Source organism: Stenella coeruleoalba, assembly GCF_951394435.1.
Source record: "Stenella coeruleoalba genome assembly, chromosome: 12".
Taxonomy (NCBI): domain Eukaryota; kingdom Metazoa; phylum Chordata; class Mammalia; order Artiodactyla; family Delphinidae; genus Stenella; species Stenella coeruleoalba.
The window spans coordinates 21,649,987-21,794,165 of NC_137158.1; the positions used below are offsets into that span (position 1 = coordinate 21,649,987).

Sequence of the window (144,179 nt, forward strand, 5' to 3'; positions counted from 1 at the left end):
AAAGTTTACCTTGTGCACTTGATTATAAGCCCCACAGAGTCTGTATCTGTCTTTTCACTATTGTATCTCCAGCACCTAGTACGCTATCATGTTGTATCGTTAAATATCTATTTACTAAATGAAGGAATAACATTGAATGGTGATTGTGGAAATGGAGGGGTATGCGGGACATATAGAGGGTGGCTCAAATAAAACTGCTAAACACAAATCAGCAAAATTTTCCAGTCCATTACAGCACATATAAACTACTTAAATGAAATACTGTATGTAAATAAACTGAAAATAATAGAGCACTATTTTATTTACATGCCTCTTAATGTTGAAATTAACTCCTCAGGGTCCTTCTGTTCAACCTCTTGCTTTTTGTTGTAAGCGGTCCCCTGAGTTGGAGAGAGCTGAGCTGGATGATGATGGGAGAGCCCATGGAAAGGAAGACACGCACAGACACTCATCCTGTTTATAGAGCTGCAAAATGTCCTCAAATTCCAGCAGCATTAAGAGTTGCTGCAGCCAATATTAAGCTATGCAAGATGCACATTTCTTAAGGAAATTGAATTTTCAGAGAAGAATGGGATCAGCTTTCGAAAAATTGTCTAATATTTCAAATGAAATATTTACTTTTATCCATTCAATTTTTTAGAAACTAGAGTTAAAGATTGTGCATAATTACTCTCATGGGAAAAAAATACCAACCCACAACAGAAATGAAGTTTGTAGACTCAGAAATGGAAAAATACTGAGACATCGATACTTCAGGAGCTGACTGTCTAGGTATGTCGAGCCACATAACAGAACGATCCTTCTGTAGGTCACATTGGCACCTAAACTCAAGTTTAGAAGGGCAGTATTTAATACTACAAGAGATAGTGGACTTCAAATCCTTATTTATTTATTTAGTGAGTTGTCAGGCTTCTTAGAAAAATAAAGATTACTGGGATCATTAGAATTAGGAAATGCTAATATATAATAATGTTCTTCCGCAAGGGGCAGCCTGGGGATCCTCCACCTATACTCATTTTTCCAGATCTTTCCTGAGCTGAACAGGAAAGATAGGAGACTGGCCAGAAGCACGCAGGCACTCCAGTCTCCCACTGCTCCAGGAGTCTGCTCACCCACATCTTTTCCTACACACACTGCTAAGCTTCACTTGCTCCTATTAGTCCCACAAATCTCCAGCCATTTTCCAGGAAACCCACACCATTCGTTTCACATCCACTGTCACCTGTGTTTGCTCAAACCAGACTCCCATTCTACCTAGTCCAGGTAGGATTCTCAGACACCCTCAATCCACACACCATCTCTATGGGGCTTCAGTGAATGTGGCTGCTCACAGAATTATGGTCCCACATGATGGAGATGCAAGAAATCTATTAGACCTGGCTCAAGTCTCCTGGTTTACGGATAGGAAAGATAGACCCACAGGACTTGCTTTTCCCTCAGAGTTGCAGAGCGGTAGGCAAAAACTGTTAGTTCTCTAGCTTCTCAGCAAGTCACTGAGTTTCCAAGCAGCCCACCCAATCACTGAGCTTGCAAGCAGTTCAGTGTATAGTTCTACAACTGGTAACCTCCAATGTGGAAAGAGTCTATGACTTTGTTGCATTTTCAACATAATTCATAAAATCATTTCCTTGATCCAAAAGGTGAGGTTTACTTTCTGCATTTTCTTCTCAATCTCCCTCTCCCTCTCTCTTTCTCTCTCCACCACACCTTTCCTCCTCCTCTCCCTTTCTCCTCTTACTTTATCTAGTTTTCTTCTTTAAAAACACAACAGGTTTATTGAAAATAATTAGGAAAATACAAAAAACGTACAAAAAAATCCATCCATAATCTCATGACATGGAGGAAACAGTATATTTTCATCTCATTTTTCTGTGTGCATCTGGATTTGTATGTGTATAATCCCAGCCTGAATCTAAGCTGAGTACCCTGAACTCTATAGCTGCTCAATACCAACAAAGCAACCTAAAGTAAACAAAACTGATAGAACTCTTTGTAAGTTCACAGGAGACAGCTTCAGGAACTCCTAGGCACAGCCAGTGAGGCTGAATTATACAAATTGAGGCAATGGACAGCAAAATTTGTGACACAGGCATTCATGAGACTTCATTTGCACACATAGGCTAGACTAATGAAACCTAGAAAAACTCAGCCCACAAACATATTACAAAACAGATATCATATACTACATACAGTTTTGTATCCTGCACTTTTAATGTTTAATAAGTGGTATTTCACATCATCAAAGTACTTTAAAAAGATACAGTGGCTATTCACCTACGCCATTTGATATGAGCAATGACACAACGATTACAATGACCATGGAACAGGGTTCCTGATGTGGACACTCTCATTTGTGCCTCCAAGTGAGGGCTGCAAAGTGACAAGCAGATTCCTTCTCCTCCGAAATGAAACTGGGCTAGAAATACTGGAGAGTGTGTTTCTATTTATCAGCAAAGACTGATTTCTAAATGAGCTTAGGAGGATCACACAACTACTACTCTATTGTTCAATGCTTTCATGGGGCTTCCATCAATGTTCCCTGACAGTCTTGTATGATGCATTTTAGTATTTGCAACGTTTGTCTAAATTCCTCTGCCCTGTATCCCTACAGAATGTGCTGGTCTTGCTAAATAAATGTTACCTTAGCATTTGAAAAAAATAAAATATCTGGTCTTAAAAATGTTTATCTAAATTATTCTCATTGTTGCCTCACTGAAGTGTTTTATCCCCAACTGTATTTGTATGGTGTGGAGATAAATTGTTCCTATTTTAAACCCTATTCAGGAGAATGTGGAAGGAAGAGCCAACTGAAAAATAGAAAACAAAAATAGGCAAGTGTGAATGCTAGAGTCACATTTGTGCATTTACCTGCTGCTCTGTGACCATGCCACTGCCGAGCTCACAAATCACAGCCATGTTGCATTGCAACTGGCTCTCGGCGCTTTGACTTCCCCGGAACTTCTCCTAGTTTTTTTGTTTTGTTTTATGTTCTTTTAATAGACTTTCTTTGTTAGAACAGTTTTAGGTTCACAGCAAAAGTGAGCAGAAGGTACAGAGATTTCCCATATACCTTCTGCCCCCGTTGATCAACATCCTCCACCAGAGTGGTACATTTGCTACAACTGATGAACCTACGTTGACTTATAATCATTCAAAGTCCATAGTTTACTTTAGGTTTCACTCTTGGTATTGTACGTTCTGTGGGTTTGGACAAATGTATAATGACATGGATCCACCATTACAGTATCATACAGTATAGTTGTTTTTTTTTTTTTTTACATCTTTATTGGAGTGCAATTGCTTTACAATGTTGTATTAATACAGTATAGTTTTAATGCCCTAAAAAATCCTCTGTGCTCTGCCTATTCATCCTCCCTCCCCACTAACCCCTGTCAACCACTGACTTAACCATCACATTTACCAACCACAAACAGCCAACCACAGATCAAAGAATCTCTTCTAAATACTTTCAATACTGAAAAATCCAATTTTATTTCATATCTGCACACAAAATTTTTCAGAGCATTTCATCTAAGATGTCAGTGTATTTGGCCATTTACTTAGAACTGAGGGACTAAATAAAATAACTTTTCAGTGATTTTGCCTATGTCTGATATTAACAGGCTGAAAACTCATCCTAGCAACTGATTTTGCCTTCATGTCACTTGGATGGTTCTATTAAAAAATATTCCTTTTCCTGCTCATGTGTCAAAGTCCAGCTCAGCTATTACCTTGTACGAAGAGTTTTCCTGGCTATTCCCAGCTGCAATTATTCTCCTTGTTTCATATGCCAACCTCTATCATTTGACTTGTCGAGGCTTAGCTGATTTTAGGTCATTGGATATGTGTCTCATCTTCCACTGGATTATAAGATAACGCATATGGTGAAGGCTAGCATGGGTTGAGCAGAGCGTCTGGCTCATGTTAAGCAAGTACTTAATGAATGTGTACTGTTTCCTTACACCCAGAGGGAGGCAGTGTCTAATTTATCTTTGTAGACTTCCATGACCCCATCAGTGTCATGCATATGTTCAGGAAGCACTTGTTAAAGTGGCTTGTGTTTAACTCCACATCATCAAATTCTCTAAATGTACTAAAAGTCAGAACATAATGACTTAGGTTTATGAACACGGGCTTGACTTTTTGATAAGTTATTTTTTTAATGGGACCTAAAAATGTTATGTGTAATTGAGTACCTGACCCACTGTAGTAATGGCCATCACACTGACAATGGTGATAGCAGTATCACGTCTGTCTTATCTGATTCACAGAGGCATCTCCTATCTGTTTATCATACTCCTTTCACCCTCCCAAAACATGATTACTTGAGTCATAAAAATTATCGCCATTTTTGTGCTCATTCGCAGATACAAATCAGCATACATAATTTCCTCTAAATGTCGCATATATCAGAGTCCAGATTGCCTTTATTTGCTTTAAAGTGGGGAGATATATATATATATACTTTTACTTACATACTCAGATGGACGAAAAAGGAAAATTCCAGCTGCTAATAACTAAAGTGTTATTTGTTTCTATTTTCAAATTTTACTTTTTCTAGCCTGTTTCTGTTAAATTCCGTGTTTTGCTTTCTTCTTCTATAAAGATGACCCTTCACTGTGTCCTTCTAGCCTTAGCTGCTCTCCTGCCTCTCAAACCTACATCTTCAACTACCCACAGCATACTCCCTCTTGAACTTCCAGCCAGCCCCATCTAGGAAGCTCTTCATCCTCTCAGAGAGAAATAGTGTTCTCTCCTTACTCCCCAAGTCACTAATGTCATCACTCATCACTAATCACTAATGTCATCACTCTCCTCCAGGTCCCCAGGCTTAACACCCCAGGCATCACCTTCTGTTCTTTCCTCTCCCTCACATCATCGCAGTGTTCACCAAGCTCATCCCAGTCTTTATTTTTGGTTTCTCTCCATTTTACCCTCCTTTTTCTATACCACCTTGCATATTTCAGATTCTTAGTCACTCCACACATAAGCGTGATATAACAGTGTCTGAACTATTCCTAAAACGGCAATCTCATCACCTTGTGTTATTGTTCCAAAACTTCAGTGACTTTTCCATGCCAGGATAAAATCTCATGTAGCCCAATGTATGTACTTCTACTTCAGTTCTACTAGAACTTGGCATAAGGCTCAATTTTTTTCCTAATAATCGCCTTCAAAATCTATTCTTTTTTCTTCCAGACATTTCTTTTTTTCCTTTCAGCTCGAATTTCTTCTCCCTCCTTAAGCCTTCTTTTACCCACACGGCTGGAAAGGACCTCTTCTTCCACAAAATTTCTTTGCTTTAGTGTTTATTCCACTCATTCAGCAATAATTATTTATTATCTTATCTGCTATGGTTCAGGCTGTTACTGTATTTAAATTTCCTCATATGCATCTTGTTTCTCCAACTGGAATGTAAATACTGAATCTGAGGAATAATAGGGAACCAGAGACTTAAATTTCCCTGTATCCTTTACATTCTCAGCATGGTATTTGGCACATATACATAGACACTAAATAAACAATTATTGGTTCAATTTTTTATTACCCTTTTTATTGCTATTAAACATGCTGGTTTCAGGATCTAAAATATCCTCAGTGTTTGGCGGGGTTTGAATACAAAAGTAATCCAGGAGAAAACAAGAAACTAATCCATTTTCCCTCTTATACACTGTCTGCTGTTTTCAGCCAAAGCATCTTGCTCATACTGTGATAGCAGACCCAGACATTGCCTCACAGTTCCTCATTAGCCATTCCCAAAAAGCACAGCATGCTGACGCAGTCCTATTCATCAGAGGTATTTCCTGGAGAAGAAAAAGTCTCCATCGTTGACGTACCTCTGTCTTTTATTCTGAGACATACGGAATGTTGGCCTTTGCACTTTTGCAGGGATTTACCATAATAGATGAGGCCCAAGTCAATGATGGTATTAATGTCATAAACCGGATGAGATGCTCACGAAGCAGAAAGCAATGACTAAAACCATCCCCTTGCTCATTACAGCCCCTTTTGAAAAATTTACAATAACAATTAACCATTTGTGTTTCCTTCCTCTAGGTGATGAGAATGGTATGGACCTTAGCTCTGCTAATCACCTCCGGCTAATGTTCTCATTAGTCTCCCAGGGTTATCATATACTCTGTCAGTGTGGCAAAAGCAGTAGGAAGGGAACGTTCACAAAATCTGAGTTGGAAAGGCTATCTAGGTTTGAGTTGTTTTTGTTATGGGCTGAACCATATCACTCCAGAATTCATAGGTTGAAGTTGTAAACCTCAGTATCTCTGAATGTGACTGTATTTAGAGATAAAAATGTGGTCATTAGGATGGGCCCTAATCCAATATAACTGATGTCTTCATAAGAAGAAGAGATTAGGACACAGACACGCAGAGTGAGAAGACTAACCTGGAGACACAGGAAGATGGCCATCTACAAACCAAGGAGGGAGGTCTCAGAAGAATCCCACGCTACTGATACTTTGTCCTCAGACTTCCAGCCTCCAGAACTATGAGACAAAACATTTCTGGTGTTGAGGCCACTATGAGTGGGTCTATTTGTCTAGGGGTAAAACTTGTAATTAATAAAGCTGTTAAAGTGGCTGGGGGAGGGGGAAGTGGGGAGTTCCTAATCAACGGGCACAAAGGTTCAGTTAAGAGGATGAATGAATAGTCTCTAGAGACCTGCTGTACAGCATTGTACCTACGGTCGACAATAATGTATTGTACACGTAGAATTTTATTAAGAGGGTAGATCTCATGCTGAGTACTCTTACCACAGTAAATAAAATTTTTAAAATAATATATCTGTTAAAAACATAATTCTTTGTCTTTGAGGAAATTCTTAAACTTTGTTCCCTGAGATCTTAAATTGCAAAGATACCAGCTGTTATATTAGGCAATTTCCCAAATTATCCAAACTTCCCCAATCTCTTCCAGTGTCATCTCTAATAGGTAGCAAATTTACCACACCACACTCAGATGTGCAAAGAAAATGTAACTTCTTTTTCCGTATACAACAGTATTAATCTTTGTATACGTGTCTACGCACAGGATAATATAAAGAAATATTAATTTAAACTCTATTCAGTGTAATAATTTAAACAGTTCCTTTAGCTAAATGCTTTCTCACTTGAAATAATATAGTTAATCTCTCAGATTCTCCTCCCTTCCCCGGCTCCACAAAAGTGGAGGGTGGGTGAAAGAAAAATATCAGGAAATACAACGTTAGAGGGGCCAGTTGAGGAAGGGGTCTATACGCCATCCTAAGAAACTTGGGCATTGTTCTATGGGCAACAGGGATTCATTTGAGAAGTTTTAGGCAGGAGGTTAGTTGATGAGTTTGGGGTAGGCACTGCTAGTTAGCCAATGCATCTATTCCCCTCTTTTCTCCTTGCCCACCTCCCATGGTGGAGGTTGGGGGAATAAAATGAAACATTTATTGCTAACCCACGTTATAGCTAAGAGGGCTACAGGACCCAGTTCTAACCCATGAACTGTGAGAGTAAACCCATCAGGGACATTCTGTGAAAATTTTGTCTTCCTAGAAAAGAAGAATAGACGTTCACAAGGCTTTGAAACATAAAGGCTGTGAAGTAAGACCTACTGCATAGAGTTGTAGCTACCATCTTGCAATCGTGAGGCATCAAGCGTGAGGACAAAAACCCAACAGTGAATAACAGCAAAGCAGAAGTTAAAAAAACAGGGTCCTTGATGCTATCATGGAACCACTCAGTCAGCTGTGAACTGGTACCTCGAGACAAACCCTCAGGTTGCAGAAAACTTACGTTGTATTATTTAAATCACCACTACTTGTGTTTTCTCTTATTTGCAGCTGAGCAAAGCATTCACAATTGGTACAGTGGGACACAGAGCACCCTGACCTGAGTGAGGATTTGAAACGCAGCAAAACTAAACTCAAAAGAGACCATTTAGGAAGTTATTCTAATAATACAAGCAAAAGATGAGAATGGGGCCTGAAAAGAGAGGGCAGGCACATAGATATTCAGGAAGTAAAATTTCTTTAACTTCACTATAGTTAGGAGCGTAGGACAGGCGATTTAGGTCTTGGCTTATGTGGCTGGGCCACAGGATACAGAAGTGGCAGATCGACTGTGAAGACGAATGTTGCTTGAGAAGCATCCAATCCGAGGTACCTCATCATGTGGAAATATCCAGTGGACAGACGAACTTGTAAGTAAAAACATTTCTATCTAGTGATGTAGGTTTGGGATTCACTAAGGTCACAGCTAAGACCACTAGAGTGGGAGAGATCACCCAGAGAGTGTGCAAAACTGGAGGGGCCAAGAATAAAACCCTAGGGAACACCAGGATTGAAGAAGGGCAGAGGGGAAGAAGGAGCAAAAGCAAAGTCTGAGTAGAAGCACCGGGTCTAAGCTGCTAGAATGTCTGAATCCTGGCTGAGCCTTAGCTGTCTGTGTAAAATTATCAAAAGATAAAACTACCAGAGAAAATCTGACACAAAAATCAAAGCTGAATGTATTGCTTTCTTGAGGAAAGGAGAGCTATTCTGGTCAAGCTCGGTCATATTCAGGAAAGCAAACTGCTAATCTTATATAGATTTTTGTGAGGATGAGTTTGTTTGGGTTTGAGTTGGTCACGGAGGTAAGAGTGAGTTGACTTCTCAGCCTTTGAAGAGTGTTTCCTGGAACCAGTCCACTTCCCACTGTCTGACTCTCTAAATGTCAGTCTGTCCCTGACTGGTTGGCTTTCAAAGGCATATTCAATGAACTGAGTTGTCACTGACCTATCAGAGATGTTTAAAACCAGTTCTGGGGTTTGCTTGCTAACATAGTCATAGAACTGTCACTGATTAATTTAAAAGTTTAAAACCTTTTCTGTTGGTTATGGCCATGGCTATAGAAGGATCAGACTTTTCCTAGGTGAGGGGGACTTTTTTATTCTCAGAGTGAAATGCTACGAAGATCAAGTAAGATAGGGACTGACGTATATTCATCAGTTTTAGCAATTTAACCTCAGGAGCCTTTCAATGGGGTCGATGAGGGATTAAAATACTACAATTCTGCACTAACCTAGTCATGCTTACAATTTTCTCCCAGCTCAGGAAGTCAAAAGGAAAAAGCAGGATCAAGGAAAATATACAGGACAGTGGTAAAGTAAAACTAGCATTTATTGAGGGCTTGCCATAAACTAGAAGTCGTGCTAGGTGCTTGACATACATACGTTAGTTCATTTAATTCTCACAGCTATGCCTTAAGGCAGCTGTTAGGAGCAGTAGTAGTACTCCCATTTTACAGAAGATAAAACTGTGGCTCAGGATATTAAATAACATTTCCAAGGTCATACGGCCAGTGATTGTCAGGGAAATAGCTGGAGACAAGGCTTATGCAAACTCGAAGTCTACATGCATGTCTTTGTACCACATTGCTGCTAAAGAGATGAAGTGAGCTATGAGAAGCAGCTGTTCCATCTCTTCCCATGATCCCCTTCTCCTCTTAAATTATTCCCCCAACCACCTGCAAGGCAGTGACCAGGAAAGTAGACGCAACTAGAGAGCCTAAGAGTGCAGACCCTAAGAAATAAAGTCATGGCATTGCTCACACATAAAGAGCAGATATTTCTGTTCACTCATCAGAAATGTTTTAAATATTCATTTTCTCTCAGTGTTTCATGTAGGTGGCCATTAAAACCATGCAGCCCTTGGCCAAGTATCAAGCAAGTTGTTTCCTTGACTGACAGCTACTCATGCGTTCAGCCTTACAATTACAAAATGATACCTTCTATAAGAGAAATCTATAGCTCATAAGACAATGTTAACAATCTTGAGATTGAAATGAGTCACTCAGTAAATGAAATGTATATTGGTAATTTGGTAACCATTTATTATTATTATTTATACTTCTTAATCCATCCTGGGATGGTAGAGTGTTGTTTCTGTGTGATTATTCATTACAAACACAGCTGAATTAAAAAAGAAATTTTTTTTTTAAACACAGATGAATCAGAGAAATACAACATATAACATTCTGGAGATCCCAGAACCTTCAGTCTTTGGGAACATTTGGGTTGATACTGCCCTTAAAAGGACTGACATACCAGCTCTAAAAACAAGTTATTTTAGACTACTGTGCAGCATGACCAGTCACCGAAGAAAAACACCATAGGCTGAGCTGGCTCTCCCCCTGAAGCACCCCCTGAAGCTGGCTCTCCCCCTGAAGCACCCCCTGAAGCTGGCTCTCCCCCTGAAGCACCCCCTGAAGCTGGCTCTCCCCCTGAAGCACCCCCATGGGGATTTCTCATAGTCCCTCAGGAAGTATCTCCACTGATATTTCACTTATTGAGCCATTTACCACCTGATTGTGTCTTGGGGTCATGGTAAGGCATTCAGCTACATCCTGGAACAGTCTGTCTTCTCACCAATAATGACAGCTTCAAATACAAAAGACAACTTAAATTTTATAACAGCATGTGGGAAATGCTTCTTTTGTGCTCCTTATCATGAAGTTCTGCTATCCGCAAGATGGCGCAGAATACACAAGCTGTTTTGCTCTACAAAGACATTTGCTGTAACGAATTTCGATCATCATGGCATTTCACATTGATGATGTATTTATAGCATGTTAGAAAGAGACTGGAGGAAACCCAAATATGAACATCTGTAACGAATTCAATAGGACTTATTCACTGAAATGTTCCATCTTCATAATGAAAAACCACCACTCAATCCCACCAAGTTGTTTATAAATTAGCTGAGAATTTTCCCACTTAAATTAATACCGTCATCTTTCAATGAATGTCCTATGGGGATATAATCCTTCTATGGTTCAGTATAGCTCCTATCAGACATCCTAAAATGATTAATTCTACCAAAGAGTATGGAGAATAATTTTTTTTAATCTTTAAAAGCAAATCCCTGCATTAAAATCCACCGTACATCTCTGCAAGGAGAACAAACAGCTTGCTCTCAATCTAGAAAATAACCAAAGAAAAAGATCTTCTGCCATTGAGCTAGACAGCCTGACACTGGGCTGTTGGTGGCAGACGGGTCTACAGTATTCATGCAACAGAATGATGGTCACTCTGGGACAGCTGAGGGAAGGTTCTCAAACACCATCATCAAGGAGGAGACATACAGTGGGACGGGAGTGTCAGCACTCCTTAACCCAGAGAGGCTTTGCAGGGAAAATGATTCCTAAAATCTGATGGGTACAAGTGAGGTTAATTCTTGATTAGCAGGGCCAATCCCAAAATGGAATAGAGCTTTCTTTCCCTCTTGATGTGGTTCTAAATGAATTCCAGCAGGAGACATGAAAGATCATGCCAAGGCAGGGCATTATCCATATGACCTGGTCCCAAAGGTTCATCGTGTTCCCCTTCATGGAACCCAAACTTTCACCAAAGCTTTCTGCTTGTCTGAGTGAAGAAGGCAACAGATCCAAAACTCTTTGCCTCTTATTTGTCCCTCTACCAATGAAAGCAAATGGAGTGTCTGAGAACCACAACTGCTTGAAGATAATCCCAGCAGCTACAACGTAGGCTATCCATATGATATGTTCCCTGGGTTGCCTTTTTTAGAAATCAGAACCCGGGAGAGAAAAGAAGTCACCATTTAGCACATCACAGAGGCACTGAAAGGAAAAACCATATAGTCGGTTTTGGGCGACAATTGAATGCAGACTCAGGATGAAGACTCCATTTGAAGATCTTAAAAGTTCAGCTGGGGAAGCAATTTCCCCTGGAAGCTTTTTTTTTTTTTTTCCCCAAAAATTATATCTAACAAATGCAGTCATGCAAACAGACAAGTGAGAAAAAAAAAAAAAAGAAAAAATTGATGAGCTCCACAAAAGATAAATAGAGTTAGAAGTCCACGGAGCCAGAAGCTAAGAAGCCAAACAAAACTCTTTTGCTGATTTTGGTTTTAAGCCCTATATCTGTGACCCATGTAACATTTTAAGAGCTGAATAACTTAAAATGCACTGTTACCTCATTCAGAATAAAGCCGTGCTGGTCATATTCTTTTGTTCTTATTTCTCTATTCTCTAGAAAAACGTATCTTTCCATATTTGTCTTTAAGAGGATGCTATACATACATGGAAGATGAATAGATGTACTTCAAATCTGTGCCAAGACTGAGACAAAAAAGGAAATTTGGGTTCTGTTATATTCATATCACCCACTCATTTGCTACGTTCCTTAAATTGACGTAAAATGGAATCACTTAATGCATATTTGAAAATTGTTCTCAGATTCCCCATGAAACCAATATCAGCATACAAAGAATGACCATGAATTAACAGCTGATAAACTGCACAAGGGAGGTCCCCCCACTGCCGCTTCTTTAGTGTCAAACACAACAGTCCCTTTGCCTGTCATTAACCCCCAGGAATGGTTCACAGTCTTCTTTTATTTCTGCTTTAGCTAAACATTTATCTGTTCCTTAGACATCCCTGATGAACTTCAGAGTAATCCTGCATTGTTTCTGCATGCATTTGCCGTGTATTCAAAATTCACTTAGCGTGTACCATGAAAAGTTAATTAGCCTCCTTTTTCTCAGTGCTGTATTATTTTTCATAACTACAGATAATGACATTTCTAGCAGCCTTTAAGCTAGGAATTGGTTTTTTTTGTTTGCATATATAAAGAAAGCAATTTAAGGCTTCCCTGGTGGCGCAGTGGTTGAGAGTCCGCCTGCCGATGCAGGGGACACACGGGTTCGTATCCCGGTCCGGGAAGATCCCACATGCCGCGGAGCGGCTGGGCCCGTGAGCCATGGCTGCTGAGCCTGCGCTCCGGAGCCTGTGCTCCACAACGGGAGAGGCCACAACAGTGAGAGGCCCGCGTACCGCAAAAAAAAAAAAAAGAAAGAAAGCAATTTGTTTGGAGGGAAAGTTTTATTATACAATATAAACAATATACTATGGTTTCTTTTTGTTTTCCCTATCTATTTTAAACCTTAGAAAATATTAGATTCAGCTTTCCTTTAGCAGTTAGTCTTTGCTGACTCTGATATGAAGTGATCATAGGTACCAGAATTTCAAAAATGTTTACAATTTCCTCCTAGTCCCAATAACTCAAAGCTATAATTTCTTCCAGGAATTCTTTAAAGCTTCTCCATTACTAAAGCACAGAGGAGTGGATTATGGGTAGGGATGAGCCCTGCACCACCCTCCACGCTCCTGCCGGTCCTCACCAAGCTCTCAACTTTCTGACACCCTGCTGGAAGGCCCCAGCTGACATCACTACCCTACCTTCATCCTATTCCAGACTCAGGCTCTCCCTTCTTTTCTGCTCCAGTTCTTTTCTCCTCTTTTAAACCCTCTCCTTCCCCTTCCTTTTGGCTCCCTTGAAGTGTATGCTCCGTATTACTCAGTTGGTGCTGAGGCCCACCACAGACTTGTGATGTGGATGGGAAAATGGCTCTGAGCAAAGCCGGGATTTGCTTAGATATTGCTGGAACTCTGGATTTTGCTTAGACTTCTCTTACCACGCAACATAATTAGCCAGTATTTTGTTGAAATTCAAAAATGTTGTCTGCCTTAAGTAAGTATAAAATATCCTGAGTGACTACGAATGTAAATGGCATAATCAGAGTAAGCAACTCACATCTTCCATTAATGTAACCATTAATGACAAAACATAGACTTCCAACCATGGACTTGCAACACAGGGAACTGTGTGTCTGTAAATAACAGCTTTAGAGTCTTTTCTTTAAAATAAGAACTTGTCTTACTGAAATTAAAGTGTTCTGTTTTTACTAAATTTGAAAGTCTCCATTAGCTGAAAGAGCCAATCACTGGAGTTCATCTTAGTCCTGGTGTTTTAGCAATGAGTTCTTGATGGCCTTGTCTGACTCTGCATGGTGGTGCTAGTCATCACGTAAAACTGAGGAAGTGAACATTTCACCCTATTCATAACTAGAAGGTCATGATTTTTTATACCTTCTTCAATGCATTATATATGAAACCCAGATTTATAAAAATATATCCTTATAGGAACAAAACTTTTAGACTATATCTATCTGTAGTATTGCAAAGTGTCCCAGACACATGAGGTGCTCTGGCCACACCACTGCCTAAAGTGTCCAAAGAAGATGGTCCATGGTGATCATTGGGTTATTTACCGTTTACTAGTAAGTCTTGGTTCACTCATCCATTTCTTTTTGCATATTCCAGGGTTGTTGTCAACCTGCCTTTACTGTCATTTTGACTATGTTCACAGAGGTTGGTAACAGGTTCTCATTGGGGTGGAATTCTGTAAATGTGGATGGAAGTGTTGCCAGGCAGAGACATGACCATTGACTTTGGCAACATGGAAATAATTTGTGACTTTGACAAGAGTAGTTGTAATGGAGTAAAGAGGGGAACAGAAACTCAATTATGTAGATAAAGGAAAAGATAGGAAATGGAAATAGCAAATATTGACTATGAGAAATTATGCTGTGAATGAGGAGCAAAAAGATGAGACCATAGTTGGAATGGATATAGGGGAGAATTTTTTAAAGATGAGATATCCTGGAGTATATTTGTATCTTTTATACAAATATTTACTTATCATTTTTCATATGAAAAAGAAAGAAGAGGAGAAGAGGAGGAGAAAGATCCAAAAAAAGGGGCCAATTTCCCTTAAATGTGAATTCAAGTCTCTGCCTCTATAGAAACTGGGGAAAAAAAAAAACCACTTTAGAAACTCTTAAATATTAAGCTGTTTCCACTTCCATCAAAACAAAATAAAATAAATATTTGTAGTCTAATCTCAGCAAGTGGAACCCCCCCCCCCGCAACTTACACTGACAAACTGATCTCCCTCACTTAAAATCTTATTCTCAGATTTAAAACTAGTCATTCATGAGGCACTAATTCAAAAATAGCATTAATTCCTACACTTCTAGGTCCTCAAATAATTATATAGGACTAATAAAAGCCCCTAACAAAATCTGAATTTAATAAGGGGAATAAAACTGAGACACAAAAAATTAAATGCTAATAGAGACAAGAATACAAGGGATGTCACAAGATGGTTTTGAGAAACTGGTGCAAAAGCATTTGGAGGGGGATCGCTCTGTTTGCCAAAAAGTCAGAAAAGCCTTCTTAGAGGTGGCAGTGGGATTTGATCTGCATATTGAGGGAGGGTAGAATTTGACCAAGTGGAAAGAATTTAAAGACAGCATATTGGGTAAAGAAACTAACTAGAACTAGCACATTACAAGGAGATAGATGTACAATACACCATGTTGGGGAATGAAAAGTAAGCCAACAAGGTAGAAAAGATTTTTACTTGTTCTGAGTGTTTAAATTTGACACAAATTACTTGTTCTGAGTGTTTAAATTTGACACAAATTTAATACATTTGAAGGGTGCATCACTAAATAGTTTATTTTTGTTTTCTTAGGAAGTTGTCTAACTGACTGCCTAAGCTTCAGTTTCCCCTTGAGATGGCTCCTACAGTTTGTGGCTTCATATTTTTTGATTATTAATAATTTGAAAAATATTTCATCTGTTTCATACCTCACTATCAGTAAAGTAACACAAACTTACTGAGAATGCTATCAAACTTCCATTAACGTTTTTATTGTTGGCATTAGTGGTGTTAGTGTTCTGTGTGTGTATGTGCATGTATTCTTCATATATAACACAAACAGATGGAAAGATATAGCATGTTCATGGATTGCAAGAATTAATATTGTTAAGATGACCATACCACCCAAGGCAATACACAGAGTAAATGTAATCCCTATTAAAATACCAATGGCATTTTTCACAGAACTAGAACAAATAACTCTAAAATTTGTATGGAAACACAAAAGACTCTGAATGGCTAAAAGAGTCTTGAGAAAGAAGAAGAGCTGAGGAATCATACTCCCTGACTTCAGACTATACTACAAAGCTACAATAATCAAAATAGTATGGTACTGGCACACAACAGACACATAGATCAATGGAACAGAATAGAGAGCCCAGAAAGGAAGCCACACTTATATAGGCAGTTAATCTACAACAAAGAGGGCAAGAATATACAATGGGAAAAAGACAGCCTCTTCATAAATGGTGTTGGGAAAACTGGACAGCTACATGCAAAAGAATCAAACTGGACTACTCTCTCACACCTTGAAAAAAAAGAAACTCAAAATGGATTAAAGATTTAACTGTAAGACCTGGAACCATAAAACTTCTCAAAGAAAATGTAAGCAGTAAGGTCTTTGACATCAGGCTTAGTAATATATTTTTTGCTCTATCTCCTCAGATAAGGGAAAGGAAAGCAAAAGTAAGCAAATGGGACTATATCAAACTAAAAAACTTTGACAGGGAAGAAAACTACCAACAAAATGGAAAGGGCACCTAGCGAATGGAAGAAGATATTTGCAAACAATATGTATGATAAGGGACTAATATCCAAAATACACAAAGAACTCACACACTCAACATCAAAAAACCTGATTAAAAATTGGCAGAGGACCTAAACAGACATTTTTCCAAAGAAGACATACAAATAGCCAACAGGCACAGGAAAAGATGTTCGACATCACTAAGCATTAGGGAAATGTAAATCAAAATCACAATGAACTATCATCTCACACCTGTCAGAATGGCTATTATCAAAAAGACAACAAATAAGTGTTGTCGAAGATGTGGAGAAAAGGGAACTCTTGCGCCCTGTTGGTGGGAATGTAAATTGGTGCATCCACTATTGACAACAGTACGGAGATTTCCCCCAAATTAAAAATAGACCACTATATGATCCAGCAATTCCATTTCTGGCTATTTATCCAAAGAAAATGAAAACATTAACTAGAAAAGTATATGCCCTCCTATGTTCATAGCAACTTTATTCACAATAGCAAAGATACAGAAGCAACCCAAGTGCCCATCAATAGATGAATGGAAAAAATAAAGAAGATATGATATACACATACACAAAATGGAATATATTATTACTCAACCATAAAAAAGAATGAAATCTTGCCATTTGGAATGACATGGATGGATATAGAAAGTATATCCCTAAGTGAAATAAGCCAGACAAGAGAAAAACAAATACCATACGATTTTCACTCATATATGGAAGAATCTAAAAAACAAAGCAAAGGACATAACAAAACAGAAACAGAGTTATAGATGTAGAGAACAAACAGGTGGTTGCCTGAGGAGAAGGGGTGGGGGAAGGGAAGAAATAGGTGAGGGATTTAAAAAAATTAAGTTCTAATACTTGGAAGATTCTCTCATATACTTGCTTTTGATTCTATACATTTTGAACCTTATTTCTCTTCTACTCTCAACATACATCCAGAGCTGGGCACTATAGGACATCATGATACAACCTCTAGCCCTGCTGCCCCTTTGTAATTCACTACAAAAAGCAGGGGGCATATTCCTGGAAGCTGTTTCTACCCCAAGACAATAACTAACCTAGAGTCAGACATGACTGCAAGCCACGTAAAAACATCCCACTAACACCAAAGTAAATCAAATTCCCCTTAGCTAGATCCCAAAATGCCTACAGCCACTCTAATACCACTCACTATGAGAGGAAGTGTGACAGGGGTAAGTATATGTGGAAGGAGGTAACAGTGTTAACTAATTAAGGTTAAAATGACAACTATTGCAAATTTTACAAAATCACGTGACCATGTGAACACACACTAAGACCACCTCTGTGCCTTAAAGGGGGGCCTGCAAGGAAGGGGCCCTAAAGCTTAAGCCTAGTTCGTTTTATATTAAATCCATCTCTGAGTATCTGCATTTAAGTAGTAAAATGGGGAAACAATTTTAAAAGTTGTGTGGCCTCTAGCTTTCTTTATTCAACAATCAAAGAGTGATTTCATTTGTTCACTGTAGTACCTGACATTTAAAGAATACATATTACTAGAACACATGGTCCTTGACAAGGTGGTCAATACATATACACATGTGAAGCAGCTAGAGAGTAATTCCTGATGAATGACTGCTTACTGGTCATACTGAGACCTAGTAGTGATAAAAGGGTTGGGTGTCCTAAAGTTAGCTGGTAATCATGAGATGATGGTATTGGTCAGGAGATACAATTCGAGCCTATCCTAAAACATAAATGCCATCAACCACAGTGGGGCTGGGTCTGAGGACAGAGCTCTGTCTTAGATACCAGCATCTGCAGCCCTGGAAGAAGAAGGGGGTGGGTAATCTATCAAGCATGTCCAAATGCATTAAAAATATCACCCATTGTATTCCAGGAGTTACTGTACCCAACTCCTTTTCAGAAGGACAATGTCTCCATTTAATAGTAGTCTGCTGACTGGGCAGCAGAGATTTGCAGTCAACATTCATTTCCATTATATAAGCTTTTAGTGTAATAAATTCCTTTGTATTGACATAAGAAAAGCAATGCTTGCTTGCGTGGACTGTAGACCAGACTACGGAAAAAGCCCCATTATGTTGAATTGGATATTATAATGGTATTTGATAAGTTGGTGATTCTAACTGTAGGGCTCATCACACTTGGAAACTAGCACTTTTTCATAACTTTTTTTATCCTTCCACTTCAGAACATTTTCATCCTTTTCATCACTTGGCTGATGTCAAGCAGATTGTCAAAATTATTGTTTACAATACTCATATCCTCAGAGCAGTCTATAGATTTTTTCCTAAGAGGATTTTGAAATAATACCAGTGCAGAGAGTTAAACTTGAACAACCATCTCCCAAACTTCTGATAATCAAGTTCTAATTTGATCTTCATTTCATTCCCTACATACAGTCCTCTGTGACTTATTTAAAGAATGTAATAAAAGAAACATAAGGGAATAATGTGAAAGGATTCATGTTTACCATTAGAATATTTATCCTTGAAAACAGCAGATTATCATCATCTTGGCTATATAATCATATCTTGACAAATGTTTGTTGCCTGTGACAAGGACCAATATAGTTTATAGAATCCACTCCTTTTTTTTTCTTTACTTAGCATTACAAAACTAAAGCGAAAGTAAATTTAAAGTAATCCTAAAAAGCTAAAAATATATTTTAATGTTAGAACTGCTTGAGATTCATTAAATGATGTTAAAAGAAAAGCATGCTAGAGAAGAAAATTTTAAAAAAAGAAAAAAAAACACTCTTTGGTTAAATGGGTACAAAAGCCAACTATTTACATGTTAATTACCTTTCAGGAAGAACTACTGAATTTGTGTGATAGAAGTACTGTCATTAAATGTCTGGTTTGCTCAAATATTGGAGGGATGCAAAAAATAAGAGCTCTTTAATTGACGGGTAAATTGGACCAGCAAGACATTTATGTTCATTTGCATTTAACTAAAGTAGGTTAATCATAGAAGATGGTCAACTTCAGAAAATTTCCGAAATGTTTCATGTTTTCTTTTTTTTAAGAGCTAATATTTACTTAGTCTGAAACAAATGTAATGCAACTCCTGCAGACTATAACTTGGGGCCTAGTTTGTTTTTCTTTTTCTTGTTTTACTTATACCATGCAGTTTACTTTCCACGAAACACACAGAGAAGTCTGCAGGAGAGGAGATTTTTAGAATACCTCCCTACCATGTACCTGATAACCATATAATCCCAGTCAAAACTTCTAAGTAGGCTGTACTTAGGGTCCACATATAATTTGCCATTCAAATGAGCATAGTTTTGAAATTACAAGGGAGTACTATTGTTAATAACTAGATCAGAGAAACAGGTAACTGAGATCAGCAGTATCTAATGGTATAGATCTAACACAACCTCCCAGCTGAAACTCCTTGATTTGAAAGTTGCTCCACCCTCACTATGTTCTACGCCTCTCCTGAAGAGCAGGTCTAAAAGCTTTGGCCTTGCCCTTTGGCCCCAGCTGGCTGAACACTCACGCTGGAGGAAACCAATCGATCCAATCAAACAGCCTAGATTGAGCCAATCAGACTTCCCCCTTCCTAAATTTGAATAGAGACCACCAGAGAACGATGTACACTGAATAGGAAAGTTATGTGTTGATTCATGCTGGATCTGCACCACATACCAGCCGAACTTACAACAGAGCAACAGAACAGGAAGAAGTCAGGCTGGAGAGGAAAATCAAAAATAAGAGAGAAAGAGAGATGAGGCATCATGAGCGCTCAAGAAACCTAACTTTGCAATTCAAACCTCGATATGGCTCAGTTGAACTTAAAATGTATTCCTCAATTACAAAACTAAATATATTCTTACCATATGATCCAGAAATTGTGCCTTGGTATTTTTCCAAATGAACTGAGAACTTTTCCACACAGTAACCTGCACACGATGTTTATAGCATTTTTATTCATAGCTGCCAAAACTTGGAAGAAACCAAGGTGTCCTTCAGCAGGTGAATGGATAAATAAACTGTGGTTCATCCAGACAGTGGAATATTATGGGGTTAAAAAGAAATGAGCTATCAAGCCATGAAAAGACATAGAGGAAACAAATGCATATTACTGGGTGAAAGAAGCCAATCTGAAAAGGCTACATACTATATGATTCCAACTGTATGACCTTCTGGAAAAGGCAAAATTATGGACACAGTAAAAGAATCAGTGGTTGCCAGTGTCAGGAGAAGGAAAGGATGAATACGCAGAGCACAGGGGATTTTTAGGGCAGTGAAACTACTCTGTATGATGCTATAATGGTGAACTCAGGTGACTATGTATTTGTCCAACCTCACAGAATGTACAACACCAAGAGTGAACCTAATGTAAACTATGGACCTTGGGTGATTATGATGAGTCAATGTAGGTTTATTGATTATAAAAAATGTACCACTCTGGTGAGAGATATCAATAGCGGGGCAAGTTGTGCATGGGTGGGGGCAGGGTGTATAGAACTCTCTGTACTTTCCACTCCATTTTGCTGTGAACCTAAAACTTCACTAAAAAGTAAAGTTTACAAATTTAGAAAAGAAAAAGAGAAATATGGAAAAAGGTCTAGAATTTACATGTTTCTACTAAAAGGGATTATCTCTAAATGGTGGAATTATGAATGCCTTAATTTCTTTCCTCTTTTTATTTGACAGTATTCCCTCAAATTTAAGGGGTTTTTTTGTTTTTTGGTTTTTTTTGCGGTACGCGGGCCTCTCACTGCTGCGGCCTCTCCCGTTGCAGAGAATAGGCTCCGGACACACAGGCCCAGTGGCCATGGCTCACAGGCCCGGCTGCTCCGCGGCATGCGGGATCTTCCCGGACTGGGGCATGAACCCGTGTCCCCTGCATCGGCAGGCGGACTCTCAACCACTGTGCCACCAGGGAAGCCCAGGTTTATTTTTTATGTGCTATTTTTGTTTGCTTCTCAAATATTGTGAGGTTTTGTCTTTAATGAATCCTCCAAATAACTTCTATTTATACTGACTATCTTGATTTGGGTTTACTTTATGTCCCAACATCGTTTCTGATTGGAACGTAGGTAAAGAACGATGATGCTTTATCTTCTTCCTTCAATCAAAGCCAGTCTCATTCATATTGAGGAATAAATGACTCAGATGGACTCTGTATGTATTTACACCTTATTAAAGGAAAAATCCTTAAAATAAAGAAATCGTAATGTTTCCACATAGAGTAATTTTTTTTCTTTTTTTTTAATTGAGGTAAAATACTAGTAAATGAGAGAAATAAGTTAAATATTTTGAAAATGAATTTCAGGCCATTGTTGGACAAAATACTCAGTTGCATTTTTGAGATCAAGATGAGAAATACTGGATGATAATATAATTAGCTGGCTCAAATAGAAGACTATTTAGTGATTAAAAGCATGAACTCAGTCTCCGACTGTCTGGGTTATAATCTTAGCTCCATAGCTCAGGTGACCCTGAGAAGTTACTTTGTTTCTAAGCTTTGGGGTTTTTTCCAATGATAAGAATGAAATAATATTGTCATACAATCTTTACAGCGTTGCTGTATTATATTAAATAATGTACGCAATGCAATTATTGAAGTACCTTGCACTTGATAAGCAATTAATCATCATTAGTGTAAATTAATGGATTAACGTCAAACTGCTAAAAAGACACAAGAGTTTTGTCCCAGAACTATGTTCTTTTCTATGACTTTCTATCATTTTTCCAGTGAATGAATAAAGATGGCATGATAATGGTTGCTTAATTTCTTTTGAACACAATTTAGAATGTACTTAATTCAATGGCTGGCTGAATAAATATTCAAAGTTTTTTCAAAATACTTAAATGATATCTAGAAGCAAAGGAAAAAATTTAAATAAAGATAATTGTAAAATCCTAAACTTTTGTTCAGAAAAATATCAAGACACAAGTCCAGGCTAGAAGAAAATTTCCTTAATTCAAATGAAAATTAGGGGTTTTAGCTACTCATGCACCACAGTGCAAGACTAGTCACTCTTAACTTTGTTAAGTTTTAACGATCAGAAAACCATTAAATATGAGATCGAAGAGGCTGGCCAGATTGATGAGGTAATCTGACACAGATATTTTTTATTCTAAAAATGTTTGAAGAAATAGAAGGTATTTTGACTTCAAAAAGGAAAATACTTGTGAAGATACACAGGAACTCAATCCATCATTACGAAATATTTTAAAGCAACAGGATGTTGATGTCTTCTCTGTTAATTCAGAAGGTAAAAGTAGAGCCAGTGTGTGAAATTCAAAGAAAGCGGGTATCATATCAATGTAAGTTTCAATGTAAGTAGAGGAATTAGTATTGCCTGCCTGTAGGTCGGTCTGGGTGTGTAAGTGGTGAACCAGCTCAGAGATGAGCTGTTCTTTGCAGAATAGGGGGCTTTGTAGGAAAGAATCCTGACCTGAGGTAGAAATTTAGACAAGATGAGAGAGACATAGCTGCCCTTAGGCTTCTAGGACTCTAGGGTTCTAAGATTCATTTATTTGTTAACTTTACTGAACTTGCCTGTTAAGAATGGTTTTTCGAATGTATGATACTAAAAAAAAATATTTTAAGAGAAAAAGACAACTTAAAATTAGCTGAAATTTCAGAAAGGCATTTTAAAAATTAGTACAGATATATCTACCATTTTCACCTATACAAAAAGAACAGAAAAACCTATCATTATGGGTTTAAAAAATGGTATTAAACTAGTGCTTTTAACATTCAAGGCCCTTTACAGTGTTAGTCAAATAGAAGAGAGATCTCTTCAGTAGTGGTTTGACTACATTAGCGAGTATAATTCTATATGCCCAGGCTTATCCATCTAAAATGGACACATTTACTGCCAGCCTTCCTTTGAGGAACGGAACATTTTGTTTATACCTTTTTCACAGCGTGTCCCCATTTGTTTATTATTTCATTTCACAAACTTCTCAGTCTCTTCTCCAACATCACCACAATATCACCGGAAGCTCTAAGTCTTTCTCATACTCATACCTCAAACATTGTAGTTCAAGTCAACTCTTTTTCAAGGCTTGGGGGACTCTGCATAACTTGGCTCCTGAACGCCTCTCCCCCCACCAGTCACACACCTCTCCCCCCACCATTCCCATACCTCCCTCACTGCCACTCACACGGCTTCTCTTCTTGTTCCCATGCTAGCTCCATCCTGTGGGTGCCACTGCCAATGTCTGGACCCCTCTTCGCTGGACAACTTCTTCTCATTATTTAGTTCCCAGCTTCAAAGTCACCTTGGAGTAGCCTCTCCTAAAAGAAGCATCGAAATCTAGTCTCACCTCTACCACTGACTTGTTACTTTCTTAGTCCCTTGTTTGTTTGTTCCCATTATAAATCTTATCCCAATTGGTAGGTCTTTTACCTATTAGTTTGCATGTGTTTTATCTACCCTCCCTACTGCAATCTAAGCTCTAAATGGAAAAGAATCTTGCCTCTCTTGCTTATTTACCATTATACTCTTTCACTAAGACAGTGTCTGGCACATGGTCTAAGAACTCAATAATTATTAGCTTGATAGTTGCAAGAAATATCCAGTTAAGTACTACAGATACCAATCCAACACATTTCCACTGGCTCATCCAGGGCCCTACCTCTCAACCAGATTATTGTAATTTCCTCCTAATTTCCCTATTCCATCTATCCTTTCCTCTGCCATCAGTCCATTCTCCACACTACAGCCAGGGAAATTCTGAAAATGCAAATTGGATAATTTGTGCCTTCTGTTTAATATTCTTTAAGGGGCTCCCATTTGCTAATAGGACACTAATACTAATACTACTCATAACAGAAAACATTTACCAAACCCATTACTATGTGCCGTGAACTTGTACTAATTCATTTAACCCTAATGAAAATCTTTTGAGATATTAGTCCCATTTTATAAATGAAAGCTTAAGACCATAACATGGCTCACAAACACCTCCATGATCTAGCCCACACCTATATCTCCCACCTCATTTTCTACAAGTCTCCAACTCATATTTGGCATGCAAAAAATCCAGATGCTTTAAGCAGAAGCACAATAGGAATGGACTTTATCTTACTTTTCAAATCCTTCCCCTCTCCCCCCACCAGTCACACACCTCTCCTTCACCTTCAAAAGCCGCTACACCTGCTTGTGCCTTTCCCCTGCCTTACTATGTTGCCCCACGATCCTCCCTGTGTCGATCTAAATGCTGTCCATCCTTTGGAATCCTGCCGCAATCAAACCTCTGTAAGCGTGTCCCACATCACCCTCATCCAAAGCCTTCCACTAAACACCTATTAATCTCATTGTTAGTAGCTATTTCATAAATGCACAGTCTCTTACTAGTTATTTGTCTGGTTCCTTGAATTACCTACCATTTCATATGCAGAGATTCATTTTTCAGCAATAATATAAGTGCCTCAAGAGCAGGGATCTCCCTCCTTCTCTTGCATATCCCTTAGCGCACTATCTTGTAGGTAAGTCTTATAGGTGTCTAATTGACATACCTACAAGATATTGTTTGATTTGTCAACTGGTCTTCTTCCCATTTCGTGTGATCTTTGTCAAGAGAGAATCAGGAAATATCTGGCAATGACTTCCCAAATATTTAACTGTCCAACATGAATCATGGTATTTCTATCTCATACGTAAAAGACCGAGTATTCTACTGATTACAGAGTACAGCTGAGAAAACCTTTTGAGCATTTTTTTGCTTGGAATTATTTTCATACAGGTCCTGTCATCAGGGAAGGTAGAAAAACACTCAGCACAGCCCCCCAAAGCTGTGTTTTCCTCATGTCTGACACATCATCACACACACATCGACTATGCCTCTGATAGCATAGCTTTGCAGAACCTGTTTCTATGGTCATTTTAAGCTTATATAACACCAGCTCCTCATCGTCTTCATGAACATTGCTTAAGTTTGTGAAAATTACATACACTTCATCTTCAAAATGATTCAATTCATTGTGTAGACATTAAGGCAATAACAATGAAATAAAACTATATAACAATATGAAAATACTTTACAACATTAAGAGAAGGAAGGAGAGCAAATCTGGATTTGTGCTGAGATTATAACTATGGACCATCTGAGAAGGTGCACTTGGTAGCCTTCCCACCAGCCATCATTTTCCCAACAAGACCATGATGCTGTGCAGACGTCTACCTTCCCCACAACACCATGTGTTCAGGGAAGTCTGGGTCCAGGCTATTCCCAGCCCAGGGGATGGGTCACAGTTAGGTGAAGCCAGAGTTTCTCAGCCCAGGGAACCTTGTGAAGTACCAATGCCTAGGTCCCTCCCTTCCTTCCTCCCCTTTTGATACCCCCCTCCCTCCAATTCCAACAGTTCTGGGTAGAGCTCTGGCATCTGGTGTCTTTAAAGTTCCACAGGTGATTCCAGTGCACAGCTAGGATTTAAAATTTCTGGTCTGAGCCATTGTTTCTCAAAGCTGAGTGAGCCAAGAATCACCAGGAGTGTTTTGTAAACCATAGGGTGCTGGGCCCCACTCCCAAATTTTTGATTTAGGAAGCCTGAGAATTTCATTCCTAATGAGCTCCCAGATGATCCTCATGAAGCCAGTCTGGAACCTCACTTTGAGAACTCTTAGCATTGTGGAAACTTGTTTTGTAATTCTGCTACCAGCCTGCAGATGGCACCAATACACAGAAGAGGGTGGAGCAAAGGGCTTCTCAGAGGAGGGCACAGGTAACCTGAAGCGACCCGTGCAGTCTGCCCTACCCAGGCACTTATTATGGGAGTTAAATAAATCTCCTTATTTTTAAGTCTTTAGCGATAAGCCGTTGGTTGTTTGCTGCTGAAAACATTCTACCTGATGCCTTTCTAAAATAAAAACAGCTGTGTTTCAAATAGTAAAAATGTAACAATTCTTTCCCAATATGCTTTTTTTTTTTTTTTTTTTTTTGGCGGTATGCGGGCCTTTCACTGTTGTGGCCTCTCCCGTTGCGGAGCACAGGCTCCCGACGCGCAGGCTCAGCGGCCATGGCTCACAGGCACAGCCGCTCCGCGGCATGTGGGATCTTCCCGGACCGCGGCACGAACCCGTGTCCCCTGCATCGGCAGGCGGACTCTCAACCACTGCGCCACCAGGGAAGCCCTGAATTATTTTTTATGGTTGAGTTGACTTTCTTCCAACACCAACTTCAAAAAATGTCAAGGCTAAAATTATTGTAGTCAGGCTCCAAGGACTAGAACTATTTTGCTTGTATCAACAATTTTTCACTGTGTTTCAGAGAAGCAAAACTACTATCCTGTGCATGTGAATTACCTCTTCTATTAGGAAATGGGATCCTCATTAGGATCGCTAAATCTGAAAAGAGAATGTCAGTCCTACTTTCCAGCTCACCTGAAGATTTTTATGTTTCTAAGAATCTAAGGAATAAGATTCTGAATATGAACTGTCTGCACTCCAGGAACTTATAAAGTAACCATAAATCATGCCCACTGCCTCCCAGTGAGCATCCGTTGAGAGAGGCACTATTTAAGAATTCCCTAAACTTTGCATAAGCAGCATATAAATTGTAAACTTCAATTTGTCCTGAATCGAGTTGAAACTCTGAGGGTTTCAGACAATTGACCACATTGTCTGGTCCCTGTAGAACTGCTCTGACTGAATGGACTGTGCTTCATAACCATGTCAGCTGTGTCCATTGTGGGATGATGCCAAGAGGAAAAAATCCCAGAATATTTGCTGTTGTCTTACCAAGAGGACATGACTGATGATGCGGTTCATTAAATTTCACAGAATGATCTTTACAAAAACACGGAAAGTATCCACACAGGAATAAACATCAAGAATAGTCATCCAGGGCTTCCCTGGTGGCACAGTGGTTAAGAATCCTCCTGCCAGGGCTTCCCTGGTGGCGCAGTGGTTGAGAGTCCGCCTGCCGAGGCAGGGGACACGGGTTCGTGTCCCGGTCCGGGAGGATCCCACATGCCACAGAGCGGCTGGGCCCGTGAGCCGTGACCGCTGAGCCTGCGCGTCTGGAGCCTGTATTCCGCAATGGGAGAGGTCACAACAGTGAGAGGCCCGCGTACTGCCAAAAAAAAAAAAAAAAAAAAAAAAAAGAATCCTCCTGCCAGTGCAGGGGACATGGGTTTGAGCCCTGGTCCAGGAAGATCCCACATGCGGCAGAGCAGCTAAGCCCATGCACCACAACTACTGAGCTTGCACTCTAGAGCCCGTGAGCCACAACTACTGAGCCCATGAGCCACAACTACTGAGCCCGTGTGCCACAACTACTGAAGCCTGCATGCCTAGAGCCAGTGCTCTGCAACAAGAGAAGCCACTGCAATGAGAAGCCCGCGCACTGAAACGAAGAGTAACCCCTACTCACTGCAACTAGAGAAAGCCCGTGCACAGCAACGGAGACCCAACAAAGCCAAAAATAAGTTTAAAAAATAAATAAATAAATTTATTTTTAAAAAACAATAATTTTAAACTTAAAAAAAAATAAATTATAAAAAAGAATAGTCATCCATCTTTTGAACAAGTTTTTACTACATGCACAAAAATATTATGTATTTTTATGTTTCTCTGTCTGCACTGGCTGCTAGAAAACTCAAAGGCAAATCTGTGGCCCAAGTGTAGTCAGTGTGGCAGGCCTCAGCATGCATTTTGTGTGCTAACCTCATCCCTGGTTTCATCTTATTTTTCCAATCCTATTCCTTTTTTTCTTAGTCAAATTTCTTCTCCTCTTTTTGTCTTTTGTTTCTTTTTTCCATATCTGTAAATTGTTGCTTAACCCTTTAGAATAAAAGACAGTGCAAAAGTGCTAACACCCAAGGCTTCAGAGTACTCAGAGAGCTTGTCCATGAGAAATCCACATGCCTGTAAACACACACAAAAACCATCCTTATTGTGAAGACAGAAAGGTGGACCACTGACCCACCCAATCTTATTCACTTAGTTCCCAGGCAAAGGCACACGTATATGCTCCAGCACAAAATTCAAGACAGACATTATGTCATGAATGTAGGTTATCAGACTAAGCCAAGGGACAGAGCAGGATCTGAAGATCAGGGCGCTCCACAGACAAAGGACTCGGGGCAGCTAGTCAGACAGAGGGATTTATAGCTCAGGCAAAAGAGGAAATTTTGACAAGAATGCTAGGCACCTGTGTGAGAATCAAGCAGTGAGCCTAGGATTTTCCCCAGTCAACGGTTCACGGTTTATATTAATTGCAAAAATCAGTCCCCAAAGGTGGAGGTAAGAGTAATTCCCTAAATAGAATAAAGGCAAAAGGCTGGAAAGAAAGATAGCAATAAAATCCTGTGAATAGACCACCAAGAAGAATAAAAGCAAGATGCTTTAACAAGCATACATTTAAAGCAACTGGAGGTTTTTGCTGTCAGAGGATATTTATATCAAATTCTTATATTTCCTCAGACGTTTTCCCTTGTATTTTTGTGTCAATAAACGTAACTGGTTATGTAGAGTCAGAGCCTCTTCTTCCCTGGAGAAATACTAAAAAGTCGTAATTGCCAAGTGTTGTTTTGACATTCTTCCTGCAGATCATCCCATCTGTTCCATGTCATCCTACTCCCAAGAAGCACCAGGGGCTGAGAGTTGGGAGTGACCAACTGACCAAGAGGTGGGCAGAGGTCTGCACCTGCAACCTGGAGGCTGTATTTAAAATTCCATCCTTTGATGAGAGTCAGGAGAATTGGTGTTTCTTTTTTTTTCTTTTTTTTAACTTTTTTATTTTATATTGGAGTATAATTGATTAACAATGTTGTGATAGTTTCAGGTGTACAGCAAAGTGATTCAGTTATACATGTACATATATCCATTCTTTTTCAAATTCTTTTCCCATTTAGATTGTTACATAATATTGAGCAGAGCTCCCTGTGCTATACAGCAGGTCCTTGTTGGTTATCCATTTTATTTATTTATTTAAAATCATTCATTCATTCTTTCTTTCTTTCTTTGGCTGCACCGGGTCTTAGTTGCGGCATGCGGGATCTAGTTCCCTCACCAGGGATCAAACCCGGGCCCCCTGCATTGGGAGCACGGAATCTTAATCACTGGACCACCAGGGAAGTCCCTGGTTAACCATTTTAAATACAGCAGTGTGTACATCTCAATCCCAAACTCCCTAACTATCCCTTCCCACCCGGTAACCCTAAATTCGTTCCCTAAGTCTAAGTCTGTTTCTGTTTTGTAAATAAGTTCATTTGTATCATTTCCTTTTAGAGTCCACATATGAGCAATATCATATAATATCCGTCTTTCTCTGTCTGACTTACTTCACTCAGTATGACAATCTCTAGGTCCACCCATGTTGCTGCACATGGCATTATTTCATTCTTTTTAATGGCTTAGTAATAGAATTGGGGTTTCTGAGAGTGATAATCCCACCCCTACAGGTTCTGGACAAAATGAGAAATAAACAGAGGGTCAAACGGGCATCAAAATGTCATATTTTGTTGGTAATACTATATTGAAGAGCATGGCTTTGACTTGCAGCCTGAATCAGACCTCCCTGTTTACCCTCACAATGAATCTCATCACTCTAAGGCTGACCCCCGAGAAGGGGCAGCCCTCCCTCCATGGGGGCAGAGCCTGGGTCTGGTTCCCCTCGAAGAGCAGGGAGTGAAACCAAACAGGACCCTGTGGGGCCTTCCCGGAACAGAAACACCGCCCCTACTGTGTTCCCCACCTCTTGCTTGAAGAAAAGCTTTAGCCAAAATAATACTGTAATAGTTTAGCCATAAAACAAAGTCAAGGACCTTTAGTACCTCCTCCGTAATATACAGATATTATCTATTTATATATAGATAATATCTTGAGCCGTATCCTTGAGTTGTTTGGCAGATAATAAAACCCCCACCAGGTGGAAGAAGTTCACTGCTGACCACCAGCAGGTAAACCTCAGACCGGTTGGAACCAGAAGGTTGATGATGTTGACTCCTGAAGTACCCCAGGTTACCCCCCCACCAACCAATCAGAAGAATGTCCACAAGCTGATCAGACACCCCACAACTCTCTCCCTCACCTTGCCTTTCTTTAAAACTTTTAATATTTTTTTATTAAAGTATAGTTGATTTACAGTGTTGTGGCAATCTCTGCTACATGGGAAAGTGACTCAGTTATACACATATAGACATTCTTTTTTTATATTCTTTTCCATTATGGTTTATCACAGGATATTGAATATAGTTCCCTGTGCTCTACAGTAGGACCTTGTTGTTTATCCATTCTAAATGTAATAATTTGCCTCTACCGACCCCAAACTCCCTCACCTTGCCTATAAAACCATTCCCCAAAAGCCATCAGGGAGTTTGGTCTTTTGTGGATGAGCTGCCCATTCTCCTTGCTTAGCCCCACTTTGGGTGCCTCTTCATAAATGCCGTACTTTCCTTCATCACAGCTTGGTGTCAGTGGACTGGCTTTGCTGTGCATTGGGGAAGCAGACCCAAGTTTGGTTCGGTAACAGGATCGAGTCTCTCCCTCAGAAAGGTGTGGCTGAAGGGGACATAAGAGGGGACAGAAGCTACTCCCCAATATTTCCTACAGGGTGTAAGTTCCTGATTTATGGGTCAAGAGGAGCACAGGCAAAGGGAGAAACTGGTCCCTCCCTTACATTTTCTAACCATTTGCTCTCAAGCCATCTGACTCACCAGCTCAGCTGTGGTTGCCAGGGGTGAGGTGGACCCCTAGCAGGAGAAGAGCAGGTTATCAGGGCAGCCCTGCCTCCACCTCCATGTGGCTGCTCCCCGCGACTATCGCTCCTTTGTTTATTCTTCTTGGAATGATGATGACACTTCCAATTTCTGTCCTCAGAGAGCTCTAAAATGGGTTGGAACTTTTAAATTAACTCCATGACCATGTTTTTACCTGAAGCTAAAAATTTACCCCCCATTCTATTTCTCATCATAAATTATACCCTGCCATGCTGCCCAAATAGCACAACGGAGGTTTTAATAAACCTAAATGACAAGAAAAATCAACAGTATAAAATATGCCTCACATTGGAACACTACAAACCTTTCCATGAGCAAATTTCTAGATGAAAATTAAAGTCCAAAATTACAAACCCTTGTGAGTTAAAGACCAAAGAAATAAAAGTCCCAAATTCCCTCCAATATGTCTCATTAAGCTCACTTTCAACCAAGAGTCTCCCTTGGTAATACTGCCTTGGTAGAAGTGGAGTACGTTCAACAGTAGAACTTGGACTTTCTCCTGGAAAGCATGCATTCCTGCAGCAGCATTGGAGGTGGTTACCATCAAGCAGAGACTGTATGCTATCTGGAGGAAGGAGGGTCATCAGAGGAAACACTAGAAGAGGCTTTCCAGGCTCAGGGAATATGATGCATCTCTGCCAGGCATCCAAAGTCCAGAACTCGTGACCCAAACTGGGTCAGGAGAAATATCACCTCAAGAGGTTGGTGATGACCCCTGTGGGCATGGCCTATGGTAAGGAGGAGGGGTAGAGGAATCCCACCAGCACCTTCTCCTTTAGAAAGTGGCATTTAAGACATTCTGGTCTTCTTGCAAAATTTAGAAAATGACCTTATGGTGACACCCTCAGCCATAACGTCTTACTTCAAGCTGTCTTCTTCCCCATCTCATGTTTAAAAACTCTTAATTTCCATTTCCCTTTGAAGCCCTGTCTTCCCGGTATGCTGTGCTAAGCATGGGCGCTGTCTAGGAAGCTGGCAATAGAGACACTGCTTCCCTCACTCCAAAGTCAGAACAGCCCATGTTGTTGCAGCCTTGTCTTCTCCACAGTCCTGTCTCCTGCTCCTGTCTCAAGACATGCGTTCCCTAAGCCCCAGTGGCTGTTGCCAGTGCCTCTAGCTCTTGGATGTCTTAGGCCCATGAAACCTGCCTCTTAGGGTAGGTTGCTCCCTCATCCCCACACCTGTCTGACAATTGCCAGTATCCTGAGCTGAAGCTCCTGCTGATACTTTTAGAGACATTGCTTTCAAGGGGTCAATGGGAACCAATAGGTTTTCTGACATGCATTTCTCAAAAATTTTGAAACCCTCAGCTCTTGAATTTACCATGATTCTAGGACATCAATTCCATCACATCTTTCTTGGTAGCAATAGGAAATATTTCTAGTGCTGTTTTCCTCTGATGTGCCCCTATTCGTTTGAGGTAGACTCAGCTGGTTTTTAACATACTAACCTGCTTCTTATATTGGTCCCTTTCCATTTGTGCATGTAAGTCTGACATTACTTTCTGGGTTTCAGCATCTTCTTATCTTTTATTTTCCCTCTGTTTGGGGAACTAAACATTTATTTGTGTCACACACTTACTGAGGTTTTTTCTGTTAGTCCCCCTGCCCTCACTTCTGCTCATACTGGGAGAAATAAAGACATTGGGATTTGGGCATCCCTCAAAGATTCCTTCATTGACATATACAAAATGTTGTCCATAAAAATTTCTTCCACTTAATAAGCCATATTACAAGATCAAATGCAAATGTAACAAGATGTTAAATTTGGTTTTTCCTGGTTTTGAGGAATTTTGGCAGACACTCCAAATGTCTGTAAAAACAATGTCTGTCACGGACTCAATAAGAGGAGGGCAAGTTAAGAGAGTAGGAACCTAGCTCCACCGGCACTAATGCTTACCCACCTCCAGCTTAATGGCGATGATGTCAGAGATGCCAGGGAGGGAGAGTGCTCTGGGGAGCTGTCAGTGGACCACGCAGAATCTCACACATCCACAGAGCATGCAGCAGAGACCTTTCCTCGTTATTTCAGGCCAGGTGAGAGAGACTTTGGACGAACCACTGAGAGAACTCGTTTCATGTTCCCTGGCACTTGAGGGGGATGAAGAATGACTCTTACCAGTAGGAAATTAAGAGCAAGGCTGTATCTGGAACCACCCATCTGGCACTAAGGAACAAGAGAACGTATATGGAAGTAAGGTTTTCCTCCTCTGATGATGGGGAAAGGATGCCTGAGATGTCTCAGGGCCAAAGGGACCTATGGGGGAGAAGTCAGGTACCTTTATTTATTTTAAAAGGTATCTCCCTCTGCCTGAAAAGATGAAGGGATCCAACAGAGATCATTTGTTTGGGGTAGTCCAAAAAATCCCGTGGTTAAGCTAGGGAGATATATATAGATAGAGATATATATAAGTAGGCATTGACTACAACAATGTCACTATAATCAGAGGTCCCTAGAAAGTAGATCACACACATACACACAAAAACACACCCCCCACTGGGGAAAGAGTTAGCTAAAGTACCTCCATCACACCCAGAAGAAACCAGGGCAACATGAGAGCCTTACAACCTTACCTAAAATGTCTGAACCATGCCTTTTGTTAATTTCCTCTCCCCCTTGGTGCAAGCTGACACAGGCTAGAAACCTCATCTAACAATTGAAGAAAGGAGGTGGCGGTGAGGAGAAAGAAGCCCATCACATCCCCACCCACCCACCCCCCTTACAGGCTCCCAGAGTGAATCAGGCCCAGGCTAGGGGAGAAGAGGACATATCGATCAAGTGAGCATTGGAGTTTTGTCTATTACACTCAACTGGACATTTTAATCACCAAAATGATACTGTTCTTTATTTCAGAGTCTCAAAAAAATCTAGGACTTGCCTAGAATTTTTTTCTCCAGGAGTGTGGAAGAACAAAGTCAGAGACCAAGTTTAAAGGGGCTGAAAACAAAGATAAAAAATTGCTTTAGCGTCTCAGTTTCCTGCTCCCGGCTCATTCAGTACATCAGTTATACAGGCATTGCTCGAAGAGACAATGAAGTGGTTGGAGTAGAGAGGTTTAGTGAGAGGAGATATTTGGTTCAGATTGTCATCCAAAGATGAGGCAAGGCTATGGCACAGGTGTATGGCTGCCTTGTATTAAAAATGCTATGTAACAAAGATCCAGAGTGCTTGCTCAGAGCTGAATCACTGCCTTATACATGATTATGTAAACGTAACTTCATAGGAGTTAGTGCACATAGTCTGATGCTAATATAACCCGGAAGGGACCTTCTTAAAGTGTTTTCAGGCAATCACCTGTTTAGGACAGGAAGCTTCTGTTTGGAAGTGTGAAGCAGGCCTCATGAGAACCCCGAGACATGCCTCAACGTTATCGTACCTTTGTCAAAAAATCTACATTCTGCTGAGATCTTTGGAACTGTGTTTTTTTGTTTGTTTGTTTGTTTGTTTTTCAGTACGCGGGCCTCTCACTGTTGTGGCCTCTCCCGTTGCGGAGCACAGGCTCCGGACGCGCAGGCTCAGTGGCCATGGCTCATGGGCCCAGCCGCACCGCGGCATGTGTGATCTTCCCGGACCGGGGCACGAACCCGTGTCCCCTGCATCGGCAGGCGGACTCTCAACCACTGCGCCACCAGGGAAGCCCTGGAACTGTGTTTTTATCATATATTTTTAGCACAGCAAGCGGGTTCCAAATTGATCTTGTAACATGGCTTATTAAGTGGAAGAAATTTTTATGTACAACATTTTGCATATGTCAACGAAGGAATCTTTGATGTGTGCTTTGAAATCTTTGCATCTTAACAATCAATGTATCCATAAATGAAGGTAATTTAAATTAGTGTTACTGCTAGTATACACCATGCAAATTCATTTACATCCCTTTTGTTTGAATTATCACCCCTCATTGTATCAAGCAGAAGCAGTCACAAATGGTCTACTAATACCAATAAGATTCTTTATTGTTTTTGGATCTTTTGCTTTTAGCTATTGGCTGAATGGCATGCGATGGTGTCTTTTTGCTAAAGATATCTGGACAGTTATCATACCCTACTGTGTAGGAGAAGCCTACACTACCAGTATTACTTTACCTAAAGATACGGTGTCTTTTCCTATTGTGGAAATTATTCCTGTACCTATACCCAGGATACTAGGGTTTGTTTGGTTTGTTGGGGTTTTTTGCATAGTATGCAATATACTCTGTTTGTCTTCTGTATCACTGAATCATACCCCTGAGCTTTTGCCTTGCTAATCAAGAACTGAAAGATACTAGAAGTAGAATCACTGTAGACTATTTTTTAGTTAAGACTGAGTCACATTTATTAATACTTCCAACACATGTGCTATCTAAATCTAACAGATAAATTCCAAACAGAAGCAGACGTCTCAATATTGAATGAGCTATAAAACCATGTAATAACATCTACAAGTCCATTTGGAAATAAATGGTTAGACTGGAGATTCAGTCTGGGTTAATAATTGGTGTAGGAATATTGACCTTTGTACTTGTTCATGTGGACTGTTATTTGCTATGTCACTGGACAGCCCTGATTCAGCATCACACAAGGGTATTTGGGGAGAGAGGTGTGAGGAACAGAACTACAGGGTGATGTATGTTCTCATTCTCATTCTGTTCCTGTAACAATATTAAGTCTAAAATATGTTTTAACAAACTTATGGTTACCAAAGGGGAAAGGGAGAGGAGGGATAAATTAGGAGTTTGGGAGTAACAGATACATACTACTATATATAACACAGGTAAACAATAAGGACCTACTGTGTAGCACAGGGAACTATATTCAATATCTTGTAATAACCTATAAAGAAAAAGATTCTGAAAAAGAATATATATATATATACATATATGTATGTATGTATAACTGAATTACTTTGCTGTACACCTGAAACTAACACACCATTGTAAATCAACTATACTTCAGTTTTTTAAATGATTAAAAAAATGTTTTAAACTACTCTAGTTCCTTCTTTAAACTTTAAACTCTAAACAAAGTATTACTTGTCCTACAAAATATTCTAAGCAAAAGTGTAATTTTCTTATTCCCTTTCAGCCTCTGTGTTCATAATAACTTCATTGAGTTTACTCTCTACCATGACCTAAGAATATAGTTTATCTTTACAATAAGGAACAGCCATTCACTGCCACCACTACCACCGCCACCCCACCTCGCTCCTCTTTATCTGTTTATTGGCAAAATCCACCAGCCTTCCACGGTTGGATTGAACTCCTAGCCTTGGTTCCTAAAAGCCAAAACCATGATCATATACAATTAATAATCCAGAGCTAGCTTGAGATCATATGGTGGACAGTTACTATAGATGCCTGTGAACAACCTACATAATTACAAGAGATGAGTCCCTCCAGCTTTATCCTTTATCAGTTCAAAATAACAAAGAACAGAACTGGGAGCAATACATGAAAAGAATAGCTGCCATCCCAGTTAAGTTCCAGCCTTCTGCCTCTGCTGAAACACCTAGTAAAAAGGGCAAAATCACTTCACTATCCAGTTAGGAAATTCAAAACTCGAAGATGAAGACACTGCCAGGTGAAGACCAAGACAAGGGACCATCAACCATAAGCTCAACTCGGAGACGTATGAGGCCATGCAAAGCATAGGCAGGACAGGTGAGAGACCTATGAGTCAGGAGGTGAAGCAAAGGTGAGAGAATCTGAGCTGTCCGCTACCGAAGCAAGTCGCCAGTTTAAAGAAGGGAATGAAGTGCTAAGAAAGACAAACTGGGTTTCTGGGATTCAGACAGGCAACTGTCTGGACTTCAGGAATTCAGAGAGAGTAAGGCAATGGCTGTAATAGCTGAGAGATCCAGAAGCAAGGGGGAAGCCTACTTGTCATCTTTTACACTTTGCATATAGACTGTAGAGCAGAAATGAGCCAAAAGGTGGATGCAGCAACTTCAGTTAAAAGGAGCACAGGGTTCTGTGGTTTTCAGTATGTTCACATTACAGCTGGGTGAGGGAGGAGCGCTGAAATGACAGGGGGAAATCTGAAGCTTCATTTATCACAGTGTTCGTACAACAGAAGCCTCTTATCCAGTATAACAGGACTGGACCAACAAGTTGGTCAGTTAACTGAGAAAGAAAGATAGTTAAACCAGAAGGTCATTTTAAAAAACAATACGTAATAAAACTTGTATACCATACATAATTTATTTTGACTAAAAGCATAAGAACACATCCATTCACCAAGATTTGCTTTAGAATCAAACTTTTCATTACCATATGGATTCACGGATGGGAATTCTCTGTTGTCTTTTTATAATTGATAATACATTATCTATGATGTCCAGTTTTAATGTCTTTTAAGTGAACCAAGAATTTAAAGGCACTTCCAGATGTTTATGACCCTCCCTCTCCCAACTTTTATAATTGTTTTACCCACACCTAATTTTACAGCAATAGTATTTTGGCAACTTTTTTTTTTTTTTGATGTCTGATCTTATTTATTTGTTACTCTTAGAACATCTCATTTTTGACTGGACTCAGACTTAGAAGTAGAAGCTCTCAGAGAGGACAGCCTCCGTCTCTTGGCAATCTGTTCCTGGTGTTTTTCTTTGGCCTCCTTCATTCTCTTGGCCAAAAGTGTAGCATATTCTGCAGCCTCTTCCTTATTGTTCTTAGTACGCTGTTTCTTCAGAGCAATTCGCCGACATTTGTGTTGCAGAACACGTGGAGTAACAAGACGCTGCACCTTGGGTGTTTTGGTCCTAGGTTTCTTACCTTCTTCGTTTAGGGGCTTTCTCGCAACATACTGGCGGACATCATCTTCTTTAGAGAGACTGAAAAGTCTGCGGATTCTGCTAGCTCTTTGGGGCCCCAGGCGACGAGGCACAGTAGTATCAGTGAGTCCAGGAATATCCTTCTCCCCTTTTTTTACAATGACCAAATTGAGAACGCTCAGATTGGCATCCACAATGCAACCCTGTACAGATTTGCGCTTTCTTTCTCCAGTCCTCCTTGGTCTGTAACAGGAATGCCCCTTACTCAGTGGCAGGCGGACTTGGCCATGGGTCAAGACACCCTGCTTCATGGGGAAACCCTGTTTGTCATTCCCACCACTGATTCGGACCACATAACCCTTCCATTCTTCACCCAGAGCGTCAGCAGCAACTTCTGTGGCCATACGCTTCTCATAAAAGGTACAAAGTTTTCGTTCATCGTCCACTTCAAAGAGTTTCTGGCAGCCAGCGGCCGGGAAAGTGATGTTCAGCTTCATTCTGAAGCGGCCGACCGCCTCTGAGGCGCCACGAAAAAGAGCTGGCAACTTATTTTTTAGGGTTTTTTTTTTGACAGTTTACTTTTTAACTAGTTTTTATACAAAGCATTCAACAACAATCTTCTGCACTCTTGTCATTGGATATGTAATATCTAATTAAATTATGAAAGTGTGATAAAAAGTATAACTAACATAATCAGGTGTGAGATCAAGCACATCTTACTTTGGATAAGTAACTTAGTGAGAACACAATTAATCGGGCACGTTAGTTTAATGACCGTTGGTTGAGACCATAATTTTGTAATGTAATTTCTAAGTTTAAAATGTGGTTTTTTTTTTTACATTTGACAATGATAGCTTCTTAAAAGCACAGAAAGATATAAACTGCTTCCAAATCAAAATGGAGGACTGGGTTACTCCTGGGAAAATATTTCCGGTATTTATTGGATAATAATGACCCCTACATTGACAAATACCAAGAGTAGGTTTAGAGTGATAGACCAGGCACAGACATCACAAACACGTTTTACTTACCTAAAGGATAGAGAATAAAGCCTATTAAGAGAACAAATTCTCCTAATAAGGAGATGCATTAATAATATCAGCAATATTTTCTTGACCAGATGAAGCTGTAGTCGCATAGAAACCCAATTCTCACCACTTGAACGATACAGTAAGTGAAACTTTGCCCTCCTCCAAATCAAGCTTAAATATAAGCTTTATATGTGTGTTTATATACACATGGCTGAAACAGTTCTGCTGATGGAGCAGTCTAGATGTGTGCTGGGGATGACCTCATCTGAGCCAGGTGAAACTCACCAAAACAAAATATCACAAAGAAATAAGGTATAGAATAGTGTATGGAGGCATAGGCTCACCCCTGCCCTCTCTAGGTTAACACAGCCTAGATTAGTACTTTGCTGAACACAGAGCTGCTGAAAATAGAACAAAGATCAGTCAGACAGCTATCTCTGAAGGTCACGATAATGGTTCTTACACCAGTCAAAGGTCTACTGTGCATAGGTGTTAAGCGGGAAAAAAAAGAAAGTGTTTCACAGTCAAACCATTTGGAAAACACTTGGTTAAACTAAGTTCAACAGATTTCTTAACAGCAAGGTTTTAATATTAGTCATTAGTTAAGAAGAGGCTGTAGGTAGCAATGTTTCTTAAACTAATTTCAACTCAAGGATTTTTTTTCAGTTTATGCATTTCCCAAGCTCATCTTATAGAATCTACAGGATTCTACAGAGCGTCATTTGGAAAATGCTGCTGCTGCTGGTATCCTGTGTTTTGTGTCTGTGTCTGTGTTGGCTCCTAACTCTGGGGGCAGAACTTCTTTATTTTTGGGTTTCACATTTTATCTTCAAGTGGGACCTTTTAAACCTTTGTCCAAAGACCTGCACCATTTTGAGAACCAAAAGGAATTCAAAAACAGAGTCAAATATTATTTCTGTCTTTGGTTATTTTTAAAGCAGGTAAAAACTTATACACATGGAGCAGTTAAATTGTAAAAATGGTAGTAATAGTAATAATAACAAGACCTATGAACTACTGGATCCCTGCATTGTCTCATACGCTGTGCAAGCTTCCTTACAAATGTGATCTCATGAGTCCCCTGTAAACACCAGTAGATATTATAATTCCCGTTTTCATATGAAACTCAGAGATGTTAAATCCCTTGCCCAAAGCCATAAAACTAGTAAGTGGCAGAGATGGAATTGAAATCCAGATCTTCTGACTCTGAAACATGTTCCTTCTCTTATTACCTTACCCATATACCTTCCTGTGTATGAATGTTAGTACTGTAGTAATTAAGGAACAGAGAACTGATAAGAGATGGAACTTCCAAGAGAAGCTCATGAGTGATGGAGACTAAAGCTAACAGTGAAAGATGTGTAGCTTTCAGATAAATGAAGGAAGAAAAGCCATTCCAAGTAAAGAGAACAATGCAAGACAATGGGATTTGGGAAATGAAAACAGTCAAGAAATGCATCAATAAATTATCTAACAATGATTTTCTTTATAATTCTTATAATAATTAAGGTCAAAATATATTGCAAGGCACTGGAGGCTACAAGAATAAGCCTTCAGAGTTTAGGAGAGTCCGCCATACTCCTGGAGCCTTGCCCTGGGGGAGGCAGGCACCAACCAAAGAATGACCAGTGGCCTCCAGAAAGACTTGCTTCTGGCTGGCCAGCCTGACTTGAGGTCCCTAGGAAAGGTTCTACATTCAGGAAAACATGGTGAGAGAGGCCAGAGCAAAACCCCACCCTGAGAAGCTGGGAAAGATGATGGAGAGAATGGCAGGCTGATGATTCACCTCCAAGGTGGAGAAAGTGTTTTAACTATGTGGATTCTTCTTTTCTTTTCATCCTCTCTTACATTCCTGGAGAGACACCACAAAACAAAGAAAGCTACAGTAAAGTAAATGTTTTTGTAAAATTATCTTCCCCTGCTAGGTAAAATCATTTTGAGGAAAACAAATATGTCCAGGAATTCACTGAACATTCAAATAGAAGTGTTTATACAACCCTAGTCATTGAGTAATTGGTGAGTGTGTCCTATTTGGAGGCATTAGATGGTGTGTACAAAATACAAGGACTGGCCTACAAGAGTTTCCCAAACGTCTTATGATAATTACCTAAAGTATTAAAAAAATAAAAAAACTAAAAGTCAAAACCTTTCCCCAGGTCACTCCCCAGAGCATTCTAATTCAATGGTTCTGGTAATATACCTAGAATTTTGCATTTTTAATAGGTTCTCTGGGTGACTTTATCATCAGAGAAGCCTGGGAACCACTGCTCTAATCCTGATTAGCCCAAGTGTGGTCCCCCTCAGCGTTGGTGTCATCCAGGAGCTTGTTAGAAACACAGAATCTCAGGCTCTACCCCACACCTACTAAATCAGAATCTACAATCTCCATGTTAATAAGATATTCAGGTGATTCTTACACACTTAAAAGTAGAGAGGAACTGTGTTCTCCAACTTTAATGTGTGAGTAAATCACCTAGGATATTGGTAAAATGCAGATCCTGATTCAGTACCTCTGCACTCTGAGGTGCAGCTAAATTCAGCACTTCTTTTTTTTTTTTTTTTTTTTTTACATCTTTATTGGGGTATAATTGCTTTACAATGGTGTGTTAGTTTCTGCTTTATAACAAAGTGAATCAGTTATACATATACATATGTTCCCATATCTCTTCCCTCTTGCGTCTCCCTCCCTCCCACTCTCCCTATCCCACCCCTCTAGGTGGTCACAAATCACTGAGCTCATCTCCCTGTCAGCACTTCTAATAAGTCTAATAAGACTCAGGTTGCTAGTCTACGGATCATGCTTTGAGGGGCAAGAGACTAGACCAAGGATCAGCGTGAGGATGAGTAGTATTAAGCAGACAATAAATGATGACTGGACTGTTCATAGATTAACAAGGAACCGCTCTCAAGGTTAAACGTGCTAAATTAGTCACATCAGTGTTAATGCTTTTGGGTAACTTTTGTCCTACCCCATCCCCACCCCCATCACTTCTCTATCATGAATGTATGGCTAACTTTCCTGCTTTATTTCTTCTTCTGGTAACAAAGCTTCTGACCACGAAGTACATCACTGGAATGGGTCCTCTTTGTTCACTGTATTATTACTATACTGCATAATTTGTCCATAGCGTCTATTCATCTATTGCTATCAACTATTTGGTTACACCAATTTGGTAACCAAAAGATGGTGTGGTTAGTCCCACATTAATTACTACATCAGTTTCTGAACTTTCAAATCATTCCACTTCTTTGTTAAGGATACATTTGTTCTGCCAAATCTTCAGAATAACCCTCCACTTGAGTCATTATCAGATTAAAATGTTAGCTAGTTTTAACAAATGAAAACTAGCTAACATATGTATATGCATAAAATAATGCTTTATGGTTATCAGAGAATAAAAACTGAAATATAGGTACTCTAAAACCTACATTTTAGTACCAAGTGATTCATTCTGAAGACTAGTTATCATTTTAGCCATGAATTAATAATCCTTGTTTAATTAAAAAAATAAAGAACCCAAAATAAAATTATAGTGTAGATACATGAAATACAAAAATAAAACAAGTAGTATTTCTCACTTCATATATTTGGGGATTTGAAGAAGGCAGGGACATATATGTTGCAAATGAAAAACTTCCCACACTGAATGCAAACAAGATATCAAAGCATATATAAATATAATCCCTACTGGATAAGAAATGGGCCCAGTAAAGAACTGCAGACTTCTGGCATTTCATTTCTTTGATGGGCATTATTCTAACATCTGACCCTTCTACTAGGAGACAGATAGATAGATAGATAGATAGATACAAATTTTTGCAAATCACACATCTGTACATCTTCACAGATGTGCATTAGTTGGTGTAAAATTGGCTGAGTATAATTCAAAATCCTACAGTTGACATTTATTTCAACAAAGAACAATTATATCAGGTGGAATATCACAACTTCTTTCTCAAATTTATAGCAGTTAAATATCTGGTAATCCGCTGAATCTGTTGTTACTGTTTTTAAGTGACTCAGTTCTAAAACTCCAAGTGAGCCTTATTCCACAGTTTCTGTCTTCTAATGATGATTTTAGTCGTGGTGTGCATAAACCATTAACAAAGTGAAAAAAATGACAAGTTTATATAAGGATCCTGTATTAGTTTGTAAGGGCTGCTATAATAAAATACCACAGACTGGGTGGCTTAAACAACAGAAATTTATTTTCTCAAAGTTCTGGAGGCTGGAAGTAGAAGAACAAGGTGCTGGCTGAGTTGCTTTCCCACGAGGTCTCTCTCCTTTGCTTGCAGATGGCTGCCTTCTTGCTGTGTCTTCACATGGCCTTTCCTCTGTGTACAAATACTCCTGGTATATTTCCTCTCCTTGTAAGGACACCAGTCAAACTGGATTACGGCTCCATCCTTATGGCCTCAATTAACCTTAATTACCTTTTAAAGGCCATATCTCCTAATACAATCACCGGGGCTAGGGCTTCAACTTATGAGTTTTGGGGGGAACACAACTCAGTCCATTATGGACCCATTTCCAATATCATTTGTTGGGTGTATTGATAGTTTTCAACAGCAACAAGCATTTACCATCGTCTTCCTCATTGTCATCAAGTATTTTGCAAATGTCTAGTACCTTCGGTGCCAAGCAAGTTGCTAATCAATAAAATGTTCCATTTTTACATGGATTCATAGCTGATGAGGAGCCGTCAGGTACCTTTTCTTATTCAATCCTCATGACTACCCACTCCAATATTAAAACGTCAAAATTATTATTCTCATCTTAAAGGTGCAGAACAGACAGGGAGAAGCTGACTTGTTCAAGATGGAGAAGATAATAAGTAGTGAGTCCAGGACTAGAACTCAAGTTTGTCTCCTCGTCCATCATTTTTTTCCCAAACTATGATATCAATTAAATTTAAAATGGTCCCTGCTTTGGGAAAAAATCCAGTCATGGTAGTAAGGTAAACAACATTGGATTGGTTGTGAAGGATTGGGAGAATGAATTGGACTCCATGGTCATAAGCTGGTTCCAGCAGCTGACCATCTTCAGATTATAGTCCTAGGAAGAGATTACAGTCCTAGGCAGAAGAGTCTAGAACAGTGACTGGATTGTCATAGGTCTCAAATAATATGTATTGAATGAATAAATATTGAGTAAATCCAGGAAGGTCCATAACTGGCCCACAGTGAGTCCTCAATATTTTTGAATGAGTAAATGAATGATTAAATGTTAGAGTTAGTTTATTTCCAAGGGTATGTGATACTTAATAGGAAACAGAAAGCATTTCAGAAACCACTATGCCAGCCACATCTTTCCAGGCTCAGCTCAAGAAGCTTCCTAAGATTTCCTAGCCCCTTCCCATGTGCCAGAGCCTCTCCTGTATATCCCTAACACATCATTCATGGTCTCCCTAACTTAAATCATATGCATAAATCTCAGCCTCCCCCATTAGACTGTGAACTCCCAGAAGACTCATTCACACTTATTTCCCACACTGTCTTGCACTTAGTAGGCACATATTAAACATTGTGGAATTGAATCAAAGTGTGCTTATAACCCCTATTTACAATAGCCAAGACATGTAAGCCACTTAAATGCCCACTGACAGGTGACTAGGTAAAGGTGATGTGTGATACACACACACACACACACACACACACACAATGGAATACTACTCAGCCATAAAAAAGAATGAAATCATAAAAAAAAGAATGAAATCATGCCATTTGCAGCAACACGGATGTACCTAGAGATTATCATACTAAGTGAAGTAAGTCAGAAAGAGAAAGACAAATACCGTATGGAACTTATTTACAAAACAGACACACAGACATAGAGAACAGACTTGTGAGTGCCGAGGGGGAGGGGGTGGGGGAGGGATGGATTGGGAGTTTGAGATTAGCAGATGCAAACTATTATATATACAATGGATAAACAGCAAGATCCTAGCACAAGGAACTATATTCAATATCCTGTAATAAGCCATAATGGAAAAGAATATGAAAGAGTATACATATATATGTGTATATCTGAAGCACTTTGCTGTACACTAAAAACTAACACAACATTGTAAGTCAACTATACTTCAATAAAAAATAAATTAAAATCAATAGATAAATAAAAATAAAAACTTTTTTTAAAGTGTGCTTGTAACCCACACTCAAAAGTGGGAGCTCCCTCTAGGGTTTCTGGGAGGTTAATGCTTTCACACTTGTATGCTCTGGTCTTAATCTTCACAAAATATTGAATTTTTTTCAAGTTCAGAGAAGACGTCTGGAATGGAGAAGCAATTCTCTCAAGCTTCTGTGTTTTGGAGCTAAAAGGCAATTAGACTTTACTCTCCTAAACACAAAGTGAAACAAACCTTTCTTGGTGCCAGAATTTTCCAAGTTCTCTTCTGAAATGTTCTCACTAAGCCTGCATAAAATAAATTGCCTGAGTTTTTTCAGCACTAAAGAATGGACAAACTATTTTTCCACTCAAAGTTTCACAGAAACTATGTTTTTCTATTTCAGATGTTCAGTGATATCAGAAACACTGGGAGGTTTTTTTTGTTAAGAGAATGTTGACATAATGAGCTGATTAGAGCTTCAGTTACATCTGCAACAGCAAATGTAGACAAGAATTTGCAAAAAGATTCCTCAACGCAGATAAAAGTTTTCCTACCCAAGCCCCTTGCAAAACAGGAGCTGGGCTTTGGCAGGTATAAATTAGAAATGATCTGGAAAGCTTTTGGGGGCAGGTGCTGATTGACATGGAAATTTCACGCAGCAAAATTGATTATACCTGAAAAATTTAAGATGCTAAGAAGAATATGAAAGGGAGGTAAGACTAGGTTTCAGAGTTTTCTACTGAATGTTTCTCTTTATGTGTTTTTTGTAGAGTAGGACTCCTCAAGCTATAGAAATTTCCCTCACTGCAGGTGCAGAGAGCAAGGGCCTCAGGGGATATCTACCCAAGGCATATGAAGTGCCGTGAGGTGAGCTAGGTCAGTGCTACCACCTAAGCCAATAAATCAGTTTCCACCATCAAGAAAGCCAAAAATCCACCTTGGGCTTTCCAGGCACCAAAGCTTGGTGGTTACTAAGGTCAAACATCCCACACCTGACCCAACTCCTATGCCCCTGTCATTGTAAATCTGCCTTTGCCTTTCCTTTATTTGGTTGGGAGGTAAAGTGAAGAGTTGAAGCAAACCAGACAAGTAGAATGAAACATTTATCCAAAATGTTATACTGGAAAACTAGATTTGTGGTGATTTTTTTCATTGGGATTTGATTGCAACATACTTCAAAGATATAATGCCTTTTAAAATCTAAACAGATTTTCACTGAAATAGGCTACAAGAAAATTCAAGTGACTACAATCCTTTCACATCATTATTATAGTGTATTTAATTTAGAGAGATTTGTGATGATAAAACGCTAGTTGATACAGAAGTTTTAAGGATTGGGGAGATGTAGTTGCACAGAGCCACGAACAGAATCATTTTTGGAACAGAGACATAAATGACAGTTTCCACTGGGGAAAATCAGTGGTACATGGTTGTAGTCATCATGTTATCCAAAAAAGAAAACCTGTAATGTTTGGCTCATATACATGCAGTAATGCTAAACATCTCTTCTTTCATAATATGTGTTAAAGCAATGGTTCTCAATAGGACAGGTCACAGAAGGTGATCAGTGGGGGAAGCTGGAGGTGGAGATTCGATGTAGCTGGGGAGATTTTTAAACTACAACACTCTCTCCCCACTTGAGCCAGAATCAGAGCCAAAGGTATCTGTAACTTTAAAAACTTCCTAGATGATTCCACTGTCCTCCAACTCTTATTAGAACAAACAAACAAGAAAACAAAGAAAAACCCTCACTGTTTTAAGTAACTGAGGATGACTGCTTTTATGACAAGTCAAAGGAGAAAAACAAAACCTACTGTACAGTCATATAATTGAATATTTTATAACTGGAAAAAAAAAAAGAGATCACAATGCCCAGTTTCCTCATTTTATAGCTGAAGAAACTGAGCATTAGAAAGGTTTGATTACTTGGAGAGGATATGTTTGAACGATTAAAAGAAGTTTTCTATAACAAATGGAAATCACAATATAAAGTTGAATCAATGAATGTTAATTTACAGTATCCTTTAGCAAAACAGGATTGAGCACTTACTCTGTGGTAGGTATTCCAACTGTATGTATTATTTCTAACCCTCACACTGACACCAGGAGACAAATATCATTTTCTCTCTCTTACAGATTGGGTAGAAAATGATAAAGGCACAGAGAGGTGAAGTAATCTTCCCAAGATGACATAAATAGTATTGGTAGAGCTGGGATTTGAATTCAGGCCAGCTAACCCCAGAGCCTGCACACCTAGTTCACTAGGTTGCACTCCTCTGCTGAGCTGCCTACCAGTTACTGTAAGTACAATTCTCTCTTTTCAAGGAGCTAACATAAATAATTAAAAAGTAAACCAATTATTAAATGTATACTTTCAAATTCTGATAAGTACCCCAAAGCAGAAGAAGAGCACTACAAGAGGGAACATCTAAATGTATGAGGTCAAGGAAGAGAAATGATATATAAGCCAAGGCTGAGACGGGGCCGTTCATGTGAAAAGAATCTAAAGCACAGGAAGTAGTACATACAGAGGCCCTGAGATAGAAGAGTTTGGCCTCTCAAGGTAAGAAAGAAGGCCACTGCGGCTGGAATGTGGGTAATATTCAGAAATACACTAGAAAAGATAGGAGAGGTCGACGAGGAGGCCAGAGCGTGCAGAGCCTTGTAGGCCGTTATAAGAGTTAAAGAGTGAATTTCATTCTCTGCGGGTGAGGGGGAGAGGAAGAGGTGAGCAGAGAGCACATGTTCTTCTCCCTGCATGTGCAGACCGCCTGAATACACCACCTCATTTTTCTCCTGTTCGTTGTCATCTGCTAGTCCTTTGCCGTCCCCCTTTCTTTACGTATGCTCTTCCTCTCCATGAAACTATGGCCATTAGTCACATAATGACATCAACTTTCACAAGATTACCCACTTGGGTCTCTAGTTTGTTTAATGCCACCGTCTCTAATGTACGTTGCCCCATTCCACCCCAGGCACCCACACTGTGGTTATATCCCAGGCCCTATGTTTTATCAGCAGAAATGGCTCCACCAACAAAATCTCAATTTCAAGCATTTCATTCTCCAGTCATCACTTGCAGGCATTCTAGCTCACTTGTTCAATACCCCACTGACAAAATTCTTGAATCTTATTAAGACCTCCATTCCACGGACCCCACCATTTTTTCACCATCAGCCCATCTTCTTTACCCCTCTCTCCCTAAATGTAAGTACCAGTAGAAAATGAGATCCCTGGTTGATGTCACCGTTTGACATGGATAACTAAACAGCTGAACATTAATGCAGAAAATCACACTGGAAAGTCGACTGATTTTTCACCTAACACTCACGGCCACAAACCCCAGTTGCCCTCGAAACACCAGCAATCTGACTGCATTTCCCCATTGCTTTTCCGCTCTCCAGGAGGACTGTTTTATACCTTTTCCTCACTCCTCAAGTTTCCCCCATTCCCCTCATTTGGTTACCTCACTTCATGTTTCATGGAGCAAATGGGAGTCATCAAACAGGAAATCACTCATCTTCTATCACCAAATCTATAAACCTTCCTGCACCAGCGCCCGTTTTCTACTCCTTCCCCCTCCTTGAAATAGAAAATGTGTCTTTCCTCCTACTCAAGTTCAAACCTTGTTTTGGTGGATCCTGTCTCTCTGGCCTTCTCGAGATCTTCACTCTGTCATCATCCCCTCTCTCTCCCATATCATCAAGTCTCTATTTCTACCCAGCTGTGTCCATCGGCCTAAAAACATGTTCCAGTGCATATTTTTAAAAGAAAGGAAGCAAACCTTCACCCTTGGCCCAAGATTATACTTCATCTCCATTTCTCTACTTCACAGTAGAGAACCTCTCAAAAGTGTCCACTTCCTCAGCACCTGTCCCCTCCTCCATCCCCTACACTCTATCTTCTGACCCTATGAACCTACAGGTTGTCTGTCAGAGTTATCAGTGCTACCACGTTGCCAAATCTAGTGGCCAGTTCTCTACTCCTCCTCTCAGTAGCATCTGATATACTTAAGCACTCCTGACTTGAAATACTCTCTCCCTTGTTTTCGTGACAATGTACTTCCCTGGTTTTCCTCTTAACTCATTGAAAAGTCCTCTTCAACCCTCTGCCTGGATCTTCTTTCTCCATTTGACCTCTGGTTCTTCCTCTTCTGCCTTTACACTAAATGGAAGGGTTCTTCACTACTTTTTCCAGAGTTGTTTCCTTCTCATAACTAAGTCTCTCTCTCTCTCTTTTTTCTCTCTCTCTCTCTCTGCTTCTCTCCAGACCCCCCAGATGAATACATAACATTCACCTGCTGAAAGTTTACATCTCTGCCACCAAACTATTCTCTGACCTTTTGACTTATGTATCAATTGCCCCCTTGACACATTTCCTTATCTAATAGGCATCTCAGAACCAATCTCATCAAAACACACCTCTCGCTCTTTTCCCCAAATGTGATGCTCCCCTGGTTTGCCTCCCATTGCACTACCTGTTGCCTCATCTTTGTCTTATGCCTTTTCTTGTCCCCACCCACACACCAACAGTCAATTAGCAAATCCTGTCTTTGCTAATAGGGACAGGACCTGCACCTCTGGGAGGGAGCTGTGAAGAAGGAGAAGTTTCCACACGCTAGGAAGGCCCTTCACTGACAGAGAAGGGGGGTGAGTGGGGGGAAGCTTTGGAGCCATGGAGGAGAGTGCAGCAATAGAGGTGCAGAGGGCAAAGCAGACAGACTCCCGCACAGAGGATTGGTGCCAACCAGCACTCAACAGCCTGAGAGGCTTGTATGCTCACCCGCCAGGGCAGATGGGGGCTGGGAGCTGAGGCCCGGGCTTCGGAGATCAGATCCCAGGGAGAGGACTGGGGTTGGCTGCGTGAACACAGCCTGAAGGGGGCTAGTGCACCACAGGTAGCCAAGAGGGAGTTCAGGAAAAGTTTGGACCCGCCTAGAAGGCAAGAGACCATTGTTTCAGGGTGCATGAGGAGAGGGGATCCTTCCTGGTCTGCCCACAGAAGGCAAAGCTCTGCCTAAATGAGCTCCAGAGATGGGCGCGAGCGCGGCTATCAGCTCGGGCCCCAGAGACGGGCATGAAACGCTAACGCTCCTGCTACAGCAAACAAGAAGCCTGTGTGCACGCACAGGTCACTATCCACACCTCGCCTTCTGGAAGGGTCCCGGGATCCGGGGACAACTTCCCCGGGAGAACACACGGTGCACCTCAGGTTGGTGCAATGTCACGCCGGCCTCGGCCGCCGCAGGCTCGCCCCGCATCCATACCCCTCGCTCCCCACAGCCTGAGTGAGCCAGAGCCCCCGAATCAGCGGCTCCTTTAACTCTGTCCTGTCTGAGAGAAGAACAGACGCCCTCCAGCGACCTACATACAGAGGCGGGGCCAAATCCAAAGCTGAGCCCCTGGGAGCTGTGAGAACAAAGAAGAGAAAGGGAAATCTCTCCCACCAGCCACAGGAGCAGCGGATTAAATCTCCACAATCAACTTGATGTACCTGCATCTGTGGAATACGTAAATAGACAAGGAATCATCCCAAATTGAGGTGATGGACTTTGGAATCAATTGTAGACTTGGGGTTTGCTGTCTGTGACTGATTTGTTTCTGATTTTTATGTTTATCTTAGTTTGGTTTTTAGCGCTTCTTTTCATTGGTGGATTTACTTATTGGTTTGGTTGCTCTCTTTTTTTAATTATAATTTTCTTTTAATAATATTTTTAATTTATTATTATTTTGCTTTCTTTTTTTCTCCCTTTTCTTCTGAGCCATGTGACTGACAGGGTCCTGGTGCTCCGGTCTGGTGTCAGGCCTCAGTCTCTGAGGTGGAAGAGCCGAGTTCAGGATATTGGAACACCAGAGACCTCTGGGCCCCACGTAATATCACTCAGCAAGAGCTCTCCCAGAGATCTCCATCTCAACACTAAGACCCAGGTCCACCCAACAGCCAGCAAGCTCCAGTGCCGGACGCCCCATGCCAAACAATTACACAAACAGGAACACAATTACAGAACAGGAACACAAACCCACCCATTAGCAGAGAGGCTGCCTAAAATCATACTAAGTTCACAGACACCCCAAAACACATGACCAGACATGGCCCTGCCCACCAGAAAGACAACATCCAGCCCCACCCACCAGAACACAGGCACCAGTCCCCTCAACCAGGAAGCCTACACAACCCACTGAACCAACCTCACCCACAGGGGCAGACACCAAAAACAATGGGAACTACGAGCCTGCAGCCTGCAAAAAGGAGACCCCAAACACAGTAAGATAAGCAAAATGAGAAGACAGAAAAACACACAGCAGATGAAGGAGCAAGATAGAAACCCACCAGACCAAACAAATGAAGAGAAAACAGGTAGTCTACCTGAAAAAAATTCAGAGTAATGATAGTAAAGATGATCCAAAATCATGGAAATAGAATGGAGAAAATACAAGAAACGTTTAACAAGGACCTAGAAGAACTAAAGAGCAAACAAACAATGATGAACAACACAATAAATGAATTTAAAAACTCCCTAGAAGGAATCAAAAGGAGAATAACTAAGGCAGAAGAAAGGATACGTGGCCTAGAAGATAAAATAGTGGAAATCACTACCATAGAACAGAGTAAACAAAAAAGAATTAGAAGAATTGAGGACAGTCTCAGAGACCTCTGGGACAACATTAAGTGCACCAACATTCAAATTATATGGGTCCCAGAAGAAGAAGAGAAAAAGAAAGGGACTGAGAAAATATTTTAAGGATTACAGTTGAAAACTTCCCTAACATGGGACAGGAAATAGTCAACCAAGTCCAGGAAACGCAGAGTCCCATAAAGGATAAATCCAAGGAGAAACACGCCAAGACACATATTAATCAAACTACCAAAAATTAAATACAAAGAAAAAATATTAAAAGCAGCAAGGGAAAGGCAACAAATAACACACAAGGGAATCCCCATAAGCTTAACAGCTGATCTTTCAGCAGAAACTCTGCAAGCCAGAAGGGAGTGGCAGGACATATTTAAAGTGATGAAAGGGAAAAATCTTCAACCAAGATTACTCTATCCAGCAAGGATCTCATTCAGATTTGACAGAGAAATTAAAACCTTTACAGACAAGCAGAAGTTAAGAGAATTCAGCAACACCAAACCAGCTTTACAGCAAATGCTAAAAGAACTTCTCTAGGCAGGAAACACAAGAGAAGGAAAAGACCGACAATAACAAACCCAAAACAATTAAGAAAATGGTAATAGGAACATACATATTGATAATTACCTTAAATGTAAATGGATTAAATGCTCCAACCAAAAGACATAGACTGGCTGAATGGATACAAAAATAAGACCTATATATATGCTGTCTACAAGAGACCTACTTCAGACCTAGGGACACATACAGACTGAAAATGAGGGGATGGAAAAAGATATTCCATGAAAATGGAAATCAAAAGAAAGTTGGAGTAGCAATTCCCATATCAGGAAAATAGACTTTAAAATAAAGACTATTACAAGAGTCAAAGAAGGACACTACAAAATGATCAAGTGATCGATCCAAGAAGAAGATATAACAATTGTAAATGTTTACGCACCCAACATAGGAGCACCTCTCAATACATACGGCAAATGCTAAGAGCAATAAAAGGAGAAGTCAACAGTAACACAATAATAGTAGCGGACTTTAGCACCCCACCTTCACCAATGGACAATCCAAAATGAAAATAAATAAGGAAACATGAGCTTTAAATGACACATGAAACAAGATGGACTTAATATTTATAGGACATTCCATCCAACAACAGTATACACTTTGTTCTCAAGTGCTCATGGAATATTCTCCAGGATAGATCATATCTTGGGTTCCAAATCAAGCCTTGGTAAATTTAAGATAACTGAAATCACATCCAGTATCTTTTCTGACCACAATGCTATAAGACTAGATATCAATTACAGGAAAAAAAACTGTAAAAAATACAACCACATGGAGGCTAAACAATACACTACTAAATAACCAAGAGATCACTGAAGAAATCAAAGAGTAAATTAAGAAATACCTAGAAACAAATGACAATGAAAACACAATGACCCAAAACCCACGGGATGCAGCAAAGCTGTTCCAAGAGGGAAGTTTATAGCAATACAATCCTACCTCAAGAAACAAGAAACATCTCAAATAAACAACCTAACCTTACACCTAAAGCAATTAGACAAAGAAAAACAAAAAAACCCCAAAGTTAGCAGAAGGAAACAAATCATAAAGATCAGATCAGAAATATATGAAAAAGAAATGAAGGAAACGATAGCAAAGGTCAGTAAAACTATAAGCTGGTGCTTTGAGAACATAAACAAAATTGATAAACCACTAGCCAGACTCATCAAGAAAAAAAGGGAGAAGACTCAAGCCAACAGAATTAGAAATGAAAATGGAGAAGTAACAACTGACACTGCAGAAATACAAAGGATCATAAGAGATTACTATAAGGAACTATATGTCAATAAAATGGACAACCTGGAAGAAATGGACAAATTCTTAGAAAAGCACAACCTTCCAAGACTGAACCAGGAAGAAATAGAAAATATAAGCAGTCCAATCACAAGCACTGAAATTGTAACTGTGATTAAAAATCTTCCAACAAACAAAAGCCCAGGACCAGATGGCTTCACAGGCAAATTCTTTGAAACATTTAGAGAAGAGCTAACACCTATCCTTCTCAAACTCTTCCAAAATATAGCAGAGGGAGGAACACACCCAAACTCATTCTATGAGGCCACCATCACCCTGATACCAAAACCAGACAAAGATGTCACAAAAAAAGAAAAATACAGGCCAATATCACTGATGAACATAGATGCAAAAATCCTCAATGAAATACTAACAAATAGAATCCAACAGCACATTAAAAGGATCATACACCATGATCAAGAGGGGTTTATCCCAGGAATGCAAGGATTCTTCAATATATGAAAATCAATCAATGTGATACACCATGTTAACAAATTGAAGGAGAAAAACCATATGACAATCTCAATAGACGCAGAAAAAAGCTTTCCACAAAATTCAATACCCATTTATGATAAAAAAAAAACTCTTCAGAAAGTAGGTATCGAGTGAACCTACCTCAACATAATAAAACCCATACCTGACAAACCCACAGCAAACATCATTCTCAATGGTGAAAAACTGAAAACATTTCCTCTAAGATCAGGAAAAAGACAAGGTTGCCCACTCTCACCACCATTATTCAACACAGTTTTGGAAGTTTTAGCCACAGCAATCAAAGAGGAAAAAGAAATAAAAGGAATCCAAATCGGAAAAGAAATAAAACTGTCACTGTTTGCAGATGACATGATACTATACATAGTGAATACTGAAGATGCTACCAGAAAACTACTAGAGCTAATCAATGAATTTGATAAAATAGGATACAAAATTAATGCACAGAAATGTCTTGCATTCCTATACACTAATGATGAAAAATCTGAAAGAGAAATTAAGGAAACACTGCAACAAAAGAATAAAATAACCTAGGAATAAACCTACCAAAGGAGACAAAAGACCTGTATGCAGAAAACTATAAGACACTGATGAAAGAAATTAAAGATGATACAAACAGATGGAGATATATACCATGTTCTCGGTTTGGAAGAATCAACATTGTGAAAATGTCTATACTACCCAAAGCAATCTACAGATTCAATGCAATCCCTGTCAAACTACCAATGCATTTTTCACAGAATTAGAACAAAAAGTTTCACAATTTGTATGGAAACACAAAAGACCCCAAATAGCCAAAGCAATCTTGAGAAAGAAAAACAGAGCTGGAACAATCAGGCTCCCAGACTTCATACTATACTACAAAGCTACAGTAATCAAGACAGTAGGGTAGTGGCACAAAAACAGAAATATAGATCAATGGAACAGGATAGAAAGCCCAGAGATAAACCCACGCACCTATGGTCACCTTACCTTTGATAAAGGAGGCAAGAGAATACAAAGGAGAAAAGACAGCCTCTTCGATAAGTGGTGCTGGGAAAACTGGACAGGTACATGTAAAAGAATGAAATTAGAACACTCCCTAATGCCATACCCCAAAATAAACTCAAAATGCATTAAAGACCTAAATGTAAGGCCAGACACTATAAAACTCTTAGAGGGAAACATAGGCAGAACACTCTATGAGATAAATCACAGCAAGATCCTTTTTGACGCACCTCCTAGAGAAATGGAAATAAAAACAAAAATAAACAAATGGGACGTAATGAAACTTAAAAGCTTTTGTACAGCAAAGGAAACCATAAACACGACGAAAAGACAACCCTCAGAATGGGAGAAAATATTTGCAAACGAAGCAACTGACAAAGGATTAATCTCCAAAATATACAAGCAGCACATGCAGCTCAATTTCAAAAAAAACAAACAACCCAATCCAAAAATGGGCAGAAGACCTCAACAGAAATTTCTCCAAAGAAGATATACAGATTACCAACAAACACATGAAAGGATGTTTAACATCACTAATCATTAGGGAAATGCAAATCAAAACTACAATGAGGTATCATCTCACACACCAGTCAGAATGGCCAATCATCAAAAAATCTACAAACCATAAATGCTGGCGAGGATGTGGAAAAAAGGGAACCCTCTTGCACTGTTGGTGGGAATGTAAGTTGATACAGCCACTATGGAGAACAGCATGGAGGTTCCTTAAAAAACTAAAAATAGAACTACCATGTGACCCAGCAACCCCACTACTGGGCATATACCCTGAGAAAACCATAATTCAAAAGGAGTCATGTGCTGCAATGTTCATTGCAGCACTATTTACAATAGCCAGGATATGGAAGCAACCTAAGTGTCCATCGACAGATGAATGGATAAAGAAGATGTGGCACATGTATACAATGGAATATTGCTCAGCCATAAAATGAAACGAAATTGAGTTATTTGTAGTGAGGTGATTGGACCTAGAGTCTGTCACACAGAGTGAAGTAAGTCAGAAAGAGAAAAACAAATACCGTATGCTAACACACATATATGGAATCTTAAGAAAAAAATGGTTCTGAAGAACTTAGGGGTGGGACAGGAATAAAGATGCAGCCGTAGAGAATGGACTTGAGGACACAGGGAGGGGGAATGGTAAACTGGGACGAAGTGAGAAAGCAGCACTGACATATATATACTACCATATGTAAAACAGATAGCTAGTGAGAAGCAGCTGCATAGCACAGGGAGATTAGCTCCATGCTTTGTGACTACCTAAGGGGTGGGGTAGGGAGGGTGGGAGGGATATGCAAGAGGGAGGTGATATGGGGATATATGTATACATATAGCTGATTCACTTTGTTATACAGCAGAAACTAACACAACATTGTATAGCAATTATACTGCAATAAAGATGTTAAATAAATACTAAATACATAAAATGGCTCTTCACTGAATGGATGGTGTTTTGAGCCTCAGTCAAAATAATTAATTGAGATTTTACGGATACAAAATCACAAGGAAAGACACACTGGAAATTCAGACAGAGAGACTGATTAAAATGTGAATTTCGTATTGTGGCTGGTTTCTTATTTATGGCAATACATTGGAGCACTTGACGATCAGGGAGCATTTCAGTCTGACAGCATTTGTTGAGGTGTCTCTGTTGAAGCGACTAAAACTTATCGCAATAAATACAAAATTGATTTTTTAGATTGCATTTTCAAAAGAAATAATCTAAGTCACTTTTATGTTACTTGCACGTAAATTCAACTCTTTTAACCTGAAGCCAGCATCTTTAGAAATATAATTATTTTTCTAGTTCAAAGTAGGAAGATGATAGAAGCAAGCACTCTGCATGATTTGTAAGCATATCTAATCCTTACTTCTCTAGACACTCATTTTTTAAAAATAAATTTATTTATTTTTGGCAGCATTGGGTGTTCATTGCTGCACATGGGCTTTCTCTAGTCGCAGCGAGCGTGGGCTATTCTTCATTGTGGTGTGCAGGCTTCTCATTGCGGTGGCTTCTCTTCTTGTGGAGCACGGGCTCTAGGTGTGCGGGCTTCAGTAGTTGTGGCACTCGGGTTCCGTAGTTGTGGCTCACGGGCTGTAGAGTGCAGGTTTAGTAGCTGTGGTGCATGGGCTCTACGGTATGTGGGATCTTCCTGGACCAGAGATCAAACCTGTCCCCTGTATTGGCAGGTGGATTCTTAACCACTACGCCACCAGGGAAGTCCCTCATTTTCTAATTTATGTATTAAGCACACTTTCAGTTGTTTCTCTAGCTTGTCTTCTGCTCCCTTTGAGCCATTTCCGTGTTTATTTGCAACAAATTCAGAGTAATCAAGGGGAACTAAGGAGGTAGAAGGCAAGTTCAGTCAATTTTCCTATGTTTTCTGGTAATAATTTCATTGGGATTAATGGCTGGCTGGTGGTTTTTCATTCACATGTACCCAATTTTTTTCCATATCAGCATTGATCCTTGGCCAGCAATCAGTGATGAATGACTGTAGCCAAGAAAAGCTTGGCTCTTATGAAGTTAAATATACATTCACTATGTGACCCAGCAACCCAGCTAGGCATCTGCCTAAGAGAAATGAAGCCATAGGTCCACACAAACATCTGTAGATAAATGTTTACAGTAGCTTTAGCGATTATCACTGAAAACTGGAAAATACATAAATGTCCATCAATGGGTAACTGGATAAATAAGTCGTTTATAGAACACAGCTCAGCACAGCTCAGCATTAAGAAGGAACTGCCAGTACATGTAACAAAATGAATGAGACTCGAAACACTACATATTATATGGTTCCATTTAAATGACATTTTGAAAGAGGTAAAACTATAATATGGACCAAAGCAGACCAGTGGTTTCAAGGGCTTAGGGTCAAAGAGGAATGACTAGAAAGGGACATAAGGAACCTTTCTGTGGGGATGGAAAAGTTCTATACCTTGATTTCCATGGTGCTTACACAACACTGTGTACATTTGTCAAAATTCATTAGAACTGTACATACGAAAAGGGTGAATTTCATTGTGTAGAAATTACATATTAGTAAACTCACTTGATTTACATAACATTGTCACTGACCTCAGAAAGCCTACAGATGGTGGATAAGACAAGGCCAGTGAAAAAACAATTCACAGAAACAGACTCACAGACTTTGAAAACAAACTTATGGTTACCAAAGGGGAGAGGTGGGGGGGAGGGGAGGGATAAATCAGGAGCTTGGGGTTAACATACACACACTACTACATATAAAATCGATAACCAACAAGGACCTACTATATAGCACAGGGAACTCTACTCAGTATTCTGTAATAACCTAAATGGGAAAAGAATCTGAAAGAGAATAGATATATATGTATGTATAACTGAATCACTTTGCTGTACACCTGAAACTAACACAACATTGTAAATCAACTATACTCCAATAAAAGTTTTTAAAAAAGAAAAAATGAAAAGACAATTCACAATACCCAAGTTTTTTTTTTTATTTTTTTTTAGGCTCATTTTTTAATTGAAGTATAGCTGATACATAGCATTATATAAATTACAGGTGTACAATATAGTGATTCACAATTTTTAAAGGTTATACTCCATTTATAGTTATTATAAAATATTTGCTATATTCCCCATGTTGTACAATATATCCTTGTAGCTTATTTTATATCTAATAGTTTGTACCTCTTAATCCCCTACCCCTGTATTGCCCTTCCCCCCTTCCCTCTCCCCACTGGTAACCACTAGTTTGTTCTCTCTATCTGTGAGTCTGCTTCTTTTTTGTTATATTCATTAGTTTGTTGTACTTTTTAGATTCCCAAGATATTCCCATAAGTGATATCATACAGTATTTGTCTTTCTCTATCTGACTTATTTCCAAGTAAATCTTTTTAAAAAACTAGAATAACTTATAAGACAGGCAGTGTTATAACCTCCCTTTATGTGATTCCTCATGGGTTTAATTATGGGGCAAATGGAATGTAGGAATTATCACGTATGAAGTCATATTTTCTGAGGCATTTCTAATGGTTTCACTTCAACACACAGGAAATTACTTTTGAAGTTTGTGAGAGTGACATAGGTTGAATTTTTAAATAATAGTTGATGAAATTAATCAAATTATAAAGAGTTGAAATAATCTTTAGCATCAGGGAGACTTACCTTGTGGAAACAAAGGGTACCTGTCTAGAGGTTATTCTGTGATTTTATCACAATTACGCAGTCAACTTATTATGAGAACTGCAGTCTACTTATCACCTGTAAAAAGGACCTAAATTATTATTTTGGATGGGTGACTCTCAGTGTTTAACTAGGTTATAGATGAGGCTGCACACTAAGCTGTGAATTTAGTTTTGCAGACCTTCCTCTTGCTCCCCTGGTGTGAAGTGTCTTGGTTTACTGTCATGCCGCAGGGTGGAGGGTTTGTCAGTGATTTCTCTTTTCCAAATGTATGCCAGAGCTACTCCCCTACCCTCCCACCGCTGCATCCACACTCCATCCCGCAGCTGATGACTGAACTCATAATTGCGTCCTCAAGGTGTTGCCCAGGGATATCATCTTACAGTTACTGCCAAGCAGTACCCTCCACAGAATTAGGCAAGGAAGACAGTTTATGAGAATTGACTCAATATAGGGTTTTTCAAACCTTTGAACTAGACTCACAGTAAGAAATTCATTTTGCATCATGACCCAGTACACCCATTTGAAAGAAATCATGAAACGCTTCTCAAGACACACTGATTTTTCTATTTTGTACTCTTCTACTTTTTCCCCCTTTTTAAATGTTGGTTGCCGCTCACTGAATTAATTTTATTATCCTCTAACAGATGCAACCTGTAGCTTAAAAATTAGTGTCCTCAAGGATATGAAACTTACCATTCATCTAAATATTATATAATCCAAATTACAGTAGATCTTTAGGGAGTATTTCACTTTGACCACATTATACGGTAAGTACCCCTTCCACTCTCCCATCCCTGTGAACCTGAATTGTTTTTACTAAGTTGCACTTTGGCTTAATACCATAAGTCCACATGAAAATGATCCCTACCGTTAATCATCAAGAATGTTGGTAAAGACTTTGTTTGTTATGCTACATAGTGTTTCCTCTATGAGGGTCAAGGCTAGAAAACAGTCTTTCTGGTCTCACTGTAGGAATAACGCTGATTATTCTAGGTGACTGGCATATTTCTCCTTCCTCATATTGCCAGTTAGAAGTCTTAGTTTCCACTCACAGCCTGCCTCTCACAAGTACATGTGATTTTGTGGCGAGAATTTGGGCACTTAACCTCATTCCTAATTCCCTTCTACTTTCCTATCCTTTATATTTTCCATTGCCTCCTATTTCTTACTGCTCTTATATTTATTTTAACTTATTCTTTATATCTTTGCATGCCGCTTTAAATCTTTGTGAAACAGAAGAGAAGAAGAAAGAGGAGAGAGAGCAAAGTAGGGAGGAAGACAGAGAGAGAGAGAGATTAGTATCCATAAATGATGACAAGACAGATTTCTAAGCCTTCACTTCTTACATTTTCAAACTGAAATTAACATGAAGGTACAAATTCAGAACACTTTGTCCTACCTGTATCAGAAACAATAATTATAAGAGAAATCATTTTGCTGATACTTTAAAGCTAATAAAAAATAGTTTTAGCATTTTATCTAAAATTAAAATATTCCATATGCAATGATAAACACTGCCTGGGCCAGTAAGAAATAACTTCAAGCAAAGGCTGCCTTCCGTAATTGTATATGATTTTCTGTAATACTAGAGAGTGCAGTATTTTCTTCGTGGCCCAAGAGAGCAGTGCTGAAACACTACACGGTACCTAAATTGAAAGGAAAATTTCCTCTGAGAGAAGAAAATAACATGGATTTTACCAGTGGTCAAGGTGACTGAGGCTTCTAGTACATTTCTAAATAATAAAATAAGTCAGGATATTAGAGGACAGATAAAATCAACTATGAAAATGCGTGTTTGGCTCCATTTATTTAACACCTCCCTGAAGTAGTTCAAAACCAAGGAAATTATTTGGCAACATCCACAATGAAGCAGAATTAATTTTCTGATAATGTTATAGAAAATCAAATCAAACTTAGCTTTGTTTAAGTAGCACACAGCCTGATAAGTTGATTTATTAAATCTATATTAGTTGAGCAGATGAAATATTAATATCCAGCCCACAATTTTTAAAGCAACTTTTATGATCTCTTTGTAGTATATTTGTAACTTTAAAGACACTGGTATATAAGTGAGGATAATTCTACAGGCAGCCCTCGGCCCTCAGCTTCAGTGGGGGATTGGTTCCAGGACCCCTAAGGATACCAACGTCCAAGTCCCTCATATAAAATGGCGCATTATTTGCATATCCCTACAGGCATCCTCCTGTATACTTTAAATCATCTCTAGTTTACTATAATACCAAATACAATGTAAATGCTATGTAACAGTTGTAAATACAATGTAAATAGTAACCAGCACATGGCAAATTCAAGTTTTACTTTTTGGAGATTTCCAAATTTTTTTTTTAATATTTTCAGTCCATAGTTGGTTCAATCCATGGACGCATAACCACGGATACAGAGGGTCAACTATAATTCCTTTAATAGCCCACCTGTCCTGATGCTCCTTCATTTCACCCAGCCACCCACCCCACTCTACCCAGCTCTGATTACAACTATATTGTGATATCCATACAAAGATGAAAGTACAGGCAGTTGGGAACAAAAATAACCTTATGAAGCAATTTAAGAATGAAAGTATTTCTAAGGATAACATTTATTCTAAGTATAAATTTCAATAAACAGTAATAGGCAAAAAAGATTGATGAAAGGATTGTAATTATGCTACACAATAGCAGATTACTTAGTACTTTCAGCTTATAATGAATAGTCTCAATATGGCTAAGTTTTAAGTTACATGAAGAAATTAACTTTGAGCCACCATGTGATAGCTGAAAAATTACTTTGTGGGAGAAAAGATAAAACAAGAGATTGCTTCTGCTTTCTTTTTTTTTTAATGTGTTTTATTTTATTTTATTTTTGAATTTTATTTATTTTTTTATACAGCAGGTTCTTATTAATTATCTATTTTATACATATTAGTGTATATATGTCAATCCCAATCTCCCAGTTCATCCTACCACCACCACCCCCCCACCCAATTTCCCCCCTTGGTGTCCATACGTTTGCTCTCTACATCTGTGTCTCTATTTCTGCCTTGCAAACCAGTTCATCTGTACCATTTTTCTAGATTCCATATATATGCATTAATATACGATATTTCTTTTTCTCCTTCTGGCTTACTTCGCTCTGTATGACAGTCTCTAGGTGCTTCTGCTTTCTAATAGCACTCACTTTTGGGAATCATGTCTCTAAGCTCCTCTGGTTTCCTTGAAGATCTTCCAGTCTCCTCCGATATCACCCTTCAGTCTCCATTTGCTTTCATCCTCTTTCAGCCTCCTTGATTCAACCTCTAAAAGACTTAGCACTACGTCTTGGCCATCTTCTCTGCATACCTCATCCTCTCCCCCAGATCATCTCAGTCACTCCCAGAGTTTTACACACCATCTACATGCTAATGGCTCCCAAAGGTATATTCTAGACTCAACCACTCCTTTGCCCTCTGATTTGAAGAGCCCTTCATCCACTCAATATTTATTGAGTTACTGAGTACCCGTGATATATAAGGTATTAACCTGAGTCTGGGGATATGGTGGTGAGCTGAACAAAGTCCCTGCTTCCACGAAGCTTATCTTCTAGTGAGGAAACAGGCCATAAAGACAATAAACAAGTGAAATATTTATGTGTTAGAAGCAATAACTGCTAGGGAGAAAAATTAATCAGGATCCAGGGAGAGAGTGTTAAAGTTGAAGGTAGGAACCGTTGAAGGTAGGAACCATTTTAGGTAGAGGGGCCAGAGAAGAAGCTCTGAGTTGAGATTTGATCACAGAGCTGAATGGAGTAGGGGTAGGAGACAGGTGAAGATTTGTGGGAAGAGATTTTCAGGCAGAAAGTAGGGTGAGTGCAAAGGCCCTGAGGCAGGAATGACCTGGGGAGTTTCCACAAAGAGTAAGAAGACAAATGTGCCTGAAGCAGTGAGTGAGGAGAAGAAAGGAGGAAGATGGGATCAGAGCAGTAAGCAGAAGCCAAAACAAGACCTCGCTGGCCATTATAAGAAATTTAGATTTTATTCTAACTGAGATGGGAAGCCAGTGGAGGGTTTCAAGAAGTGAGTGATATGGTCTGATCTAGTTGTCTGCTTAATGTCTCTACCTGAATGTCTTACAAGCATCTCAAACTTAAGATGTTCAAAACAGAATTCTTCATCTTTCCACCACCAAAGTAAAACAAAATTATCCTACGTCTTCTCCATCTTTTTCCCCATTTTAGTAAATAGTACCACTAACTATCCAATTATTCAAGCCAGAATCTTGCAAGTCATCCTAGCTTCATCTATCTTCTTTATCTCACACATCCATTCCATGCAAAGAAAAAGAAAAAAACAAAACAAAACTCTAAACTTTCAATCTGCAAAAAAGAAGACTAATCTATTTGCTTCTCTGTACCTCTCATCCCACCAACTTTGTCCACGACCATCTCACCTAAATTACAACCCAGGGGCCAGATCTTTTACAATTTTGACTTTCCATCAATGGTTTCCCTATGCTCTAAAAGTTAAATCCATACCCCTTGCCATGATCTACCAGGCCTTGCATGACTGGATCCGTGGCTAGCCCTTTGATGTTTCAAGCCACTCTTCCCAAAATTCCTGAGCTCTAACCACACTGACCTTTATCATTTTCAAGTACATACCTTTCAACCTTAGGGCATTTGGCTTACTGTCCTCCACTATTCACTCATAGCCGCTCTATCTCTTCCTTCAGCCTTAACTACATGTCCCCTCCTCAGGGAGGACTCCCCTCCCTACCCAGTATAGAGCTGTACTCCCTGTTACTACCTATCACAGCATCCTCTCCTTGTATTTTACCACACTGTGAGCGTCAAAAGAGCAGGGACCGTGTCCGTCTTCTTCACGGCTATGTACACAGTCCCAGAATTGGGCTGGTGCGCAGAGCAGGTACTCAATACATATCTGTTGACTGAAGGATCAGTCGGTAATGATATCTCCCTATGTCACGTGGAAATGTTCGCAAACATGCAACACTACCTCTATTTAAAAAAAAAAAATAGACATTTTTCTAAAATGCCAGATGAAAAAAAAATAAATTTAAGAAATTAAATTATATTACCCATTTGATTTTTATATGAACTTGGTTATGTATTTCCACAGAAGAAAAAATTTTGATTCTAAGAAATAATTAAAAGTAGAATTAAAATCATGGCAAGTCTTAGAAAACTACATATTCCATTCATCAAATATTGTTTGAATGGAAGGCATAACATTTTTGAATCTCTTCTGCGTCCTGGATACTGTCCTCAGCCCATTCCCTATCTTGCTTTACTTAATCTTCACAACCATCCTAAGTCTAAGGAACCATGGTGTCTAATTAATAGATAAGAATACTGAAGCTCAGAATTGCTCAGTGACCTGCCAAAGATCATACAACTAATTAGGACAGAAACAGGATTCAGACTCAGCTGCCTGTTACATTGCAAGGACCATCTGAAAATATGCCTTTTTTTCTGATCACAATATTAAAAATAAACTGATCAGTGCCAATGCCCTTGAACTAACTCTTAAAACCAGGAACGGCCTTTCCTTTGACTTCCATGATGGAAGAAGGAGAAATACATTCTTTGGCCCTGTGCCAAGTGCAGTGCACAACTCATAGCAGGTTAGTAGCTGCTGATGAGTTAAAGGGCTCCTTAAATTTCAGGGATGGGTTTCTCTATCCCAGGGTAAACATTCTTTTCATAAAAACTTACAACCCTATTTTATCCTTCCTTGTATGAGTTCTCTTGATTATTAGATAGGGCTGTTTTTTTTTTAGTATAGGGCTAATCTTAATGACAGTTATTATGTATTCTTAGCGTCTTTTGTAAGATTTTTGACTGCAAGCAGACTACTTATCTCTATAAATTAGTCTATTCGTTGCCATTGAGTGTATGATAGGCACAATCTACTATTTTTCTGAAGCTGAGTTTCTATGCCCTGATCCATTTCAGTGAGCTCACGTATGAATAGAGAGTATACACATCAGGCTGCCTAAGATGGGGAAGTCTTCCTTGGTGTTTCCACACCCTGATAAAAAGATAAATCATCAATAACCAGTAATGAATTGAGAATTCTATCTTTTCATCCCCTCCCAGATCATGAAACATAGTGAACAGTTAAATGTAATTTGTTGAATGAATGAGTAAATGTGTAAATGAGCAAATGAGTGCAAGTGAGTAGAAGGAAGAGGTATATGTATTTTGCTTTAAACATCAAACACTTCTGTTCATCTAAAAGCTATTGATGGTGACTTCCCTGGTGGCGCAGTGGTTAAGAATCCACCTACCAATGCAGGGGACAGGTTTGATCTCTGGTCCCAGGAGATCCCACATGCTACGGAGCAACTAAGCCCGTGAGCCACAACTACCGAAGCCCGCAAACCTAGAGCCCGTGCTCCGCAACAGGAGAAGCAATGAGAAGCCCGTGCACCGCAAGGAAGAGTAGCCCCCGCTCGCCGCAACTAGAGAAAGCCCGCGCACAGCAACGAAGACCCAACGCAGCCACAGATTAATTAATTAATTAATTTTTTTTTTTTTTTCCGGTACGCGGGCCTCTCACTGTTGTGGCCTCTCCCATTGCGGAGCACAGGCTCCGGACGCGCAGGCTCAGCGGCCATGGCTCACGGGCCCAGCCCCTCCGCGGCATGTGGGATCTTCCCGGACCGGGGCACGAACCCGTGTCCCCTGCATTGGCAGGCGGACTCTCAACCACTGCGGCACCAGGGAAGCCCCTAATTAATTAATTTTTTTAAAAAAAAGAATGGAGAAACACGAAATCATGTTTCTCACCTTTAAAAGCTATTGACTTTTTTAGGAAGTTGCTCCTTTTTCACATTCTTGATATTTTATCATTTAATACTTAAACGAATTTTTATTTTATAACTTCATACCTATTATAAAAGCAGAATTTGTTTATTATAGAAAATAAGAAAATATATATATATGTAAAAGGAAGAAAAGTAAAACGATCGATAATGCTCCTCTCCTCCCACACAGCCCCAAATAATCTCTGAATCAAAAGACAGCACACACAGTATTTAAAAAGAATGACAAATTATTTCTTATCTCAAACTACAATGCTAAACATACTGTAAATGCTTAAAATGTCCATTTTATTTTTCCTCTTGAACCCTTGTTTGCTTTTAGTACTATTTGTTAACCCGTATTGAAAATAATATTTGCGGTGACATATTTAGAATGTACCATGTACTGAGACAGGGTTTTTGCAAACACTGTGCTATGTGATCTTCATAAGGACCTCTAAAGTAGGTAGCACTGTCAAGCGTTTCTAAGATGAAGAAGCAAAGGCTTAGCGAGGTTAAATAATGTTGTAGAGGTAACAATTCTGACATGGAGCAGAACGGGGCTTCTAGCCTAGGTTAGCCTGACTCCAAAGGCTACACTATCTCCACACAGGACTTGGCTACCTATACGGGGTAGAAACACATGATATTGCCAATATCCAACCATTTTAGACATAGAAGAATGGAAATTGTATATGGTCCCATCTGATATAAATAAGATTAGTCATCTCTGGAATCAAGTCCCATGATAAACAGGCATCAAAGTATCAGATTAAAGAGTTAAAAGCAAATGTCAGAGGATGTAGGTTCAAATCCTCGCTTCCACACTGACAGGCACTGAGACTTGGGGCAAATCATCTTCACTGTAGCTTTATTTTCTTGTGGAAAAAAAATAGCATTGCCCTGCCCTGCCCTGCACAGTTCATAGCAATTTGTCAGGAGCAAATGGAGTGTATAAAACTGTAAAGGATATAAAACATAAAGTGATTATTATAAACAATACTTCCACATATGAAAAATCCAAGAAACCGCTTTCCCAAGTTTCAAATGTGAAAGAGTAGCATGACAAACTAGGGTAGAAGGCCCTAAAGAGCCCGCCACAGTGATGTTAACTCAGGTGTTTACAATAGTGTCAAGGCCAAAGCCAATCCTTCAGAACCCTATGAGGGATTAGTGATTCTGCCTTGACCTAAGGACCAAATCGCCTGACCTAAATGCTAAACAGATGTTTCAAAATGTGTACACAGAAGTTTGGCCTAATCTACAAAAATTCATCACCATTCCTGGAAAAAAGCTCAAAGCTGCTTAAGAAATAATTATTCCTATACTATCTGAAAACCCCAACTGAAATTTGAAGAAGCCCAAAGGCTTCTGAGCAGCTTACATAAATTTAAGGAGAAGGAAATATATTTACTGGCAAAGTATCAAACTCCAAGAATATGTGCCTAACCCAGAGAAGGCTTCTTTATAAAGGTCTTAGAAGAACTCTGAGCTGATCTTGAATATTAATGCTCTTTCCTACACTCCTTTCCTAGAAATGGCAGTTCACTTCTAGTCTCAGTATGAAGAGATTCTTCTCCTTCTTTGGAAATGTTTTTCCAGTGTGACTTATATTCAAGATTTGTTATCCCTTCCTATCCTTTTAGCATGTGAGGTTATATGAGCGAATATATTTTCTAAACTGAAAAGCACTGGACAAATGGAAGGGCCCTTTGTGATCACTTGCTGAGACAGACATAGAAGACACTCTTTTTTCTGCATCCCTCATCCCAGCAAGAATTTTAAGGAGAACTTAGTTAACACATTACTTTAATGAAGATTTATATCTTCCTTTGCTGCTGCCAATGAAAGATGTCTTCAACAACTAGTATTAGGTTTATAAAAGTAAAGCATTTGTATAGCATATGGATCTAATTTTACATCTGATTCAAAATTGGAATATGTGCTCCTCTCATTAAATAAGATAAGCATCAAAGCTCTTGCATATCTCTTTTTTTTTTTTCATTGTCAATCTTAGCCCATCTTTTCCTCATAGTTTTTCAGAATCATTTCCATTCTATGAAAATCTCCAGGCCCATGCTTGGCTTCTACCTTAGCCAATGACCTGATCTCCTTCAGTTCCTTCCATGGAAATTTCTCTCCAAATCCCACCCTTTCTCAGTGAATATATTTTTTTAAGTAAATTTTCTTTACTGGAGTATAGTTGATTTACAATGTTGTGTCAATGAATATATTTCTGAGGGAACCCTCCGCAGAGGGTAAGAATCTCTACTTTTCCAAGGTGGACTCTTCCACCTGGGGTCCCATTCCTTCCCATATTCCTTGTCTTATTCATTCCCCTTCATCTTCATCTGTTCCCTTCCCTTGGGATGGAAGGATCCCTTAACTCTAAGGAAGAAATAAAAATAAACCAGAAGCAAACGAAGACTCATCCCCATTGCATTCCTCCTTTACATTACTCTTCCATGTTATGTTTTCTTTGACATCAAACTCTTAAAAGGAGATATGGGGATATAAGTATATGTATAGCTGATTCATTATAAAGCAGAAACTAACACACCATTGTAAAGCAATTATACTCCAATAAAGATGTTAAAAATAAATAAAATTCCCACTCCTCCCCAAAATAAATAAATATCTTCATTCTTTATATATATATATATATATATATATATACACACATACATATATACATAAAATGGAAACAAGTCCCTTGTCAGGTAAATGACTGTCAAATATTTTATCTCCCCCTCAAAAAAAGAAAGAGTTGTCTATACTCATTTCCCGAATGTCTTAGCCATGTGCTCTTAACCCTGAAATCTGGTTTCTATTTACTACTCGTCATGAATCTTCTAAACGTCTTCTCTCAAAGGTCTGAATAGTACAGTACCTCCTAGTCATCCTTTCTAGAATTCTTACAGCCAACTTTATCTCTTCCCTCTTCTTTCCACAGCCCCTAACTAATCAGTACATTTTGTCAATTCTTTCTCCACACTGGCTCGTATACCCACAGCTTCTTCTTTATCCCGATAGGAATAGTTCAGGCCAGTTTTAGTCCTTCACTCCTTCTGCCCTGAATTATTACAAATGACTCCCAACGGGTCTCCCTAAACCTGCCTCCAACCCAACCCTCTACTTAAGAACGAGTACTCTTTTTTAAACATCTTTATTGGAGTATAATTGCTTTACAATGGTGTGTTAGTTTCTGCTTTATAACAAAGTGAATCAGCTATACATACACACATGTTCCCATAACTCCTCCCTCTTGCATCTCCCTCCTACCCTCCCTATCCCACCCCTCTAGGTGGTCACAGAGCACCGAGCTGATCTCCCTGTGCTACGCAGCTGCTTCCCACTAGCTATCTATTTCACATTTGGTAGTGTATATAAGTCCATGCTACTCTCTCACTGCGTCCCAGCTTACCATTCCCCCTCCCTGTGTCCTCAAGTCCATTCTCTATGTCTGCATCTTTATTCCTGTCCTGCCCCTAGGTTCTTCAGAACATTTTTTTTTTTTTAGATTCCATATATACGTGTTAACATACAGTATTTGTTTTTCTCTTTCTGACTTACTTCACTCTGTATGACAGACTCTAGGTCCATCCACCTCACTACAAATAACTCAATTTCGTTTCTTTTTATGGCTGAGTAATATTCCATTGTATATATGTGCCACATCTTCTTTATCCGTTCATCTGCCGATGGACACTTAGGTTGCTTCCATGTCCTGGATATTGTAAATAGAGCTTCAATGAACATTTTGGTACATGACTCTTTTTGAATTATGGTTTTCTCAGGGTATATGCCCAGTAATGGGATTGCTGGGTATGGTAGTTCTATTTTTAGCTTTTTAAGGAACCTCCATACAGTTCTCCATAGTAGCTGTATCAATACACATTCCCACCAACAGTGCAAGAGTGTTCCCTTTTCTCCACACTCTCTCCAGCATTTATTGTTTGTAGATTTTTTGATGATGGCCATTCTGACTGGTGTGAGGTGATACTTCACTGTAGTTTTGATTTGCATTTCTCTAATGATTAGTGATGTTGAGCATTCTTTCATGTGTTTGTTGGCTGTCTGTATATCTTCTTTGGAGAAATATCTATTTAGGTCTTCTGCCCATTTTTGGATTGGGTTGTTTGTTTTTTTGATATTGAGCTACATGAGCTACTTGTAAATTTTAGAAATTAATCCTTTGTCAGTTGCTTCATTTGAAAATATTTTCTCCCATTCTGAGGGTTGTCTTTTCATCTTTTTTATGATTTCCTTTGTTATGCAAAAGCTTTTAAGTTTCATTAAGCCCCATTTGTTTATTTTTGTTTTTATTTCCATTTCTCTAGGAGGTGGGTCAAAAAGGATCTTGCGGGCTTCACTGGTGGCGCAGCGGTTGAGAGTCCGCCTGCCGATGCAGGGGACACGGGTTCATGCCCCGGTCCGGGAAGATCCCACATGCCGCGGAGGAGCTGGGCCCGTGAGCCATGGCCGTTGAGCCTGTGCGTCCGGAGCCTGTGCTCCATAATGGGAGAGGCCACAACAGTGAGTATTGGCCCGCGTATTGCAAAAAAAAAAAAAGGATCTTGCTGTGGTTTATGTCATACAGTGTTCTGCCTGTTTCCCTCTAAGAGTTTTATAGTGTCTGGCCTTACATTTAGGTCTTTAATCCATTTTGAGTTATTTTTGTGTAAGGTGTTAGGGAGTGTTCTAATTTCATTCTTTTACATGTACCTGTTCAGTTTTCCCAGCACCACTTATCGAAGAGGCTGTCTTTTCTCCATTGTATATTCTTGCCTCCTTTATCAAAAATAAGGTGACCATATGTGTGTGGGTTTATCTCTGGGCTTTCTATCCTGTTCCATTGATCTATATTTCTGTTTTTGTGCCACTACCGTACTGTCTTGATTACTGTAGCTTTGTAGTATAGTCTGAAGTCCGGGAGCCTGATTCCTCCAGGTCCATTTTTCTTTCTCCAGATTGCTTTGGCTATTCGGGGTCTTTTGTGTTTCCATACAAATTGTGAAATTTTTTGTTCTAATTCTGTGAAAAATGCATTGGTAGTTTGACAGGGATTGCATTGAATCTGCAGATTGCTTTGGGTAGTATAATCATTTTCACAGTGTTGATTCTTCCAATCCAAGAACATGGTATATCACTCCATCTGTTTGTATCATCTTTAATTTCTTTTATCAGTGTCTTATAGTTTTCTGCATACAGGTCTTTTGTCTCCTTAGGTAGGTTTATTCCTAGGTATTTTATTCTTTTGGTAAATGGGAGTATTTCCTTAATTTCACATAGAGATGATAAACCAGACACCAGGAGAGAGAACAGGGCTTAAAGTTCTAAGGTCACATGACCAGATTGTGACCCAGCACTGCTCCTATCTTTTTTGAACCACTGGGACTAGTAAAGCACCACCAGCAGGGTGTGACATGAGTTCAACTTAACCTAACCAAAAAAGTGAAAGATGTAATAATCTCTGGGATCTTGTGCATTTATAAATTCTATGACATTGTATATATTTTTAAATTTTTTTAATTAATTAATTTTTTTTTTGGCTGCATTTTGTCTTTGTTGCTGCGCGCGGGCTCTCTCTGTTGTGGCAGGTGGAGGCTACTCTTCATTGCAGTGCACAGGCTTCTCATTGTGGTGGCTTCTCTTGTTGCGGAGCACGGGCTCTAGGCGCATGGGCTTCAGTAGTTGTGGCACGCGGGCTCAGTAGCTGTGGCTTGCGGGCTTTAGAACGACAGGCTCAGTAGTTGTGGCGCATGGGCTTAGTTGCTCGCAGCATGTGGGATCTTCCCAGACCAGGGCTCGAAACCATGTCCCCTGCATTGGCAGATGGATTCCCAACCACTGTGCCACCAGGCAAGCCCTGACCCTGTAAATGTTAACTTAAGTATAACAGTGGCCAAAATAGCCCCATGGCTCCCATTGCTCCATCACTGTACTCCCTTACTCCTACATCAGTTTCCATAGTTACATGGATATAGGATAAACTCACTACCAAAGCCAAGGCAGCTCCTGACAGCAAAGGTGTCAAGGGAAAGGAAAACATTAAGTTCAGCATCTCTAGCATTCTTTCTGGCTCATTCTCACACATTTTGGCAGAAAGCCTGAACTGTCACAGTTTAGTTATTCATACTGTTAGCCTGTAGAGCTATAAGCCTAGAAGTTTTATGTAGACCACTATCTGCTACAAATAAACAATAAGAGAAACTTCACGTAAAAACATTATTTGCAGGTGTATTATATTTAACAATGTAACATAAGAAAAGCTTTGTCCATTGCAGACCATTTAACTGACTCTGTCCTTGAAATAGCCGTACGCAAAACCCCATCAGCACACCTCAGATCCAGCCAGAGTTCACCAAAAGTTAGAAAGTGGAAAGAAAAACTGGAGTAAGGAAGAGAAGTTCCTATTCTCTGTTTTTACAGGAGCACTGAGGACATTTGAATGCCAATGACCTAGAATAAAGAAAATGAAAGAGACTCTCCTATTCCCTGTTTAAATGACCTTTCTAAATTTCTGGGCATTAAAATAAATAAGCTACCCACCACAGAAAAGTGTTTAAAGTAAAAGTTTACTTTTTCTGCCTTTAAATTACTTTGAAAGATGTCAGAGCAGAGCTATAAACAAAGTGATATATTCCAATTAAGCTTGATTTCCCAAATATACTAGATTTTTCTACATAAAAACACCATGTGTCAGATTCCAATGCATAATAATTACTTAGTGTCTGGACTGAGATGTTACCTCAGTGGGTTAGAACCTGAGTTTATAAACCCAACACTAAATGTCCAAACCTAACACCAAACCCAGTGGGCTTCCCTTCAGCTCCCAGCAGCTGATGTGTCCTCATCATCAGAGGCAGACAGAAGGGAGCTGGTCAGACTAACGCAACCAACGCAGTTACTCAGACCGCAATTCAGTGGGCGTTCTCTGTGGGCGGCGGGTCAGATGCCACGGTGACCTCTGTATATAAAAAGCAGATCATGGTAATTTTAAATCACGTGGCCTCATATCCAATATTCAGAGCTCCCCTACTGATGATACTTATAAATCCAAGCTCTTGGAAATCAGTTATTCAGGCTGGAAAATCTTCTTAATAACAAGAAAAATATTTTTATTTTGATATTTTGTTGTATCTCCTCCCCATGCACATATCATTATTGGCCTGTCCCAAAGCATCCTGGAGTGCCAGCTTGATAGTACATTTTAGGGTCCATTCTTACAAATATGATTAATCCATTTGTTAGTACACCTATGATGTCTGTCTAGTAGAGTCTGGTCTTGGGAATGTCAATGTGTTTGTGGGTATAAGAATGTGTATTACCCCACCATGCCTCAACCATACACAAACAAGCTTCCTTACATGTGTCAGATATTTTGATGCCAAACACCTCAAATCAGTTAATAATAACTATCACAGATCGTTGCCTCACTAAAACCACACTACAAATTAGATCACCACAATTAGGGCTAAGTTAAAATAGTAGACTCTGACAACTGTCTTGAGTGTCTCTCTCCCAATATGAAATGTGGCAGTGGGTCATCCTATAGGCGTCCGAGGGAACTGGATTCTATTTTCAGCCTCAGTGGTATAAAACTGAAATTTATTCTAAAAAAGAACATTAACTAGGTATACGTTCTCAATTTATTCCCAGGGTAAAGTGATAGGTAAAATTAATTTCTATAGTCTTATGTGAGTGGTACTCTTATTGTAGAATTCACACAGCATCCATTGTTTGGCAGACCTCATTCCATATTTTGTTGTAGTTGTTGTCTATTAAAGGCCATCTCATACTAATTCATTAATTTATCCTCTTACAGTGAGGTTCTCCAAGAATGCTGGAGGTTGAACTAATTATATAAATATGTACTGGGATTGTACAGAACATCTTCCAGTCCTATTAGAATATAATTAGTTATACAAACACATCTAATGACAATCTCACCAGAAAAAATGGTACTAAGCTAAATATATAAGATTTTGAAAAACAAACCATGTCACTGTTTCTCTAACACTGTTCACTACAAACAACAAACAACCCCATCTCTAGAGAGAGATTCTCCATTGGGGGTCTGGTAACATGTTATCGTACTTCCTCGGGCTTAGTAGAAACATCCCAGCAAGCCATTCTGTTATTACTACCACTAGCACACCGGGGTAACTTAGGAATATAAGAGAAAATGCCTCAAACACAACAACCCCATCGAAGTTGCTTACTCTCTCACAGCAGGCTGGATGTGACCCATCCAGGCCTGGTGGAGCCCCCCTACCATCCCCTACTAGGGCTCCAAGGTTGCCTCAGTTCTCATCATTCCCCAGTCAGAATCAGGACAAAAAAAGGTGTCTAGGACATGTGAATTGACGTTGAAGGAGATGACATGGGAATCGTCCATATACCTTCTGCTCACAGCCAATCGGTCAGTAATTTGCTGCAAGGGAGATAAGGAAGTACCATTCCTAGCTGGGTGGGAGGGCTTTCTTCCTTAAAAGAAGCACAGAAAGGATACTAGGAGGAAGTTATTAGTCTCTGTCATAGTCCAACCCTCTGGCCATCCAAGTATTCATGCACAGTCTTCTTGCACATATGGAACACACTCCCACCCTCCCCGAGTCCCCTGCATTTCCTCCAGGTCAAAGCCCTGTGTCTCTGAGTGGTGCAAGTCATTTCCGTCAGGACTTTTCAGTGACCTGCAGACTAATACATTAGTCTCTCTCCCTCTCCCCTCCTCTCAATCCCGCGTGCGCACGCACACGCACACGTACGTACTCACAGGCAATAGCAGAGACGGAGCAGGATAGCTGCCATAACGTCTCCTAGTCATAAAAGGATGGCACACACACAGCAATGAATGGTCCTGGCAATGATGAACCCTGCTGGGGGGGATTTATGGAGACCCCCCTGTCCTGGAAGGATAGAAACTCTCTTGGTTGGAACGTGGTTCTGTTCATCAGGAGACAACCCCTGTCAGGTATTCTCTGTGGTCACTGGCATTGCTCTCTGGATGCTTTTCTCTCACTCGCCATCATGGTGGCCCCAAAGCCAGAGAGGTGGTCACTGGCAAATACTCCAGCTTTCTGCTGGTACAGGTTCGGGAGGTAGGGAGGGCTGCTTTAGAAAAATCATAAGCTTTTGAAGGCCAGACTTGTGGTTTCTTTGGCAGAACAATTCCCTCAAAATTGCGATAGGCTCTTGTGCGCTTGCTTCCGCCACATTCCAAGTACGATAACCATTCCTAAAGTTCTCCTTAGGGCACAGTTCTTAAGCTGAGTGACTCTTCCCTTTATTTACTGCTGGCTGTATTTCCTCAGTTTCATGACTGTTACCCTGAGGCCAGTTGAAACAGTTAGCTTGGGAAGGAAAGCAGTGCCCTCAATCAGATCCTTGCCTCTGAGTTGCTCCCTGGTCTGGATGTGGTGTCTTAACAGGTTTGTGAGAAAAGTACTGAATGGACAGTTTTCTCTTCAGAAGTTTGCTACAGAAGAATTGACTTTTCCAACCCTGTGAATCCCCAAATTTAACCTGCAGGTTACCTAGGCAGAGGGACTTTCCTTTAGCAGATTTATATTTCTTTCCATCTCTGCTTCCAAAATGGGCTCATCCTGTCTGCTTTCATCTCTCCTTTGTAAACCAGCAAGAAAACGCCGATAAACGTCAAACTACATGAGTTTTTCCATGTAGTTAACCTAGACCAACAGACTCAGTAAGTGCGTCATCTTTCAAGCTATTGTAGGCTAAATTTTACCAAGTATTTTTCAACAGCCCATAGTCAGCAGCACGAGAACCTGCAGTTTCTGTTGTCCTGCAACCCACTGCCAGACCGCTGAGCATCGTTTTAGTTCTTTTCATGTAGGACCTCACTTCTGGATACCATTTCCTGTATTAGCCGCTGTCACAAAAGGCCCCCAAACAGAGTGGCTTATAATAAGAATGAAGTTCACTACTTTCCCACAGGCAGTCTAGAGCTTGCAGGGTGGCTGTGCCACTGGTGACACATGCCTTCCAGGTTGTTCCAGTTGTCACCACTTCACAGCCAGCAGACAAGGGGGAAGAGACCACCCAAGGCAAAGAGGTGCTCTCTAAGGAGATGAACTAGAAATTACACACATCTCTGCTCACATCTCATTGGCTTAAACTTATTTACATGGCCACACCTTGACTCACATGTGTTCTCTAGCTGGGGAACCACCTGCTCCTCCAAAACTGGCTGGAGAGGGAAGCTGTTACTAAACATAAAGGGGAGAATGGCTAATAAAGAGCAATCAGCAGTCAATGCCACAAGGGATTTCAGAATCCTAGCCCGCTGTTACTCCATCGTTTTGGTTCCCTGTTTCAACGTGGGTTCCTAGGAGTCTGCCAAGCACAGTATGCAAGGTAGCATCTCAGCTACAGACCCAAAGACCCACCTTTGATGAATTTACATAGATAACAACCCCTACACATTACACAGTCCCAGTTCAGCCTCCCATTTACCATAATATTTCACATCCCATAAAAAGGAGAAAAGAAGGAAACAGACTAGCATACACATCTATTGCTTCCATTTTGGAATGTTTATACTTGAAGACTGCCTTTATTATCTTCTCTTCATGTAGAAATTCTTGGAATTCTGTGTCACACAGCGCCCACCCACTAGCTACAGTACAGTCTCCAGATGAATCAGGGCATCACCAACTTTTTCAGCCCTGATGTTATCCTCCTCAAGTTCCACAAACACAAAAATGACGACACACAGGAATATGATTTAAACCATATGCAGTCACGTAGATGTGCTATACAACATTCTAAGGAAAAAAGGAAAAGTCCCCTACTGATTATAGTACATTGCCCTTTAAGCCAAGCGTACAGTATACCATTTGAACCTTTTTAATGCTTCTTCAACACACTCTACTTCCACTTCATGAGCATGAAGATAATTTCATGCTCATCTTCTGATGAGTACTAAGCTCACTTCCCAGATACTTTGGTATTGGAAGTACATATCTTGGATAAGAGATTCACAAAAGGTCTGAATAAACTGAACATAATGTTGTTATACATAAGATGCATGTGAATGTAACAGCAGTCTGTCATCAGGAGACAGTCATCTCTGGTTTAACCACACAAATCTTATTCTTAGACCTGCAAGGGAATGGGACAAACAATAGAAATAGTGACTCAATCAAGATGCTTTTCCTAGGAGGCTCTACTTACAACTGAATTGTCCCCCAAATGACAGCTTCATTGGCCTTCCTTCAAATGCCTATAAATGCATTTCTAATTCTCCTCAGTAGATCTCTTGTGAGCTGTAAATCTAGGGCAATGGTGAGGTGATCTTGCCAGTTATTTTCGAAAACTCTTAATGGACACCTCTCCAACAGTAATTAAAGGAATATGATTGCTCTTGACTTTTTATTTTGTTTAATTAACTTCTATTTAGAAGGAAGAAACACATATACACTCCCCGTGTGCCAGAAAACTAAATCTTGACAACATAACTCTTTTTATCACTTTGGTTGATAAATATGTAACATCCCTCATTGATGCCCATAATAGATATTCTAAACCCATCCTAGCACTCTTTCCCACAAATGCCAGAAGCAGCCCTAGGATCATTTCCTATGCAAAACTCTAAGGAATTGTCAGCAATTAGAGTTGGTCCTCAGAGTGAAACCTATTCAACACCGTGACAACTAATCACACACACACACACACTGAGGCTTAAGGTCACACAACAAATTAGCAATAGATGTAAGACTAGGGTCCAGGACACCTATTTCCTGAGACTAGGGCTCTTTTTTCTACAAGGTATTTGATGGCTAATTGGCAAACTAATGACATTTCTAACAGCTTGGAATGCCTTTATTTGCCAAAGGGAAAATTATTGAAAGAAAAAGAAAACTTGATCCAAGGCTCCCTAGATGACATTTTAAAAGAACTGCACTATAAAAATAATTTCTACAAGCCCTTCTAAATGTTAAGAAGGTAAGAAAAAAAGTGTTAATTAAATGCTCAATTAATGTTTATCAAACATATTTTATCATTATCAGACTAAATTTACGACACAGTAGAGCTGTATGCGTGTGTGCTCCCTGCACTTTATAGTATATTCCTGCTCCCTTGTATCATCATTTGTGAAATGCCAATGCCATTTTATAGGCCTTTTATAAGGAATGTAATAGGCAGTACTCTGACAAATTAGGAGAAACAGATGAGGCCTCCCCTGAACTTAGAGAATGGGTGTGGGCTATTCATGGACTTTTCTGCACCCTAGTTTTCTCTTTGTTAAGTTGAAGGGGTCTATATGGTCTCTGAAAATGCTCAAACCCTATTATTCAAAGGATAATTGTGTCGTTTTAAAATTATTACAGGATATTAAACTTGAAGCTTTGCTTTCCAATCTACCTAAAATATTGTCAACTTACTTGGCAACACAATTTTGAAAAATTATATCTCTCCTCATATATTTTTAAGTTGAACCTAAATTCTTATCTCAAATGTAATAGTTACAAAGATACAATTTCTTGTATATTGCATATTATGTGTGAAATTTACATATATTTTAAAATATACTTTGAGTTGCAGATTTAGCCCATTCAATTAACAAAACGTATCTGCAATTGATAAAACCTCTTTGCCAAAGCCAGTCCTAATTGTCAAACCAATTAGTCAAATCACTAATTTTTGCCATAAAAAGTCCAGCTTCATTTTTCGATTTAAGTAAAAATGTCACTATGTGTTCCACAGAAACCCTTTTATTTCTGAATCCTAATTCTAACATGTGTAGACTGAGACAGGTGGGCACAGAGCCTTTTCATGAGCTTATGTCCTCGATGAAATCAAGCATTGCTCTTTGCCTTTTTTTTTTTAAATTTTCTCTCTCTCTCTTTTTCTTTTTTTAACCAAACCCAGGGGCTGTCATTCAGGAGCTCTACATTTCAAACATCCCTCTGTTCAGCGCCCCTAAGTTTTTTTGCAGCCTGGGAAATGCCTCGTAAGATTCAGATGGGTGCACATTTCTTTTGCACAGTAGGAGGCAGTCAAGTGTGAAAAGGAAGGAAGGAAAGACAAAACCTGACTGCAGGAGTGGGTCTCAGACACATCAGCTTGAGCAAGCGACACATGGAAACTGAATATCTACATCTACAAAATGATCTCCTTAAAGTTGCCGAAGCCGTGTACCCCTAGAAAGTCTTCAAGCCCCCTCAGGGGTATGCATATCCTGTTTAAAGAGATCAGGACTGGGATTCCTCTAAGGTTGAATATATATATACACGTATACATATATATGCAGCAAATTATCATGTTCTCATTGGAAGAAACGAGACAGAGATCAAATTCAAGGAAAAATTCACTTCCCTGGGCTCATTTATTCTCAAATCCTCAGTGCAAAATTTCTTACCATACCTATACACGCAAATGGCTAAAAGGTTTCATCTTAGGAGCCCCTCCTACTGGCAGTGGCTTCCTGAAGAGCTAATGAGGCTTGTTAGCTTGAGTCTGAGCTCTTTAAAAAAGAGTGCCATGGTTGATTAGCCATATCTGGCAGGTTGGAGAAGTGAGAGCATAAATGTCATATCAATCCTCCCACCTTAAAGTCAGAATGACCGTACCAATGTCTTCTTAGGTCAGTCTCCCAAGGCAATAGAAATCAAAGCAAAAATAAACAAATGGGACCTAATCAAACTGACAAGCTCCTGTGCAGCAAAGGAAACCATAAACAAAATGAAAAAACAACCTATGGACAGGGAGAAAATATTTGCAAATGATGCAACCGACAAGGGCTTACTTTCCAAAATATACAAATAGCTCATACAACTCGATAAGAAAAAAACAAACAATCCCATCAAAAAATGAGCAGAAGACCTAAATAAACATTTCTCCAAAGAAGACATACAGATGGCCAACAGGCACATGAAAAGATGCTCATCATCACTAATTACTAGAGAAATGCAAATCAGAACTACAAGGAGGTACCAACTCACACTGGTCAGAATGGCCATCATCAAAAAGTCTACAAATAATAAATGTTGGAGAGGGAAAAGGGAACCCTCCCACACTGCCTGTGGGAATGTAAGTTGGTACAGTCACTATGGAAAACAGTATGGAGAACCCTCAAAAAAATAAAAATAGAGTTGCCATATGACCCAGCTATCCCACTCCTGGGCAAATACCCAGACAAAACTATAATTTGAAAAGATACATGCACCCCTGTGTTCATAGCACTATTTACAATAGCTGAGACATGGAAACAACCTAAATGTCCATCGACAGATGAATGGATAAAGAAGATGTGGTGTGTGTGTGTGTGAATATTATGTATATATATATATATATATATATATATATACACACACACACACATAAAATGGAATATTACTCAGCCATAAAAAAGAATGAAATAATGCCATCTGCAGCAACACAGATGGATCTAGAGATTATCATACTAAGCAAAGTAAGTCAGAAAGAAAAACACAAATACCATATGATATCACTTATATATGGAATCTAAAATATGACACAAATAAACATTTCTACAAAGCAGAAACAGACTCACAGATGAACAGAACAGACTTGTGGTTGCCAAGAAGCAGGGCAGGGGGTGGGGGGAGGGAAGGATTTGGACTTGGGATTAGCAAATACAAACTAGTATATATAGGATGGATAAACAACAAGGTCCTACTGTATAGCACAGGGAACTATATTCAATATCCTGCGATAAACCAGAATAGAAAAGAATATAAGAAAGAATATATATATGTATAACAACTGAGTCAATTTGCTGTAGAGCAAAAATTAACATAATGTGGTAAATCAACTATATTTCAACAAAAAATTTTTTTAGAAGTCAGAATGACCTAATCAAACTACTTTATTTGGAGGTTATTTGGCTATCTGACCTTTAGTTCCCAGAACTCTGAATGTAGGTACATTCCAAGGAGTACACATTTTTAAAGGAAATATGCATGAGTCTTACATTATCATACACATATTATAAGTAAATGTAGGGGGTGGAGTCAAGATGGCGGTGCGGGAAGACGCCCGAGTTAGCACCTCCCCACAACTAGGGCAACTGCTGGCCACTGGTGGGGGACACTGATGCCCAAGGAGATGGGAGGAACCACAAGTGAACCGGTAGGACACGGGGGTACTCAGGGGAGAGGAGAAGTGGAGGTCAGACAGGATCAGCGCCCCTGAGTCCAGGGAGATGAGGAGAGGCAGGCAGGAGGGGCCCTCTGAGAGGAGGGCATTTGCCCCGCCCACTCAAGCACAGGAAGCCTGTTGGGCTCCCAGATGAGGTCCCCCACCCTCTGAGATCAGGGGTGGGGGGCACACCTGGGCCCCTTCTGTTCGGTTCAGTCTAAGCCCCAACCCCCCACAGCCCTCAGGGCCTTTTCCAGCCCTGTGGTTCCTGAACATTGGTCCCACTCACCACCCAAACCTCGCCCTTGCTTAGGACCTGCCCTCCACAGCCAAGGCCTTTCCCCACTTTTCTATTTTTTTCTTCTCCCTTCTCTTTTTTACTATTGTGGTACTATTGTACCTTCTGGTTGTGGATTCATCTATATTTTTATTTTTATATTCTCTCTAACATATCTGTTAGTATCCTAGTCTAATTTTATTTTTTACTTTGTTATTGTTCTCTCTCTTTTTTTTTTTTTTTTTTTGGCCACCCCACACGGCTTGCAGGATCTTGGTTCACAAGCTGGGGGGTCAGGCCAAAGCTCCTGCAGTGGGAGCTCCAAGTGCAAACCACTGGATTAACAGAGAACCTCAGACCCCAAGGAATATTCATTGGAGGGAGGTCTCACAAAGGTCCTCATCTCAGCACCAACACCCAGCTCTACCAAACAGCCTACAAACTCCAGTGTTGGAATCCTCAGGCCAAACAGCCAGTAAGACAGGAACACAATATCACTCAAAAAAAAAAAGAGACAACAAAAAAATATGTCACAGATGAAGGAGCAAGGTAAAAACCTACAAGACCAAATAAATGAAGAGGAAATAGGCAATCTACCTGAAAAAGAATTCAGAGTAATGATAGTAAGAATGATCCAGAATCTTGGAAATAGAATGGAGGCACGGATTGAGAAAATACATGAAAGGTTTAACAAAGATCTAGAAGAACTAAAGAACAAACAAACAGAGATGAACAACACAATAACTGAAATGAAAAATACACTAGAAGGAATCAATAACAGAATAACTGAGGCAGAAGAATGAATAAGTGAGGCGGAAGATAATATGGTGGAAATAACTGCCAAGGAGCAGAATAAGGAAAAAACAATGAAAAGAATTGAAGACAATCTGAGAGACCTCTGGAACAACACTAAATGCACCAACATTCAAATTACAGGGGTCCCAGAAGAAGAAGAGAAAAAGAAAGGGACTGAGAAAATATTTGAAGAGATTATAGTTGAAAACTTCCCTAACATGGGAAAGGAAATAGTCACCCAAGTCCAGGAAGTACAGAGAGTCCCATACAGGATAAACCCTAGGAAAAACACACAAAACACATATAAATCAAACTAACAAAAATTAAGTTCAAAGAAAATATATTAAAAGCAGCCAGGGAAAATCAAAAAATAACATACAAAGGAATTCCCCTAAAGTTATCAACTGATTTTTCAGCAGAAACTCTGCAGGCCAGAAGGAAGTGGCTGGATATACTTAAAGTGATGAAAGAGAAAAACCTACAACCAAGATTACTCTACCCAACAAGGAACTCATTCAGATTTGACAGATAAATCAAAAGCTTTTCAGACGAGCAAAAGCTAAGAGAATTCAGCACCACCAAACCAGCTTTACAACAAATGTTAAAGGAACTTCTCTAGGCAGGAAACACAAGAGAAGAAAAAGACCCACAAGAACAAACACAAAACAATTAAGAAAATGGTAATAGGAACATACATATCGATAATAACCTTGAACGTAAATAGATTAAATGTCCCAACGAAAAGACACAGGCTTGCTAAATTGATACAAAACAAGACCCATATATATGCTGTCAACCAGAGACCCACTTCAGAAGTAGGGACACAAACAGACTGAAAGTGAAGGGATGGAAAAAGATATTCCATGTAAATGGAAATCAAAAGAAAGCTGGAGTAGCAATATTCGTATCAAGTAAAATAGACATTAAAATAAAGACTGTTACAAGAGATAAGGAGGAACACTACGTAATGATCAAAGGATCAATCAAAGAAGAAGATATAACAATTATAAATGTTTATGCACCCAACATAGGAGCACCTCAATACATAAGGCAAATGCTAACAGCCATGAAAGGAGAAATCAACAGTAACACAATAAGAGTAGGGGACTTTAACACCCCACTTACACCAATAGACAGATCCTCCAAAATGAAAATAAATAAGGAAACACAAGCTTTAAATCACACAATAGACCAGATAGATTTAATTGATATTTATAGAACATTCCATCCAAAAGTGGCAGAATACACTTTCTTCTCAAGTGCACACAGAACACTCTCCAGGATAGATCACATCTTGGGTCACAAATCAAGCCTCGGAAAATTCAAGAGAATTGAAATCGTAACAAGCATCTCACAATGCTATGAGACTGAAAATCAATTACAGGAAAAAATTGTAAAAAACCCAAATACATGGAGGTTAAACAGTGCACTACTAAATAACCAAGAGATCACTGAAGAAATCAAAGAAATAAAAAAATACATAGAAACAAATGAAAATGAAAACACAACGACCCAAAACCTATGGGATGCAGCAAAAGCAGTTCTAAGAGGAAAGTTTATACCAATTCAATCTCATCTCAAGAAACAAGAAAAATCTCAAATAAACAACCTAACCCTACACTTAAAACAACTAGAGAAAGAAGAACAAAGATAACCCAAAATCAGTAGAAGGAAATAAATCATAAAGATCAGAGCAGAAATAAATAGAAACAAAGAAACAGTAGCAAAGATCAATAAAACAAAAAGCTGGTTCTTTGAGAAGATAAACAAAATTGATAAATCCTTAGCCAGACTCATCAAGAAAAAAAAGGGAGATGATGCAAATCAATAAAATTAGAAATGAAAAAGGAGAACTCACAACTGGCACCACAGAAAATACAAAGGATTATAAGTGACTACTACAAACAACTATATGCCAATAAAATGAACAACCACGAAGAAATGAACAAAATCTTGGAAAGGTACAATTCTCCAAGACTGAACCAGGAAGAATTAGAAAATATAAACAGACCTATCACAAGTAATGAACTTGAAACACTAATTAAAAATCTTCCAACAAACAAAAGTCCAGAATCAGATAGCTTCACAGGCGAATTCTATCAAACATTTAGAGAAGAGCTAACACCAATCCTTCTCAAACTCTTCCAAAAAATTGCAGAGGGAGGGACACTCCTAAATTCATTCTACAAAGCCACCATCACCCTGATACCAAAACCAGAAAAAGATATCACAAAAAAAAGAAAATTATAGACCAATATCACTGATGAACACAGATGCAAAAGTCCTGAACAAAATACTAGCAAACAGAATCCAACAACCATTACAAGGATCATACACTATGATTAACTGGGATTTATCCCAGGGATGCAAGGATTCTTCGGTATACACAAATCAGTCAATGTGATACACCACATTAACAAATTAAGGAATAAAAACCATACAATCATCTCAGTAGATGCAGAAAAAGCTTTTGACAAAATTCAACACCGATTTATGATAAAAACTCTCCAGAAAAATGGGCATAGAGGGAACCTACCTCAACATAATAAAGGCCATACACGACAAACCCACAGCAAGCATCATACTCAGTGGTGAAAAACAGAAAGCATTTCCACTAAGGTCAGGAACAAGACAAGGATGTCCACTCTCGGCACTCTTATTCAACACAGTTTTGGAAGTCCTAGCCACAGCAATCAGAGAAGAAAAAGAAATAAAAGGAATCAAATTGGAAAAGAAAAAGTAAAAGTGCCACAAATTTGCAGATGACATGATACTATACATAGAAAATCCTAAAGATGCCACCAGAAAACTACTAGAACTAATCAATGAATTTGGTAAGGTTGCAGAATACAAAATTAATGCACAGAAATCTCTGGCATTCCTATACACCAACAATGAAAAATCAGAAAGAGAAATTAAGGAAACACTCCCATTTACCATTGCAACATAAAGAATAAAATACCTAGGAATAAAACTACCTAAGGAGGCAAAAGACTTGTACTCAGAAAACTATAAAACACTGATGAAAGAAATCAAAGTTGACATAAACAGATGGAGAAATATACCATGTTCTTGAATTGGAAGAATCAATATTGTGAAAATGACTATACTACCCAAAGCAATCTACAGATTCAATGCAATCCCTATCAAACTACCAATGGCATTCTTCACAGAATTAGAATAAAAAATTTTACAATTCATATGGAAACACAAAAGACCCCAAATAGCCAAAGCAATCTTGAGAAAGAAAAATGGAGCTGGAGGAATCAGCCTCCCGACTACAAACTATACCACAAATCTACAGTAATCAAGACAGTATGGTACTGGCACAAAAACAGAAATATAGATCAGTGGTACAGAATAGAATGCCCAGAGATAAACCCACGCACGTATGGACACCTAATTTACAACAAAGTAGGCAAGAATATACAATGGAGAAAAGACAGCCTCTTTAATAAGTGGTGCTGGGAAAACTGGACAGCTACATGTAAAAGAATGAAATTAGAACACTACCCAACACCATACACAAAAAAAAATCCAAATGGATTAAAGACCTAAATATAAGACCAGACACTATAAAACTCTTAGAGGAAAGCATAGGAAAAACACTCTTTGACATAAACCACAGCAAGATCTTTTTTGACCCACCTCCTAGAGTAATGGAAATAAAAACAAAAATAAACAAATGGGACTTAATTAAACTCTTTTTGCACAGCAAAGGAAACCATAAACAAGACAAAAAGACAACCCTCAGAATGGGAGAAAATATTTGCAAATGAAACAACAGACAAAGGATTAATCTCCAAAATACACAAACAGCTCATGGAACTCAATATCAAAAAAACAAACAATCCAGTTAAAAAATGGGTGGAAGACCTAAATAGACATTTCAACAAGGAAGACATACAGATGGCCAAGAGGCACATGAAAAGATGCTCAACATCACTAATTATTAGAGAAATGCAAATCAAAACTACAATGAGATATCACCTCAGCTGGTCAGAATGGCCATTATCAAAAAATCTAGAAACAATAAATGTTGGAAAGGGTGTGGTGAAAACCGGAACCCTCCTGCACTGTTGGTGGGAATGTAAATTGAACTGATACAACCACTATGGAAAACAGTATGGAGTTTCCTAAAAAAACTAAAAATAGAACTACCATATGACACAGCATTCCCACTACTGGGCATATACCCTGAGAAAACCATAATTCAAAAAGAGACATGCACCACAGTGTTCATTGAAGCACTATTTTCAATAGCCAGGATATGGAAGCAACCTAAGTGTCCATTGACAGATGAATGGATAAAGAAGATGTGGCACATACATACAATGGAATATTAGTCAGCCATTAAAAGAAACGAAATTGAGTTATTTGTAGTGTGGTGGATGGACCTAGAGTCTGTCATACAGAGTGAAGTAAGTCAGAAAGAGAAAAACATATACCGTATGCTAACACATAAATATGGAACCAAAAAAAAAAAAAAGTGGTACTGATGAACCTATTTGAAGGGCAGGAATAAAGATGTAGACATCAAGAATGGACTTGAGGACACGGGGTGGGAGGGGAAGCTGGGGTGAAGCGAGAGTAGCATCGACATATATACACTACGGAATGTAAAATAGTTACCTAGTGGGAAGCAGCAGCATGGCACAGGGAGATCAGGTTGGTGCTTTGCAATGACCTAGAGTGGTGGGAAAGGGAGGATGGGAGGGAGGGGATATGGGCACATATGTGTGCATATGGCTGATTCACTTTGGTGTACAACAGAAACTAACACAGTATTGTGAAGCAATTATACTCCAGTAAAGATCTATTTTAAAAAATGATTTCACTGGTGTACAAAATACATATAATTAAATGCACATATTTTAACTATACTATTCAATAGGCTTTGATAAATGTATACACCTGTGTAAGTCTCATTACAATCAAGATATAGGATATTTTCATTACCCCTCCAAAGGTGTCTTTTTTGCCCTTTCCCAGTCCATTTCCAACCCTACCCCAACTCCCAGCAACCATTGACCCTCTTTCTATCACTGTATATGTGAATTGTCCCTTCCAGATTTTCATATAAAAAGAATCATATGGTATGTATGCTTTTGGTCTGGCTTCCTTCAAGCAGCATCTTTTTGAGATTTATCCAGGTTGTTTAATGTATCAGTAGTTCATGTCTTTGCATTGCTGAATATTATTCTATTGTAGAAATACAATATAATCTGTTTATGCACTCACCTGTTGTATATTTGGATTGTTTCTGGTTTGAGGCTATTAAGGATTAAATTTCTATTAACATTTTTGTATTAAAAAAATAAGTAAATTTAAACAAATTTTCCCACATGAGAATAAAGTACAATGTATTTATCAATCAGTAAAGACAAATGGTACGTATTCATTCATTACTAAATAGATAGGCTTAGAAGAGAGTGCACGTGCTTTATTAAATGAACTGAATTAATTTTAGTAGGGCTGGAAGATAAAGTGCAAGGAAGTAAGGAGTAAAGAGAAACCTGGACCAATTAGCAGAGACTGTCATGAAGGACCTTGTAAGCCATAGGGCGATTCATAAGGCAATGGAAGCCATCACTTTTCAACTTCCTACGTGATCAGATTTACATTGTAGAAAGCGCCCTCTAGTGGCAGTTCTGGGCATACACAGATTAAAGGGTAGTAAAAAGCACTTGGGAGGCTTGAGGTATTCTAGGTGAAAGATAACATTGAGCTGAAATAGTAGTATTTGTCGTGGGAATAAAGAGAAGTGGAAAGACTCAAGATTGTAGGAGTTGAAATCTCCCGGACTTGATAATTTGTTAGATGTAGGCAGAGGAATGCCTGGCAGAGTCACAAACTGGGGAATAAAAGAAAAGAACAAGGCTTGGAGTAGAAGACAAAGAGCTCAGATTTGGACATACAGAGATTGAGCCAGTTAGACATAAGGGTCTATGGCTCTGAAGAGAGGTCAAGGCCAGCCTATATGCACAGCCTGCCATCACTACTTTCTCATTATTTTTAGCCCCTCCTATCCAGTTTGAAGTCCCAGGACCATCGCTTGAGCCACATTTTGCTGGAATCCTCAAGTAAATGGACTTACCCTAGGGAAGGACATGTGTTCCTCTGAGACAGTGAGGACAGATATAAGGGTCAATACGGGTGCAGAGTCACAGCAAATGGAGATGTAAAGTTGATCTCTTACAGTTTCTTATTATTTTGGGTAAAATAAACGTTTACAAAAAATAAACACTTAAACTATGTGTTTAATTTTAAGAGAATCTATACAGTAATTTATATACCGGTTAATTAGAGATAGATTGAGAGATCATAGTAATTTTATAATGGGTGAAATCAACACATTATGAAGAACACAGTTTAGAAATGTATGTGAACAAGTACACAAATTTTCTATAACAAGCACTTTAACAGAGGCAGTTCTCCTTAACAAGTGTTTTTAGTCTCCAGGTTATAAGTCAACATCCACAAAACAAACTTCTCAGCGATGTGCTACTTAGTGCTTGTAATCTCAAACTCCCATTATGTTTTCTAACCAAGTCTGAATTAAAGAAAATGGGGCTTTCCCCTAAAAAGAATCAGGGGTCCCTGGAGAAACAGCTGATTTCAGGACTAGAGCAGGGAAAGTACAAGATGAACCTAGAAAATCTTGGATCAGATAGTAGGGAAGTGCTGAAAAAATGAGAGGGCCGTATGCCAGAAGAAGTCAGGAACTAGACCAAAGAAGCATCCCTAGGCTGAATCTGGGATAATTTGAGCATTAAAATTAATAATGACAGAAATGGATTATTACTCACTGAATTTAGAAAAAATCATGAGTCCATACTAATGCTAAATAAATAAAGTGGAAGAGGGGAGGTGTTATGAGTTGAACTGTGTCCCACCACCCCAAAAAAATCGTATGTCCTAACCCCCAGTATCTCAGAATACGCTCCTATTTGGAGACAGGGTTTTTGCGGAGGTAATCAAGTGAAAGTGAAGTCATTAGAGTGGGCATTAATTCACAATGACTAGTGTTCTTATGCAAAGGGGATATTTGGATGTAAAGACATGCATAGAGAGAAAAAAATGTAGAGACATAGAGAGAAGACAGTCATCTACAAGCCAAAGAGAAGCCTGGAATACATCCTTCCCTCATAGCCCTCAGAAGGAACTAACCCTACTGACACCGTGATCTCAGACTTCTAGCCGTCACAACTGTGAGACAATAAATTTCTGTTGTTTGCGTCACTCAGTTTATGGTACTTTGTTACAGCAGCTTTAGCAAACTAATACAGGAGGAAAAGCTCTTTCTTATAGTAAATGTAAAAAAATTATAGAATTAGAAAATCACCATTATATAATCATCATAATAATAATTGATTCAGGCAAGAACCATTAGTAGATGGTAAAATGCATTGGGCAAAAGGGTAATTAGGACAAAATATTTACAGTTTCAAGGGATTCTCTTCACAGATCATTTAATAATTGCAGAAATGGTAATTTAAAAAGGAGAAAGCTGGTAGAAACAACCTTAACCAACTTTATGAAGTTAATATCACCAGTAAATGGCACAAAATGACATCATGTGTAACTTGAATCTAATCATGAAGAAACATCATAGACACCCAAATTAACATTTTACAAAACAACTGACCTGTACCTCTTCAAAAATATCAATGTCATGGAAGTCCAAAAAGGCTGTTCCATGCTAAATGAGATAAAGGAGAAAACTAAATATCATACAACACACGATCCTAGATTTAAACCTGGATCAGAAAAATACATAAACTGACTCTTAAATGATTCAGCAAAAATAAAAATAGAGATATGTATTGTATGTGTAAAAAACATAAGGAGTTCCTTATAATATTTCTGCAATTCTTCTATAAGCTCGAATATTTTTCAAAGTAAAATCTTAAGAAAGAGAAAATAGGGCTTAAAAACCAGAAGTATCCATTCAAAGTACACTTTAAATTCATACCAAAAATTAAACTCTTAAGTAATCATATTTATACAAAGATAATTCTTTTGATCAGAGAACAATATTTTTCAAACATAATTTTATAATCAGTTGAGTATTTTAATTATTTATTTGATATTTACTTTCTCCAGAACCCTGAACAATATTATTATATTTGCACAAATCATACTTTTAAAACTATAACCCTCACAGAGCTGTTAGATGATAAAGATCACTTATTTCTGCTAAAAAAGGAGACATAAAGGGGAAAAAGAGTTAACAAAACCTTTAGCTTCCCAGAAAACAAAAAAAAACTCGTAATTTGTATAGCATAATTTGTTGTTTCTTAAGTTACCTCTTTATATTAGTTCTCAATTTATAATTTATATGGCCATTATGCAAACACATATATGATAGGCGGATATTTCAGATTCAATTCAATCCTCCAAATTCAATCCACTTTTTGCACTCAAAAACACCATTCAGGGGCTTGCCTGGTGGTGCAGTGGTTGAGAGTCCACCTGCCGATGCAGGGGACGCGGGTTCGTGCCCCAGTCCAGGAATTTCCCACATGCCACAGAGCAGCTAGGCCCGTGAGCCATGGCCGCTAAGCCTGCGCGTCCGGAGCCTGTGCTCCGCAACGGGAGAGGCCACAACAGTGAGAGGCCCGCGTACCGCAAAAAAAAAAAAAAACAAAAAACAAACAAACAAAAAAACCCACCATTCAGACTCAAACATTAGAAGAAGATTACATAATCCTAAAGCAAAGAAAGGTCTTTCCTGGTGAAAATATACGGCTTGAGATCACTCAGTCCAATAACATTTGTTAGAAACCCAAGGCAGATATAATTTTTTAATTATAAATTAATTATAAATATATTTTTATTTATAATTGTTATATAGAATATACATAATCTCATATAATATTTTGTTTTTATTTATAATTTATAAATTAAATAAATTAAATTTTTAATTTTTTAAAATAACCATTTATTTTACATATATTTTGACTTTTTTTTCCCTTGTAGATAATTATGAGCAAGAATTGGTGCCAAAAGTACGTTGAGACTGCCATCAATTTTGAAATAGGGTAACCTATAACTCCTTTCTCAACACTCTACGGTTATGCTAATTCAGTATTTCCTTGTGGTAACTCTTCTGCTTTCTGATACATGGTTATCAGAATTAAGCTCTCAATGTGACAGGATCTAAGTTATTGTTAGTCTCTCAGTTTTGGCCCATGCTTTGACCAGTGGGAATCTCATGCATCAAACAGTACTTCATAGACCACCAGCCTATAAAATTACCAAAAAGTAACAGAGCAATATTTCTCTGATTCAGTTGCCTCCTACAGAATTCAGGTAACTCAGACCCTAAGTCCTCTCTCCCAAGGAGAAAACCCCCCGGAAGAAGTCTTCCTCCTCACTTCCATGTCCCTCCTGCTCCTGGGTATGCAATCTTTCTCAATGTATCTGAGAAACAAGATGCTTCCAATGCCCATTAAATCCCAGCTCACTGAGGATGCCAGCTTGGTGCCAAAACAACTGCTCAGGACTGCTTGGACATGTGCTTTTCTTGTCCACGTCAGATCTCAAAGCAGCATTGTTGTGTGTCCTGTTATTTTTTTGTTTTTTGTTTTCTTGGTCACACCGTGGGGCTTGTGGAATCTTAGTTCCCTGAACAGGGATCAAACCCAGGGCCCTGGCAGTGACAGCGACGAGTCCTAACCACTGGACTGCCAGGGAATTCCTTCCCGTTTATTTTAAATGGAAGCTCTTACGACACACACCTTAACTTATTCCTCTCTCTAGTACAGTTCCCTCTTAACACTTGTCCAAAGACAACTGGGCCAGAAGCCTGAAGATTATCACATCTGGGTGCAACCATGTGCATTCCCTACCCCACTCCCACCGAAGTTATAATCTGTGGAGCATAATGTCATAAAGGGAAGAGCATATAGAGAGAATGCTCCAAAAATCTGCAGAAGCGTCCATTCAAATCTTTGAATTCTCATCTATCCATGAATGTAATGAAACTCTATGAGGCTGATAAAGAACCTCCAGAAAACAGAAGACGGAACAATTACCAAAGTTCACACAAGGCTGGGAATAGTTCATATTACCACGGTGCAGAGGCTTTTTAATACATAGGTCATTGGGTAGAGTCTATAGAAGGGTATTGCCTTAGCAAACTGGCCCCTAAAAGGCTATTCTGAACCTGCCCTAACAAATTTTAAAATCAACCCTTGCAAGAATCCGATTAATCCCAAGTAACTAAACTGTGTGTCAGAACAAAGCCCAATATTCCTTAAGAGAATACAATACAACTCAACACCTAAAAAGTAAAATTACAATGTCTAGTATCCAATCAAAAATTGCTAAGCATTCAAAGAAGTAGAAATATATGACCCATAACCAAAAAAAAAAAGATAACTCAATCAATAAAAACAGATGCATAAATGACAAAGATAATGAACTAGCAAGCATGAGCATAAAGAGGAAAGAAATGAAAGAAATAAAAAAACAGACACAAGTGGAACTTCTAGAAATGAAATGTATAGTATCTTAAATGAAAAATATTCTGAGTGGGATTAACAGCAGGTTAGACAATGAAAAAGGAAAAATAAGTAAATTTGAAGACCTGGAAACAGACAACTATCCAAAATGAAACACAAAGAGAACAGGGACTGAAAAAATATCAAGCATCAGTGAACTGTGGGAGAGTATCAAATGATCTAACATACATCTTAATTGTAGTCCCAGAAATGAGAAAATAAGTCTTAAAGAAATAATGGTTGAACATTTTTCAAGTTTGATGAAAACTACAGACCCGCAGTTCTAAGCATAAGGATCAACGAACCGCAAGCAGAGTCAACCTAAATAAAATCACACCAGGGAATTCCCTGGCTGTCCAGTGATTAGGACTCCACACTCCCACTGCAGGGGGCACAGGTTCAATCCCTGGTCAGGGAACTAAGATCCTGCATGCCAAGTGGCACAGCCAAAAAAATTACATAGATAAAATCACACCAAGGAATATCGTAATCCAATTGCTAAAACCCACAACTAAAGAGAAATATTTCAAAGCAACTAGAGGAAAATCAAAGTACAGTTGACCCTTGAATAATGCAGGGATTAGGGGCACCAACCACCCCACATAGTCAAAAAACCCATGTATAACTTTACAGTCGACCCTCCATATCAGCAGTTCCACATCCACAGATTCAACCTACTGCGGACTGTGTAGTACTGTGGTATTTATTTATTAAAAAAAAAAAATTCATCTACAATTAGACCCATGCAGTTCAAACCCATGTTGTTCAAGAGGATGCAGAAAGGGACAAAAATAAGAATGATAACAGAATTCTCATCTGCAGCTGTACAAGCTGAAAAACAATAAAGCAACATTTTTCAAGTGCTGAAAAATCTCTTTTAACAAGCAGTTGAGGAGCTTCAAGATGGCAGAAGAGTAAGGCACGGAGATCACATTCCTCCCCACAGATACATCAGAAATACATCTACATGTGGAACAACTCCTACAGAACACCTACTGAACGCTGGCAGAAGATCTCAGACCTCCCAAAAGGCAAGAAACTCCCCCACGAAAAAAAGAAAAAAGAATAAACAGAGACAAAAGAATAGGGACGGGACCTGCACTAGTGGGAAGGAGCTGTGAAGGAGGAAAGGTTTCCACACACTAGGAAGGCCATTCGTGGGCGGAGACCGTGGGTGGAGACCGTGGGTGGTGGAGGGGGGGAGCTTCGGAGCCACGGAGGACAGCACAGCAACAGGGGTGCGGAGGGCAAAGCGGAGAGATTCCCTCACAGAGGATCGGTGCCGACCTGCACTCACCAGCCCGAGAGGCTTGTCTGTTCACGTGCCGGAGCGGGCGGGGACTGGGAACTGAGGCGGGCTTCGGTCGGAGCGCAGGGAGAGGACTGGGGTTGGCGGCATGAACACAGCCTGAAGGGGGTTAGTGCGCCACGGCTAGCTGGGAGGGAGTCTGGGAAAAAGTCTGGAGCTGCCGAAGAGGCAAGAGACTTTTTCTTGCCTCTTTGTTTCCTGGTGCACGAGGAGAGGGGATTAAGAGCGCCAATTAAAGGAGCGCCAGGGACTGGCGTGAGCTGCGGATATCAGCACGGACCCCAGAGACGGGCATGATACGCTAAGGCTGCTGCTGCCGCCACGAGAAGCCTGTGTGCGAGCTCAGGTCACTATCCACACCCCGCTTCCGGGGAGCCTGTGCAGCCCGCCACTGCCAGGGTCCCAGGATCCAGGGACAACTTCCCCGGGAGAATGCACGGCGCGCCTCAGGCTGGTGCAACGTCATGCCGGCCTCTGCCGCTGCAGGCTCGCCCTGCATCCGTACCCCTCCTTCCCCCCAGCCTGAGTGAGACAGAGCCCCCGAATCAGCGGCTCCTTTAACCCTGTCCTGTCTGAGCAAGGAACAGATGCCCTCAGGTGACCTACACTCAGAGGCAGGTCCAAATCCAATGCTGAACCCCAGAAACTGTGGGAACAAAGAAAAGAAAGGGAAATCTCTCCCAGCAGCCTCAGAAGCAGCAGATTAAAGCTCCACAATCAACTTGATGTACCCTGCATCTGTGGAATACCTGAATAGACAACGAATCAACCCAAATTGAGGAGGTGGACTTTGGGAGAAACAATATATATATATTTTTCCCCTTTTCTCTTTTTCTGAGTGTGTATGTGTATGCTTCTGTGTGTGATTTTGTCTGTAGAGCTTTGCTTTTACCATTTGTCCTAGGGTTCTGTCTGTCCGTTTCTTTTTAAAAATTTTTTATTATTATTTTTTATTTTAATAACTTTATTTTATTTTATCTTCTTCTTTCTTTTTTTTCTCCCTTTTATTATGAGCCGTGTGGATGAAAGGCTCTTAATGCTCCATCCAGGAGTCAGGGCTGTGCCTCTGAGGTGGGAGAGCCAAGTTAAGGACACTGGTCCACAAGAGACCTCCCAGCTACACACAATGTCAAACAGCGAAAATCTCCCAGAGATCTCCATCTCAACGTGAAGACCCAGCTCCACTCAATGACCAGCAATCTACAGTACTGGACACCCTATGCCAAACAACTAGCAAGACAGGAACACAACCCCATCCATTAGCAAGAGAGGCTGCCTAAAATCATAAGAAGGCCACAAACACCTCAAAACACACCACCAGACATGGACCTGCCCACCAGAAAGACAAGATCCAGCCTCATCCACCAGAACACAGGCACTAGTCCCCTCCACCAAGAAGCCTACACAACCCACTGAACGAACCACAGGGGACAGACACCCAAAACAACAGGAACTACGAACCTGCAGCCTGCAAACAGGAGACCTCAAACACAGTAAGTTAAGGAAAATGAGAAGACAGAAAAACACACATAAGATGAAGGAGCAAGGCAGAAACCCACCAGACATAAAAAATGAAGAGGAAATAGGCAGTCTACCTGAAAAACAATTCAGAATAAGGACAGTAAAGATGACCCAAAATCCTGGAAATAGAATGGAGAAAATAAAACAAATGTTTAACAAGGACCTAGAAGAACTAAAGAGCAAACAAACAGTGATGAACAACAAAATAAATGAAATTTAAAATTCTCTACAAGGGATCAATAGCAGAATAACTGAGGCAGAATAACGGATACGTGACCAGGAAGATAAAATAGTGGAAATAACTACTGCAGAGCAGAATAAAGAAAAAGGAATGAAAAAAATTGAGGACAGTCTCAGAGACACCTGGGACAACATTAAGCGCACCAACATTCGAATTATAGGGGTCCCAGAAGAAGAAGAGATAGAGAGAGGGACTGAGAAAACATGTGAAGAGATTATAGTTGAAAACTTCCCTAATATGGGAAAGGAAATAGTTAATCAAGTCCAGGAAGCAGAGAGAGTCCCATACAGGGTAAATCCAAGGCGAAACACGCTAAGAAACATATTAATCAAACTATCAAAAATTAACTACAAAGAAAAAATATTAAAAGCAGCAATGGAAAAATAACACACAAGGGAATCCACATGAGGTTAACAGCTGATCTTTCAGCAGACTCTGCAAGCCCAAAGGGAGTGGCAGGACATATTTAAAGTGATGAAGGAGAAAAACCTACAACCAAGATTACTCTACCCAGCAAGGATCTCGTTCAGATTTGACGGATAAATTAAAACCTTTACAGACAAGCAAAAGCTAAGAGAATTCAGCACCACTAAACCAGCTTTACAACAAATGCTAAAGGAACTTCTATAGACAAGAAACACAAGAGAAGGAAAAGACCTACAATAAAAAACTCAAAAAAATTAAGAAAATGGGAATAGGAACATACATATTGATAACTACCTTAAATGTAAATGGATTAAATACGCTAACCAAAAGACATAGACTGGCTGAATGGATACAAAAAAAAGACCCATATATATGCTGTCTACAAGAAACCCACTTCAGACCTAAGCACACATACAGACTGAAAGTGAGTGGATGGAAAAAGATATTCCATGCAAATGGATATCAAAAGAAAGTTGGAGTAGCAATTCTCATACCAGACAAAATAGACTTTAAAACAAAGACTATTACAAGAGACAAAGAAGGACACTGTATAATGATCAAGGGATCAATCCAAGGAGAAGATATAACAACTGTAAATATTTATGCACCCAACATAGGAGCACCTCAATACATAAGGCAAATACAACAGCCATAAAGGGGAAATTGACAGTAACACAATCATAGTAGGGGACTTTAGCACCCAAATTTCACCAATGGACAGATCATCCAAAATGAAAATAAATAAGGAAACACAAGCTTTAAATGATACATTAAACAAGATGGACTTAATTGATATTTATAGGACATTATATCCAAAAACAACTGAATACATATTCTTCTCAAGTGCTCATGGAAAATTCTCCAGGATAGCTCATATCTTCGGTCACAAATCAAGGCTTGGTAAGTTTAAGAAAACTGAAATCATATCAAGTATGTTTTCTGACTACAACATTATGAGACTAGATATCATTACAGGAAAAAATCTGTAAAAAATACAAACACATGGAGGCTAAACAATACATTTTTAATAACCAAGAGATCACTGAAGAAATCAAAGAGGAAATCAAAATATACCTAAAAGCAAATGACAATGAAAACACTACGACCCAAAACCTATGGGATGCAGCAAAACCAGTTCTAAGAGGAAAGTTTATAGCAATACAATCCCACCTTAAGAAACAAGAAACATCTCGAATAAACAACCTAAACTTACACCTAAAGCAATTAGAGAAAGAACAACAAAAAAAAACCCCAAAGTTAGCAGAAGGAAACAAATCATAAATATCAGATCAGAAATACATGAAAAAGAAATGAAGGAAACGATAGCAAAGAACAATAAAACTAAAAGCTGGTTCTTTCGGAAGATAATCAAAATTAATAAACCACTAGCCAGACTCATCAAGAAAAAAGGGAGAAGACTCAAATCAATAGAATTAGAAATGAAAAAGGAGAAGTAACAACTGACACTGCGGAAATACAAAGGATCATGAGAGATTACCACAAGCAACTCTATGACGATAAAATGGACAACCTGGAACAAATGGACAAATTCTAAGAAATGTACAACCTTCCGAGACTGAACCAGGAAGAAATAGAAAATATGACCAGACTGATCACAAGCACTGAAATTGAAACTGTGATTAAAAATCTTCCAACAAACAAAAGCCCAGGACCCGATGGCTTCCGAGGCGAATTCTATCAAACATTTAGAGAAGAGATAACACCTATCCTTCTCAAACTCTTCCAAAATATAGCAGAGGGAGGAACACTCCCAAACTCATTCTACGAGGCCACCATCACCCTGATACCAAAACCAAAGATGTCACAAAGAAAGAAAACTAAAGGCCAATGTCATTGATGAACATAGATGCAAAAATCCTCAACAAAATACTAGCAAACAGAATCCAACAGCACAGTAAAAGGATCATACACCATGATCAAGTGGGGTTCATTCTAGGAATGCAAGGATTCTTCAATACACGGAAATCAATCAATGTGATACACCATATTAACAAACTGAAGGAGAGAAACCAAATGATCATCTCAATAGATGCAGAGAAAGTTTTTGACAAAATTCAACACCCATTTATGATAAAAAGCCTCCAGAAAGTAGGCACAGAGGGAACTTTTCTCAACATAATAAAGGCCATATATGACAAACACACAGCCAACATCATCCTCAATAGTGAAAAACTGAAGCATTTCCACTAAGATCAGGAACAAGACAAGGTTGCCCACTCTCACCACTATTATTCAACATAGTTTTGGAAGTTTTCGCCACAGCAATCAGAAGAAAAGGAAATAAAAGGAATCCAAATTGGAAAAGAAGAAGTAAAGCTGTCACTGTTTGAAGATGACATGATACTATACATAGAGAATCCTAAAGATGCTATCAGAAAACTACTAGAGCTAATCAATAAATCTGTTAAAGTGGCAGGATACAAAATTAATGCACAGAAATCTCTGGCATTCCTATACACTAATGATGAAAAGTTTGAAAGTGAAATTAAGAAAACACTCCCATTTACCATTGCAACAAAAAGAATAAAATAACCTAGGAATAAACCTACCTAAGGAGACAAGAGACCTGTATGCAGAAAATTATAAGACACTGATGAAAGAAATTAAAGATGATACAAATAAATGGAGAGATATACCATGTTCTTGGATTGGAAGAATCAACATTGTGAAAATGACTCTACTACCCAAAACAATCTACCAATTCAATGCAATCCCTATCAAACTACCACTGGCATTTTTCACAGAACTAGAACAAAAAAATTCACAATTTGTATGGAAACACCAAAGACCCCAAATAACCAAAGCAATCTTGAGAAAGAAAAATGGAGCTGGAGGAATCAGGCTCCTGGACCTCAGACTATACTACAAAGCTACAGTAATCAAGACAATATGGCACTGACACAGAAACAGAAATAGAGATCAATGGAACAGGATAGAAAGCCCAGAGGTAAACCCACGCACATATAGTCACCTTATCTTTGATAAAGGAGGCAAAAATATACAATGGAGGAAAGACAGCCTCTTCAATAAGTGGTGCTGGGAAAACTGGACACCTACATGTAAAAGAATGAAAGTAGAACACTCCATAACACCATACACAAAAATAAACTCAAAATGGATTAAAGACTTAAATGTAAGACCAGACACTATCAAACTCTTAGAGGAAAACACAGGCAGGACACTCTATGACATAAATCACAGCAAGACCCTTTTTGACCCACCTCCTAGAGAAATGGAAATAAAAACAAAAATAAACAAATGGGACCTAATGAAACTTAAAGGCTTTTGCACAGCAAAGGAAAGCATAAACAAGATGAAAAGACAACCCTCAGAATGGAAGAAAATATTTGCAAATGAAGCTACTGACAAAGGATTAATCTCCAAAATTAACAATCCACTCATGCAACTCAATATCAAAAAAACAAACAACCCAGTCCAAAAATGGGCAGAAAACCTAAACAGACATTTCTCCAGAGAAGTAATACAGATTGCCAACAAACACATGAAAGAATGCTCAACATCATTAATCATTAGAGAAATGCAAATCAAAACTACAATGAGATATCATCTCACACTGGTCAGCATGGCCATCATCAAAAAATCTAGAAACAATAAATGCTGGAGAGGGTGTGGAGAAAAGGGAATCCTCTTGCACTGCTGGTGGGAATGTAAATTGGTACAGCCACTATGGGGAACAGTATGGAGCTTCCTTTAAAAACTACAAATAGAACTACCATACGACCCAGCAATCCCACTACTGGGCATATACCCTGAGAAAACCATAGTTCAGAAAGAGTCATGTACCACAATGTTCACTGCAGCTCTATTTACAATAGCCAGGACTTGGAAGCAACCTAAGTGTCCATCGACAGATGAATGGATAAAGAAGAAATGGCATGTAAATACAATGGAATATTACTGAGCCATAAAAAGAAACGAAATTGTGTTATTTGTAGTGATGTGGATGTACCTAGAGTCTGTCATACAGAGTGAAGTAAGTCAGGAAGAGTAAAACAAATACCGTAGCTAACACGTATATATGGAATCTAAAAAAAGAAAAAATTGGTCATGAAGAACCTAGGGGCAAGACGGGAATAAAGACACAGACCTACTAGAGAATGGACTTGAGGATACAGGGAGGGGGAAGGGTAAGCTGGGACAAAGTAAGAGAGTGGCATGGACATATATACACTACCAAATGTAAAATAGATACCTAGTGGGAAGCAGCCGTATAGCACAGGGAGATCAGCTCGGTGCTTTGTGACCACCTAGAGGGGTGGCATAAGGAGGGTGGGAGGGAGGGAGACGCAGAGGGGAGAGATATGGGGACATATGTATATGTATAACTGATTCACTTTGTCATAAAGCAGAAACTGTAAAGCAATTATACTCCAATAAAGATGTTAAAAAAAAAATCAGGGACTTCCCTGGTTGTACAGTGGTTAAGAATCTGCCTGCCAATGAAGGGTACACGGGTTCGAGCCCTGGTCCGGAAAGATCCCACATACTTAGTGGAGCAACTAAGCCCACAAGCCACAACTACTGAGCCTGTATGCCACAACTACTGAAGCCCATGCGCCTAGAGCCTGTGCTCTGCAACAAGAGAAGCCACCACAATGAGAAGCCCGCATGCCACAACGAAGAGTAGCCCCTGCTCACCACAACTAGAGAAAGCCCGCGTGCAGCAACAAAGACCCAACGCAACCAAAAATAAATAAATAAATTTTTATAAAACATAAAAAAATAAAAAAAATTTTAAAAAGCAGTTAAAATAGAATACTAGCCACAAATGAAGAGAAAATGAGTGAACTGGAAAATGGAGCTAAGAAAATACTGAAGAATGTAGTAAATTGATTTATTCATTCAACGACCATTTGAGTGCTAAAATGTTCCAGGCACTGTCCTTTGCAATGGTTATATCTCACAGAGCTAAAGAGAAAAGTCCCTTTTCTGACCTTTTTGAGCTTACACTATAGAGGAGAAGGTATACAAATCAAATAAACAAAAAGAAATGTATAAGGTCATGTCAGGTAATAGTATGTCTTTGACCAAAAATGAAAGAGAGAAGTTAGCTAGAGACTGAAAGTAGATGCCATTTTAGATAGGATTCAGAGAAATCATTTCTGAGGAGATGGCTTTTGAGCAAATACCTAAAGCAAGTGATGATCCATGAGAATGATCCATAAGAATACCTGGAGGAAGATCATTCTAGATGGAGGAAACACCAATGAAAAGGCCCTGAAACAGGAACCTGATTGGTATGCCAAAGAATATCAAGAAGATGGCTCAGAGAGAGAGATGAAAACTATAAAATAGGGGTTAAGAGACATGGAGGACATACAGGAGCTCTTAAAGAATGAAGTATAAGGATGGAGACAAGTCACCATCCCAAGAAACAATGGCTGAAAATTTTCTAGAAATTATGAAATGTATGCATCATTAGATTGAAGAAATATTATGAATCCCACGTAAGAGGAAAAACAAATCCATACCTAGACAAGTTGTAGTGAAATCTTGGAAATATCAGAGACAAAAAAAATTCTTGAAAACAACTCTTCATGGCAAAACCACTCTTTTCTCACTCGTGTTTCCTGGACTCTCTCCCCAACATTTATGCTTCACTCTGAGAAGTAACTGGTACAATTAAAGAAAAGCTTGGCTCCCGTCTCTCTTTATCCTTGCCCATGTTTCTCTTTATGAACATCTTCCTACATGCCCAAAGTGTATATGCTGCCTAGTGGTGAAAGGAACCTGCATCGACAGAGCAGGTGTGAGATGGCCCGCTGTGCAGGACTGTGATTTACAAACTAGGTTGTTAAAGGACATCAAGCTCTGGCTGCAGCAATCAAAAGAACAAGCATTTAACTTCCCACCCTTCATTACTCATCATAAAGCACTAGTGAGGTTATTACTATACTAGTGTCCCGAAGAAAACTGTGTTCTTTCATTAGTCAAAAGCCGACTAATACAGCCTTAGGACAAGTAGAAAAACAGTGGTTGAGCTACTAAAATAGCATAGCAACTTTAAAATGTCACTTAGATTTCTTCCCAAAGTATGCTTCTTATGTCCTTTAACTATGCTCCTACTTAAAAGTTTTGAACTGCTTAGGAAATGCCTTCCTTGTAGGTGAAATTCACATAAAATTAAATTAACAATTTTAAAGTGAACAATTCAGCGGCATTTAGTGCATTCACAATGTTATGCAACCTCTATCTTTCTAGTTCCAAAACATTTTCATTACCCCGAAAGAAAACTCCATATCCATTAAGCAGGTGTTTCCCCTCCCACCCCCGCTCCCCAGGCCCTGGCAACAGCCAATCTGCACTCCGTCTCTATGGCTTTACTTATTTTGGACATTTCGTATGAATGGAATCACACAACATGTTGCCTTTTACATCTGCCTTCTTTCACGTAGCCTAATGTTTTCAAGACTCACACACAGTTTAGCATGTATCAGTACTGCTTTCCTTTTTAAAGCTGAATAGTATGCCATTGTATGCATATCCCACAATTTGTTTATCCATTCATCCATTCATGGACATTCAGGCTACTACTACCATTTGACTTTTATGAATAGTGATGCTATGAACATGCAGCTACATCTCTTTGTTTGAGTACCTGTTTTTAGTTCTTCTGAGTATATACCCGGGAGTGAAATTGCCAGGTCAAACGATAATTTAAGGCTGAACTTTTTGAGGAAGACATTTCTTTTAAACTTTACAATGTTACATTGTATTTTTATCATGATTCTAATTCAGTTAGCCCATTCAACTTTGTCTCTCTAAAATATTTAAATTTTTTCAAGTATATGTTATTTATTTTGCATGTGTTATTACCTGTAAGTATAAATGATACATTAAAGAATTTTGATGTATTTAGATACTCTTAAGCAATTGAAATATATTATCTTCAAATTTCAAAGACATTCCATTATACTATTTTATTGGAAAATTTAACATGTTTTTAACAGCTAATGGTCTATTTTATATATTAAAAACTTCTCCCAAGTCTAGCATAATTTAGTCCAAATTCTGAAAAGAGAATTTGTCACATTCATACTTATAAGCCTATAAAACTGTCTAATGATGATTCTGGTGATTCTTTTATTGTTTGCATTTAAAGTCTCTTATTTTATCTCTATCCAACTTAATTGATTGCTAGTTTGCTCAAACTACCATGACTTATAATAAATTAAATATATTCCTGGCAAATTTATTCAACAAAAATCTCTCTATCATTCATATTAAATAACATCCATATTGTAATTGTAATTCCAAAGTTAAAAGAAGTATTGTATTTTCTAAAGAGATTTTAATGGCCAATTTTCTTTATTCTCTTTGTTTCTTTATTCTTTACCTTATTTCCATAAATAAATGTCTAATTTGAAATTACCCTAATTTTAATCTCTGATCATCAGTTCTCTTACAAAATCAAAGATACTACATTCTTGGGCCATCACGATATTTTACTGTGGTCAAATATTTGTTACCAGCTCTGCCTTTAGCTGGAATAATTCCTCACTTATGGACCATATCATGATTTTCATGTTACCTAATCTGCCTATAAGGACATAAAAGATATATATCCACCATCTGAGGCATATAGTTTTAAGAAAAGAACTTTAGAAAGCTCTACTTATCTGCCATTCCATTTTCCTAGGGACCACTCAAGAGTCATTACACCACGAGGAAAGCAGCATTGTATACTAGGTAACACATAGACCTAAAGGAAGCAAATCATCCCAATGTGATATCATGATTGCTATAACAGACATGTGGCAGGTGCAGGACTTTACAAAGGAGGAGGAAAGCTGCTGAGCCGGCAATTCTCACGCTTCCCCAGAGAAGTAACCCTTCTCATGCTTTGCCCAGTGTTTTACAGGATGCATAAGGCTCAGAGGCCAGAAACATCATGACGGCTTCATAAAAACATGAGTCTCACAGACACAGAAAACAAACTACGGTTACCAAAGGGAAGGAGGTGATAAATTAGGAGGCTGGGGTTAACATACACACACTAATACATATAAAATAGACAAACAACAAGGACATAGCACAGGGAACTATACTCAGTGTTTTGTAGTAACCTATAATGGAAAAGAATTTGAAGCTGTACACCTGAAACCTATAAGGGAAAAGAATCTGAAAAAGATTCACTGTGCTGTACACCTGAAATTAACAAGACATTGTAAATCAGCTATACTTCAATTAAAAAAAATACTAGGCATGCGAAGCGAACATTGTCACTAGTAATAACAAAAAAAAGAAAAACATGAGTCTCCTAGTACTCCTATTTCCAAAAGTGTGAAGGACATTAACTGGAGGAAGTGAACGGAGGCCAGACCATACACGGCCTCACAGGCCATGCTAAGAAACTTGAATTTAATTCTGTAGGTAATAGGAGCTTCTAAAAGGTTTTCATAAAGGAGGCCGGTCAGGAGCTCTTTGCTTAATCCAGGCAAGAAATGAAAGAATTTGACCAAATAGCAATGACAAAGGAAAAAGTGGAATTTATGCATAAGTAGGGTATAAAATGGACAAATCTTGGTGTCCGGTTAGAAGATTGAGCTAAGATGCGACAGGGGTTAGGGAGAGAGAAGTGGAGTGTGATTCCCAGGAGGAACCTGTGTAGAGTTGAAGCCAGTCCATCCTCTGCCATGAAAGTGGAAATCAGTGTCCACATGTCCACACTTCTCGAAGGAGGGGTGAGACAAGGGACATCCCCTTCCAGGAAAAACATGCTGCATCTGACATTATGGACCTAGCCTTTCTGGGGACAGAGAAGGACAGCTCCAGTGTGCAGGAGGCTGGAGGGACAAAGATAATTCACAAAACACACACACACACACACACACACACACACACACACAACAGGCTTGCTACTAAAGGCATTTAATGCTAATAGCCATGAATTCTCAAATGTCCTTAAATTCAGCCTCATCATTTATCCATCTCACGTACGGAAGGAAGCAAACGTAAGTTCTTTAAGAAAGACATCGATTCCTAAGACTTCCCTGGTGGCACAATGGTAAAGAATCCGCCTGCCAATGCAGGGGACATGGGTTCGAGCCCTGGTCCGGGAAGATCCCACATGCCACAGAGGAACTAAGCCTGCGAGCCACAACTACTGAGCCCCGTGTGCCACAACTATTGAAGCCTGAGTACCTAGAGTCTGTGCTCCACAACAAAGACAAGCCACCGCTATGAGAAGCCCGTGCAGCGCAGTGAAGAGTAGCCCCTGCTCACCACAACTAAAGAAAGCCCGCACGCAACAACAAAGACCCAACGCAGCCAAAATTAAATAAATAAATGTATAAATAAATAATATTTTTTTTTAAAAAAAGAAAGACATCAATTCCTGTGGAACTCAGTATCTATTATTCTGTGCCCGCTTCACTCTTAATGAAAGTTAAATGTGAGTTCTTGATTCTGATAGTCCAGGCATTTGAAATATTGTTCTGCATTGGAAATGAATTATGCCAGCATCTTAAGGACCACATGATCAACAGCATATAAAAGTGCTTGCCGGGCTTCCCTGGTGGCACAGTGGTTGAGGGCCCACCTGCCGATGCAGGGGACACGGGTTTGTGCCCCGGTCCGGGAAGGTCCCACATGCCGTGGAGTGGCTGGGCCCGTGAGCCATGGCCGCTGAGCCTGCGCGTCCGGAGCCTGTGCTCCGCAACAGGAGCGGCCACAACAGTGAGAGGCCCGCGTACCGCAAACAAAACAAAACAAAAGAAAAAAAAGTGCTTGCCACACAGAGTGAAACTTAGTTTTTCTCTTCTTCTGCAAAAGACAAACAAGCAAACAAATCCCCAAGGTTCTTATAAAATGTTACAGGAAGTTTATAGGCTAAGTAGATTTTTGCAAAGCTAATGATTTTTCAAAGTCCTCAACAAGATAAATTTACTTGATCAAAAGAGCAACATTCTCTTCCCTCAGATACTCCCTTTTCCTTCTCGAAAGTCAGAGTTTAAAAATAGAATCGCTAGTATTATCAGACAATAAGCCTCATTCTTCCCATCTCTGAACTACTCCAAAATTATAAGTTACACTCCCTTTTAGGTCCCCAGGGTCTCAAAATCTATGGTGTTTTTAATATACAGTTTAATATAATAGTTCTCTCATTGAGCAAATAAATACTAAAGCTTCTACCAAAGGTGATTAACATAAAAACTATAAATAGGAAGCATCGTAATATAATTGTAATAAGATCAGAAATTGCCTCAAACTCCAATAACAATTAACTTAGAATTTTTTTCATACAGGAAATATTATTACAAGTTTTAGTCTGTGGGTCATAGTGCTTCTAAAACAAAAACCTCAAAAACTGTTAGCAAATGATATTCAAAATTTTCTGCCTCAACTCCATTCACATGTGCGACCAATTCATTTCTCCCATCATAGGCATTCATTCAAAAAAATACATTGAATTCCTTCTATAAGCAAAGTGCATCCAGAAGTAAATACCACTGACATGGTGCCTATCCTCATAGAGATTAAAGCCTCCTAGTGGTGGAGATAGATAGTAATCAAGTAATATAAATGTAAATAGGAATGGCAAGATTAAAAAATGACATTAAGATACATGCACCCTGGGCTTCCCTGGTGGCGCAGTGGTTGAGAGTCTGCCTGCCGATGAGAGGACACGGGTTCGTGCCCCGGTCCGGGAAGATCCCACATGCCGCGGAGCGGCTGGGCCCGTGAGCCATGGCTGCTGAGCCTGCGCGTCCGGAGCCTGTTCTCCGCAACGGGAGAGGCCACAACAGTGAGAGGCCCGCGTACCGCAAAAAAAAAAAAAAAAAAAAAAAAAGAAGATACATGCACCCTAATGTTCACTGCAGCACTGTTTGCAATAGCCAAGACATGGAAGCCACCTAAATGCCCATCAACAGATGAATGGATAAAGAAGATGTGGTACATATATACAATGGAATATTACTCTACATAAGGACTAGATAAGGCAGAGAGAAAGAATGAAATATTGCCATTTGCAGCAATATGGATGGACCTAGAGATTATCATCCTAAGTGAAGTCAGACAGAGAAAGACAAATATATGATATCACTCATATGTGGAATTCAAAAAAATACAAATTAGCTTATTTACAAGACATAAATAGACTCACAGACATAGAAAACAAACTTATGGTTACCAAAGGGGAAAGAGAGGGAGAAAGGGATAAATTGGGAAATTGGGGTTAAAATACACACACTCCTATATATAAAACAGATAAACAACAAGGATTTACTGTATAGCACAGGGAAATATACTCAGTATTTTATAATAACTCATAAGGGAAAAGAATCTGAAAAGGAATGTGTGTGTGTGTGTGTGTGTGTGTGTGTATAACCGAATCACTGTGCTGTACACTGGAAACTAACACAATATTGTAAATCAATTATACTTCGATTTAAAATTTTTTTCAAAGGCATATACAATTTGGTACCTAGGTTTATAAATTATGATATAGGAAAATCCCTGGTTAAAAAGTGCCTCAAGGAGATGAAAGTTGTTTTCTCTCTCCCATAATAGTGCCACAAAGTCATCCAGATTCCTTCCATCTTGTTGGCCCATCATTCCTTAGGGTGCTCCTTTTGGAAGCCCAGTCACCATGCATCATGTCTACATTCTAACTTTAAAAAGTAGAAAAAAAAACAAAGAAATGGAAAGCAAGCAATTTCCTTTTAAGGGACAGGACCCAGAAGCTGCCTACATCATTGCTCCTCTCATCTTACAGTCCAGAATTTAGCTGCCCAGCCACATCTGTCTGCAAGAGAGTCTGTGAAACATAGTCTCTAGCTGGGCAGACATGTGTCAAACTCGGGGTTCTTTTACTAAAGAAAAAAGAAGGGGAGACGAGAGACAGGGGACCCTTCCCAGTCTATGCCTTATCTAGTCCTTATCTAGCATTAAACAGATGTCAAATGAATAAGGTAATTAGCACTTGTAGAAAATCAGATCACAAGCATATATGGCCTCTCTCATATGAATTAATAAAATGACTATTAATTAAAAGGGTTTTTGTTCTTAATTTGTTATTATTTCAAGGAAGTTGGAGATTGGGTCTCATGACACTGTTTATCAATGTCTGGGAAATATCCAAACCTGGTTGCTATGTTACCATCTTTATTTGACACATAGTTAAAATCTAATTGAAGTAATCTTTACTAATAGGAGAGAAACTGCTTAAATAAATTTAAAGTACCCTAAATTCATTCCAAGTAATGATTGTAAGTGGTTCTAAACAAACCAGTCACTTAAGAAGACAATAGTTAAGAAATAAAAATTAATGCAAGAATAAATATAAATCAGTGTCTTGCTTGAAATATAATTCTTTTTCTATTTCTTCTCATTCACAGACTTAGTAATCTTTTCTGACAAGGCTCACAAGAAGATATATATGTAAGAAGTATGGATCCACTGGCATTCGCATTTCAAATTACAATTAAGAAAGATGTGAAAACATGATAGAATTAGAAGAGCAGATGTCTAGATTCCCCATGATCAGGAACAGAGGAATATCTTTCCCAGGCTTCTGCTGAGCACCTACCCTGTGTTAGATGCCTACCCTGTGTTAGATGGCGTGCTAGGTGGTGTCATGAGAGTTAGGGGACATAGTTTATGCTGGCAAAATAATCACAATCAATGGTCAAGAAAGATAAGTACATGGGCTCTTTCATCTCCCATGTAATGGGAGATGTAATGTAGACTAAGCATATTATAAGCCTTCTACCACCGTTTCCTCATTGTGTTTACTTGTCCCCGTCCTACCCCTTGTGTAAGTGTTTACCATACTTGTACAAGCTATTTGTTACCATTGTATTTAACTTTGTCTTATTTAATTCTTATTGTCAAGAACCTTGAAAATTTTGTCTAAGGAAATTAGCAATGAAGTCACATAACGTTATCTACCATACTTTGACTTGGGTAGGAAGCATTTATGAAATACTGTATGGCAGGGAAGATGGAACAGTTAGGTCCGAGTCATTACAGCCAAGCTGTTCTCTAATCACAAGGTATCTCTGGCTGTTTGGCATGAATCTAATTTCACAAAACATGTCATTCATTGTTGCTGGTATAAAAGAATTTTTTAAAAGAATATTTTTTAAAGAACACTGTAGTTATGTAGGAACAGAAGACCAAATTTTATTTTCAATGGTTCTGTTTTTCAATTCAGTATTAGAAATAGATATGAACATCTCTTCTGAGCTCATATACGTGAGTAAAACAACGCCATTCAGCCACATCAATCTGGACTGATGGTTTCCTACTTTGCTTTAAAGCATAAACAGCCATCTCCTGCAACCTTCACAATTGAGGGGCAATGTCCTCCTGGGACGGGAGCCCTAGCTCTTACCTCAAGATTCTCCTTTGAGCATTCTTGCTACCACCTTGCTGGCATAAAGCATTGACCACCCTTAATAAACAACAGCACAGAAGGAAAAAAAAAAAAAACCAACCTGAAGCATTTAGCAAGGCTTTAGTAAAGACTCTGGGATAAGAAGGCATTAAAAACAGAATATCACATGAAACTGAATACATAACAGCTCATCAGGACTCTGAGGCTCGGTACCATCCTCCTGTACTTCTAGAGAGAAGACGGGGCCAACCGTTCCCTCATTTAACTCCTTCAGCGTCTTGCCACACCTGTTTCTCACACACACACACACACAGTTTTGCTTTTGTTTTTTGGCTCCATCATGCGGCATGCGGGATCTTTAGTTCCCTGACCAGGGATCAAACCCTGTGCCCCCTGAAGTGGAAGCCCAGAGTCTTAACCACTGGGAAGTGGTTAGTCCCTCCTCCACACTTTTAAGAGATACAATTGTTTCACCATGATTCACAACAGTTTCCTCACTATTGTGTCCAAGACGGATACAAGGAATGATTTTTAAATTAAAATACCATTTGAAGAGATGTTTTAACATACAATATGTCAATATTTGTCACTATTACTGAGATTTGACCCTAAAAAGATGTTATTAAACAGGCACAAAATGTAAGTTGTAATCTCAGAAGAAAGATCATAATTAGGTGTTCGGGGTCCATCACAGAATTAGAATGAAGTCAATCACATACATAACCAACTGTATGGAATTAAGGGATGTTATTGATGCCAGGTGGTACCTGCCCCATTTTCTTTCTACATCACATGATTGAGCCTCTCAGGCCAGCTCTTTCTCCCCTATTGTTTCCTAATGGAATTCCAGCATTTTGCCTTGAAACTGTAGGCCATTTCAATTTCTAACAAAAAGAAATTTCAAATGATAATGAGAAAACATTATTGACTCTTCCTCTGCAGTTACAGAGAAGCAGATTTAGTTTTGTGACCTAAAACTGAACTTACAAATGTAATTTCTAACATATAAATCTTGTAAAACATCTGAACTTCGAAGATAATTGCTATGCCCTATAAAAGTAACCTCTAACATCTAAAAAATCTATAATTGTGATTGATTGTTTAAAAAATCTGTTTTCCAGGTGTTAATATTTAAACAGATTCTTCCTTATTTGCCCAGGCCTTTCCTGGTTTTAGCACTGAAAAGTGCCACTTCCCAGGAAAACGCTCAGTCTCAGGTAAACCCAGACAGTTGGTCACACTAATTGACATCCTTATGTTCTGTAAAGTATAAATACATGTAAATTTTCTTTGTAAAGTCAGAAGAGAATGATTGGCATACAGCTTTTCTCCCCAAAGCAAGAAGATTTTAAAACCTATGACTGCAATATTCCTTGCTTAAACAAAGGGATTAAGAATCTGTGTCTCACTTTAATTAACAATGCAAACAACTGTAAACTCTGAACTTCCATGATAATTGCAAATAAATCAACATGCCCTGAATCCTAGAATATGGGCAGACATTTTTGTGCTCACCAAGTACTCACAACAAAAGTAAACATACTTAATAAGTCTACCATGTAATAAAATAGATTTATGATTCATTTCAAACTAATTAATAATAATTTTGGTGTTCTCTTAGAATGCAGAGGGGCTTTGAGTCAAAGGGTTTAATGACTCAAACACTGCCCTAATTAGAATTAATACTGTGGTCATGGATTAGAATCAGAGATGTATCAATTCATGTTTAGCTTAATATAAATACAAATGAACAAACAGACAGAATAACAACTATAGACGTGTGTATACGTGGGTTAGTACACATACATATATTACCTAAATCTGTCGGCAGAGATGGCCTAGAAGTAATGACATCCCAGGAGCCGTTAGCACAGCCAGTTCCTGATCTTGGACCCAGGAGCCAACATGGAAGAGCTTCCAATGGCCAGAGCTGGAATAACCTGAGCAACAAAATAAATAAAACAGTATGAGACTGTAACTTAGAATATAATATAAATATGAGATTCCATTAAAATTTTAGTAAAGGAATAAAATAAATGGCTAAACACAAAAGTGGACTGAAGTAAAAAGGTAAAGCAGTTGGCCAATCCAAAAATGGGCAGAAGACCTAAACACACATTTCTCCAAAGAAGACATACAGATTGCCAACAAACACATGAAAGGATGCTCAACATCACTAATCATTAGAGAAATGCAAATCAAAACTACAGTGAGGTATCACCTCACACCAGTCAGAATGGCCATCATCAAAAAATCTACAAACAGGGCTTCCCTGGTGGCGCAGTGGTTGAGAGTCCGCGTGCCAATGCAGGGAACACGGGTTCGTGCACCACTCCGGGAGGATCCCACATGCCGGGGAGCGGCTGGGCCCGAGAGCCATGGCCGCTGAGCCTGCGCGTCCGGAGCCTGTGCTCCGCAACGGGAGAGGCCACAGCTGTGAGAGGCCCGTGTACCGCAAAAAAAAAAAAAAAAAAAAAAAAAAAAAAAAATCTAGAAACAATAAATGCTAGAGAGGGTGTGGAGAAAAGAAAACCCTCTTGCACTGTTGGTGGGAATGTAAATTGATACAGCCACCATGGAGAACAGTATGGGGGTTCCTTAAAAAACTAAAAATAGAACTACCAGGGACGAGGGGAAGATGGCGTAAGAGTAAGACACGGAGATCACCTTCCTCCCCACCGATACACCAGAAATACATCTACACGTGGAACAACTCCTACAGAACACCTACTGAATGCTGGCAGAAAACCTCAGACCTCCCAAAAGGCAAGAAACTCCCCACGTACCTGGGTAGGACAAAAGAAAAAAAAGAATAAACAGAGACAAAAGAATAGGGACGGGACCTGCACCAGTGGGAGGGAGCTGTGAAGGAGGGAATGTTTCCACACACTAAGAAGGCCCTTCGCGGGCGGAGACTGCGGGTGGCGGACGGGGAAAGCTTCGAAGCCGCGGAGGAGAGCACAGCAACAGGGTGCGGAGGGCAAAGCGGAGAGATTCCCGCACAAAGCATTGGTGCCGACCAGCACTCACCAGCCCGAGAGGCTTGTCTGCTCACTCGCCGGGGCGGGAGGGGCTGGGAGCTGAGGCTCGGGTTTCGGGCAGAGCGCAGGGAGAGGACTGGGGTTGGCGACGTCAACACAGCCTGCAGGGAGTTAGTGCGCCACGGCTAGCCCGGAGGGAGTCCGGGAAAAAGTCTGGACCTGCCGAAGAGGCAAGAGACTTTTTCTTACCTCTTTGTTTCCTGGTGCGCGAGGAGAGGGGATTAAGAGCGCTGCTTAAAGGAGCTCCAGAGACGGGCGCGAGCCGCGGCTAAAAGCGCGGACCGCAGAGACGGGCAGGAGACGGTAAGGCTGCTGCTGCCGCCAACGAAAAGCCTGTGTGCGAGCACAGGTTACTATCCACACCCCTCTTCCGGGGAGCCTGTGCAGCCCGCCACTGCCAGGGTCCCGGGATCCAGGGTCAACTCCTCCCGGAGAACACACGGCGCGCCTCAGGCTGGTGCAACGTTACGCTGGCCTCTGCTGCCGCAGGCCCGCCCCACACTCCGTGCCCCTCCCTCCACCCGGCCTGAGTGAGCCAGAGTCCCGGCAGCAGCTGCTCCTTTAACCCGTCCTGTCTGAGCGAAGTGCAGACGCCCTCTGGCGACCTACACGCAGAGGCGGGGCCAAATCCAAAGCTGAGCCCCTGGAAACTGTGAGAACAAAGAAGAGAAAGGGAAATCTCTCCCAACAGCCTCAGGAGCAGCGGATTAAAGCTCCACAATCAACTTGATATAACCTGCATCTGTGGAATACCTGAATAGACAACCAATCATCCCAAATTAAGGAGGTGGACTTTGAGAGGAAGATTTATGATTTTTTCCCCTTTTCCTCTTTTTGTGAGTGTGTATGTGTATGCTTCTGTGTGAGATTTTGTCTGTATAGCTTTGCTTCCACCATTTGTCCGAGGGTTCTATCCGTCCTTTTTTTTTAAAATTTTTTTCTTAATAATTGTTTTTTATTTTAATAACGTTATTTTACTTTATCTTCTTTCTTTCTTTCTTTCTTTCCTTCCTTCCCTCCTTTAGACAACAAATCATCCCAAATTGAGGAGGTGGACTTTGAGAGCAAGATTATGATTTTTTCCCCATTTCCTCTTTTTGTGAGTGTGTATGTGTATGCTTCTGTGTGAGATTTTGTCTGTATAGCTTTACTTTCACCATGTGTCCTAGGGTTCTATCCGTCCGTGTTTTGTTTTTTTTAAAATTTTTTTCTTAATAATTATTTTTTATTTTAATAAATTTAGTTTTTTATCTTACTTTATTTTATCTTCTTTCTTTCTTTCCTTCCTTCCCTCCTTCCTCCCTCCCTCCTTTCTTTCTTTCTCTCTTTCATTCTGAGCCATGTGGATGAAAGGCTCTTGGTGCTGCAGCCAGGAGTCAGTGCTGTGCCTCTGAGGTGGGAGAGACAACTTCAGGACACTGGTCCACAAGAGACCTCCCAGCTCCACATAATATCAAATGGCGAAAATCTCCCAGAGATCTCCATCTCAACACCAGCACCCAGTTTCACTCAACAACCAGCAAGCTACAGTGCTGGACACCCTATGCCAAACAACTAGCAAAACAGGAACACAACACCACCCATTAGCAGAGACGCTGCCTAAAATCATAGTAAGTCCACAGACACCCCAAAATACACGACCAGATGTAGACTTGCCCACCAGAAAGACAAGATCCAGCCTCATCCACCAGAACACAGGCACTAGTCCCCTCCACCAGGAAGCCTACACAACCCACTGAACCAACTTTAGCCACTGAGGACACACACCAAATGCAACGGGAACTACGAACCTGCAGCCTGCAAAAAGGAGACCCCAAACACAGTAAGATAAGCAAAATGAGAAGACAGAAAAACACACAGCAGATGAAGGAGCAAGATAAAAACCCACCAGACCTAACAAATAAAGAGGAAATAGGCAGTCTGAAAAAGAATTCAGAATAAAGATAGTAAAGATGATCCAAAATCTTGGAAATAGAATAGACAAAATGCAAGAAACATTTAACAAGGACCTAGAAGAACTAAAGATGAAACAAACAATGATGAACAACTCAATAAATGAAATGAAAAATACTCTAGAGGGGATCAATAGCAGAATAACTGAGACAGAAGAACGGATATGTGACCTGGAAGATAAAATAGTGTAAATAACTACTGCAGAGCAGAATAAAGAAAAAAGAATGAAAAGAACTGAGGACAGTCTCAGAGACCTCTGGGACAACATTAAACGCACCAACATTCGAATTATAGGGGTCCCAGAAGAAGAAGAGAAAAAGAAAAGGACTTAGAAAATATTTGAAGAGATTATAGTTGAAAACTTCCCTAATATGGGAAAGGAAATAGTTAATCAAGTCCAGGAAGCAGACAGAGTCCCATACAGGATAAATCCAAGGAGAAATACGCCAAGACACATATTAATCAAATGGTCAAAAATTAAATGCAAAGAAAACATATGAAAAGCAGCAAGGGAAAAACAACAAATAACACACAAGGGAATCCCCATAAGGTTAACAGCTGATCTCTCAGCAGAAACTCTGCAAGCCAGAAGGGACTGGCAGAACATGATTAAAGTGATGAAGGAGAAAAACCTGCAACCAAGATTACTCTACTCAGCAAGGATCTCATTCAGATTTGATGGAGAAATTAAAACCTTTACAGACAAGCAAAAGCTGAGAGAGTTCAGCACCACTAAACCAGCTTTACAACCACTGCTAAAGGAACTTCTCTAGGCAAGAAACACAAGAGAAGGAAAAGACCTACAATACCGAACCCAAAACAATTAAGAAAATGGGAATAGGAACATACATATCAATAATTACCTTATATGTAAATGGACTAAATGCTTCCACCAAAAGACACAGATTGGCTGAATGGATACAATAACAAGACCCATATATATGCTGTCTACAAGAGACACACTACAGACCTAGAGACACATACAGACTGAAAGTAAGGAGATGGAAAAAGATATTCTATGCAAATGGAAACCAAAAGAAAGCTGGAGTAGCAATTCTTATATTAGACAAAGTAGACTTTAAAATAAAGCCTATTAGAAGAGACAAAGAAGGACACTACATAATGATCAAGGGATCGATCCAAGAAGAATATATAACAATTGTAAATATTTATGCACCCAACATAGCAGTGCCTGAATACATAAGGCACATACTAACAGCCATAAAAGGGGAAATCGACAGTAACACATTCATAGTAGGGGACTTTAACACCCCACTTTCAACAATGGACAGATCATCCAAAATGAAAATAAATAAGGAAACACAAGCTTTAAATGATACATTAAACAAGATGGACTTAATTGATATTTATAGGACATTCCATCCAAAAACAACAGAATACACATTTTTCTCAAGTGCTCATGGAACATTCTCCAGGATAGATCATATCTTGGGTCACAAATCAAGCGTTGGTAAATTTAAGAAAACTGAAAGTGTATCAAGTATCTTTTCCAACCACAATGCTATGAGACTAGATATCAATTACAGGAAAAGATCTGTAAAAAATACAAACACATGGAGGCTAAACAATACACTACTTAATAATGAAGTGATCACTGAAAAAATCAAAGAGGAAATAAAAAAATACATAGAAACAAATGACAATGGAGACATGACAACCCAAAACCTGTGGGATGCAGCAAAAGCAGTTCTAAGAGGGAAGTTATAGCAATACAATCCTACCTTAAGAAACAGGAAACATCTCGAATAAACAACCTAACTGGCACCTAAAGCAATTAGAGAAAGAAGAACAAAAAAACCCCAAAGTTAGCAGAAGGAAAGAAATCATAAAAATCAGACCAGAAATATATGAAAAAGAAATGAAGGAAACGATAGCAAAGATCAATAAAACTAAAAGCTGGTTCTTTGAGAAGATAAACAAAATTGATAAACCATTAGCCAGACTCATCAAGAAAATAAGGGAGAAGACTCAAACCAATAGAATTAGAAATGAAACAGGAGAAGTAACAACTGACAATGCAGAAATACAAAAGATCATGAGAGATTACTACAAGCAACTCTATGCCAATAAAATGGACAACCTAGAAGAAATGGACAAATTCTTAGAAAGGCACAACCTGCCAAGACTGAATCAGGATGAAATAGAAAATATGAACAGACCAATCACAAGCACTGAAATTGAAACTGTGATTAAAAATCTTCCAACAAACAAAAGCCCAGGACCAGATGGCTTCACAGGCGAATTCTATCAAACATTTAGAGAAGAGCTAACACCTATCCTCAAACTCTTCCAAAATATAGCAGAGGGAAGAACACTCCCAAACTCATTCTACAAGGCCACCATCACAGTGATACCAAAACCAGACAAGGATGTCACAAAGAAAGAAAACTACAGGCCAATATCACTGATGAACATAGATGCAAAACTCCTCAACAAAATACTAGCAAACAGAATCCAACAGCACATTAAAAGGATCAAACACCATGATCAAGTGGGGTTCATTCCAGGAATGCAAGGATTTTTCAATATATGCAAATCAATCAACGTGATACACCATATTAACAAATTGAAGGAGAAAAGCCATATGATCATCTCAATAGATGCAGAGAAAGCTTTTGACAAAATTCAACACCCATTTATGATAAAAACCCTGCAGAAAGTAGGCATAGAGGGAACTTTCCTCAGCATAATAAAGGCCATATATGACAAACCCACAGCCAACATCGTCCTCAACGGTGAAAAACTGAAAGCGTTTCCACTAAGATCAGGAACAAGACAAGGTTGCCCACTCTCACCATTCTTATTCAACATAGTTTTGGAAGTTTTAGCCACAGCAATCAGAGAAGAAAAGGAATCCAAACTGGAAAAGAAGAAGTAAAGCTGTCACTGTTTGCAGATGACATGATACTATACATAGAGAATCCTAAAGATGCTACCAGAAAACTACTAGAGCTAATCAATGAATTTGGTAAAGTAGCAGGATACAAAATTAATGCACAGAACTCTCTTGCATTCCTATACACTAATGATGAAAAATCTGAAAGTGAACTCAAGAAAACACTCCCATTTACCATTGCAACAAAAAGAATAAAATATCTAGGAATAAACCTACCTAAGGAGACCAAATACCTGTATGCAGAAAATTATAAGACACTGATGAAAGAAATTAAAGCTGATACAAATAGATGGAGAGATACACCATGTTCTTGGATTCGAAGAATCAACATTGTGAAAATGACTCTACTACCCAAAGCAGTCTACAGATTCAATGCAATCCCTATCAAACTACCACTGGCATTTTTCACAGAACTAGAACAAAAAATTTCACAATTTGTATGGAAACACAAAAGACCCCGAATAGCCAAAGCAACCTTGAGAACGAAAAATGGAACTGGAGGAATCAGGCTCCCTTACTTCAGACTATACTACAGGGCTACAGTAATCAAGACAGTATGGTACTGGCACAAAAACAGAAACATAGATCAATGGAACAGGATAGAAGCCCAGAGATAAACCCACGCACATATGGTCACCTTATCTTTGATAAAGGAGGCAGGAATGTACAGTGGAGAAAGGACAGCCTCTTCAATAAGTGGTGCTGGGAAAACTGGACAGGTACATGTAAAAGTATGAGATTAGATCACTCCATAATCATACATAAAAATAAGCTCAAAATGGATTAAAGACCTAAATGTAAGGCCAGAAACTATCAAATCCTTAGAGGAACACAGGCAGAACACTCTATGACATAAATCACAGCAAGACCCTTTTTGACCCACCTCCTAGAGAAATGGAAATAAAAACAAAAATAAACAAATGGGACCTAATGAAACTTCAAAGCTTTTCCACAGCAAAGGAAACCATAAACAAGACCAAAAGACAACCCTCAGAATAGGAGAAAATATTTGCAAATGAAGCAACTGACAAAGGATTAATCTCCAAAATTTATAAGCAGCTCGTGCAGCTCAATATCAAAAAAACAACCCAATGCAAAATTGGGCAGAAGACCTAAATAGACATTTCTCCAAAGAAGATATACAGACTGCCAACAACACATGAAAGAATGCTCAACATCATTAATCAGTAGAGAAATGCAAATCAAAACTACAATGAGACATCATCTCACACCAGTCAGAGTGGCCATTATCAAAATATCTACAAACAATAAATGTTGGAGAGGGTGTGGAGAAAAGGGAACACTCTTGCACTGCTGGTGGGAATGTGAATTGGTACAGCCACTATGGAGTACAGTATGGAGGTTCCTTAAAAAACTACGAATAGAACTACCATATGACCCAGCAATCCCACTACTGGGCATATACCCTGAGAAAACCATAATTCAAAAAGAGTCATGTACCAAAGTGTTCATTACAGCTCTATTTACAATAGCCCGGAGATGGAAACGACCTAAGTGTCCATCATCGCATGAATGGATAAAGAAGATGTGGCACATATATACAATGGAATACTACTCAGCCATAAAAAGAAACGAAATTGAGCTATTTGTAATGAGGTGGATGGACCTAGAGTCTGTCATACAGAGTGAAGTAAGTCAGAAAGAGAAAGACAAATACTGTATGCTAACACATATATATGGAATTTAAGAAAAGAAAAAATGTCATGAAGAACCTAGGAGTAAGACAGGAATAAAGACACAGACCTACTAGAAAATGGACTTGAGGGTGTGGGGAGGGGGAAGGGTAAGCTGTGACAAAGCGAGAGAGTGGCATGGACATATATACACTACCAAACGTAAAACAGATAGCTAGTGGGAAGCAGCCGCATAGCACAAGGAGATCAGCTCAGTGCTTTGTGACCACCTAGAGGGGTGGGATAGGGAGGGTGGTAGGGAGGGAGATGCAAGAGGGAAGAGATATGGGAACATATGTATATTTATAACTGATTCACTTTGTTATAAAACAGAAAGTAACACACCATTGTAAAGCAATTATACTCCAATAAAGATGTAAAAAAAAAAAAATAGAACTACCATATGACCCAGCAATCCCACTACTGGGCATATATCCTGAGAAAACCATAATTCAAAAAGAGTCATGTACCACAATGATCATTGCAGCACTATTTACAGTAGCCAGGACATGGAAGCAACCTAAGTGTCCATCGACAGATGAATGGATAAAGAAGATGTGGCACATATGTACAATGGATATTACTCAGCCATAAAAGAAATGAAATTGAGTTATTTGTAGTGAGGTGGAAGGACCTAAAGTCTGTCATACAGAGTGAAGTAAGTAAGAAAGCGAAAAACAAATACCATATGGAATCTTAAAAAAATAAAATGGTTCTGAACAACCTAGAGGCAGCACAGGAATAAAGGCGCACACATAGAGAATGGACTTGAGGACACGGGGAGGGGGAAGGGTAGGCTGGAACGAAGTGAGAGAGTGGCATTGACATATATACACTACCAAATGTAAAATAGCTAGTGGGAAGCAGCCGCATAGCACAGGGAGATCAGCTCGGTGCTTTGTGACCGCCTGGAGGGGTGGGATAGGGAGGGTGGGAGGGAGACGCAAGAGGGAGGGGATATGGAGATATATGTATACGTATAGGTGATTCACTTTGTTATACAGCAGACAGTAACACAACAACGTAAAGCAATTATACTCCAGTAAATATGTTAAAAAATAAAATAAAATAACGTAAAGCAGTCGGAAGCTTCCTGTAACCAGTTAATCAAGATGGAGAAAACCATAAAGCAAATTGCTTACAGAAGGGATAGAGTCTAGATGAGGGACAATTTTCCTCATAAAGTTCTGAGGATGCTCAATCCTTAGAGATGCAAGATACAGAATAGAGGGATAGAATTGAGGGAGTAGCCTGAAACAGGGGCTTTGGTTAAAACTTCGTATGTGAAACATTCATTTATTTCTTTGCCTTCCACACCCTAAATATAAAACCCGGGAACTAGATGTCCATTCTCCAGAGGGCACCTTCTCTAGGAAAACTGAGAAGTTCAAGAGAAAAGATGATCTCTGAGACAGTAGATTAAATTCGCAAAGATAGTCAAAAGAAATGGCATCCATAAAGCAAGAATTAGAAGTTGGTTCAATCAGCTAACAGGAGTTTCAGAGGTGAAAAAGAAGAATTGGAAGATGTAAATTAGCAGAGAAATAATACTAGAGAAATTCCCGGAGATAACAAGTACAAGTTGTCAGACTGAAAATTCCCACTGAGTATCCAATACACTGAATTTTTAAAAACAGACCTAGGGCACATCATTAGAAATTTTGTCCACTAAATTTGAATAATACAAATGAGAAAATATAGGTCATCTACCAAAAATAAGAATGGCATGGAGTTTCTCATTCATAACCCTGTATCTGGAGAACATGAGACCAAAACTGTCACAAATATGAGGAAAAATGGTTTTCAGAAATGAATGCTCTGTGAAATTATCAGTCAATTGTGAGGTAAAAGAAAGATATTTGTGTCAATTCATAAATTCAAATAAATTCTTAGGTGCATCTTTTCTAAGGATTCTGCTTGGCAAGATGCTCCAACAAAATAACAGAACTAACCAAGAAAAAGAAAGGGAAGGAAACCCCAAATGGTGGATTCAACCTAAAAACGTGGTGAAGGAGAGTCCCCAAATGGCAGGTCTAGAGAACAATCAGGCCAATGATCAAGAGCAAAGAAGTTGACTCCAAAGCCTTCAAGGAAAAAAGGGGAGGAAAACAAATGAGATACAAAATATGGTAGAACATTTAGAGAAATTAAATGTAAGTGAATGGAAATTGGGCAAAAGAAAAAAAGAGCACTTTGAAAAATTTTCACTCTACAATAAATGAATACATTCATATAAGTATTGATTTTTGATCACTTAGAGTAGTACTATATCCATATTGGGAAGACTGGAGAAGAGGAGGTGGGAGTCCCAAAAGAGATAAACCCTCACCAATCAAAACAGGAAGTCATTAGGTAATCTCTCAACTTGATTAATAAGAATATAGTAGTATAAGCATATCATTGTAAATAAAAACAACAACTGAAAATAAAGCAAATAAAGACAATAAAAATGATTACTTCCTAAAAGTTCTTATTACAGGAAAAAAATTTTGTAACTAGGTGAGGTGATGGATGTTAACTAGACTTATTGTGGTGATCATTTCATTATATATATATATATCAAGTCATTATATTGTACACCTACTTGAATTAATTCCTTTTTCTGTGTAGTAGTTAGGATATCAACTTTATACACTGTAAGGACTGTTTGTGTTTGTATTCAGTTTTAGTGTTTGTTTGCTTCTTATTTCATCCTTTTTGCTTGTTTATTTTTGAATATATAAAATATTTACGTGAATATTACATCACAAAATTCAAAATATTTAAAAGTTTATTCAGGGAAGTCTAGTTCCCAGCCCTGTCCCTTCCTCAATTCTCACCTACCTGCTTACATAACCACTTTCATTCGTTTCTAGCTTGTCTTTCCTGTGTTTCTTTTTTGAAAAACCAAGCTGTGTGTGTTTGTATGTGTTCTAATTTCTCCTTTTTTGTTACACAAAAGGTAGTACACTACATATCCTCTTTTGCACCTTGCTTTCTTTAACAATATATCCTGGAAATCATTCCATATAGTTTCATAAAGATCATTTTTTGTCATTTTCATGGTGGCAAATTATTACATTTTGTGGCTATTCAACTACTCTAAGAGTGGATGTTTAGGTCGTTTTCAACATTTTGCTAATACAAATCATTTTGCCAGGAGTAGTTTTGGGCATTTTGTTTTGTATTTGTAAGATGTACCTTCAAAGGCTTAAAAATATTTCTAGTATTTGCCATATGAGATGGTTAAATGCTAGAGAAATCGTTAGGACAGTGAGATCGTTGTCTATCCAAATTCCATCTTCTTCTCTCTACTAACAGAATCCTGATTTAATTATAGACCTCAGTATGTCAACTAGAATACTATATTCTCTACCCACTACTAGGGAGGAATACTCAACAAGGAGGGGGGTCTTCTGCCCTTTTCTCCTCTGTACAATTTCTGTGTAAAATTTGAACAAAATGTCTGGAACCCCAGCAGCCATTTTGGACTATGAGGCAACCTCAAAAGCTGGAATCTAAGTGTAAAGGATGGCAGAGCAGAAAAATAGGAGACTGTGTTTTGGCCCCAGACTGCCTGCCTCTAGAGTTCTTTACATGAAAGATAAATAAACTTCTATACTGCTTGAGCTATTTATTCAGATTTTTCTTTTAATCAGCCAAATAAAATCTTAGTGATACAGAAACCAGTACCTGAGAGTGGAGTGCCTCTAGGAACTTAAACCAAAATATGTCAAGGCTTAGTGGAGGCAGGCCAGCTGGAAAGCTGATGACCCTTATAATGGGGCAGCCAAACAGTCAAATGCTGATGGACTCCAGTGTTAGGTGATATGGTTGGGATATTCATAATGATACATGTGTTGGTTTTTTCTTGTCACTTTTAGTAAAAAGCTAACAGAGAGAAATAAACTCAGACCAGAGCTATCAAGTCTGCAAACTGAGATTAAAAGGAAACACTGCTTTAATGAAAGAAGTGTTCCCTGCCTGAGTTCTTCAATCTAAGTTTAATTAGAGACCCACGGTTCCAAGCCTCCAAGGTACAAAAGCAGCCAATGCTTCTGTACTTTCAACAAAAACAGCAATAAGAGGTGTCTGTAAAACTGCAGCCTTAACAAGATTTAACATGGAAGGTGCATCCTCTGTCAATGACAAGATTGAGGGTTCAGCCTCCCACTGGAGCCATTATTTCAAATGTCCTCCAGACATCAGCCTTGAAGTTGAAAGACAGTGTTGGAGAGAACACTAAAGCCACAACCAAAAGATGAAACTCTCAGGATTTAGAATTATGTCCCTACAGGAGAGCCAGAATATTACCTCCTTTGAAAATGGATGCCACTGCATCAGCCCAGGACTGTGACCATGAAAACTGTCCCTGCCTCTTTGACTTCTATCTTCCAGAGGAAAACCAGCTGCTTGATGCTCAAGTGTTTACTCTAAAGCAGTTATATCAGAAGTGCTGCAAGGGAGGAAATCTGTTATTGGCTTTCTTCCTCCTTAGATCAGGAGGTCTAGCTGCCATTGGATGGACTTATGACAAGTTCATTCAATCAGGACATTCTTCCACCTGGGCCCTGCTGACCACACAATGTTACCTCAAAATCCCTGATTCCTTTTGAGCCAAAAGTCTTAAATGCTGGTCTTTAACTCTTTTCAAGGTAAGGGAAAAAAATCTGCAAAAGAAGATCCCTCTGCCAAGATTAGAGTCTGCTTTGCCTTTTTCGAGTAAATCCCTTCGGTGAGATCATCACAAGACTAAATTGAAGGGTTATCTCTTACAGACTTCATGAAGAAGTGAAACCTGAAGGATGGGTAGAATTAAATTAACTATGACTTACTTCAAGTAGAATAAGCAGCATATACAAAGGACTGGAGGAAAGAAGGCTCAGGGCCTGTCCAAAGAAGAATGGACTGGTTTGGCTGAAGCTTCGGGCACAGGTGAAAAGATGCACTTGGACATGGCCTTAAGTGAAAAGTTAAAGACACTTGGACATTGTCCTGTAGGTAACAAGGGTTCATAGAAAACAATGAGTGATGTTTGCAAATACTGTTTTTCTACCAGCTATATAGCAATGCCCACAGCTAATTCATGGAGTCAGCTAGGACCCATAGAAAACTGCACAAGTTCAACTGAGGACAGTGAATAAGCAAAATGGAGTGAATCCGTGTCATACCAGCAAGTCCTTTTAGTGCTCCCCAGCACGGGCAGCAATGGCATTGTGAAAATGAGGTCAACTCTGCCTATTTGGAAAAACTCTTCCATCTTTATGTCTATAGAATAAGACTAACCAATTTGGGGACTTAGGTAGCCTATGATGCATTATCCTTGCCAACTGAGAACTTTAAAAATCTTGCTTTTTTTCTCTCCATCATAGTAAGTCAGCATTATTTGATAGTAGGTCAGCATTATTTGATAGTAGGTCAGCACTGTTAAACATCTAGGAGCATCAAGAGTGAGATTTGTGACTCGCCAATCTAGATTAAAATCTGCAAATGCATGACCATTTATAAATATGTTGGAATTGCCTAAATAAATACAAAAACAGAAGCTCTCCTAGGTGTACTAAGCAACCTTGATTTTTTTTTTTTTTGGCATCAATTTGTATAGTACATTCTCTAAAAGCCTTAATTGAGTTAGGATAAAAAATGTTGTCTTTCTCTGGTCTCATTTATATCCATCAGATTGTGTTACTTCCCTCTGGCAATGTCCAAGGATTTCTCTGCATTTTAAACAATGTGATCCTGAAATGTGGTGTAATCTAAGGTGACTTGGTGAACAACCATTATCCCCACATCAGTGTAGTCATCTCAGCCTCTGAACTTTCAGCTCCAGATTATAAATTTGATCTACCTCTTCACAAAACTAGCTCATAGAGAGAAGTCAGGTCTTGCTTTGAAAGGGGATTAGAAGCAAAGATGGATTCAAGTGCAAAAAGAGTATTAAAAAATAATGAAACCAAAATATATATTATCAATGCCTCTCTAAGCAACACAATAAATTATCCTAACATGAGTGCAACAGGAGTATTGCTCTTTGCTAGAGTTTGCCTTTCTCTCTCTCATTCACTCTGTTTATCTTTTACCTTTCTCCTGTTTGGTACAGTACATTCTTTTAAATTACATGTTGCCAAGGGCAAAGATAGTTTTTGCTGGTACTTTCCTACCTCTGGAGGGAAACAAGGGTGAGTGTCACTTGAAGGTAGACAGCATCTTATTTGTACTGTTGGAAACCTTGCACACTGCAGACTTGATAAAAGCTCTAAAAATAAGGAAGAATTCTACTTCTACTTTCAGTGGTACCATCAAGATCAATGTCCATGGTTATAATGAGAATAAAAATTTTAACTCCATAATTCCAGAGTTTGTGTTCCCATAAACACATAAAAATCCTTCTGTACTCAGGCGTTTGACTAGTTTGATGTAAACTTGTAATAAAGGTGAAAGCTCCGATTATCTTTTTACCTCCACAAAATCATACTTTCTACTCCTAAAAGGAATGCATAGCCATCAATCAGAAGTTAACTAGATATTTTCTTTTTAGTTTAAAAGATTTTAAAATTAATAATGTTCTCTAAATTATGGTATTTTCCTCTTTGGGCTAACACACTGTGTAATGTGGAGATAAAGATGATCGTCTATTACAGAAACCTAGGAGCTCTTACTGGGTTACCAGATATTGTGGATTGATTTGTGTCCCCCAAAAAGATATGTTGAAGTCCCAGTCCCTTGTTCCTGTAATGTGATTTTGTTCAGAAATAGGATCTTTGCAGATGTAATTCAGTTAAGATAAGGTCGTTAGAGTGGGCCCTAATCCAACATGACTAGTGTCCTTATAAGAAGAGAAAAACGCCAGGTGGAGACAGAGATACACAGGGACAACGCAGTGTGATGACAGAGGCAGAGATTGGAGTGATGCAGCTACAAGCCAAGGAATGCCAGGGGTTGCTGGCCACCAACAGGAGCTAGGAAGAGGCAAGGAAGGATTCTACCCAGAGTTTCATATGAAGCATCACCATGCCAACACCTTGATTTTGAACTTGTAGTCTCAAGAACTGTGAGGGAATAGATTTCTGTTGTTTTAAGCCATCTAGTGTGTGGTACTTTGTTACAATACTCTGGGAAATACAACAGGCAATGAGCTAGTTGGGACCAATTACATCCCCTTTTCCCAGCTGGAGGGACTGCACCTGAACTTGACATCTCATGGGACAGAGACATCACAGCCTCCAGGTGCTGGGCAGCTAACATTTCCCTACATTACATGCCTTAAACAGCTGTTTGTCTCCTGTTTTACCAGGTGCTCTTACTCTCCCCCCATTAAAAGGTCGAGCAAACGGAGGAGGAGTTGTCCTGTGGGAGCACAGTCTCAAAATGAGTGCCACTATGCCCAGGCCAAGCACAGAATGCTGAGGACACGAGAGATGTGTGCCAGCTGCTGACCTGCCACTCATGAGTGCCAGCCTGCACCAAGTGACACAACTGGATCTTGATCCAAGCCCTTTGCAGGACACATGATGAATTCAAAACAATCTGACATTCCATTTACACACTGAGTAACAGATAGACAGTGTGGAAGTACAAAGCCCATATCCTTGAGTCATGGTGCTTGGCTTTGGAATTGACTCCTCTTTACCAGCAATGTAGCCTTGGGCAATGTATTAACCTCTTTGGCCTTAGTTTCCTTATCTATAAAATGAAGATAATAAAAAATAATAAGAATTTGTTCTGGGTGTCCTTGAGAAGGGTAAATGAAAACAAAATCCATGTAAAGAGGTGAACACAATTAGACGCAAGCATTAATTGCGTTGATTGATATTCTTTTACCTGCTCTGAGCACTAAGTAACTGAGAATTTATTTCTCATGACTGATGATGCGTCTCCAGCCTCCCAGCATGCCAAGCCTCTGTTTTCCTGCAAGTATCACACTGACAAATTTGAGTGGCTCATCATTTTTCCTTGCATGCAGTTGTTCTGGGGCTTCATGTCCTCAAGGACAGCCATGTTATCTGTTTCCATTATTTTTCCAAAATCAATAAGCAAAATATTTACTTAAATTTTTGTACTTGAAAACAGCACAGTCTGAACGACTCTGAGCTCCCTCAAATGCATATGAATGATGATTGGTGAATAACAGGTACGTATTGTCACCACCAGTCATTCAGTTGCTTTCTCACTCAACTGCGAACAATGAGCCACCATATCCCAAGACAGTTTTAAACTGCCTTTACTTTCAGTCATATACAAAATTTGCATTCTTTTAACCAAATTCCAATCAAAATGTTTATAATCTAGCAAAAACTAATGTTTAAAAAATAAACTATCGAGGAGATTCGTTCAAGGTGGTGGAGTAGAAGGACGTGCACTCACTCCCTCTTGCAAGAGCACAGGTATCACAACAAACTGCTGAACAATCGACAGGAAGACACTGGCACTCACCAAAAAAGATACCCCACATCCAAAGACCAAGGAGAAGCTGCAATGAGACGGTAGGAGAGGCACAATCACAATAAAATCAAATCACATAGAGGCTCGGGCTTCGGTCGGAGCGCAGGGAGAAGACTGGGGTTGGCGGCGTGAACAAAGCCTGAAGGGGTTAGTGTACCACGGCTAGCCGGGAGGAAGTCCGGGAAAAAGTCTGGAGCTGCCGAAGAGGCAAGAGACTTTTTCTTACCTCTTTATTTCCTGGTGCACGAGGAGAGGGGATTAAGAGCGCTGCTTAAAGGAGCTCCAGAGACGGGCGCGAGCCGCGGCTAAATGCGCGGACCCCAGAGACGGGCAGGAGACGGTAAGACTGCTGCTGCCGCCGCCAAAAAGCCTGTGTGCGAACACAGGTCACTAACCACACTTCCTTTCCGGGGAGCCTGTGCACCCCGCCACTGCCGGGCTCCCAAGATCCAGGGACAACTTCACCGGGAGAACGCACGGCGCGCCTCACGCTGGTGTAACGTCACGCTGGCCGCTGCCGCCGCAGGCCCGCCCCTCACGCAGTGCCCCTCCCACCCCCGGCCAGAGTCAGCCAGAGTCCCCGAGTCAGCGGCTTCTTTAACCCCGTTCTGTCTGAGCGAAAAACAGATGTCCTCCGGCGACCTAAACGCAGAGGCGGGGCCAAATCCAAAGCTGAGCCCCGGGAGCTGTGAGAACAAAGAAGAGAAAGGGAAATCTCTCCCAGCAGCCTCAGAAGCAGCGGATTAAAGCTCCACAATCAACTTGATATAACCTGCATATGTGGAATACCTGAATAGACAATCAATCATCCCAAATTGAGGAGGTGGACTTTGAGAGGAAGATTTATGATTTTTTCCCCTTTTCCTCTTTTTGTGAGTGTGTATGTGTATGCTCCTGTGTGAGATTTTGTCTGTATAGCTTTGCTTCCACCATTTGTCCTAGGGTTCTATCCGTCCGTTTTTTTTTTAATTTGTTTTCTTTCTTAATAATTAATTTTAATAACCCTATTTTATTTTACTTTATCTTCTTTCTTTCCTTCCTTCCCTCCTTTAGACAACGAATCATCCCAAATTGAGTAGGTGGACTTTGAGAGCAAGATTTATGATTTTTTCCCCTTTTCCTCTTTTTGTGAGTGTGTATGTGTATGCTTCTGTATGAGATTTTGTCTGTATAGCTTTGCTACGACCATGTGTCCTAAGGTCCTATCCATCCGTTTTTATTTTTAATTTTTTTCTTAATAATTATTTTTTAATTTAATAACTTTATTATATTTTACTCTATTTTATTTTACTTTATCTTCTTTCTTTTTTCCTTCCTTCCCTCCTTCCTTCTTTCCTTCCTTCCTTCCTCCCTCCCTCCTTCCTTTCTTTCTTTCCTTCTTTTCTTCTTTCTTTCTTCCTTCCTTCCTCTCTTTCTTCCTACTTCTACTAATTATTTCTCTCAACTTTTTCTCCCTTTTATTCTGAGCCATGTGGATGAAAGGCTTTTGGTGCAACAGCCAGGAGTGAGTGCTGTGCCTCTGAGGTGGGAAAGACAACTTCAGGACACTGGTGAACAAGAAACCTCCCAGCTCCACATAATATCAAACAGCAAAAATCTCCCAGAGATCTCCATCTCAACGCCAGCACCCAAATTCACTCAACGACCAGCAAGCTACAGTGCTGGACACCCTATGCCAAACAGCTAGCAAAATAGGAACACAACCCCACCCATTAGCAGAGAGGCTGTCTAAGATCATAATAAGTCCACAGACACCCCAAAACACACCAACAGATGTGGACCTGCCCACCAGAGAGAAAAGATCCAGCCTCATCCACCAGAACACAGGCACTAGTCCCCTCCACCAGGAAGGCTACACAACCCACTGAACCAACCTTAGCCACTGGGGACAGACACCAAAAACAACAGGAACTATGAGCCTGCAGGCTGCAAAAAGGAGACCCCAAATACAGTAAGATAAGCAAAATGAGAAGACAGAAAAACACACTGCAGATGAAGGAGCAAGATAAAAACCCACTAGACCTAACAAATGAAGAGGAAATAGGCAGTCTACCTGAAAAAGAATTCAGAATAATGATAGTAAAGATCCAAAATCTTGGAAATAGAATAGACAAAATGCAAGAAACATTTAACAAGGACCTAGAAGAACTAAAGATGAAACAAACAACGATGAACAACACAACAAATGAAATGAAAAATACTCTAGATGGGATCAATAGCAGAATAACTGAGACAGAAGAATGGATAAGTGACCTGGAAGATAAAATAGTGGAAATAACTACTGCAGAGCAGAATAAAGAAAAAAGAGTGAAAAGAACTGAGGACAGTCTCAGAGACCTCTGGGACAACATTAAATGCACCAACATTCGAATTATAGGGGTTCCAGAAGAAGAAGAGAGAAAGGGACTGAGAAAATATTTGAAGAGATTATAGTTGAAAACTTCCCTAATATGGGAAAGGAAATAGTTAATCAAGTCCAGGAAGCAGACAGAGTCCCATACAGGATAAATCCAAGGAGAAATACGCCAAGACACATATTAATCAAATGGTCAAAAATTAAATGCAAAGGAAACATAAGAAAAGCAGCAAGGGAAAAACAACAAATAACACACAAGGGAATCCCCATAAGGTTAACAGCTGATCTTTCAGCAGAAACTCTGCAAGCCAGAAGGGACTGGCAGGACATATTTAAAGTGATGAAGGAGAAAAACCTGCAACCAAGATTACTCTACCCAGCAAGGATCTCATTCAGATTTGATGGAGAAATTAAAACTTTTACAGACAAGCAAAAGTTGAGAGAGTTCAGCACCACTAAACCAGCTTTACAACAAATGCTAAAGGAACTTTTCTTGGCAAGAAACACAAGAGAAGGGAAAGACTTACAATAACAAACCCAAAACAATTAAGAAAATGGGAATAGGAACATATATATCAATAATTACCTTAAATGTAAATGGACTAAATGCTCCCACCAAAAGAAAAAGACTGGCTGAATGGATACAATAACAAGACCCTATATATGCTGTCTACAAGACACCCACTTCAGACCTAGGGACACATACAGACTGAAAGTGAGGGGATGGAAACAGATATTCCTTGCAATTGGAAATCAAAAGAAAGCTGGAGGAGCAATTCTCATATCAGACAAAATAGACTTTAAAATAAAGACTATTACAAGAGACAAAGAAGGACACCACATAATGATCAAGGGATCGATCCAAGAAGAAGATGTAACAATAGTAAATATTTATGCACCCGACATAGGAGCACCTCAATACATAAGGCAAATACTAACAGCCATAAAAGGGGAAATTGACAGTAACACATTCATAGTAGGGGACTTTTAACACCCCATTTTCACCAATGGACAGATCATCCAAAATGAAAATAAATAAGGAAACACAAGCTTTAAATGATACATTAAACCATATGGACTTAATTGATATTTATAGGACAGTCCATCCAAAAACAACAGAATAAACATTTTTCTCAAGTGGAACATGCTCATGGAACATTCTCAAGTGGAACATGCTCATGGAACATTCTCCAGGATAGATCATATCTTGGGTCACAAATCAAGCCTTGGTAAATTTAAGAAAATTGAAATTGTATCAAGTATCTTTTCCGACCACAATGCTATGAGACTAGATATCAATTACAGGAAAAGATCTGTAAAGAATACAAACACATGGAGGCTAAACAATACACTACTTAATAACGAAGTGATCACTGAAGAAATCAAAGAGGAAACACAGACCCAGGACCAGTCACGCTGAGCTATTTTATTCTCTAAACACTTTAGCTTATGACTCAAATGAATTCACACATTTGCTATTGTAAACTAACCTTCTGCTTGGAATATGACTTCCCCAAAACCTGTACATTCTGACTCATCACTCCTTCCAGGCCATCCTCCATTCTGCCTCCTCTGTGTAATGCTCCTGAACTTCCCCTGTAAGGTTAAGAGAAAATAAACAAACAACCAACCAAAACAAACATAGTTGTTGTGAATAACTCAAATCTCTGGATAGGCCTGTCCTTGATAAGATAAAAGACTATGGGGAAGTAAAAATCCCGCCTTGAATTTGTGCCTCTAGAGCCTGGAAAGCAAAAAGCCTAATAAGCCATGATGAAGGGAGAATCTGGTGTCTGAGAGGCAGCTCTGCAGACTTTGTCTCCCCGGCAGTGCCCCACCATGCACACTTTCCCCCACCGTGCACCACAGCCCTGAGGGGAAGGCTTGCACCATCTCCCAAGGGAGGCTAAGTAAAGAGAACAACAGCAAAAACAAAGAGAGTAACGCAGAGAAGATAAACAAAACAAAACAGTACAACGAAAGAAAATGGGAATACCATCTGGAAAGCTCAAGAAGAATATACTCCTAAAGGGGATCTAATGAAGGATAAAGCTGTAACACCAGGGACCCTCACACACAACGTGAGGACAAAGGAATGCGTCGAACATTCGATGAGAGAAAGGCACCACATTTAACATATTTGAAGTTCCTAGAGCTGAAATTTTGAGAGGGGCTCTCAGGGGAAACTCGATTTATTTTCTTTCCAAGGACTCACTTTGGGAAGTACTTGTTGATAATAGTTTCCAGAGTCTGCTGTAGCTAAATTTAAAGGAAAAAAATTTTAACACCAACCCTTTCTGATAGGACTGTGGCCTCTTCTCTCTGTATAGATAGATACATGACACACATGAAATTCTCATGCTGGCCCAGTCACCTGTGAATTCAAGACTTTGCTAAAGTAGGTTTCAAGCCCTGTCAGACATGCATTCTTTGTGCTCCAAACTCAAAGAATTATGCCTCCTTCAGCTTTTACTTCCCATTTCAGAATCCCCCTACTTAATACAAGCTCATCCTCTTTCTGTCTCCAAGGATCCTAAATGTTTCCATCACATCAGGCTTTGTATTGATCTTTAAGGAAGAGGCTAATGACAAAAGTACCAACTCTGGAGTCAGGAGAACTGGAATCTAATCCAGGCCCTGCCTCTGACCAGATATGCGATTTTGGAACAGGACACATACATCTTTCTTTCTTTTCTCAGCCATATTATCATCCATACAAAAAGAAGTGTGCTACATATTAACGTCCAAGGTGTCCAATTTTGTCTAAAATTCTCTGGGATCTGATAAATAAACTTATATCAAATATGCCCATGTTGAGAGAGAGAGAAACACCTCCATTTACTAGCAATGGCCTTAAGTAAGTCAAGTCATCTCCTAACTTCTCTAGGCCTCACTACTGGTGTCAGATTGCCTGGTTTTAAACCCCCGTCTTGCCACTTACTGGCTACAAAGATTTGGGAATATTTAACCTCTTTGAACCAGTCTACCAATCTAAAAGATGAGGATAATAGGGACTTCCCTGGTGGTCCAGTGGTTGAGAATCTGCCTTCCAATGCAGGAGACGCGGGTTCGATCCCTGGTTGGGGAACTAGGATCCCACATGCCGCAGGGCAACTAAGCCCACGCTGCAACTACTGAGCCCATGCACCACCACTACAGAGCCCACGCACCACAACTACTGAGCCCATGTGCTCTGGAGCCTGCAGGCCACAACTAGAGAGAAGCCCGCAACAAAAGATCCTGCGTGCCGCAACTAAGACCTGATGTGGCCAAAAATAAATAAATAAATACTTTTTAAAAAAAGATGAGGATAATAATGGCCCTTTCCCCATAAGGCTGTTGCAAAGATTAAATGAGTTAATATACATAGCATGTTTAGAGCAGTGCTGCAAATAGTAAGAGCTCAATAAATGTCAGCTATTATTATCATCCTTGTCATTATAAAATGAGAATAACAACCTGCTTTGACTTCTTCCTATGATTCATGGGGGTCAACTGAGATAATGTATATCAAAGTGATTTGTAAATTTAAAAGTGCTATTTAAAGTTAAGGAATTATACAAATGTTCAGCAACTGGTGACTGGACTTTAAAATATGTGCTATATACAACTACTATGGAGAACAGTATGGAGGTTCCTTAAAAAACTAAAAACATAACTACCATATGATCCCGCAATCCCACTCCTGGGCATATATCTGGATAAAATCATAATTCAAAAAGATACATGCACCCCAATGTTCATTGCAGCACTATTTACAATAGCCAAGACATGGAAGCAACCTAAATGTCCATCAATTACAATAGCCAAAGACATGGAAGCAACCTAAATGTCCATCGACAGAGGAATGGATAAAGAAGATGTGATACATATATATAATGGAATATTACTCAGCCATAAAAAAGAATGAAATAATGCCATTTGCAGCAACCTGGATGGACCTAGAGATTATCATACTAAGTGAAGTAAGTCAGACAGAGAAAGACAAATATCATATGATATCACTTATATGTGGAATCTTAAAAGAAAATGATACAAATGAACTTATTTACAAAATAGAAACAGACTCACAGACTTCAAAAACAAATTTATGGTTACCAAAGGGGAAATGTGGTTGGGGGGGAGGGGTAAATTAGGAGTTTGGGATTAACATATACACACTACTATATATGATATAGATCATCATATACAGTTCCTACTGTATAGCACAAGGAACTCGACTCAATATTCTCTAATAACCTATATGGGAAAAGAATCTGAAAAAGAATGGATACATGTATATGTATAAATGAATCACTTTGCTATATACCTGAAACTAACACAACGTTGTAAATCAACTATACTCCAATATAAAATAAAAAATTAAATTTAAAACAAAATAAAATATGTGCCATGTTTGTACAATGGAAAACAATTCAGCAACTGAAAGGAACTACTGGTACATACTACATACTGATGAACCCAAAGACACTGTGCCAAGTAAAAGAAGCCAGACACAGAATATTGCGTATTCATATGTGCTGATCTTCAAACTTACAGAAACAGAAAGCAGCTCAGTGGCTGCCTAGGACAGGGGTGGGAGGAGGGAAATTGACTGTAAACGGCCATGAAGGAACGTTTTAGGGCACTGGAGGTGTTCTACAACTGGACTGTGGTGACGGCTGCACAACTTCATAAAGCTAATAAAACCACTGAATTGTATACTCACAATGGGTGAACGCTACGTTGTATAAACCATACCTCAATCAAGCTATTAAACTAAATAAATAAATACAAAGTGAAGGTGTTATTGTCACCTAATATGTTATATTGTAAACCCTGTTTCTCTTTAAAGAAATGATTTGACATTGCTCAGTTTTGAAGACAAAGTGCTTTGAAAGTTGTCAATCTCTACACAAAGTAGTACTGTTACTGATAAAAATAAATAATAATAAACACATTTTAAGGTACTCTCTTATCCCCCCAAACCCCCATCCTCACAGTCAAATACTCCCACAGGAATCCCTTGCTTCATGAGCCTGAGTTCCACAGCCCACTCATTCCCATAACCAAGCTTTCTTTGGAGCTCCATCAGCCCATCTCTGGAACACACTCCAATGGAATGAAAAAGAATAAGCCTTAGAGCAGTCATGGGTTCAAACCTTAGCTCAGCACATACCACCTATATGACCACCAGCAATGTACTTACCCTTGAGCGCCTCCTTTTCCCAAGGGCAGGAAGAGAGGCACTGAGGCAGAAAGATCAGCCCTACACTGAGAAAGCCCAGTTGTCCTCTGCACATCTTTCCAAATCCAGCTGAGCCCCAATTCCTCCACCTAGGCTTCTCTGCTCCTTTAGCTTTTCCATGAAGTCATCCATGGAAGTACCTTCCCCGACCTTGACTTTGAGCTCCTTGAGGGCAGGGACCAGGTCCTACATATATTATTTCAAACTTCCAGGTTGGAGGTGTGCAAGAAATATTTATTGAAAATAACCTATTTCTACTCACCACTGAGTGAGCTGCTTCCTATGATCACTTTCCATGAAGAAGGGTTGACCATGAGCCCCTGTCAATACCTCTAGAGCCTGAGGGTTTGTTCCTTGCTATGTTTGTTCTAACCAACCTAGTCTGCCTTACTTACTTCTTCATGGGAACAGGTGTTAACGTGTGCTAATGTGGAGAAAGAGCCAGCCCGTTGCCAGAGCAAGGAGCTTTTTCCTAGTGCAAGGACAACTCTTCCTGTAAAGTTGGGACTCTGATGACGTAGTCTAATCAATTAAGTTAATCAGCCTAGATTTATTATTTTGCTCCCCATATCCTGAGTTTGGTGAACACCATTGGCCAATAAAGTCAATACATAAATATTTTTAAAGAGAAAATGCTTTCATTCAAAAGCATTGCTGGACACTTGTCATTTGAATACCTGGTGGACAATATTTGTCACTCCTAGGCTCATCTCTACACAGCCCTTCCCTGGAATCCCTCCCAGTGGAGGAAGTATACTTTTCATTCAGTTGACATCAGACTCAGCCATGTGACTTGCTTTAACAAATGGAATGGGAGCAGAAGTGATCAATCTTATAATTAAGCAAAAACTTTAAGAAGCACTGTGATGTGCTGCCATGACTCTTCCCTCCGCCTAAGAATGGTCTGGCTCCATCAGCCTGTGTCCCTGGACAAACATGTGGAGTGAACCTGCTAATCCACAGCTAATATGTATTGTGGGCAAGATACAAACATTTGCTGTAATAAACCACTGAGATTTGCGGGTTATGCTTTGTGACCATAGCGGAACTTACTGAGAGTTGACTAATACAGGAAGCTAACTGTAGACATCTCATACTCCTCCTCTGGCTTTTGTCACAACATAAATCTAGAAAGCAATCGGAAGCTCATTCTTTGAAATCAACAGTAAAAGAGATGAGAACTATGTCATACGGTTATTGGGATTGTTTGGTAGGCTATCATGTGGAAAGCGTCTAGGATTCTGTGAGCTCAATTACTGTGAGCTCCTCCCCATTATAACTCCTTCCCTTCTCACTTTATTCCTACTTCCACGGTGGAGGTAGGAAATTACAGATAAATGTCTACTAGGGTCTTGACTTTTCCCCGTACTACTGCTGGGATGAACAAGTCATACACAGTCCCCTACCTTAAGAAGCTTCTAGGCCATCTTCTGGTAGGAAAATGTGCATGCTTGCTCCCTCAGATGTTGAAGTAAGTGTCCAACATCCACGTGGAAAGTTAACAAATGCGACTGGGATATGCCTCGGAAGCAACGCATTGTTCATCATTTTTTCCACTTCCCACCACTACCAACCACCACCCCCACATCCAGCTAATACTCCCTGGTACTCAGGCTGGGATTCCCTGAGTATTCCCAGGATTCCCCCCACTTTGCGTTCCCACCCCTCCCTGTACTTCCCCTTTTGCCCAACTATTACTTTGGATTGGACTTACAGTTTGTGAATCAGACTTTCCACCAGATGCTAAGTTCTGTGAGAGAAGAAACTATATTTTCTTTATTGTATTCCCAGAAGCTGCCTCATGTCTGGAACATGGTACTCATTTATCAACATTTTTTGAATGAATAAATTTGATCAGTTAATTCCTTCATAATGACTTTTGAGTTCACACTGAAAGTTGATGAGTTTGCTATGCCATGTGCTCAGGGCTCCAACTCAATCCTTATAGATATTTTTTAAACTGACAAGGAGCTCTCCACATGAAATCAGTATGTGATTTACATATACCTACAATCTTAAAGCACTCATAGAACCTTGTGGAAATTCAAATGGGCAATCCACCAGCTAAATTATCAGCTCCTAATTAAGCAGATGTTGGCTTTCATTAAAACTGGTAAAATATATCCCAGAAGTTCATTCATAGCTTGAGAACAACCATGAACTTCAAGAAGCTGAAATCTGCTAAAGCAGGGGTGTTCTGAGGTATGTTCAGCAGAGTTTCCAAGTGTATGATACATGTTTCCATAGTTGCCTACACTGTAATAACCAAAGAATAGATAAGCTAATTTCCTAAAAAAGAATAGAATAGAATGGAAAGAATAGAATCTCCTTCATCTCTTGGAAGGACTCCAGAGTTGCCAGAGTATGACCATGTCCTTGCTCCTGGGATATCTACAAAACTTTGATTCTGTGAGTTTCTTTTTAATGATGAGGAATGATTCTTGTTCTGTTTATTTTTACATAACACCTCTATCATCAAACATATTTCAAAATGATGATTTGGATTGGTACAGCCACTGTGGAAAACAGCATGGAGTCTTCTCAAAAAAAACTTAAAACAGGACTACCATGTGACGCAGCAATGCCATTCCTGGGTATACCTGAAAAAAACAAAAACACTAATTCAAAAAGATACATGCACCCCAATGCTCATAGTAGCATTATTTAAAATTGCCAAGATATGGAAGCAACCTAAGTGTCAACAGATGAATGGATAAAGAAGATGTGGTGCATATACATACAATGGAATACCACTCAGCCATAAAAAAGAATGAAATTTTGTCATTTGCACGGATGGATTTGGAGGACATTATGTTAAGTGAAATAAGTCAGACAGAGAAAGGAAAATACTGTATGATATCACTTAATCTAAAAAATACAACAAACTAATCTAAAAAAAAAATACTGTATGATATCACTTAATCTAAAAAATACAACAAACTAATGAATAATACAAAAAAGAAGCAGAATCACAGATAAAGAGAACAAACTAGTGGTTACCAGTGGGGAGAGGGAAGGGGGAGGGGCAATATAAGGGTAGATGGAAAAGGGGGGTTATTACGGGATTATATGAAATCACATGTGTGAAACTTCTGAAAATTGTAAAGCACTATAGAATTTAAAGAATCCTTCTAAATACTATATGGTATCACTTACACGTGGAATCTTGAAAATACAAAAAACTAGTGAATATAACAAAAGAAAAAGCAGACTCACAAATATAGAGAACAAACCACTGGTTACCAGTGATGGCAGGGGCAATATTGGGGTAGGGAAATAGGAAGTACAAACTATTAGGTGTAAGATAGGCTCAAGGACGTATTGTACAACACAGGGAATATAGCCAATAATTTTATAATGACTGTAAATGGAAAGTAAACCTTTAAAATTGTATAAAAATAAAAAATTTTAATACAAATAAATAAAATGAAATCAGATTTTTAAAAAAGAGTATTTCATTCAATAAAAAATTTTAAATAGAGGAAAAAATTTAAAATTTTTTAAAAATTCCAATGACTTGGAAACACCACCTTTCTTTGGTGGAAAAAAAAAATCCTTCCATCCCATCCTCCTGTTAGGCTTCAGTCAGCTTAAGCCTTTTCTCTTAGTTTCATAGGATTAGCAGAAGCAAAGCACAATTCAGGATTTTGGTTTTCCAACTTTCTCTGGTTCAGTGAAATTCTCCTTCATACCCATCACCCAGTTCCTGCTGATCCTGAGAGGCACTCCAGAAAGCAGGAAGAAGGGTACACATGCTTGCTTTCTGAATTGAAGAAGGATTTTGTTTGCATTAGAATTGCCAAGCTACTTGAAAAAAATCACGTCAATTTAGCCATGAGGCTACACACAGCAAAGGCAAGCGTGAGTCAGGTATTTGGGGAACCACATGGTTTGTCTGCAGAAGTTCCAATGACCTTTCAACTCAAAGATTATATCAAGCTATCTGCAAATCACATTGTCTATGTAAAATTTTCTCTTTCATTTTATGGCTCCCATGTCTCCTCTCCCATCTGCCAGGGCTGTGGTTCAAATAATCTGATTTTTTTCCTGAAATATCATGGAATAAATCTACATAAAGCCTCAAGGTTTCAGAGCTACCCAGGTTCCAGACAGTTAGTAATCCACTAGCCCTCGGGAAGCCTCCTTCAGCCGGGCCAGGATTCTATAAAGTCCCTCCCAAGTTAAATTCTCTGGCCTCGCGGCAGGTGGATACTCAGAACACTCGGAAGAGCACGAAAGCTCCTGCCAACTTTTCTCCACCCCAATTTGCCCCCCCCCCACCCGCTTCTTCCCATCCCTGTCCGTAAAACATCCTGTGGATGTTGACTGGAATTTTCCCCTTGAGGAAAGCTGAGGAATAATTCACCTCCAGAGGGTTTGCCTGGAGGAACCGCAGGAGACAAAGTCCAAATCTGCCCCACTCTCCCCCGTAGCCAGGTTGGCCACAGGAGAGAGGAACGGGGTATGCTTCTCCCAGCAGCCACTGGCCTGCCGCCAGCGAACGGCCCTCGTCCACTCCTCCCCCCTCCCCTTAGGCCAAGTTTATATTGCGGGCAGCGCTGCCCTCTAGCGTTGGCAACTGGGAGCCCTGGGGCGCCGTCAGCTCCAGAATTTCTCTTTTACAGCCTAAGCAAGACCTGAAGCACCTCGGAGCTCCGGCCCCCTGTTCTCGTCCACCACCACCCCCGCACTGCACCCCGCCCCACCTCTTCATCCCACCCACCCCCTTCTCCTTTCAAGGGTGTCCTGGACGGCTGCAACCTACCGGTCAATTTAACAGACGGCCCCGCGCTCCCGCTCTTCTCCTGGTCCGTCTCCTCCTCCCCGCTCTCGCTCTCGTCTCCTCTTCCTGTCGGGGCGCCCAGACGTGGCGGAACGCAGCGCCTGCCGCCCTGCGCGCCGCGCTCCCGGCCTCTTCTCGCCGCAGCCCGGGGTCACCGCGCGGGCAAAGGGCGCCCGAGGGGCCAGCGCCCGGGCTCGAAGCGCCCCGAAGCCGGGTGCCGTGAGAAGCGGCGCTTTGGTAAAGCTCGAGAGGAAAAGGAGCGGTTCGGAGTGAGACTTTTGGAACCACCGGACGCCCGGGTTTGCCCAGTGCGCGGCGGCTGCGCGCACCGTCCACCAGGTGAGGAGCGCACGCCTTCCGGTACGGCCTCGGCCTCCCCTTGACCCCGTCCCGAGGCAGAGGTTCGGGCTCGGGCTCGGGCTGGCGGATTTCTGCCCGGTCTGAGGCTCAAAGGCGGCGGGGATTAGGGCCCGGGGAGGGCGACTACGGGGGTCGCCCAGGCACCGTGCCTGCCTCTGGACTTCTTAGCACGGGACACGGTTCTCGATCAAACAGCACCCCAGATGTGTGAACCTGAGTGTCGACATTGTGTAGAACTGTGCTTTGAGAATTTTATACGGCTTCCTTGCAGAAGGATTTGAGGCGGCGTAAAAATTAAGTAAAGGTAGAAAAGGGGTGCTTGGTCCAGGAAGGAATTTGGGTGGCAGTCCGGAGGAGACGGGTATGCTGCGGGGACCGCGGGAGGACGAGGGGGAATGCAGAGCCAACGCTGATGGAAAAACCTTTTATTAGAAAGGAATGCACGGTTGCTCCAGCGGTCAGAAAACAGTGATGTGCTCCTGAGAAAGAAAATACCCAGGTGGGGAGGTGATGGGGCTGACTCGTTTTCTTAAATTACCAAATAAAGCTTGGAAATGCGAGTGAAGACGGGAAGTTTAGTCTTAAGCTATTTCCACCCAGTACTGCAAGGTGAGAGACTGGCCCCCTACGTAGTGAAAATGCAAGGGAATTGAAGCTAAATGGAAGTGGTTCCTGCTTCTATCTCAGGCTATCAAGGTTGTGCGTTATTAAAATATCATATAGTTTTATGTGTTTCCATCTGCGTCCAGTTTGGGGTAAGACCTTGTATTCAACCTAACCCTGCTTGTCCTTGAGTTAGAAGGATGAAGCAGAGGGTGTCAGCCTCCCAGGGTGCTTCTTCCTAACCTTCCTTATTGTCCTTCCGTGCTTCCTGCACCAAATCTCTCAGAGTCTGGGAGGGACTAATAGATGGTCAAATGGATTGGGGGAGGGTTTTTTTCCCCAAATAATTCAGGGTTCTCTTACCATTTTTCTCTCACTCCCAGCTCCAAGCAGTATATGCTCAGATCTGAACTTGACATTGCTCCACAGTGTATGTTTGCCATAAGTATACACTCAGGTGCAATGTGCATGACCTTAAACACCCAGGGTGGACTTGTGAATCCGGGACTTCCCTGAATTAACCCTGTTCAAGGGGCAGGAAGCAGGGGACTGGGTCTGGTTCCCTGTGCAGTCTCTTCCATGGGGAACATATTAGAAATACATATTTGAAATACAGAGGAGATTATGAGCCAGCCTTTCTTCTCTTGCTGGTGTACTTGTTTACCTGCTGAATTCAATGAGATGATCCTGTCTTCAACAAATAAATGAGTAGAAGTGTCTGAGGGCAGCTTAGCAAATGCAGAAAATATGCCTGCCTGCCTGCCTTTTTCCTCCCTTCAGAAATTTAGCCCCCAGACCACAGAACTGTGAAAATGAAGCAGGCCTCCTAAATGGGGCTCAGCTCAATTTCTGTAATCATGTTTAAAGCGAAGTATGTTGCTTATTTCTAAAATTGCATAGTACCTCCACTACTAACCATTTTGCTGCATAGAAGTGGGAGAAGTACTTCTGCTAGGTATTTCATCACTAGAGAGCTATACAGAGAAGCTCATTCACATCCTGATTCATCGTTGTTGATACAACTTAACTATCATGTCATCATCACCCGATATGGGCTGTCAAAGCCCAAGGGTTGCTGCAGATCTCATGATGAGCTGGAAAGAGCTGGAAAAGAGTTCAAAAAAATAATGTAGCTGAGACTCAGATTCTCAGAATCATGGTTTATGCATGCCCAAACATTCCTTTAGGTGGTCATTGTTCCTTTTGGGAAGACTTCCAGGGATGAAGACTTCACAGATTATTTTCAAAGTAAAAAGTATTCAAATTGGCCGTTTATGTCCACCAGCTGACAAATTTAAAATTCCATGGAAATCAACATAGTAAACTCAAGTTTTCCTTCTCTTCTCTTCTCCTGCCCATGGTGACTTTACACAGGGCATATTCCCAGAGCAGTGCTCCTGGCACACCGTGCCCTTAGGCACGTGTTGAGACATGAGCCATCACCTCCTTTGCAACTCTCCCTGCTATCACTTTTTAAATTTATTTTGTTTTATTCATTTATTTAATTTTTGGCTGCATTGGGTCTTCGCTGCTGCACACAGGCTTTCTCTAGTTGTGGTGAGCAGGGGCTACTCTTCATTGTGGTGTGCGGGCTTCTCATTGTGGTGGCTTCTCTTTTTGTGGAGCATGGGCTCTAGAGGCGTGGGCTTCAGTAGTTGTGGCGCATGGGCTTCAGTAGTTGTGGCTCATGGGCTCTAGAGCACAGGCTCAGTAGTTGTGGCACATGGGCTTAGGTACTCCGTGGCATGTGGGATTTTCCCAGACCAGAGCTCGAACCCATGTCCCCTGCATTGGCAGGCAGATTCTTAACCACTGCGCCACCAGGGAAGCCCTCCCTGATATCACTTTTCTTAGCCTTTCTGGTATCTATTCAGAAACATCTGCTCCCCATTTCTTCTTATTGATGCCTGGTCAGCATCAATCATGTAAATAAATTTCTATTCTTTGGAGGAAAATAGCCAAGGTTCTCAGAGATGGGACCTAGGAAGAGACAAAAATCCAGGACACATCTTTAGCCCAGATGACACTGCAATATGTTTCCATTCCCTGCTGTTTGATGAGATTCTTACTGGAGAGTGAAGTGAAATATGTCTCTAGCGGCAGCTTGTCCCCAGCTGGCTCAAGTACCTCCCCATGGACGTATTAAACCACCCCCCAGGGGCTTCCCTGGTGGCGCAGTGGTTGAGAGTCCGCCTGCCGATGCAGGGGACACGGGTTCGTGCCTCGGTCCGGGAAGATCCCACATGCCGCGGAGCGGCTAGGCCCGTGAGCCATGGCCGCTGAGCCTGCGCGTCCGGAGCCTGTGCTCCGCAACGGGAGAGGCCACAACAGTGAGAGGCCCGCGTACCGCAAAAAAAAAAAAAAAAAACCCCCCCCCCCTCCCCAATCACCACCACCACCAGGATCTCAAGGCTTCAAATCAAAAGTAGATCCCTTTGCAGAAAACCTCAGGCCCTGACCTGCTAGGTTATCTTCACACTAATCAAGCATCTGATTTCCACGCCTCACCTGTATACACGTGTCATTTTTTTCATGTTTCTATAGTCTTTCTTGGAACTTTATTTCTATACTGTCCTTTAAAAGTACAAGATTTAAGTCTAATATTTTAATATAGAGAGGACTTCCCTCTATTTCCATAGGCTTGTTTACATGAGAAAATAAGCTCGAGGCTGCTCAAGTGGTGAATTTCAACCAAATAAGGATTTCCTGTTCATACCACATTCTATCAAGGCCATCTCATGGCAGAGGTGAATCTGGGCATCTTAGCTTTATGCTCCTTTATGCTCCACCTCCCACATTTTTACACATGGGAAATGATATGAACATTAGTTGCAGGGAAACACTGAAGATAAGTATGCTATATGGGTGAGGAGAGGGGTAGATGGCTGGAGAGGGAAGAGAAAAGGGGGGAAAATGGGGCAGTGGCTCTTTACAGCATCTGACTTCTCCTGTTTTCTCCTCCCTGAGTCATTTTCTAAAACTAGTACTGGGGCCTCTAAAGCTTGGGGCCAGTCATCCTTCCAAAGTCTATCTTCCTAGGAATGAAAGGACTTTCATCAATATCCCATCACCTTTTTATAATTTGGTATTTGTTTCCACATTTTGTGGATTGAGAAACTGAGAACCAGAACTTACAGAGATCATTCAGTCAGTTGGCATGTTCCTGAATCACAACAAATTGGCAAAATTTTTGAGAATTCTGTTTCTGATACAGTTTGATTCTGATTTTATTTTTCATTTTTACTTTATTGTTTGTTTGTTTCATCCCCTGTGGATTACCTGGTCACTGTGGTCTTTGTCCTAATAGATTTCAGTGCTTTTAGTTCTGAAAAATGCACATAACCAGAACACTTGTAATAGGTTTGTTGTTAGAGCTCTCTCCTGGTCACCAGTTCTCAACACGTGC

The 144,179-nt window shown here is 39.7% G+C and overlaps 1 protein-coding gene and 1 long non-coding RNA gene across 2 annotated transcripts; both read right to left on the minus strand.

Annotated features, from left to right (window-relative positions):
• Positions 1–37,355: 37,355 nt before the first annotated feature.
• LOC307195545 (small ribosomal subunit protein eS6-like) lies at positions 37,356–38,538 on the minus strand. Its single transcript, XM_079939705.1, has one exon. It carries the CDS (start codon positions 38,232–38,234, stop codon positions 37,485–37,487), a length of 750 nt encoding a protein of 249 aa, XP_079795831.1. The 5' UTR covers positions 38,235–38,538; the 3' UTR covers positions 37,356–37,484.
• A 35,940-nt stretch (positions 38,539–74,478) lies between these two features.
• LOC307195639 lies at positions 74,479–113,056 on the minus strand. The gene is made up of 3 exons (XR_013830900.1): positions 112,649–113,056; positions 111,234–111,358; positions 74,479–76,955 (listed from the first exon to the last, which is right to left on the minus strand). It is a non-coding gene; the product is annotated as an uncharacterized lncRNA (long non-coding RNA).
• Between the last annotated feature and the right edge of the window lie 31,123 nt (positions 113,057–144,179).

Bases quoted from the DNA above. Each gene is read 5' to 3' on its own strand.
- LOC307195545 (XM_079939705.1), bottom strand. From the start codon at position 38,234: ATGAAGCTGAACATCACTTTCCCGGCCGCTGGCTGCCAGAAACTCTTT.